The sequence below is a fragment of the Gorilla gorilla genome, chromosome 2 (assembly GCF_029281585.2).
Source record: "Gorilla gorilla gorilla isolate KB3781 chromosome 2, NHGRI_mGorGor1-v2.1_pri, whole genome shotgun sequence".
In the NCBI taxonomy this organism is placed as follows: Eukaryota; Metazoa; Chordata; class Mammalia; order Primates; family Hominidae; genus Gorilla; species Gorilla gorilla.
In genome coordinates this window covers 28,154,123-28,286,767 of record NC_086017.1, presented here as the reverse complement: position 1 = coordinate 28,286,767, position 132,645 = coordinate 28,154,123, and the positions used below count along the sequence as shown (strand labels likewise).

The window sequence follows — 132,645 nt, the reverse complement described above, 5'->3', positions numbered from 1 at the left end:
CAAAAAAGAGGAGTTCCCCTGCACAAGTTCTCTCTCTTTGCCTGCTGCCATCCATGCAAGACATGACTTGCTCTTCCTTGCCTTCTACCATAATCGTGAGGCTTCCCTAGCCACATGGAACTGTAAGTTCAATTAAACCTCTTTCTTTTGTAAATTGCCCAGTCTCAGGTATGTCTTCATCAGCAGTGTGAAAACAAACTAATACACCATAGGACCATGTTAGCAAGCAAACTGGAATTGAAGAAGCAAACCCTCCATCCCTTCCAATAACTGAAATATTCTTATTTCTTATATTTTTATTGTTGATAGTTTTTTTTCAGATGATTCTGAAGCTTTTAAAAAGTAATTCAGTAGAAGAGTGTTCATATACTGAAACTCACTTTGCGTCTTTCTAGAGTCCCCCAAATTGGAATCTTAAAACATGCATATTAGGATAAAAAAGCAGCTTACAAACAGTTTTGTTAAATAAGTCTATTTTTTAATTCAATGAATGATTTTAAAAATTAGCTTCATTGTTTTTTAATTTACCATCTGTTAACTCAATAAATATGAGTTCTTAAAGTTATCCTAATTGTCTTGGAATTTGCTGTTTTTGAAGTTGATTAAAATTATTTAAATTAATTTTATTGTATATCCAGACTAGAACAAATCATGTCTGGATTTCAATAGATCTTGGCTAATAATTTATAAACAAATGTGCCCATTTCTAAAATGAACCATCTTTGTTTACAGCCCTTAATATGTATTAGTCAATACGTAGATATGCAGAGAGGAGATGCCGATATTAGATAATCAAAAAAGTAAAAAACCAACACAACAATAATTGTTGCCATTAAAAACTGTGACCAAATGCAAAATTTTTGTGAACTCTGTCTCATGTCTAATGAAGAGTAAATGTACAGTGGATCTCAACTGTGATGCAATTTCTTTTCACTCCACATTACAAGAGATGAAAAAAAATGCTATGTTTCTTTAAACATCATCCTGCCTCTGGTCACAGCTTATTGGAATAAGGGTGGTCACTGGACCCAAGCAGGCCAATCAGACTCTTCCCTGAGAATTGACACGAAGGTGGTCCTTTCTCAGGGTGGACTGACTGAAAATGGCTCAAGAACAATTGGAAACCATGAATCACTGTGTGAACTGAGGAGGCAGGGAGCTGGACTACTCTGAGGAAGAAAGACAAAGATGAGATATGGAGAGAAAGAATTGACTTGGTTCCCTATAGCATTTCAATAGTTCTTCTATTCTTTTTTTTTTTTTTTTTTTTTTTTTTTTGAGACAGAGTCTCTCTCTCTCACCCAGGCTGGAGTGCAGTGGTGCAATCTTGGCTCACTGCAACCTCCGCCTCCCAGGTTCAAGTGATTCTCCTGCCCCAGCCTCCCAAGTAGCTGGGACTACAGGTGTGTGCCACCACGCCCAGCTGATTTTTGTATTTTTAGTAGAGACAGGTTTTCACCATGTTGGCCAGGATGGTCTTGATCTCCTGGCCTCATGATCCGCCCACCTCGGCCTCCCAAAGTGCTGGGATTACAGGCGTGAGCCACTGTGCCCAGCCAGTTCTTCTATTCTTAAGGCTCCATTGCATCCCTGATTTTGGATTGCATGAAAATCCCCCATGTGCTTTGCTTAAGCTCACAGAGTCAGCTTCTATCACTGCACTGCAGCCTGGGTGATAGAGTGGAGCCCCTGTCTCAAAAACAACAAAACAAAACAAACAAAAAACTTGAACTAAAAGCACAAGAGAGGAAATCCTTCTAGTAGCAATGTTTGTTTAATAAGGAATTTCCAAATATCACTCCTCACTCTGCTTTTCTTTAAACATAACTTTTTAATTAATTAATCGTAGAAATGCAGTCTTGCTATGATGCCCCGGCTTGACTTGAACTCCTGAGCTAAAGGGATCCTCCTGCCTCAGCCTCCTGGGTAGCTGGGACTACAGGCACTTCCCATTATGCTAAGCTTTACATTTTTACATGTAATTTACCTATTTTTTATTTTATGGTTATTGTTTTCTATGGCTCATCTAAGAAATCTTTGTCTATCTACAATTTACATTATGTTTCCCTATAAAAGCTTTATACTTGTAGCTTCTACATTTGGATCTATAATCCATTGCAAATGAATTTTGTGTATGGTATGATATGGATAAATGTTGTTTTGTTTTCCCATGTGGATATCTATTTATTCCAGCATTATTTGTTGAAAACACTTTTCTCTGCACATTGGATTACTTTGGTGAAGGTAACAGTGGGGCAAGGGTATGGAAAAGCATCTGAAACTAAACTAATGACTTAATACTAAAATGAAGAGGTAGACATTTTATTTTTATTAATTGTATTAATGAGCCTAAGAAAATGATAGCAGCTTCTTCACTTAACAAAAATAGGGGTTAATCATTCATTCATCAGAATTTACTTCCATGAACTCGCATGTAATACACCTAAGACCTATCTGATTACTAAGTCAACTCAGTTTTGTCTTCCACACTGTTGCCTGCTTACCCCTTTTCATTATCTGTATAGCATGTATCCATTATGTTTCAAACATTAATTGGAACCAGGCATGCTGGGATCCAGGCTGGGGCTGTATTCATTAGATGAATACATTTGTCCAAGATTATTAAATAAACACAAACTGATAACCAAATCAAAGCAAGATTTAATTGCTGGTCCTGCCTGTTTCTTTGTCCCATTTTTTTTTTTTGTACCAGGGCTTTGTCTTTCCAATTGCATCAACCAACTTCCAGGTTATCTCATGAAGATCCTAGAGTAGTACTATTATTGTATGTCTGAGATAACTTCAAAATGTCATGTCAAACATAACAATAATGATTTTGACTGATTCTCAAAATCCACTGATTCCCATAGCACAAGTCACAGTTCATCTGCACATAAATCACCTTCATAGCTGATATGGTTTTGCTCTGTGTCCCCACCCAAATCTCATGTCAAATTGTAATCCCCACAAGTTGAACGTGGGACCTGGTGGGAGGTGACTGGATCATGGGGGGTGGTTTTAATGGTTTAGCACCATCCCCCTAGTGCTTTCTCAAGATCTGATGATATCTGATGGTTTAAAAGTGTGTGGCAGTTCCTCGCTTGCTCTCTCTCTCTCTCGTGCTGCCACGTAAGACATGTCTTGCTTTCCCTTTGCCTTCTGCCATCATTGTAAGTTTCCTGAGGCCTCTCCAGCCATGTGGAACTGTGAGTCAATTAAACCTCTGTTCTTTATAAATTACCCAGTCTCAGGTAGTTTTTATAGCAGTGTGAAAACGAACTAATACAATCACACGTGGAAAATACTTAATATTTTCCCCAAACACTGAGGTAAATAGGTGAGGCACCTGGCACTGGGACTGTGACCATCTTAGGTACTTTTCAGCCCCTGCTTTGTCACATTGAGGGCTGAATGCCTCAATGTCTTGGAATACTGGTTATATTTTTGTAACATTTTTGGATCATTCATCTCTAAATACATCTTAAAAATGCTCAGTAGTGGAAGGAGATCTATAGTTTTGGCTAAAAAGCACCCATTTTCCTTATTTCTAAAAAAATTAATTCCAATTTGTCTTGGAGAACCATCCCACCTTCACGTCCAAGCCCACATGGTACTCCCAAATCCAAGGTGGGCATTTGACTCAAGGCTGCTGAGGTGTGAATCACAGGTGCTGACCATGGTGATGAGTGCAGGTATGGGTACCTGACATAATCTAATACAGTCAAGTTGGGCGTAGTTCTTTAGGTGGAAAATTTGAGAAAAAGGAATACTCTTTGTGCTGGGGTTTCTATGTCAGAAGAATGGAAGCTAGGAGAAAAGGCAGATTAAGAATGAAGTTCTTAAAAATGAACTCCTTAAAGGAAAAACCAGACTAAGAATAAAGTTAAAAGAGAAGAAAGCATAACCAAAAGATGGTTGGTGACATTATTTGAACAGCTAGATCTAATTATGCCTTAAGCAGTCCTTGCATTGTATTTTCCAATTTATGTGCGGGGAGGGGAAGAGAGGGGGGACAAAAAATGAAGCAAAATAAAAAATAAAACCTTCCTTTTTAAGTTGGATTTTTGCTCCTTACAACCCAAGCCCCAAATCCATGTGGATTGCTGAATAGCATCTGGTTCTACCAAATCTGAATTTCTGGGCATGGGCTCAAAGAACCTGCATTTTAAACAAACACTCTATTTAATTCCATACACAATAAAGTTTAAGTTTAAGATCACATCTTTGTTTTGCAGCTGAGGAAACTGAGACTTTAACAAAGTGTCTTTCCCAAGATCATTCAACATTATCTATTTATTCAAGGTGTGGAGGATTATCAGTGAAAAGGACAAAAATCTCTCTCTTACGGACATTAATAAACCAGCTGGTTAGTAACAGAATGGGAAATAGAATTCAGTTCAGCTCTTTTCTTTTTTGTGACTTGATTTCCCTAAGGTCATGCTCTAATAATTTTCTTCTTTACCCCAACACATTTCTGGTTTAAAATCTGAACATTTAAATGGCAAAGATTCTACACTTGGGCAGCATTCATAGCACATAAAAACAGGAGGTACTTTCACAGTTTTGAGGTAAATGTAACTAATGTAACTAGTGTATATGGTCTGCTAATCATAAGCATTTCCACCAACCTGATAAAGGAGAGAGTGCAGCAAAAGGAAGAAAATGCAGCTCCCATTCTTCCCCCCAAAATCCGAAGCAGCTGAAAGATCTTTAAAGACTCTTGTTTTTCTTTAAAATTCATGCAAAATGCTACAGTTAATTCCATTATATGTGTCACTGTTTTCATAAGAAAATAATTTCTAAAATCCTCAAGTAAAAAATAAATATTCCAGAAATAGAAGCCATAATTCTTCTTTGGCTTGTGTACCCCCAGCACAACATCATGTCATCCAGGAGTAAGTACTTATATCCCACTTACATCCTAGTAAATTCATTTTTCTATTCTGAAGCACTCTGCATCTACTAACCCCATCTACTAACTATTAGCATCCCTGTAACATGGATGAGGAAATTGAGGCATAAAGAAATTAGGAGATTTGCTCTAGGTCACATAGGTAGCAACTAATTGAACCAGGATTAGAATCCAGACAGTTGGACACCTAAAGTGGCTTTGCCTAGATGTATTTATTTACTTCAAAGTTCACATAAAATATAATTTTCTCATGCTGCCCTTTCATATTCAAAACTCACAGAACACATAAAATGGATGATTTTTATTGTTTATAAGTTAGACAAAACAACTCAGGAACGTTGACTTTCTTTTAGTCAAGAAGATCGAATAAAATTTGTAATCTGTACAGCCAAGTTGTCAAGAACTTAAAGACCTGATGGCCCAGTGAACTGAATGACTTTAAGAATCTGGATGTACCCATGGGACCAAATATACAAGAAAATGGTCAGCATGCATTATGAAAGCATACCTAGTATTTCTAACATTATAATTGTTATAGGAAAGTGTGGGGTGTTGCTGCATATTTCTGACTATTGAGTGGCAGGCAAGTCTGGCATAAAAGCAAGAGAGCAGCTAGGAAGAGTAAGTAATTAGTGGACTCAATTTAAAAAATGACAAAAATTAAATATCCTCAAGACAGTCCTTAGGCACATGGCTATGGGATAGGTTGAGATAAAACAGGCAATAGTCTTCCTTTATTTGAGGTTTCTCTTCTGGAGTTTCAGTTACCTGAGGTAAATTGCAGTCTGAAAATAGGTGAGTACAGTGTAATAAGATAACTTTGAAAGAGAGAGATCATAGTCTCTTTTATTACAGTGTATCATAACTATTCAATTTTATTATTAGCTATTGTTAGTAATATCTTACTTTGCCTAATTTATAAATTAAACTTCATCACAGGTATGCATGTATAGGACAAAACAGTATACATACAGTTCAGTACTATCCACAGTTTCAGGTATCCACTGGGGATCTTGGAACATATAACTTGCAGATAAAGAGTGGCTACTATTCTCCAATGGGTATAAACACTTTGACCTTCAGTAGAAATATACATGCAAAAGCTATACAAAATTTGTCTGTAGGTCAAAATTAGCTTAAGGACTAACAGTGTACTTCAAAATATGGATAAGTTGACAACATTTAATATTCAATTTTTCATATACATCTAAATTTCCTGCTTTTCTTTGGAGAATGGAGGCACCAATGGCATTTACTATCCCATTTGGACAGAGGATATATTCTTCACATTGCCACAGCCCCACCACTGCTTATAGTCTTAACTTGGTCTGCTTTAGTCATGTACATCCATGCATGGCCCAAGGTAGACATAAGAGTTTGCAATTCCTGATGTATGGGATAATGTCTGAACTCCAGAGAATGTCTACAAGGCCCTTCAGAATTTTCAGCCTTTACAAAGACCCCATGTGCCAGCCTCACTGAATTCCTTACAGTTCCATAAACAATAAGCTTTGTCATGTTCAGTGTCTTTGTCCATGCTGGTCTCCTTGGTTGAAATATCCCCTCTCTCCCTCCTCTTTCTGCCTGGAGAAGTCTCACTTATCCTCAAGACTTAGTTTAAGTGTCATTTCCTCTATGGAACTTTTCTAAATCCTGCCAGCTAGGTATTTGCTTCTTTCTAAGTGTTCACATAACACTATGTGCTTCTATTAGCAATATAATGACTTTTAATTCTGTGTGCCCAATCAGAAAATGTGTTTCTTGAAGAGGAGAACTCTTAATCATCTCCATATCCCCAGTCTTTAAAGAGTGCCTGCCTTCTACTAGGTAGAAAATGAATATTTATTGAATGAACAAAAGTAGGATAAATGAATGAATGAAGGATTTTTAAAATTTGTGTTACAAAATCATATAACACATTTGATGTTCACAACAAGGGAAGTGGCTACTCAAGACCAAATTTCAAATTTTGATAATGATCATGACATTTTCAGGTAACAGTTGTTAACAATGCCTGTTTATTATACCCTTGCCAGGAAAATAAGTCCTGAGAAACTACAATGTATATAATATTAGTAAATATAAAAGAGTGACATAAAATTGATAAGAGGCCACACTTTGTTAGGGGTTCTAAGGGTACAGGAGGTTGTAGTGTTGCATTCAAAGAGACAGTAGAGAGTAAAAGAAGTCACACAATGTGTTGCAGGAAGTCAGGGACCCCAAACAGAGGGACCGGCTGGAGTCGCAGCAGAGGAACATAAATTGTGAAGATTTCACTTTAATATGGACACATATCAGTTCCCAAAATTAATACTTTTATAATTTCTTACACCTGTCTTTACTGCAATCTCTGAACATAAATTGTGAAGATTTCATGGACATTTATCAGTTCCCAAAATTAATACTTTTATAACTTCTTATGCCTGTCTTTAATCTCTTAATCCCATTATCTTCATAAGCTGAGAATGTACATCACCTCAGGACCACTATTGTGTTAAACTGTACAAATTGATTGTAAAACATGTGTGTTTGAACAATATGAAATCACTGCACCTTGAAAAAGAACAGAGTAACAGCAATTTTCAGGGAACAAGGGAAGACAACTGTAAAGTCTGACTGCCTGTGGGGTTGGGAAAAAAGAGCCATATTTTTCTTCTTGCAGACAGCCTATAAACAGATGTGCAAGTAGAAGAGATATCGCTAAATTCTTTTCCTAGCAAGGAATACAATATTAAGACCCTAGGAAAAGAATTGCATTCCTGGGGGGAGGTCTACAAATGGCCACTCCGGGAGTGTCTGTCCTATGCGGTTGAGATAAGGACTGAGATATGCCCTGGTCTCCTGCAGTACCCTCAGGCTTACTAGGATTGGGAAACACCAGCCCTGGTAAATTTGAGGTCAGACCGGTTCTCTGCTCTCGAACCCTGTTTTCTGTTAAGATGTTTATCAAGACAATACGTACACCGCTGAATATAGACCCTTATCAGGAGTTTCTGATTTTGCTCTGGTCCTGTTTCCTCAGAAGCGTGTGATCTTTGCTCTGCCTTTTGCCCTTTGAAGCAGATGATCTTTGTGACCTACTCCCTGTTCATACACACCTTCCCCTTTTGAAATCCCTAATAAAAACTTGCAGGTTTTGCAGCTCAGGTGGGCATCACGGATCTACTGATATGTGATGTCATCCCCAGCGGGCCAGCTGTAAAATTCTTCTCTTTGTATTCTTTCTCTTTATTGCTCAGACTGGCCGACACTTAGGGAAAATAGAAAGAATCTACGTTGAAATATTGGGGGCGGGTTCCCCTGATAACAATGTTTCCCTCTAAGCTGGTGGCTACTCTGGCAGTTTGCCCTAAAAAATGGAAGACTTGGGCCATAAAGTGACAGGAAGAGACTGTTTAGCTGGCAGGTTATCATATGGACAAGGATTACTACCAGTAGCGGTAGTCCGCAGAATTGTGTGCCACAGCTCTCTACTGTTGGGTACAAGATAGGCTGCACTATCCGACCTTCTTGTCATGATTCTTTGGAGCCACACAACTAATCCTGGTTAATTCTTTGTGAGGCCATATGATGCATGGCATTTCTGAGCCATAGCATTTAAATGTCTGCATGAAACCCTCCAGAATGATCTTTATTTTTGCCATAACAACATGAAACATTCAAGATGGCAACTGTTCCATTAGCCAGGGACCTGGAGTGACAGACATGGAACAGACCAGCTGAACTGCAATGGATTCAAACCATAACCAAGAAAACGTTTGCTGTTACAGGCCACTAAAAAATTGGAATTGTTACTCCAGCACAACATTGCCTATCTTGACTGACAAACAAATTTGCTCTGTTTGGCTGCAACCGGCAGGATGAAGACTAACGGTTGGAAGTTTCAGGAAGACTAATTCTGTGCAATATAAGGTAAAAATATATATATAAGGTAAAAACATAATAAAGTATATAAAGATAAAATGAAATACTTTTGAAATTATCCATTCACTTGCACAATATATAGTGAACTCTATTCTCTGGTAAGTATGGTATAAGTAAAAATCCTTGCCTTAATGGCGGTAAGTAGTAAGTTCCCCTTCACACCCAAAATGTCTGCATTAAATGGCCTCTAAAGATTTGACAGAACAAATTAACTTTAAAAATACCTTCTAACCTAGAGCTTTAGGATCTCTGATTCCTCTGGTCTTAAGAGAAAAATATGTACATATATAATATATATATTTTCTTCCTCAAGTATTTCTTTGATTCAAACCACTAACTGATCCATTGTCTTTTCACATTTTGATGTCTTTTTTCCAGCAAATAAGTTCCTTCAAGGCCAATGCTGTTTTATCCTTTCCCTTGAGCTTTCTTCTAATATTTAGTAGGCAATATTTTATTGTCTATTCTTTTAAGGAAATAACCAGTGCAGCTTTTGATACCAGCTACTATTATTGGCCATTTGATATGTTCCAGATTTGTCTTTCAGTCATTTAAGTTAGATTTGGACTTGTTAAAAAAAATCTAGTAGCACAAATGTATTATTGTGTTAGTTCATTTGAGGTGCTATAACAAATTATCTTTGGGTAATTTATAAGCAACAGAAATTTATTGCTCACAGTTCTGGAAGCTGAGGAGTCCAAGATTACAGCACCAGCAGATTCAGTGTCTGGTGAAGGCTCACTCCTTGCTTCACAGATGGCACTTTTGTTGCTGTGTCCTCACACAGTGGAAGGGGCAAGGTAGCTAGATTCAGCCTGTCTTATAAAGGTACTCCTGTCACTCATGAGGGTTGAAGCCTTCATGACTTAATCACTTCCCAAAGGTCCTACTTCTTAATACTATCACTTTTGATATTAGGTTCTAACACATGAACCCTAATATTGGGGGAACACTAACATTCAGACCATAGCAACTAACCAAATAATCCAGATTAAATGTCCCTTTCTTCTGAAAAATGATCTTAGCCTTGTGCTATGAAATTTGTGGCCAACTACAATATTTTATTAACATCTTAATATTTAATAAACCCCTACTATGTGAGCTGTAAGGCTTAAGAGTTTATCAAACTATGTTATTTAATGCACTGCACCCAGAATTGCATAATTCTGTATTCTAACAGAGCCCATGTGCTTTCTATACAAGACTATTTGGAGGAAAAAGCAAATTCAAAAAATGAGGGGCAAAATGGTCTCTTGGTTCAACTCAGAGGAGCATACCATACTTTCAGTTATAGGGGCTTGGCTGATAACTTGGGGAAGCAGATGAGTATATAAGAGTGTAAGAAAAAAAAAACCTTTTTTAAACATTTCAAATTTCTGTTCAGCTTCATTTCAGGCTTTCAGAATTGGAAAATCAACTGTCTGCTACCATAAATTACTGTTAAGCAGTAATTAAATACTGAGAATGTATTTTTTTCCATTCCAAACCTGATGTCTTTCTCAGACACAGATATTGTTACTGGTTAGGAAATGCAGCATTTTGGTAAATTAAGGCAGGAGGATTTAATGTCTCCTGGGACCTGTGGGGACAGAAAGTGATCCAAGAAGGAAAACGTTTTACTATGTTTTGCTCATTATAATCATTTATACCTTTTTGCTTTGCTTTACAAAACTAGGAGTTGTGGTGGGCACTTGTATCTTTAAAAAGGAGGGTTAGTTCCCTAAAAGAACCCTAATTCATAATTTAAAAAAATTCCTATATGTTTGGAATTGTGGTCTCGGCATAAAATGATGATCAACTGAAAAAAGATGAATAAATTCCAGTGAATTCAATAACCATGGATGAGGGGGAAAAAGCAGCATGAATACATGCTGTATTCTCCTTTATTTAGAAAAAGCACACAAAAATACAGCAGAGTTGATGTGTTTGTCACCAGGGCTTGAAAGTCGAATCAACCACTGTGTAAAAGATAAAATAAGACTGCACGGATATCAGGATTTTCCCAGCGTGCTTTATTCATAGCCATCTGACACAACAGGACCTAACAGAGCTTTTAGGAAAAACTGAATTCTCAGCCCACAATCACTTTCCAGGAACTTCCCTGCAAACAGTGCTGTGCGCTGGCAGGATGGAAATCTTAGCAATCTCCCTCCTGCTTCCATAGTTTCCTCCTCTCTAAATAAAATTATTTATGGGGACTTAATGAGAGAGCAAGCCTTGTGTGAAAGGAATTCAAGAAAGTGCGGCTTCTAAAAATACACCTAGGCAGCTCTACAGTCCTTATTGTTACAACCTGACGTTTTGCAGTTCATGCCATGAACCTAACTACACTTCTTGCCAAATACACACACGCGTACAAAGAAGAGGAAAAGTAAAAACTATGTTACTATGTTTTCTCTTTCTGCAATCCCTTTAACTTTGAGTAAACAGTAGTAATTTTCTGTTGACATACTCAATGCAAATTTCCCAAAGGTTACACAATACAAAAGACCTGTTAGCTTCCTCAGAGCTGGGGGGAGGAGAGGCAGGAGGAGAGAAATAAAGTTGATGGAGCTCCAGTTTCTCCTAAGCCTGCAGTCCTGAGCCTCCAGTCACCCTAGTCTTTTTGTAGAGATTTTTTGAGTTTCAGTCTCCACTTGGGAAGGTTCCTTGGCCCCTTCTCTCCCAATGTCAATAAAATCCTCATCTCTCCCGCTTTGCCCCCAGCTTTTTGGGGAAACTGGACCTTGCCTAGGCGTCTTGTTCCAGTGGGTTGAAAAGTACAGCTGGTGATGTGAGGATAAATATTTAAACAAATGGGCTGGGTCACAGAGTGGGGGTCTTCAAGGGAGGGCCTCCTCCTTCCGCCACGTGCTCCTCACTTGGGGTGCAGGGCTCCTGGACAAGGGGCTAAGACGGACGAGGGTGGGATGAAGGGAGATGGACAGACCAGGCTGTAAGTGAAGGATGCCCTCTAGGAAACATCGTCTCGACCGAACATTGACAGAGAAAAAAAAAAAATGGCCCACATGCCCCTAGTGGGGAAGCATACACCCCACGCAGGCTGGGTTGGGGTGGGGGTGCTTCGGGGCCTCTCACCTGACTTCCTCCTCCGCCTGCACACACACTACAGTAACCCCCTCTACTCACCCCCCAAAACCCAGCCAAACAACGAACAACAAGAGGAAGCCGCAGGCGACAAGAGGAGGAGTGCGCGTGTTGGGGGCCCCCGGAGAGGTGAGGGGGCAGGGTTGGCGGGCGACGAGAACCGCGCCGCGCACCCCAAGCGCACCCCCAAGCGCCCACACTTACCCCTCGAGGCTGAGGGTCCTGTCTTCCGCGCCAACCCCCGTGTGCGCCCCCTGGCCCGCCCTCGCCCCTCCGGCCCGCCGCCCCGCCGCCCCCCACACCCCGGCCGGCGCGCTGGGAGGGAGCCCGGGAGCGGTGCGCAGCAGCGGCGGCGGCGGCGGCGGCTCGGGCTCGGCTCGGCTCGGGCTTCAGTGCGCCTAGTGTCGCCAGCGGCCGCCGAGGCTCCCACCGCCAGGGGGAGAAGCCGGGCGGGCGCTGGGGAGGCGGGCCGGGCCCTGGCCGCCCCGCTGGCCAGCCCGCGCCGCACAAGCTCCGAAGCGGCGGCTACGCGGGGTCCGCCGAGCCCCCGGGAGCAGCGTGCCCGGCCCGAAGCGCCACGGCTGGATGCGCGTCCCGGGTGGCTGCGGGCTCCCGCGGGGGGCGCCCCGGCCGCTCCGGTGCGCCTCCAGACTGCGGGCGCCGCGACCGACGAGACGAGAGCAGCTCCCGCCGGCCCCTTCCCCCTCCCGCCCCCGCCGCCGCCCCCTCCCCCTTCTCCCCCCCCCCCGCCCGTTAACATCTCCTCCCTCCCCCTCCTTCTCTTCCTTCCCTTGGCCCCGCGCGCTCGCTCGCTCGCTCGCTCCTCGCCTCGCTCTCCCCTTTAAACGCCCACTTCGGATGGGGAAAGAGGACAACTTGAAGTCAAGTTGCAATTAACTTCCGCGGCAGCCGCAGCTCCGGCGGCGGTGGCGGCGGCAGGAGAGGCAGAAGCCGCCGCCTCGGAAGTCGGACGCCGGCGCGCCCGCCCGGGGAGCCGTTCCTGGTTTCAGGCCCGCACTCGACAGCCACCGCCGCCCCCAACGTCCATGCCTGAGTGAGTTCTGCTCTTTTGCCTCCCTTTTCCCCTTGCTACTCTTGCTGTTTTATCTCTGTCCCTCTTTTTCCGGAATCAATCCAAACTTCTCTGTAGCACCCACTCCTCGTCCCCTATTGGGGCGGCTGGGCTCCCCTCTCGTGGGCGCAGGGCTTCAGCGGTCTTCCGAGCCCCTTTTCTCACGCAGACGGACCTTGGAGGGGTGGGCTGGTAGAGTAGGGGAGAGCGGTCGGGATGGGGGATTTGAAGATGCCATTCGTTTTCTGTCTGGGTGTGGACACACCACCACACCTGCCCAATAGACCCTGGCTGAACAAACTCCTTCAGGTCACCGGTATGGCCCCTTTTAGAAAAGGAAAGGGGAGTGGAAAAGACCGAAGGAAGCAAATGGGGAAAAGGGGAGCCTCTCGGTGCGTTCTGGAGCCGGGCGGGCAGTAAGGTGCCTGGAGGAGTGGGCTGCGGGAGTGGTAATGTTCCCCCACCGGATCGCGAGTCTGCTCAGCATCCTTTCCCGGTCCATCTTCGCCTCCCTCCGCTCCCTGCCTGCGCGGCTGATTGTAAGCATCGGCGAAGAGGGGCCTGGGAAGTTTGTGGTAACTTCTGCATCCCGGGAGCTACTCGGGCGCCGGGGCGCTCAAGTTGGAGCCCGGAGTTTGAAAGCCGCGGCACTCCTCATTTCGAGCCCTCGCTGGCTGTAGCGAGGCCGGTCCTGGAGAGGCTGCTGGCGTGAATGTGGGTTTGGAGTTGGGCAAGAGGCAGAAGAAAGGGCCGTCCTCTTAGCAGGGGCCGGGACATCACAGGTGCAGCCTCGCAGTCCACATCGTGTTTCCCTCCTGCTGTCCAGACCCGAGCGCGGTAGCCTTTTCCTATTGCTCCAGTGCTAAGGCTCCCGGGGCGGCAGAACCGGGGTTTGGGAAACCACGACGAGAAGGACGAAGCAGGCAGGTGGCAGGTCCGGGGAGTGCCACGTGCTTACTGGGGAAACGCAGTTTCCTCTTGGGATGACCTCAGAAGACCAACAGGGGAAAGGGGCATAGGGATCTCCTTGAAGGTTTTGGCCTTGGCCTCCACTGGGGTGTTGCAAATTTCACTAACAAATGTCAACCACAGGGTCCTCTCTCAAAGTGTCCTGGTTGGCAACTTTGACCTCTGCGCCCTTCCTTGGCGAACTTTCTCAGTGGCATTCCGGACTTACAAGCAAATGTTCTAAGACTTGGACTCCACATGGTTATAAAAGAGACAGGGAAAACAGAAGGATGCCCTATTCCCCAGAGAGAACCTTACTGCTCTGACTGACTGGGGTTCCATGTTTGCATCCTTGGAGGCCAGGGGACCTGACTTTCTCAAGGGGGTGGGGGGTAGGGTAAGAATGAGTAAAATGTTACCGCTCGGTGTCAGGTTTTGTCCTAAGCAATCTGATATTTACGGTGTTTGTACTGCTGACAGTAACTCATCCCGTTGAAACTTAGTTGAAATTTACACTCTATCTAAAGTGGATTTTTCTGAGATGTCAGGAATGTGAGATTTATTCTGTGGTCAAATGTAGCTGCAAAAATCAAAAACAAAAACCCATACTTTAAGTCTGAAGAAAACCAAGGTTGAGGTGTTTGCTCTAAAAACCTCTCATCTCCTGTATGGTACTACTGCTATGATTTAGCAGTAGTCCTTTATTTCTATTGCATATTATTTTCTTAGAACAGTAGTACATTCATATACTGGCTGCTCCAGTCTGCTGGCAAACATTAGCATTCAAGCTTACATTTTTGACAAATGTGCAGACAGGAATAGCATGAATAGGCATCTTAAATATTAACAACCTAAGCATCTGTTGTGAAACAAATTTAATATATTTACTCTGTTTTTCTCACATTGTTAGAAAAGGTTATAATAAGTGCATAATTTCAACTTTAGTTAGCAGAAGTAACTGGCTGTATCTTTCACTACCTCTCCAAGTGTTTATTACACAATCATCAGACATAAATACTTTAATTAACTTGGTTAAGCACATTATTAAATACACTGTAGACAATGTGTATGCTATATAAAATGTAACAGTAGCAAACTATGTATTCTATTTGTACACGTTTTAAATGACTATGCATTTTATAAATATACCAAATATGTTTATTCTTCATCTTCATTTGACACTTACTACTTCATAGTTTTTTCTAATGAAAACAATATTTTAAATGTAGAGTTCAGTCATACGTAATACATAATATGTAAACAGTAGCTATAAAATACAAGGCATTGTCAAATTTGGATAATGCTACATCTAACATTATACAAGAGAAATAAAATTACAATTCAATTTTGTATTTATTTCTGAATAATGAATATAAATAATGTATGAAAAAATAACGAATAGGGATTTCCCTCCTAAAGTACTACCTCCTTAAAATTTGGTGGGAGGGCAGGATGGGGGGTGGGGGGAAGATAGAGAAAGAAGACCTAAATAACTTCCAAAAGTCTGAATAGTTATTTCCAGAATCAATGCATTCCTCACTTTCCCACAAGCTGAAATATGTAATAAATAATAGTTCTTTGTATGTAAAAGTATTCAAAAGGAATGTTTTTTGTTCAGATTTGTAAGAAATTAATATATTCTTTGGTTGATAATCTACAAAAGTAGTTCTTTTGTCTCCCAGCATCTTAAGAACGACAACAAAATGAATATTGGTTTATTTCTGCAAAGAAATCTGTTGCCAGCTATATGAACCTGTGATTAAATAAGACATGATATGCTGAGTGTTGGTAAAGAAATACTACATTAACTTAGTAAAGACTAAAATATCTGGAGGAGAATTTTTAGTTCTTTTTCATATGACAGGTTGTGGATTGTAAATTAGGCCTAAAAGGTCAGGTGACAGGCACCTGTTCCTCATTATTGTAAAAATATTTTGGTTACAAACACTGTTAAGCTAAACACAACATGGATATACAGCAGGGACTCTATAAAGCACTCTAGTGGGTTTTCATCTGTTCTGTAAATTTCCAAAAGGTCTATACATAGATATGCCCTTTACACTCATAGTTTCTTCCATACATATTGTCTTGGATGGCTGTAATTAATATATTAGCACTTGGAATTGATGAAGTATTTAAAATAAATGCATATGACTAAAGCAATCTTCAGACTATTTCTAGACATGATGTAGTTGAATGCAAAAATGTTTTTAATCTTTTTCCTTTTCAATATATTGATTATCAGAATTTTGTTCATGTTATAAATAGAAACCTCCCCAGATTGCCTTTTACACTTTTTAGATAAGATGGGTTCTTATTTTAAATGATGCCACAAAATATTTTGCTCAGTACTCATATATAAAAAGAAAATTAGTTGCTATATACTGTCATAGCTTTGTGGCATGCATAAAATAGAAAAAACACGTTTTACATGAATGCTGTTAGGAAGGATATCATCATTTGATCTTCAAACTTGCCGCTTCTCTCAGGAGAGTTCAGCAATATTTCTATTGGAATTAAGGAATGGGGTTTGATTTTTATGAATGGTTTACCTTCAGATATTTCAGAGAGCAGAATAAGCATACATATTGAAAAGACCAAAGTGGCACAAGGCTGCAAAATATTAAAGGTGCCAGGTGCTTTTAATTAACAAATGATGACTATCTCGAGTAAATCAGATAACTTGGACTAAGTTCTATGATATTTCAAAATGTTTTTTGTCTTTTTCAGTTTTGTGTGGTTTGTGCTTATTATATTAAGTATTCATTTTTAGCATTTGTGATCAGATTACAGAACAGTCATTACTCTTGCTTTTCAAATTGATTTGGTTTTCAAACTCCAAAACTCTGTGATGATTTTTACAAATTGGTTTACATTTTGACAGAACAGAGTTAAGTTAATTAATAGATCAGGCACGAAAAATCATCCACAGTAGGGTATATTTTCTGGTAAAATGAAAGTTATGTTTCAGCATGATGAGCATCAGGCTTCAGTAATCTGTTCCTCGTGTGGAATGAACACTTCCTACTTCGAGCTAGCAGGCACCTACTGTTTATTTACGCTGCATTAAACTGACAGTGCAGCAATCAGAGGAAAAATATTACTTACCTTCCTGAAGTAAATACCAGTTTATAGGTTAGTGCACGTATTTATATTCCTGTCACCACTAAATAACGGCTCTGTCTCCATTTTAATATCTACCTGTTCTGTAATCCAGGGCTTCAGACTCTTCCTGGTTGGGGATAGGGGTCGAGAGGAGTTTTTCTTATCATTTCCCTATGGCAAAACTTTAAAGACAAGTAATTTCATCTTTTCATTTCTGTCATGTGAGAACCAGTTGAAAGAAATGTTATGCACTTTTACTTTGCATACCTCAACTATAACATCAAAACCCCAAAAGAATCTGCATGCCACTTAAAATAGTCATCTTAAAGCAACCTCAGGATAAATATGTTCAAACACATTCAAATGTGTTTTGCTAAATTAACTTTCTACAAAGTTCCAAAAAGATTAAACTATTTGATTCCTCAGATAATAACTTCAATAAAGTGTCTCCTCTTCCAAGTCTTAGATGGAATGTTTAAGTTTTTAATGGAGTTCTGAAAATATGAATATAAAGTGGGGCTCATTGATTGATTTATTGATTGACTCGCTAAGCTTTTCTCTGAAAATATTCTTAACTCCTTCATTTGACTTCTTGTTAATCTGCCATCCTTAAAATAAGGGAGATTTCTACTTTGTTGTAATACTAAATGTATTTGTTGTTTTTCTTTTACGTTAAAAATCCTTTCTTTTTCAAGACCCCTTTGAAACATCAAAATACTGTTAAAGTTGAATTCCAGAACTCACAATTAACTTGAGAAAAGGCTTATTTTCACTTAAATTATCTAAAAAGCGGTTACACTTAACTGTCTATACACAGTTATCAATACCTAGTCACATATTCCACTGACAACAGGGTAGAATATGGTCTTAATAACAACATATAAATCAAATCTGTTACACAAGGTTCTTCTCCTTCACTACACTGAAGAAAAAGTGTCTACTATAGTAATTTATATATCGTTCCTAAATGCTGTTCTCAGTGGTAAGTCTATTTAAACTTGATGTCTTCAGAGTGTGATCAACACATTAACACACATTATTTCATACTTTTGAACTTATGCCAATGGTATCTTTTGCTGTTTATTTTTTTAAGTCTTTTTTAAGATTAGATATTTCAGAGTAAATAGATACAGATTGTGTGTATATATATTCAGGGTGAGATTTAGTAGTGTAGCATTTCTTCAACATATTGGCCTATTTTTATGATTTCAAGTTATTTTGTATCACTTTTACAGTTGTTGCAGTTTGAAAGTTCATAAGCGAAATTCTAATAACCTCTTTCAATGGACTTTCAAGGATGTAATTCAGTTTATGCGGTGATGTAGTTTAGTTACAAGAGATGAAAATTAGTTAACTGGTACCTCAGGATTTATGTCCCTGGTTTCTGCTGAAATTTATTCAGTCCAGTTATTTGACATTTGGTAGAGAAGTGGCTTGTAATCAAAAATTAAGAGTTGGTTCAGTTTCCAGTGGAGAAAAGATTTCGCTGGATAAAACATTTAACTGTGCAATATTTTATTACACTCCTCACTCATTTTAGAGCCTGCTTATTGTTGCACACATTTTTGAATACCTAGGGGTGCAGGTCCCCAGATGAGGCTGAAATGCTTGCAGAAGAAGCAGATGTCAGGCTGCACCTCGCTGTGCCTTTACTAGTACCTATGTGGACTTAAGCTGCCCCCCCCTGCACCCTTTTCCCCCCAGGTGTGCAGGAAGTAGAGGGCGTTATACTGGGTGAAGTGGGTGGACTCTACCCAGAGCTATGACCTGATTTGTGACGCACCCTCAGAACTGCAGTAATGGTCCAGCTGCTTCACAGGCAACTGGTAACCACCTCATTTGGGGATGTTTCTGCCTTGCTAGCAGTGCCAGAGAGAACTTCATCATTGTCACCTCATCAAAGACTACTTTTTCAGACATCTCCTGTAGGGCTAGATTCGGAGAGCAGCTTCTGATATTTGGAGGGTAAGTGCCAGAAAAGTTACTGTAATGTTACATATGGAGAATCAGGACTCCAGCCACAGTGACAGATAGGCATTGAGTGTTCGGGGGAGGGCTTTCTGTTGGGATGTTGCTTTTTCTCAGCTCTAGAAAATTTGGGACCAGATACTAAGAAAAATTCTTCAGTGGGCATTCTTTTTTGGGTGGTGAGATATAGTAGCAAGTTCCCAGGGAGAATTATTAGACCTTCTTGAAATATTTAAAGAAAAGGTAGTCAGTAATCTGTGTGAGGGGGCATTCTTTAGATGCAATTTTCCTGGAAGCTAGGCATGTAGTAGAGTTGATTGCTAGAGATTCCTCTATAGTCTTATTCATTGGTTCCTGATATGCCATTAAGAGCATGTAAATGACAATTTGGCCTTTTAATGTTTATAATGTTAAGGACTTTAAGGCAAAAGAGGTTTTATGTTATAAATATTTTATTGTAATAATTATTATAAATAGAACCTAGTGTATGCAGATATCTTTGAAATGGAGATAGTCTTGAATATAGCATATCCATAATTAGCTGTTTGATATTGAATGCAATTGAGTTTTCCTGTTCTAGTGAAACAGACAATGGAAATCATTGGGGATTAACAACAGGGCTATGTGATTCTTGATATAGCAAGCCTTTCTTTCCCCCAGAAAATATTTTATCAATGAATGAAGTACTAAATTAAGATGCATACAGTTTTAAATTTTTAAAAAATCTATAGAATTTGTAAAATAATCCAAATGCTTCCCATTGTATTTTCACCAACTGAAATGATACTTAGATGTACTGTTTAATGGTAGACAGTGATCTCCAGACTGGGGGAGGAAAAAACAATATTTTAATAACTATGTTTTAAAAAATTTCTTAGAGTTGCATTTCCCTTTGGGTGGTTCAAGAGGACTCAGAAACAATTTAGAACATTATCTTAAAAGTTTAACAATGACAGTTTGTATAGAATCACTGTATTTTAATAATACTGTATGCTTATTAGTGTTATTAGAGCAGTAGACAGTTAATTACAGCCTTTTCTGAGACATGTTAACTATATATTAACAACCATGTTAAAAAAGAATGATGTATACTCTTAACATACAAGCGGCTGCTTGCTTGATTCTTTAAAAAAATCTTTTAGAATGTATGGAGTCAGGGTTTTGGTTCAGAATTATGAAAGGTTTTCTACTAAAGCAACTTAATTTTAAAACTTTTCACTGGGTTATAAAATTTTTCTCCTGTTTTTTTTTCTTTCCAGTGTCATTAGAAATTATTGCTCCTCAGTGGTTTTAGTTTTTCCAAATTGTATTTTGAGATACCCATGTTTTCTTGTTTTTTGATGACTTTGGCCAACATAATCCATTAAAAGCTTATTTAATTGATTTTGCTCCTCTTAATACTTCTTTTTGTGGAATAATTTGAGTCACTTTTTCTTTAGCCAAATTGTGATTACTTAAAACTCTGTATAACCTAATATTCTACATACATTTCAGCAGTTAATCACAGAGGTAGTTCTAAGATTATTTCATTGTCTAAATCTCAAACCTGGATTTTCACTATGGCTTCTGGAATGGCAAAACAATGGGTTACTGAAACTAGAGGGATTTAAAGCTGGACTTAGGCTTACTTAGACAATTCTATCAAATTGGTTAACTATTTGAGTTATCTTGGTTGATTTGAATTTGTAGATCTTGTAACCTCGTAATATGGCTCTTAAAAACGCACTAGTATTCCCACTTTCTGAAGTTTGTAGAAGCTGCTATATATTTCTGTAAGTATTAAACTACAAAAAAGTAAGTAAGTAATGAGGTATGTCTGTGTTATATAAAACAGAAAGTTCATAGTTAGCATTCTGTGCCTTGTACGTATTGAGCACTCATTAAAGAATTGCTAAATTAATGATAAAATATAAAATGTAGCTTGTGCCGATAAAGATTTATTGGCAAAGAGACTTTTCTTTCTAATTTTCTGTTTTTACTAGGGTTATCTGAACACTTAATCTGCATATGCCTCATTTTCTGGATAATTGGATGTTTTTGTTTTTTTTTTTTTTTTTTTGGTAGCACCTGGGTCTCTGTTCTATCCTCATTGTCTGACCTTCAGTATTAGGTTAAGTGTGCCTGCTCAGCTTCATTCTTTGGTGTTTGGTTGTGGTAACAAACAATACCGGAGTCAAACAGAGCACTCCCCTGAGTTCCTTGCAATTTGAGCCACCAAGTAGCCATCCTTCTGATATTCCAGAACCAAAAATATTATGGACTAGTGCCTCAAGGCTGATTGACCTTCTATGCGTTCTTTCCTACAATAATGATTGTTTTTCAGGCTCCCATTGAATAAATACTACTGTAATTATTGCATAAAAAGATATTTTTCATTGCAGCTTAAATACATTGTTTGAAAAGTATTCTAAGATTTGAAGTGTTTGTATATGAATATTTTACTCCATTCCTTAAAACTAATTCTGAAATTGCAGTAGGGTTGTGTTAGCTGCATCCAAAATATTCTGAAAAGTTCTAGGCATTCTATGAAAGTTATCTAAAAAAAGACACTTCCTTTTAAAATTTATTTTCATTTTAAAATATGAGTGGGGCTGCTTGTAAGACAGTCCTGTTTAGTTACACAAAAGACAGAATTTCTTAAGTGGTGCACTGCTGTGTGACCTATTACATTATCATGCACATTCTGTCTCTTTAAAAACACAGTCTCCTCTATTTGCCCTATTAATTGTTGATATGTTGCCATCCACGAGACAAAAATTAGAGCTGTAATTAAATAATCATGTGATGCTCCTTAGTGCCAATGAGAGCAAACTCATTTTTCCAGGCCCTGATGGTCACTGATTATTGTATTACTACTGGCTTGCTTTATTTTTTTTAATGATTCTCTATCTGTAGATTACCTAACTACTGTCCTTCTTTTCAAAATTAAAGAAAGTAGAAAACATTCAGCCAGTTAATTGGCTAGAGGTCCTCAGGGACATAAGGTAGACATACCTTTTTTGCTTTTGGTCACCTGGTAGGTTCTTTGGGGAGGCTACATCAGTGGTGTGGTTGCCTGCCATTTAATTTACACTGGTGTTTTGGCTGGGATGGAGGCATATGGGGAATGCCAGGAGAATTACAAAAGGAGCCGGGTATTAAAATTCAGAAATGATTAAAATTGAAATAAAAGGATGCTGCTTCTTTGCCAGTACTCTGGCAGTCATAATGACACATAGAGATTAGTTTCCACCTTCATCTTTTCCTTCTTTCTCATTTCCTCTTGTTTATTGTTGACACATTTTCCTTATGTCTGTCTCCTGTCTCTGTATCTTTTTGCACCATTATGCATTCCTACTTCTCCCTCTTTCTTTAAGCATGGAGAAGCCTACTTAACCTTATTATAACAATAACAGAATAGGTTATTAATATTTAATATGCACATGATTAAAATTTCTCTCCCTTAAACATAGGTCAGCTGTATTATTACTAACTGGCATGTAATTTTTCATTTAAAATACTGGTATTCTGCCCCATGCCGTTTCCGAAATGCAGTCTACTTTAGTAGTGATTTAATACACAACGTTTAGAAAATTGTGGTCGGCTAGTGAGAAAAGAATTTACCAGTCATGGATAATCAATTATGCATGAATTCAAATGTAACAGATGGAATCTGGTGAGTTAAAGTTTCTCTTTGCCTTAGCGGTTATTTTTTTTTTTATTATTTGTTTGTTTGACACCTGTCTCTTATATAGAGATAAACATCTAACGTAGCATGTGAGAAATTTCCTTATATTTATATTTTCTCTTTCAAGTGAACTTAATTTTTTTTAATTGAAGAAAGAGATTTTTTATGTGATCTTAAAGATGATCAGACTCTATCCATTCATTTTATAGATACGGAACCTGATCCTGCTTAACTAATGAAGGATCACTCAGCTAGTGAGTAGAGTAAGAAGCAAGACCCAAATCTAGTTTCTCTATCTTTTCTCCACTACCTTTCCCACTATGTGACTTATGTTCCTTTTTGTGGGAGTTACTTAATGGTAGGGGTATTATACTACCTCTGAGTTTTAAAGGCTTTCTGATGAAAACTGTGGTAGACTAGTTTTAAATTGTGGAATACTCTCTTGTATAACATGCAAATATTATCTGTGTACATATAAAAATGTTATGCTATGTGTATATTTTATATATATATATATACTTATTCTTACTTGGATGTTGGCCAAACAATTGGATTTTTCAAATCTATTGAGAATGCCACAAGATTTGGTTTTACATCCTAAACTGCGGCATATGCCAGCCTTGAAGATACATTTACACTTGGTTGCAGTGTTGTAAATTTTTAGTGACAAAACCCCTTTGCACAAAGCGAAATAAAAAGTTATTTTTGAGAGCCTTGTTACCTCAAAGAAGAGACAAGAGGTTAATTTTTATTAAATATAATGTGAATATGTAGTGTTTCTTCAACTGTAAAAGTAATAGAAGAATAGTGGATATTGACCTTTAAAGCAGTCTAGCCTTAAAACAGAAAGCTGGTTTCCATCAAAATTTTTCATAAATGTGCTATTTGTTTCTCTCTCAAGTGTATTTATGTATTAAATAATACAAATGAAAAGTCTTTGCAAAATAAATAAAAATAAATGATTAAAAAACAGCCTCAAGGCTCTCTAGTTCTTTTTTAAAGTTCTACTGTGGCATTATTTATCAACTTTTTCCTTCATGTTGGCTCAAAATGTCCATGTATAGTCCATGCTAGTTATCTAATAAATTTTTAAATGAACACATTAATAAAGAAAAAGGCACCTACAAGATAGGTAACTGGATATGCTTTAAGTATAGCTATACTGTGAAGCTGTCTTTTAGTATTTTATTTAATGCTTTTACACATAATAAATATATGTTTGTAAGTTGGTTTCACTATATTAGCATTCCTTAATTATGCGTATAAGAAAAAATATAGATATGAACTTCAATAAAATGATTTATACATGAATTTCCAAATCATTAAAAACTCCATCATTAATACAAGTTTTTAATATAAAATCCATAGGAATAGATGATATGAAAACTGAATGTGGAACAGTACAGGAAAAGATGATATTTCAAATTATTATATGTAGATATACTTTCATCCTTATTACTAGCACTAAAAAAGTAACTGACCTGATTAAATTTGAAAGCATTTTTTAACAAAATTTTCTTTTATTAAAAAAAATTGAATCTAAAGTCTTTTTATGTAGACAATTTGCAAATTAGTACTTTATACAGTTGTTACAATTGCAGCTGTTCTGCATATACGAGCGTGACACTCAGAGTACTGTGTAACAGAGAAAATCTATTTCATGCATATAGTTAACTTTTACTGTTTTGAAAAACATTCCAAAAGAATTTTTTGGACTTAAGGAACTCCTGTTTGTTTTTGTCTATGCGCCTTTCTCTTTTTTTGGCTAAGATATTGTATTGAATAAAACCTTAAAAGAGAACCATTTTCTTACATTGAAGGAACCTCAAAGTGGGTGGGATCTTGGTCTCTAATTACCAATCCATGTTAATTATCCTTGGGTCAGGTATTCATCATATTAATTATGTAGCATAGACTGGACTGTAGCTGTTAGCAGGTAAGGACAAAGCAATGTAAGATTGGGGTGGGGATGGGATTGTTCAATGTGATGTAGCTCATTGTTTCTCTGAGGCTTGGCATGATATTTTCCTGATATTATATATCTGCCAATGTTAGGCATACATGAAAGATTGTTTTGCTTTTGTTTTTTTTTTTGAAAATGTTTATATGGTAAAATATGTGTAAAAAAATACGCCATTTTGACTGTTTCTAGGTGTACAATTCAGTGACATTAATTACATACACACTGTTGTGCAACCATCACCACAGTTTGTTTCCAACTCTTTTTCTATCAGCCCACATACAATGTGCTTTAGTTTTGAATTTAATTCCTCCTTCACTTCAACAAATTTCAAGTGTTACAGTAGTATTTAATTATTGTCCAGGTGTGAAGCATTTGTTTCTGATGGTGGCTTTCCTTCCCAACGGACAATGCCTCGTCCAGTGCCTTATGGTGGTGGGCATAGCAGTACAATATCAGATATTGCCTTTGGCTGATGTTGCCACAAAAATGACCTGGACAAGGATTCAGGACCATTGTTACCTCAAATTCTTTCTCCCTCCAATTAATTAAGCTAGGAAAGATTAGAAATAACATTCACATCAACTAAGGAAATTTGGTTGATATGTACATCTTGGTTAAAAGTTGATTGGGAACAGTTGCTGTTCGATTTCACCGGAATTAAAAATTGGAGGATTTTACCTCGAGCTTTCTGAGAATATTAAAGGCACAGCAACTAGGTCTAGGGTGCTTTGCAGTTGGCTCCTTGACATGGACAATCTAAATACTTTGGTTCTGTTCAAGTGCAGTGACAGTCTGGAAATAAGTTGAACAGTTTTCAGCCCTTCAAAGAGAAGCCCACTCAAGGTTGAACAGTTGTCTGAGAGAAAAATCATATTATATTGAAAAAAGAATTAGAGGAAACTTGGATGGTTCTGGCTCCAGTAAATAATAGACTGGTTTGAGAACTGTACCTCCATGTATAATTTTGTGGTTAGTCACTTATGTCTATCATGATAAATAACATACCTGCACAGGATTTCTGGCACCCCAGTAAATCTCAAACAAGTGCCCAAATGCTAGTTTATTATGGTTCCTCAAATAGCATGTATTTATTTGCCAAATCAATAATCCAGTAGTTTCCTGTCCCCACTTTTATTGCCTTTTTAGAAATTTGAAAGAAGTAGCTTGCCCACACATACATTTCTCAAATTTTGGTCTACTGCTGGTTCATACAACAGCTTTAGCTTTTCCAAGTGACTCCAGGAGTGAGTTAAAAACCACCTCAGAGATGTCCTGAGTATTTGACTCTCTATCTCTAAAACATCACCTAACCTGGTAGATGCCAAACCTGGCTGTATATGAGAATCACCTTGAGAGCTTTAAAAAACTGAATGTCTTCTCCTCATCCTCAGCCATTCTGATTTAATTGCAGTGGGGTTCAGCCTGGACATCTGGATTGTGATCTCAGTACCTGGTTTTACTTCGTAAGATTGTCAAAGGGAATGCAGAAATATATACATAAGTAAACCTTCAAGATGCTTAGAGTCTTGCAGTTTGGAGAGGCAGACATATAGATAGATATGAAATGTCACATTGCATTCAGGCAGTGTGATGGAGCATGGAGAAGGAAATAACTAACAACTGGAGAAGGCTTCGGATTGAAAAGGGGAAATCAAGCTGCACATTAAAGAAGATAGCAGAAAGGAGGTCCTCAAGTGAGAAGGGACAGGAAGGGCACTCCACAAGCTATAGGAAAAAAATGAGGCATCTTGGTGGACTCTAGGGCAATTTCAAGAATCCTTCCTTCTTCTTACTCGATTTTGGATCTGGGTCCACATAAAGGTACCAATTTTGATGGAATTATTACCACCGTGCCCTGTCAAATAAGTGATCCATACTGACATCCATGGAAGGAAAGGTAGCTAAAAAATTTTTTTCCAATGAAGTTCCCAATGAAGCAGTATTGTTTCTGAGTAAAAGGCCCAGATATCCTGTCGGTTTCCAGAAGCCAGCTGCAATGGCTGCTCGTTTTCCCTCTCCAGATCTCCCAAAACAAACATAAACATTGGGTTTTTTCCCCCTCAACTATAATGACCTTTGTCTATTAAAACTGTATCATGAATTACCACTCTGTATTTACATCTATGCCAAGTAATTAGGGAAACAACTTTTGATGGCTATCATTCTAGCTAAAACTGAAACTCAACTTCTTAGGGGAAGAAAACAAAACCAAAAAATCCTTAAACCCTATATTTAGAGTTCATTATCATCACTCCTTTAACTCGTCTGCAACATTTTGAAGCTTTTTGCCATTATTCTCTGCAGTGCATCATTATTTGTTATCTGGATGCCCTCCCAGTTCGAGTAGGTATCTACATTAATGCTTCCAGAGAGGCATTTCTAAGGGTAGCTATGCTTATATAATATAGGTACAGGGGTAAGGGTGGGAATGACTGTGATTTTTAACTTTACCTATGAGATATTTAAATGTTCACGGAAAGCAGCTTTTGGAGTAAACACATTACTTAAAATGTATTACAGAACCCTTTCAAGTACAGACATGTCTAGAAAGTTCTTAAATTTGTATTTAGCAGTATACAGGTATCATTTCCTGCAACTTTACAGATCTACAGGCTAATTCTAAAATGGAAAATTATCTTGACTCAGATGTCATTGGAATGTCTGAAAGCCATTTAGCACCTCTAAGACTCCTCCTGGCCAGGTCTTGGATTCCCTTAGTTGTCTTTTAAAGGAGTTCTCTAGGGTAAGCACTGTCCAATGGAACTTTCTGCAGTGAGGAAGTGTTCTATAATCTACACTGTCCGCTATTAGAGTATTAGTCACATGGGGCTATTGAGCACCTGAAATGTGAATGAGGAATTAAATCATAAATTTCATTTAAATTAATTCAAATTTAAATGATATAGCCACCTTCTTCAATGTTCCCTCTTCCTACAATCGCTTTAAAAAACTGTCAGTGCAATTTGTAGTGGAAATTGGTTGCAAGTGACACTGTGAGCTTTTGTTCCCATTTATTCATTTATAATATAAATATTACAAGGACACTGTATAAATTCCTAGTAATATGGCAGTGAGCAAGACACCCAGTCTCTGCTCTCATAGGGCTTACAGTCTAGTAAGGGAGACATGTATTAAGCCAGTAATTACCCAAATTGTTAATTAATTAAGACTGTGATGACTGTTTCAAAGGAGAAATACAAGATTCTGTGAGGGTATATAATGGGGGCCAGAACTTCTTGCATAATTAGTCAGAGAGTTTAATCAGAGTTCTAATTATTAACTAGACAAGAAAAGCATGAGGCAGCTTCCTTTCCTCAAGTTCAAGGCTGGGTCAGGTTGGCTGCAGGAGGCACAGCTCTCAGAGTAGGGCAGCTAGCATGTGCCATGCCATGACCTCCAAAGAAGTGGGATCTGTTTAAGACGTAGGATCTTAATCTGATTAAGCTCTGTGCATACAAATACTGCAAACTTCTGAACTTGAACAAGTAGATTGTTTCCCAAACTGTATGCAGTTGTAATGATGTTGGTCACAGATAATATGTGAGAAGAAGGGTGCAATGTTTACAGGATATTGCATTTCTTCTCCAATATATATTTTGACAAAGTTGTTTGGGCTGCAGCCCAAGCTTCTTCCTCCCTGCTCTTTCAAATTGGTATTTGGTCCATTCAGGAAACGATGCAGAAATCGGTCCTGACATCCCAGACAGACAAAATGAGACACATGACAGCAAAACATATGGCTCAGATACACATCCTTATATGGCCAACAGAGAACCATATTCCCAGAAATTCATATATGGAAAACACCACCTGCAGCTAAAGCCAAAAAACAAAGAGTTGACACGACAAAAAGAGCAATATGCTACATAAATTGTGCTGCTTTAAGAGTGTAGAGATAGCCAACTGTATTTGAATTTAAAAAGATGAAAAAAGAAAAAAAAACATGTCCTTAGAAAGTGTTATGGTGGTAAGCACTGCTTTGCTAACACAGTCACTGGCGGAGTTGCTATATCTTAAAAGCACTCGAATTCTAAATGCTTTCTCTGTTTATTACAAATGTATGTGCTATTCAGAACTCTGAATGTGTTTTAATGCGTTCGGATATCTGCCTGCATATTTATCTTAATACACTGCCATCTGAAACATGCAGTAGTCCTTTCATTAAGTTTTTAAAAATTTTGTGTGTAGCCAGGATAATGCCTTCTCATGTGATAGAAAATTGATGCACTCTGTTTTAAATATGCATCCACATGTTAAATAGTTCATGTATTTGAATTGCAATATTTTATGTTCCTGAGGTTTTCTATTTTGATGGCCAGACTTATAAAGTTTAACTTTCTTCAATACTTGAATGCATCATTATTGCTTAATATAAGATCCTTGTATTGAAGTTTTTGCCTCCTGCCGTGATAGTTTATGTTCACATATGCCTAGGAAGGTGGTATTTTCTTAATTATTGCTATTATTTGAATACCTGTCCTCTCCAAAACTCATGTTGAAATTTAATCCCCAATGTGGCAATACTGAGAGGTGGGGCCTTTAAGAGGTGTTTGGATCATGTGGGCTTTGCTCTTGTGAATGGATTAATCCATTCGTGGATTAATGGGTTAATGGATTAATGGGTTATCATGGGAGTGGGACTGTTGGCTTTGTAAGAAAAGGAAGAGAGCCCTGAGCTAGCATACTCAAGCCCCTTGCCATGTAATATCCAGTGCCACCACAGGACTCTGCAGAGAACTCCCACTAGGAAGAAGGCCCTCACCAGATGAGGCCCCTCCACCTGGAATTTCTCAGCCTCCACAGTGTAAGAAATAAATTCCTTTTCTTTATAAATTACCCAATTTCAGGTATTCTGTTATAAGGAACAGAAAACAGACTAAGACAAATTTCTTTCTTTTTTTGTTCTTTATTTTTATCTGGCTTTACACTGGCCAATACTCAGTGGCTTATAATGAAATATTCTAAAGGGTAGTTAATATATAGTAATTTCATCAGTGATGTATACCACTAGTACATTAACCTCTATGTGCCATTTTACTTATGTCATTTCTTATAGTTCTGGAATAAAAAATGTGCTTGAGGGAAAGTTTATTGTGCTATATTGTTATTCATTATAATATAGTCATTATTAGATGCCTTTATGCTCATTTATTCTGTTTATCATTTTCCAAGGCCATGTCAGTCCTTATTACATACTTTCATGTTTTGTGTTTTTGAATAGATTTGTGACTCAGATAAAAGGTGCTATTCAAATTTAAGGATTGCTGTATTAATTCCCATATTATATTAGCATTCACCAGGTCATTAGGAGGGTAAAACATTCAGATGGCATTTTGTCTTATTTATTTCTGTAAAATGATGTAATAAGCATGTTTACAATATTTTATTTCAGTCTATCTTAATATTGATATTTCCTGTGATCTTTGTTTAGTGGTGTTTTCTCTTAGTTTAAATTTTATTTTGCCCAACAGCTTTCTTTTCTTTTATAAAAAACATTCAGCTTGAGGTGACATTGCCTGACTAAATTACATTTTTGTGTGTGTGGACCACTATAATTTTTCTTTATTTTTAAATGTTGCTATTGTTTGTAAATTTGTACAACAAGGCACTAGAGTGCACAGTCCCTGCTGAAAACAAGGCAGGTTTCAGGGAAACATGTCAGGCATTACTAGTTTGAAGCAACTATTAAAGTATCCATATTGGAAATTTCAAATTTAACCTACCATATTTCTATTTCTTATACTTTAGCTAACATATCTTCCTTCAGATTTCCCCACATTTTAACTTTTAAAAATTTACTATCATTTGGGCTTTTTACTAAAAATTTGCCTTAAATTTCTTTTCCTATTTTTGATGCTGTGTTTTCTGTTTATCACATGTTCATTCTTTTGCTCAAGGCTTGGGTTTGTGTGCCAAGATTCACGGTTGCCTTCCCAGATTTGGCTAACCTTTCTGGTTTGTGGGTGAAACGTGGGTGCTATTAGAGTGATATATTTTCATTGTGTTTCTCCTAAACTTACTCTTCCCTAGGAGGCCATCATTTCCTACACTTTTCTGCTTTACCTTTTGGCTTTTCTTTAGATTTGTAATGTAAACAGTGTGCCTAAGAGTGTATTGGTGGCTTTACAGAGCTTAATTTGCATATTTCCCTTTTATCTCAGTACTTGTGCTAACTTGTTGCTTTTTTATGTGTAACAAAATGTTTATCTGACTGATTTTTCTCTTTTCCCTACCAGCAAATTCTGAAAAATAATTCTTGTTTTTTGTTAATGATTAACTGCCTTCAGGGTGCTAAAATGGTAGAACTAAAACCTAAGCGATAAATGAGGCATTTCTATTTTGGGTTACATTGTAATATTCTTTATTTTTACATGAACTATATTTAATAGATTGTCTAAATAATAGGATCATACTTATGTGGTAATGACCATTTATCTAACTGGGTAACCTACCCTAGATTACAGCAGAAGTGTTTATTGCTACAACAGATGTATTTACCAACCCAAACTTTCCTCTTTTGCCTAGGGTAAATTATTTGAAGAATGATGGCATCTTTTCCTTTATAATAACAAGTCAGGTCTCTTTCAAGTGACCCAAATTTTGTTTAACTCGGCCACGTATTCTTCCAAAGTATTCTATGGCTCAGAAGTGAGGGCGATTTGAACCAACGTCTGACTAGTACAGAACGCTCTTACTCAGTTCTTTCTAATGTTGGCTCTTCATAGTTTAAGGACCACCCTCCTTAGAGGATAAACATTCCGAGCGTTTCGAGGCTCCTGGCCTTTATTGCTGTACACGTTTCTGCACCCTCCGCGCTTCCCCGGAGAGATCTGCCTTCCGTCTGTACCCCTCCAGCCACTTCCTGATGGCTCCCTACCTCATTCCTCAGCGCCTGTCACCTGCGTACCCGCGCCCTTCTCCCACGGGGCCGGTGCGTCTCCCTGTCCCCCCACCTCGCTTGTCCCCCTGCGACGCTCCAGGCGTACTCCTTTTTGTGGCTTTTGTGGCGTGTGGGTGGTTGGTTAGTTTTCTTCCCTGGCCCTCGCCCCCTCCTCCCCGTCATTTTCCTTCCCCCCGCCCCCCATGCCCGTCCTGCCCGTCCTGCCCCTCCTCCCTCCCACTCACACACCTGCCCCTGCCGCCCGCGCGCCGCGCGCTCCCCTCCCCGCTCCGGCGGACGCTGCCAGGGAAGCCCCCTCTCCTCCTCCCCTCTGCGCCCTCCCTGGCGCGTCTGGCGGCGGCCGGCGCTAGCCCTCGCGCAGCGCCCTGTTATTCTGGGTATTGTGTGTAATAAATGTCGGGCCGCCTCACTCTAATCAAGCTCATTACAAATTCTTGCGCGCCCGGGGCCGGAAATCGTGCGCTACCCCCCTTCCCTCACTCATTCACTAGTTACTTGTCTTTCGGCTTTTTAACTCGCCGCCCCCGCCCCCTCCCCCAATCCCGGCCCTCCAGCCCGGGTTTTAATCCCCATCCTTTTTCCGCCCGCTCCGTGCACCCTGCCCCCCCACGCCGCCTTCCTCCTCGGCTCCGCACCCCCTTCCTCCTCTCCTCCCCCCTCCTCCGCCGCCGCCGCCGCCGCCGCCGCCGCCGCCGCCACTTTCTCGCTCGCTCCCGTTCCCCGGACGCGGCGGATGAGCCGGCCCCGCTGGGGAAGGCTCCGGGCGGCGGCGGGCGGCCGGGAGGAGGCTGCGTGCTCGGGGCTGGGGCTGCGAGCGGGGTGATTTTGTATTAAAATGAGGAGGAGGAAGAAGAGGCACCCACAGCGGCAGCGGCGGCGGCGGCGGCAGCAGCAGCAGGAGCAGCGGCGGAGAGGGCTGCAGCCCGGGCGGACGCGCGGAGCCGAGCGGGGCACGGCGGCGGCAGCGACAGCGGCCGGGATGAGTCAACTAATAATTTAATGGGGGCAGAGACGGCAGCGAGGGGTAGAGCTAGCGAGGGAGAGAGCGAGAGAAGCAGCCCCGTCCGGGGACTCGCGCTCACACTCACGCACACACACACACACACCTCTCCCTGTGCCACCCAGCAACACCCGGCCTCGTCACAACAACAACAGCCGCGGCCGCCCTCTAGCCTGCCCGGGGGCCCAGCCGAAAGCCAGGGCGACTCTAGAGGACGCTGCCCGCCCCCCTCTTTCATTTCGGGAAACTCCTGATCAGTTTTGTCGGGGTTTCTGGGTTTCTTTTCCCCCAAAGTCCTAGTGCCATTGTGGTGCTCGTTGTTTACCTCGGACTCTGGACGAGTGAGAGCTTGGCGACTTTTTGGGGGGAGGGGGCGGGGAGTTTGTCGCTGCCTAGGCGGTGGAGGTGGCTGGGGGTGCCTTCTGATCTTCCTCCTCCTCCCCCTCCCCCCGAACCTCTTCTCTCCTCACTTGCTGGGACCCCAGACGCTCACAGCCCCGCGTCAATGGGCAGGGAGAGGGTCCTTGCGGCTGTTGTCAGCGAGGACAGAATCAAAAGTGGCATTTTAGTGCCTTTCCGGGGCTTTTCTCGCGACCCCCTGCCCCCCACCCTCGCTGTCCCCCGCTAGATGCCCTCGTTGGGGGTGCGAGGCTGTGGGGAAAAGTTTAAGGTTTGTTAATATTAGTCGCGATTGTTGGCGAGGGGGGTGGGGGTGATTGGAAGGGAGGCGAGGTGGCCTTCCCAATGCGCGTTCTTCGGGTTTATTGAAGAATAATATTGCAAGTGACAGCCAGAAGTAGACTTTCTGTCCTCACACCGAAGAACCCGAGTGAGCAGGAGGGAGGGAGAGACGCGAAGAGACCTTTTTTCCTTTTTGGAGACCTTGTCCGCAGTGATTTTTTTTTTTTTTTAAGAGAATCCTCAGTCACCACGTCGTTTCCCCAGCACCATCACAGTGTACAGCTCATAACGGGTTTTGCTTTGTTTTTACGATTTCCCCCCAACGAATCACTTGTCAGATCAATTTTATCTTCTTCCTCCTCCCTGCTTCCCACTCTCCCCTCCTCCCCATCGCAAACCCCGTTCTCTGAGGTTAGACATTTTACAAACCCATATGTGTTGGTTTTCGAATTGTTATTTTTTTTTTTAAACCCCTTTCTCATGGCTACTCTTCTAGACGTTTATTTCTGCCCTTCCCCCGCTTAGGGGGGCGGGGGTAGGGGAAAGGAAAATAATACAATTTCAGGGGAAGTCGCCTTCAGGTCTGCTGCTTTTTTTTTTTTTTTTTTTTTTTAATTAAAAAAAAAAGGACATAGAAAACATCAGTCTTGAACTTCTCTTCAAGAACCCGGGCTGCAAAGGAAATCTCCTTTGTTTTTGTTATTTATGTGCTGTCAAGTTTTGAAGTGGTGAGTTTCAGGTCGGTTTTGCTAATTTCACTCAGTAAAACTGCAGTGTTTCTGTTTCTAGATAGTACTTTGCTTCTTTGTCTCTTTAAAAGGTCACAGTGAAAGCTTGGCCTGGATCGTGCCGGCCATATGGAATGGATAAGGGCACAATCTTAAAATGTGATTATGGGGTTGTGTGGGGGCGAAGGAGGCGATCCAGCTAGAAACTCATTGAAAAGAATCTCGCTTTGCAAAAAATCGGTTCTTAAAAAACTAGAATTTCGAGATTTTCTTTCTTTTTAAAGGAAATAATTGTTGTTACTGAGTTCACTGTTTTATTCAGTAATTATCATATATGGTCTTAGTTTATGGGCAGATAAATGGGATTTTCAGAAAGTAGCTTGCTTTCTGTGTGGCAACCAGACATTGCACTAAAATGGGTTGTAACATGTGTAACTCAAAAGAAACTCTTCAGCCTGGCATCTGTTGAGACCATAGTTAGTTCCTGCTGCTGTCATCCAGGCAGGCCTGTTGGAGGTTGCTCTTTTCAATCCCAAACTGAGGTTTGGTGAACTTTAACCCCGGGCATAGAGTTAAAATGAGTAAATTGGGTGTTTTATGCGCATTTAATTTTGGTTTGTAATGTAAAGCTTTTTACACCACGACTTAGTGTTTAATAGATGCTTATAGGTGGGTATTCAAAGGACAGTTTTTCATGACCTATATGATACTTTAGATTGTCAATACGTTAAATTATAATGTATCACTTTCATTTGCTGTACAGTTTCTAGTGTTGTTAAGCCTCATGATTACTTAATATGTTTTATAGCATTAACTTTGATGCTGTTGTCTACACCCCCTCCCTTTTTTTCCTCTTAAATTGCCCCAAGGGCTAAAGATTTTTATTTTCAAATCATATGTTTTAAAATTCATCTTTTGCTCTAGGATGAGGCAACCAATTTCAGAAAAAGCTCTGTGTTATCCACATGAAACATTATAAAGAGTGTTTTGAATAAGTTAATAATCATCTCTTTCTAATTTTGGCTTTAGACTGCAGTTTAATATAATGGAAAAGAGTAATCTTGCTAAAAAGTGGTTTAAAAAGGCACATTTATTGTTAATGAACCTCATAACCAAAAACAGATGGGACCTCTATCAACGGTAAACCTTTAGTTCTCAGTGTGCCACTCTGGAGTACAAAGATAAATAGCCATTAATTTTTCTCAAACTTTATAGTTCTTCAATTGGCATTCTTAAGGTTGCTTTTAAACTTCCAGATTAACATTGCTGCCCCCCTTTTCTTGATTATATGGTAAGAAGTAGGCTATGGTTAAACAGAAGAAAAAATATTTACAGAAAAGCCATGCTAATACAAACTGGCTTTCAACAAATCCAGATTTAAATAGCTCCAGTGTAAGAATTTACAACAAAAACAAGCTATGTCAAATTACTAGACAGCTAGGAAAAATGGTAATTATTCTCTCTGGTTTTTCTAAATGTGATCCCCTTAGTTTCATAAGCTCGATACTTCAAATACCATCAAAGTTCATGAAATAATTCTACTTACCTGTTCTTATCAATTCTAATTAAAACTATACTTTAAAAATGACTTTGATATTGTCTAATCAGTTCACTATAAATGATGGGAAAATTGATGTCTAATATATAACTGAAAATAATTATCTTAATTTTTTTGAAGTTAATTACAGTGTTAACGCCATTGCATGCTGAGGTTATTTCTGAATACTGGATATTTTGTTTTACCAGTATCATCAAGGTTTTTTGTTTGTGTTTTTTTTTTTTTAATTGAGCTTGGCACTTCAACCTAATGTGCATATCACGAAGTGTATTCAATTTTTTAAAAATATTTATTGTTAACAGCCCTCTATTACTAATGGACACCTAAATATGACTCTAAAACACATGAATTGTAATGCATCAGTACGTTGGATATTTGAAAACCCTTCACTTCTTCCTGTTTCTTTAGGGGTAAACTGATCCAATCACATCTTTGACCCAAAACTTGACTAGGTCTGTCACATAACTCTTGGGAACTTTGATAGTAGAAAACTTTTTCTATGCATTAATTTACAAAAGCCAATGGGGAGTTTAAAAAGCAGTTAGATGTTTGTTACCTTCTTTTGAGGTGGTTTATGTTTTTTTCAAGAATTAATATACATACACATATAAAATGTATACATATAAAACATACACATTAGATTTCTAATATTTTGAACTGTGATCATCTTTCCATCCTTTATTAAAGTGTTTCTGCTGTATTTTGTAATGTGTTCCTAATTGTTAAAAATTGGGACTACGTAAATGCAATTTGCTGTTTTCTTTTTAGCTATACTTGTAATAATTCTTGTTCTAAAAGTAAGCCCATTTTTCCCCACTTAGTTTTTTTATAGGCCAGTTATCTTTTTATTCATGTGTATTGGTATAGTTTCCACAGATCATTTTGTTAATTTGAATAAGAATGTAATGCTATCATCTAGAAATATAGTAACATCTGTATCATATCTAGATAGGCCATTTTACAAATACATTATATTTGTGGAGAGATATCTAGAGCTAAAACATTTACATAGGACACATATATACACGTAGGTCCCCACCCAATTATAACGTGTCTTCTTTTTAAATTCTGGCAGGTGATCTTTAGACAGTGACTGAGTATGGATCATTTGAACGAGGCAACTCAGGGGAAAGAACATTCAGAAATGTCTAACAATGTGAGTGATCCGAAGGGTCCACCAGCCAAGATTGCCCGCCTGGAGCAGAACGGGAGCCCGCTAGGAAGAGGAAGGCTTGGGAGTACAGGTGCAAAAATGCAGGGAGTGCCTTTAAAACACTCGGGCCATCTGATGAAAACCAACCTTAGGAAAGGTAAATACTTTCAAGCCAAATCTTGAAAAGCTGAAAGCCCTGTTGTCTACACAAGGCCACACTGTGTGGGGGTGGAGTGGCAGAACATGTTTTGTATACTCTGCCTTTATTCTCCTTATGATCGTACATTAGTTACATTCTGGGTCCTTAGTATCAATCATGTTGGAAAGTAGAGGCTCCATGCTTGGGTGGAGCGTTCTACTGTAGACTGGAATCATGGAACATTTTGGGTAATAAGGACTGAATTAAATATAATGGTTTTAGTTTTGGCAAGGGTCCATTCAAAAGGTGTTATAGTAGAGGATTGTAGGCAGCTGTTTCTTTAAACTAACCTGATTAAGAATAAAACAGGTGATTTGAGAGTTACCCTAGCTTCTTCCTAAGATTCTTAGTTGTAGGGCAGTTTCAGAGATCTTGGAAATCTTATGTAGAAGTTTGGTAATGTTATTTTTTGTGGCTTATTTTCTTAAGAGCAAATTCATTAGCAGTAAAAAATCTGATGATTCTAGTTTTTTATTTTTGTTTTAATTGGGTATTTTTGATGAAGAAAGAACAGATTTAGGCAGGTTTATAAGGGGAAGATGTGTAACTGTGTGACTTTTTTCTACCAATATGAAACTGATGCAGTTTAACAACTTTGACTGTGTTTAACAGTGTTGTTCCTGTAAAGCAGTGCCTACCCTGGGTGTAATGCATGTGCCTCATAAGGAGCTTCATTTTGTGTCTGAATAACATGTATAGGAATCAGATTTTCCTTACATTTGCTAAGCAATGGATAAAAATGCTATATTTTAGCAACCAAGAATATTAAGTAGATAAAGTTAGAAGGCAGAGGAATTTCATTGTGTTTGATGCATAACATTTATCATACAATCATTTATTTTTTCCTTGGTTTGGCGAAAACAAAGAATATATTGATCCTGAAATGAACAGACACAGCAGTCCGTATTGTTAGATCTTTATCTATTAAAAATGGGAAAACAGCACTTCAGCAAATTCTTTGGCCTCTACTCATGATTACCCTATTTATTGATTGTTTGCCAAGAATGTATGCATCTTAAGAAAGCCAGGGTAAGAGCATTAAAAATATAATTTATTACGGCTTTTCAAACAGAGTGCATTAATATTGTACTGTGAAGCACTGGGGCTGTATAAAAAAGACTTTCTGACGCCTGCAAACATGTAAGTTCCATAAATTCCTAAATAGGAGATTTCAGCTGTCTCTGGTATTATGTGATATTTGCACAGCAAACTTTAATGCCAGGACAGTTTTAGACAAGGATTCTACAGACTTCACTGCTCCTTATGGCAGACGTGCTGTTTACACAGGCTCATAAACCTTCAGCAAAAGCTTCTAAGACTGCCTTCAGGTTTAAATCATGTGGTATTTTTAGCATTCAGCAGTGACCAGTGCTCTCCCCTTTAAATGCTGGAAGTATGAAGTTGCTGTAGTTGGAACTCTCGCCAAACACTAGCACGAATAATCAGACAGTTCAGAAAAGGCTTGTGTTCAGCATTACTCCCAGAAACGGGAGGGTAACCGCAACAGTTTGCTAGAAGGTCTGTAATTAGATAGTACTATTGTCACTTTATAGCCGTCTTTATTATTTTAGGGTACCTCTAAACATGATCAATAAAATCCACAATAAATCCAATATATTTCAATAGTTTGAAAACCCTGCAGTTATTTCATAGATCTAAGGAAAAGCATATTGTAGAATACATCTGATTCATCCTACAAAAGGAAAAATGAATGTGTATGTTTTTGTTGTACTTACCCAACTCTTTGAAGATATCAGGACAGGAGGAGGAAGAACTAAAAGTACAGTAAATTCACTTCCTGCTCAAATGCTTTTTGGTTTTGTTTTGTTTTGTTTTGTTTTGTTTTGGATGTATTCTAAAAATGCAGTTTAATTGTAGGAGGGTCTCAGATACTCCAAATAACAAAATTACTGAAGTCTTTTTGTGGGTTTTTATTAACATTTTCATCTTATTTTTCATGTGCATGGTTTCTGTCTGACAGGTGCTAAATGAAAATTATGGCTGAGATGAGAAAACACTACTAAGAAAAAGGGATTGAATGTTTTTATTTGTTTAGGCGATTTTGCCAGAATACCTTCAAGCCAAGGAAGGAATCACCAGTTTGCATATTGCTATTTTTGCTGTGGTCTCCCCAAGTTGTCTTCTGATCCCCGACGGGTTCTTTCTCTGATATAAAACAGCTGAATGAATGACAAAAATATTGGCAAGCTCTGCGGCTTGTTTTTCATGCCTAGCCTATTGGTACCTCCGAATGAGTTTGTGAGTTTTTCTAAGTAAACCTAAAGGGTTTTGTCAGACCTAGAATCTCTTGTGAACAGTTCACTAAAGCTTTGGTGAAGACTCACATGTAGAAAGATGTAGCTGTTTTATTGCCGGCTTTTATTCAGCAGAAATGAGCAAATAAAGAATCTTTGAAGGGCCTCTCTGGTGTCAGTAGGAAATCCTGATTTTTAGCTACGGTTGGTGTATACTAAGTCCTCTTCAGAAGTTGGTAGGATTCTGTGAGTCCAGAGGACAGAGCTTATAGAGGATTTAGTATTGTAGGACTAATTGTGGATCCTGGGTGCCCTGTTAAAGTAACCCTTGTCATCATTTATGCTAAAGATGATACCCTTCTGGCAGTTTGCCACAGTACAATTCAGATGCATCTGCTTTTAACCCTTTTCCGTTATCATTGGAAGTCTGACAGTGCGCTGCATAAACACCTTGAGTACCACAGCATTCCATAATATCAATTTCTAGAAGAAGCCTCTTTCTAATAGTAGTGTGGCCGGTGCCTATTAATCATCTGGCTACTGAGTTACTATATTGGATTAAAATATATAAAGAGAGAGCACACCAAATCTATGCAGATTCCTTTATCCTACTATGTCAGTTTCCTTTTCTATCTCTCATTTTTACCTTATTTACTGTAACAAACATTGTTGATTTTAAAGACTTATGGGTACCGTGCTCTCTTTTTAGTTAGGTAGGTTAAATGAGTATTCATAAAAGCAAATGTTATTTTTCTACATTATGCAGATATTGAAATTGTGTATTATGAGCACCAGTTTGGCTAAGTACTTTTTGTGGAACCAGTTAGAGCTAATATCTAAAAAAGGAAGAAAATGATTTGTGGAACCAGTTAGAGTTAATATCTAAAAAAGGAAGAAAATGAAAATTTCGTGGTCGAAGATAATTTGTTTGGACACAAACCCAGGAAAAGTTTATTATTAACAAAATCATGTAAGCAGTAGAAAGGTGGGTTCTTCTGAAGATAGTGAGTTATGCTTGCATACTGTATACTACTCATAGCAAATTAGAGAAGATACATTTATTTCTCTTTCGTCACCATTATTATTTGATCAGAAAGGTAATTCTGCATTCATTGCTTTTGGAAAATGCACTGTTAATTTAGAGCACAACTTACCTTAGAACCAAGTTCATATTCTACTTAAATATTTCTGTTACGACTTTAAATAATATGAGAATGTATATATTTGTGTGCATTTGCCTGTAGTTCTGTACCCAGTCTGCCTTGGAAGCACAGTGAATCTCTTGTGATTATTTATTTTCATGGCTAATTTTTCCTCCCCCCACCCCCAAGCTGTATTTCTGAAGATTGTTGGTTTTCCATCTCTTCTTCTTCATCTTTTTGATAGGAACCATGCTGCCAGTTTTCTGTGTGGTGGAACATTATGAAAACGCCATTGAATATGATTGCAAGGAGGAGCATGCAGAATTTGTGCTGGTGAGAAAGGATATGCTTTTCAACCAGCTGATCGAAATGGCATTGCTGTCTCTAGGTTATTCACATAGCTCTGCTGCCCAGGCCAAAGGTAAATAATGTGTACGTGGGGTTGGAAAAATTGCTTAGCATTCTTTGTTTACCTTGCAGAGAAAGCACTGAATATTTTTATTCAAAGAACTGTAGCCTGTGTATTACATTGGTTCCTTATAGGCTGTGGCTTTAAAAAATTGGCTTAATTCAGTTTGGTTTAGTTAACACACATTTTGCTCATGTGGAATGTCGAGGTAGATTTTTTTTTTAAATTACTTCAGCTGAATCATTAGTATGCTTATTGACCTTAATAATCTGCTCCACTGAGGACCCACAAGGAAGTGAGGAGCGTATTTGAGCAGATGGACTGTTGAGAGTCAATTTGCATTTATGACTGAATATCTAGTTCTGTTTCTTTTATTCTGTTTCTGATGGTTTTATGGGCTGCAAAGTATTTTTCAATGCTGATTCCCACTGCAATAGAGAATCTTATCTAAATCGTAAAGCCATTTAGAACTGGTTCGGCTATGTCTTATTAGAACTTCCTGTAAGTTAGGAAAATGTGGCCTTATGCATAGGTTTTATTGATGGGGTTTTATTTCCAAAATAATAAACAACCCTACAGTCATTTACATAATTTTACAATTTGGAAAGCTAAGCTGTGAATATTTTCATTGACCTGCCTTTTAGAGGGAAGGGAATCATTCAAACAGAAATAACGGTATTGCTTGGGGTAGGGGTAGTAGAAAAGAAAAGAACACCCTTCTAGTAGATATATTATCTGAGGGTAAAATATTTAGTGACATATTCTCTTTATCTGAAATAGGGCTAATCCAGGTTGGAAAGTGGAATCCAGTTCCACTGTCTTACGTGACAGATGCCCCTGATGCTACAGTAGCAGATATGCTTCAAGATGTATATCATGTGGTCACATTGAAAATTCAGTTACACAGGTGAGTCAAGACAGCAAATCTAGGGTGAAACATTCTTCTTACCTGGTCTTTTGAAATGAAGCATTTCTCTCTGGTCGACCTTCAATTTTTTTTTAGTCTGTGTTTCAGAAAGGTTAATACAGATCGATTTTGTTACCCTATCCTTCTGCCTTTTTTCCTAACTTCAATGTATAATTTAAAGGCAGTCCCCCCCCACACACACACAAAAATGTGTAGGTTTGTGCAGGTTATCAGAAGACAAGACTTTTTACGTTTAGTTAATTAAATAATGCATCACAAGAAGGCATTTTACATAAAGTTTACTTAAGAAAAAAAATTTTTGCATATCATGAACAGTGCCATCTGTGTACATTTTGTGAAAGACTGTCTTATTCACTATTACCACAGTCTTATTTATTTATTTATGATTTTAATTCGTATGAACAGAGTAATGAAAGGAAATCGGTTAATACATTAAAGCTTTTCACGATGGCTCAGGAGAAAGCAGTACACCTTAAATTGTCTTCCCAAGCGCATCAGAGCAGGAAGGTAGAAGTAACATGAAAAAATAGCCACCACAGGCAGCTGATGTATAATTCATGCATCGATACAGCAGATGTGTTGTATAAAGTAATTAACTAATCGGAACAATCAGGAGACCGAGAGCAATCTCCAGATGCATCTGTTTGATGCGCAAAATGAAATCTGTCTGTCTTAAAGGAATGTTCTGCAGCGGGATGCAATCTTGTAATAATCCCCTTTCTAATCTATGTCTCAAATAGTTGCCCCAAACTAGAAGACTTGCCTCCCGAACAATGGTCGCACACCACAGTGAGGAATGCTCTGAAGGACTTACTGAAAGATATGAATCAGAGTTCATTGGCCAAGGAGTGCCCCCTTTCACAGGTACTTAGCATAGCATGTAATAAATAATAAGACATCATGGGCAACCCTGATTTTAGGTTTGATGGAGCTCCCTGGTTTAAAGCAACTGGTATCTGCAGCAAGAATCTGCCAAAAATGCAAAGTGACTTGACCACTGGTGACCTTTTAAAATATGCTTGATTCCTTGTGAACAGAGCCTATAGGCTTTTTCTCCCTTGGGGAAAAGAGGCAAAGGACTGTTTACAGGAAAAACAGTTCAGTGGAAGACTCCGCTGGCTAATTTTTAGATTTGTCTTCTGAGTGCTATTAGCATGATGGCTAAATTCTCCTGAATGCCCTCATTTAAGAAAGAGTTGAGGTGGTACTACTCCCACAAAGCTTCGGTGAGAGGGAATGGCAGTGTCAGTGTTAATGTGTAAAACTTCACCGTGCTATCTGAGTAAAATAACAGTACAATTCTTGGATACTTTACTCATTACCAAAAAATTAAAAGTATTTTAATACAAATAATTATGAAAATAATTACTCTTAACTAAAGGTTGAATAGTTGTTAATTCATTAGGATTTTGTGACCAGTTTTGTGGCTTTGGTTTACTTCTTTTCTGTTTTTTTAAGTGGAATTTTCTTTTTTCCCTCTGAGATGCCTGTCATACCATCAGGGATTTTTGAAATGAAATAAAGATTTTTTAATGATTTTCCTTGATTTCTTTTTTTAGAATAAATTTGGTGGAGGGCAGCTAAAACTCTAGATAGAGACTGCCTACCTGCTTATAGACAGAAAATCAAACATCATTTTTGATGAAACTCAGCTGATTTCAAATAAAAAATAAAAAGGATGCTGTGAATCTACTCTTAAAGGGCTGCTTTTGTGGTCACCATGTAAATGTGTTATAGTCATCCCCTCAGTACCCAAACCCATTTTAAGGCCATTCCATGATACAGTATAATTAAAATGTTGGTCCAACTAGATTTTTACCAGATTTTTAATGTTTTCTTTTAATTTGAGTTTTAATTCTGAATATTAGTCTTAGCCATTTGAACCTGAACTGTAGGATGCTGCTGTAAACATTTCCGCAGTGGAGAGATCTCAAAGTGTATTTCTGCTATATTCTGAGTAGCAGATATTCTCAAAATGTGTTTCTAATGTGAGGCTTATGAAGATTATTGGGTACCTTTGAAGGGAATCTTGTCAGCTTTGTGCTTCTGTTTCATAGAAACTCCATGCATTTCAGATTTGCTAAGTTACATTCCAACACTTTCACTTTGATATTTGCTAGAAATTTTAGGAATGAAGCAAATGAATTAAGTTTATAATTAATAGCTTTCTATATTCTAAAATAAGCTATAGCCACAGGTTACATATTCTCTGTATTGTTAAGTGTCCATTTCTTGCAATTCAGAGAAAACTCTTATTTGTCATTTCAGTTATACCTACAGCTAATCTCCTGTCTTCCCTCTCTCACCCTTGGAATAGAGAGGATATGAATTTATAACCATCAAATAAAAATAATTTAAATTAATCACAAATGAATAGGATGATAGAATAAAAGGGTGACTCTTACTTCAGGGACTTTGTTTCGCAGACAACTCCAGATAACATGTTACATGGTTGCTAACATTTGAAAATTTGAAATGATCTAGAAATAAACTTTTTAAAAACTCAGTTAAAATATAATGTAAACACCCAGTACTGGAATCGCATGTGTGTTTATGTTACTAAATGTCCCATTGATCTTGGAAGCATATTCAGACAAATACTTAAGGCATTTGCTATGAGCTGAAGAAGAGGCTGTCATTACAAATATTTATTGATACAGTCAATGAGAACTAATTGTTAAATGACATCAACGTTCAGCCAATAAACTCCACCTCACTATAACTTATAAATAGAATTGTGAATTTACTTAATTTTATCGTGGAAAATGAATTGCATACAATTATAACATTAAGTAGAATGACAAAATGTAATTCAGGACTTGGTTTTGGAGTCATACATTGGTGAATTTCTATAGAGAGAGGTTTTCAGATATATGGCTTCCTGTGGCTGGATACCTCACTGTAATCATTAAGTGATGGAACTAGGCTACAATATCAACATCGGTTATAATTGCAGTATTCTTTTCCATAAAAAAACTTCTAAAAATTATGCATAGTTTAGCAGTGAAAGCAAATATTTGAAATTAATTTAATATTTAATAATATGAAAACATGTAAATTGTTCTCTAAATGAGGTACTTATTTTATATTTTGCTGAATCATCTTCTCTTTTTCTATGAATCTGATACTCCAGTCAGAATGTTTTCAACATAAACTGTTTTCTGTTTGCTTCTTTATTATGTTTTTCTGTCTAGAGTTATTAAAATGAGAGATGCAAGTTCCCTAAAGCCTATGTCCAAAATATATGCCAAGTTTGACAAAACTACTCTTTTTCCTATGGTTAAGATTTGCTGATGAAGATGTCATGGTGAAAAAAGCCTAGCAAATAGATATGGCCTCAGTCTTGAGCAAAATGGGACCTAACACCAAGAAATGCCAAGTGTTAAGCCCTTTCTTCCCCTGTGGAGTGTTGATTTCATTCATGGGAGAGAACCTTTAGCATGCAATTCACTATACACATTTTACTGTACAGTAAGGGTTTTATTTTGTTGAATATGATAAAGTACTCCAGTAGCAAGTATGGCCACAGGGGCCCTAAATACTATAGTTAGTAGAAAGTTCACCCTGTGGGCAGGTAAATTCCTTTTATAGAGCAGGGGCCAGGAGGAGTGGAACTGGGGAGCCACCAGGATTTTGCCTGGGGTGTTGAATAAGCCCTGCCTGCAATGCTCTTAGGACGATTGTCTAATACTTGCTAAGCAAATGTCCATTTGGACTTGGATTCTTAGAACCAGAAGGGATTATCCTTCCTAGGCTCCTCCTTTTGATAATTGAAGGAGCCAGTGTCCCTGGAGATTAAAGTCACGGTGCAATGACTAACAAGAAAGTCCTGACTTGCTAAGCCTATGTCCTTGCCTGACAATAAATTTTAAAGTGCTGATTTAGCTACTTGGGAGGCTGAGGCAGGAGAATTGCTTGAACCCAGGAGGTGGAGGTTGCAGTGAGCCGAGATAGCACCACTGCACTCTAGTTTGGTGACAGAGCGAGACTCCGTTTCAAAAAAAAAAAAAGGAATACTTACATTTGGGTACAATAATGTTTTCTTTGATAATATTCATAAGGTTTTCTTCAGCTGCAGAAATTCCATAAGTGGGCTTAGTTTGATTTACAACTCATACCTTTATTTCTGTTATCACCTTCCTATCATAAATCTGCCCAAATAGATTGACACTAATTTATTAAATTCTTTGTACCGTGTGTTTTTTTATTTTTGTAAAATGTTCTAAGACATAAGAAACGCTTAGCTCATTATAGGTCTGAGGTTAGATGTTTTGTTGTTACTTTTGTTTTTTTTCGGTGGATGTGGTTAGATAAGTTGGATGGTGCATTCTGAACTGCAGCTAAGGAGAGAATAAACACTGATTTGGGGACAAGAGAGCCTGTAGTCATAAAACTTTTGAGGATATGGATTTGGGAGGAAAATTGGGAATTTAAAAAGTAAACATTTTTATTTATAATAAAACATTAACATTTTGATGCTTATTTTCCCTGGAGTTTTAGAAATTGCATTTAAAAACTAGATAAATATATATACGTTCTGACACAGGGTAGATTCATTTTGTTAAGTAAAGGTCAGCTATTATTTCTACCAGCGTAATGTCTTCCTTCTAAAAATGTTTAGGTCAAATATTTCATGGAGGTTTTAATCTGATTTGCGCATTTTTACCTTCCCTCTTTCACCACACATGTGGGCATACATACTCGCGCGTGCACACGCGCACACACACACACATCACAACTTTCACATTTTTAAGGCATTGGATTATTTTCTATCTTATTTCTCACCTGGAAAAGATATCTTTAAGCCAAGTCATATAAAGTGGGTGAGAAGTGTTATTTTTATTTTCAAGTAGCAAAATATATATAAAATAAATTTAAATTTGAACATTCCATTTAGAAATAATATTGAGAAAGATGATTTTCCAACTTTCCTTTTATTCACAGCATCCTGGGATCTCAAATATGTTGGACAATTTATTTATTAATGGAAAAATAAATTTGAAAAAGAAACTACCTCGTGCTCCTGAAGCTTAGCTTCAGTACTGCTCTCCTGAAACATGACAGTCATTTCCGTAGGAATTAAATACACTTAGGTGTTTAGTTGATTTTCAGTCTGTATTATAAATGATACTGGAGCAACAATTACAAATCTATCATGTTATACAAATGTGTTTTTAATAAACTGTACTTTATTTCACAGTTTTTGGACTGAAATGACATGTTTCTTAAAATTTTAAATCAGTTTTAGTAATCACATTCTTAAGAGAATAGCCAGCATCAGTGTTCATATACTGCATTTCACATGAGAGTCTAATCTATGAAATTTGTTCACATTCATAGATTCAAAAGTATGTATTGACAGTCTGCCGTATGCCAGGCATTCCATTTCCTATGTAGTGTTAAGGATATAACGTCTTATTGGTTGAAATAATAGTATTACACTTTGATTTAGTGCTTTTGATGTATCGAGAGCGCCTTTGGTCCCCCTAAGTAGGATATAGTCTTATATCCCCATTTTTAAATGAGGAACCTGAGGCACAGAATGTTGACATGAGTGAGCGTCCATGGCTACATCACTGGTGAAGCAGAAGGGTGAGACTTCATACCCAGAGCCCGTGAGCTTCACCAAGTAGCCTTTTCATCACATACCACAGATAAAGGAAGTTTAAAAAAGACAAAATGAAAGCCTCTCAGATGAATTGGATAGGTTTTATAATATGCTTTGATTTCTCTAAAGTAGTGATAACTACTTGTAGTTTTCCAAGTGTATTTATTCTCATTGCTGAAAATTTTCTTTACCGTGTTTTGGTTTTGTGTCTTTGATTTTTTGTTTGTATGTTGTCTTGTTTTAAAAGTACATTGCTGTCATATCAAGCCCCTAATCATGGGTGATCTAGACAGGAACTGACTTTTGGGATAACTTGGTATTTGGGACGTTCCAGAAGATTTGCCGGTATAGTTCTGTGCAGTTACTTCTCTTTCCTATTCTTTCATATCCTCAAGACCAGTAGGCATAATTATGCTAATAGCCCTTTGTTTTGAACCCCAAGGTAACATTAGTCATTTTCATTAGAAATAGTGGGCAGATGAATTTCTTGGGTCTGTTTGAAAATACAGACTCCAGTCATCAGACTGGTCTTTTACGAGCAGCTCCATTTTAAAATAAAAGGATTCCTGTTTGAGATGAGCTGGAATGATTTTGTACTTGCCCCTTCCCAGTATAAAATTATCTTATGTTTAAACATCATATATTTTGAAGAAAAGCTCTACAGAGAATCTTCTTTCCTTTTTAAAATTACAAAACTTTCCCTAGTTTTTACCCTACTGACCGTGGGAATCTTAGATTATAAATATCTGCTTTGCCAGGCACTGAAGTACTTGATACTAATTGGATATTATGACCACTTTTCAGCAATTGTATTACTGTAATGGTGGGATCCATAAAGGAAATGGTAAACCTGTCTTATATGGGTAGTTGTGTGAATTGCAAAACTTATATCAAATAATTTTTTTGCCTCGTCTTTTGAACAAGTCATGACATCATTCTAGTTCCTTTTTCAACTTAGTGAGATGTCTGCTCTGTGTTAATATTATAATGTGTATAATCTACAACAGAATTGTCCTCCAAATTGCAAGTTTTCCTTTTTGAATCTAATATATCAGGCTCATTTTTAGATGACTTAGATGCATAAGGATTTTATCGTAGCTTGATGTTAGCTCTTTGTAACCTTTCAGATATATTAATCAAAAAAGCTAAACTTAATAAAGCATCTAACTTAAAATGGATTGATCTCAAATATTTTATAGCCACTATCTTTTCACAATAGTAAAACATAAGAGTTTAAGCTATGCCAATTTAGAGAGTGCTTAACAATGTGTAATTACTTTATTTTCACTTAATAGATTTTTACCTGTGCCTTGTTTCAGATCTGAATAGGTTTCCTTTGACCTCAAAATCACTAATGCAGGGAAAATTACCATATCATGAGAGTATTTTTCCTCTTTCTTTTTTTTGCCTGATGCTTAGAATCATAAATACTCCCAAGGCTTAGGAGTAGACATGGCCTGAGAGAAAGCCTATTAAATGCTATTTTGTAATGGTTTTAAAAAACAACTTAAACAAATCATGCTACTCAAACTGATTTTCTTGCTAAAACAGAACTAGTTTTAGAGTATATTTTAGACATCTTTTTTTCTCAATTACTAGTTAAACTTGAAGTTGGGCTCTATCTGGATTTGCTTTATAGATCTGCTTCATATCATGCCAGATTTGGGCAAACCATGAACAACCCCCAACTCCAGAAAAAAAAAAAAAAACCTGATAATCAAAACAAACAGATACACGAACTCAATTTCCCCCTCTTTCATTGGAAACTGCTTGATTATAACGTGCTCTGAGTATAAAAAACATAAGAGAGCCTTTAACATAACAGAGGAGAGCCTCAGCCCTGGTTCTGCAGCTCATTGCCAATTGAAGTAAGGAACGCTCTGGCTGTTGGGACTTTTAAATCTAGACTTAAAAGTTATTTGTTCTGTTTAGCATTTTTAAAATGATTCTATTAGGAATTGTATGTGCTTCAGTTTTAATTTTAACTCATAATGATTGTAAAGCACCCTGGGATGCTTGCATGAAGGGCGCTACAGAAATATAAGATTGTATTGTGTTCTAATATGCAGTCTTACGGGGTGCTGGAGTTTCATCATGGACAATTCATAAGATTGCAGAATTCCTCATGGCAGAGAAGGTGGCTGACTTCTTTAGCAGTCTTTTTCTCTCATTCTTACTCTGAAACTTTGTTCTCTTTAGCCATCATCTTTCTCTCTTAAAAAAATTGATTATTTTCTATTGTAATATTTTCCCATAGAAATGCTAATCTAATTTAGTTTACTCAGGTTGAAGATGCAAACCAGTTGATAGGTTGGAAGTTAAGAAAAGATTAAAGCTTTAATTGCTAGCACTATTTGAGATCACATTCTTATCTGAATAACAAGACATGGTACTTCATTACTGGATACCACCAACTCTCTCAGGCTTGTCCCATTTTACTGTCCACCTAGTATTTGTTCCAAGGCAGTTCAGAAATGTAACAAGTATTAACTTTGTGAAATGTCACAATGAGACTGTTCTCTGTATTGAAACTCCTGTGTTATGATAACATATGACACAGCTTGATCTAGTTTTCTTTTTACTTTTTAATGGGACTGTTTATTTAGAGTAATGGCATTTCTTCAGCAACTTCATTGTGTTACTTTTTGTGTGTTTTTGTTTGTCATTGCTCTCTAGCATCACTTTAATTAGCTCCTAGCGTCGTAGGAATCAGGAATGTGAGTTATGTTGTGGCCAGCTATATGAGCTTGGGCAGCTGACTCCATGACTCAATTTTCTCATCTGTAAAGTAGGAAGATAATAGTACCAATGTCTCGCATTGTTTAGAGAATTAAATGAGCTAGTACTTAGAAAACATTTAGAACAGTTTTCAGTCCTAAAGTGTGCCATAACTAGTTGTTTTTCTAAAATGTGGGCATTGAGAGTTTGAAATCACACTTGTGCATGCCACATGGTCTATGTAACTCTCTGGCTACATGGAAGATTTTGGTGCAATCTTCATTTTTAGTGAAAACAACCAAATACTTTTCATTTGTGAAAAAATTAAAAGACTATGTTATAACTCAATCTCAACATTAAGGAACACTTACAGTCATTATAAAGTTATGATGTATTTTAAATTGGAAGTGGAAGACTGAAGCTTATACTTTAAATAAATCCATTTGGAAGTTTAGCATATATGATACCCTAGGCTAGATAATGTCAAGTAGAATAAAGATACCTGATGGGACTGTTACCAAGAGGTGAGCTTTTCCCAGTGTCTTTTCTGTTAACTAACTTCGCCTGTACTCCTAGCACCCAAGGTTCTGTCCTCTCCTTATGTGCCCATCGTAGCATTTGCCACATTGTTCTGAAATAGTCTGGACTAACTAGGCTGTGTACACTGTAATTGTCCCAAAGGAACTAAGTTGTATTCATCACTGTCATAGATCCTGACACACAGTAGGAACTTGGGAATATTCGTCAGACTTAAACAATCTTGTAGGATTTGCACATGTTTATTTCATAAACCAGTATACCATGTCAGTAGTTGTATTAGTAGTACTTTATACTTTTATCTACAGTATCCTATCTTATGATATATTGTCCTATTATACTCAATTCTGTATTTTTACCTAACAAAGAACAAATCACTTCTGAATTTTTCTCTAAGAAAACCTACTGACATTCCAAGCTGTCTCATGCTTTTGTATATTTGATAATGTTCATGAATATGTGTACTAAACGTTTGTAAGCACAACAGTAGCCTTGGAGTTACAGGGAACTCAGAGGTCTGAATGCTTAAAAAGACCTGATTATACATCACAGTTAAGGGCAAGGTTTAAAAACATATGCAGCATTTCTAAATTTTAAAATTTTTCTTCCACAATTGTACATGTATTTCAGCCTGGCTAATAATTTTCATTTTGTCTCAGTTACATTATATTTGAGACCCACACTTCTTCACTATTATTTTCATTTGTTTATTTTCTTCTCATATTCAAGAGTGAAATAGGAAATTTTCAATAACAGATAATTTATAGACAAAGATACTGATGTTGCCAATACGGAAATGTTAACAGTATCACCCCATGTTCGCTTCCAGCATCCGTTCCTCAGTTGTGTTCTAAAGTCTACATTTGGCATAAGAGACTCCATTTAAGGCTATAAACATGCAGTGTTTTAAAGTCAGCTGTATACAGGTCTAGAGTCACCTGAATTTAGAGAGAGCTGCAAGGGTAGATAACTGTTCAGCCATTCCATAATGGGCCTTAGGGACTTGGTTTGTCCACTTTCTGCATGATCACCAACTCAGCCTGGAAAACACACGTTTAGTGATGGATGGAGCTCTTTATTATATGATTTACAACCCATTCCAACACATTTTTATCATTTCGCCATAACTTCTAATGAGATGATTACCAGAGGATGGCATTTTCCTACACTGTGAAGGATTTTCATAGTATTGATTGAGATGAAGCCAGATTAATTTGATTTTTCTTTATGATCTAATCCAGAGGTGACATTGGTTTATGTTTATCTGGTAGACATGGGAAGTCTTATCTAAAAGCTAACAATGATGAATAAAACACAGAAATGAAAGCTGTGGTTTAGCCCTCAGTCTTCTGTGAAGTCTTGGATCAGATCTGAGTGGGGTCCATGGACCCCACAATCTGCTCCAAGGTTTTGTGCAGACCCTGAAATTATAAGCCAATTTTGGGAATGCATGGAGGACAGCTTTCATAGGTTTTATGTAATTTCCAGAGTTAGTTCTGTGGCCCTGTAAAGAGCTAAAAGCCAGGAGGTATTTTACCCCCAATTTTTAGGCAGTATGGCTTAAAAATCTAATATGCTCCTGTACTGAAGGAATGCAAAGAGGTAATATAAAGTCTTCCTGTGAAGAGTTACAGAACCTAATTCTAATATTTACTTTTGGAAAATGAATTGCTCAAAGTACTTTAGTTCTTGTTTTCGCTCTGTGGTTTAAGGGTTTTTTGGTTTTGTTTTGTTTTCTTAAAAGGCTCTATTTAGGACCTCTGGAACTTAACACGAATTTGGTATCTTTCCAGATACTAGAAATTGTAATCTCTAGAGAGGATGAGCGATTTAACCACACAAGGGCATCAGAGAAAGAGATTTCTCAAATGGGTACATTGGTATAGAGTGCCTAAGATTCAGAATCAGGAAACAATTTTGGCAATAAAATCAAATAAAATTCCTTGGATTCATATTTATCTAATGAAAAACTTGTGAAAATTCTATTTGGATATAACATAATATATGTTAATAATGAGTGTATTTTAAATAATCATAAGCAGGATGCCAATGGGGTCGTAACCTTCCTAAAAATAAGACTCTAGTTGGAGACATTTGCACAGTGAGTACCTGAGAATGAATAATGTGCGTTACAATTGAATCTTTTTTAGTCACTCTGTTTGAGAAGACATACAGATTTCATAGACTTTTAAATCTGTTAGAGGAGACGTTGGAGATTATCTAGTTCAGTTCCCTTCATGTTACAGCTTCTGTGTGCAGTTAATTTGGAATATCACATGCTCTTAATATACCTTTTAAAAATATTTTATAGTTTAAGCTCTTTACCAGTATATTCATTTGGTTTGAGTAAGGTTTCAGTGTGATAAGAAAGGTCTGGCTAGGTACTTATACCAAAGGGCAGAATAGAGAATCTGGTCAGAACATACTGTCTGGGCATTATGTAAGTTATTTTAACTATATGGAAGAGCCATATAAACTGTGAACCAACATTTTCTTTTAAAAGTTATGAATTGAGTATTTAAATAAATAAAATTTCTGTGCTTTGATATGATCACATTTTCATCTCTAGGAAATATAGTAGGAAAATTAAAATAGAATTGGATGTGTTCTCTTTGTGCTTCCTTTTGTATTCCTTTGGAGCTTTGTACTGAGTTTCCAATTTTAGCAATGTGCCAGGGTTACTTTGTATGAAAATGCCATTTTCAGGCACTAGGATTGATCAAGATGGCAAGAGCCATAACTATGACAACTGGAGTTTAAGTAAAATTTAGAAGTGATTAGTCTCTTCTCAACAAATTGAGATTCCAAATATGCCCCAGTTGTATCTCCCAAGAGAATAGCTTAGAAAGCAATAGAGGATCCAGAGGGAAAGATTTGGGAAACAGAAGCTGACAAGCACAAACAGAATATTGCACTTAGAAATCCTGCCATTCTCTGTCATAAATTGAAGCCCATTTCCTGTCCTTCCCACCCCAAAATACCAGATGGGAACTACCTGTTAATTTTCAACAAATTCATTTCTTGTCAATATATCATATCTCATACGATGCCTCTTAGAGCTTGTTTGTAGTATTTGGTGTCCTTTGAGATTAAAAGAAAACCTCATTTACGAGGAATCCCTGTGAAAATTGTATTTGAATGTGTAGTTGATGTGAAGTTAAAGTTTGACCTTTGAATTTTCCATGGACAGCTAAAAAGCTGCTGTAAAAAATCAGGCCATAGGTAGTCAGGACATGCACAAAGGGGTGGGAGATTAGAATGTATGAAGTTGAACTTCTCAAAAAATAAAAATATAATAAAAGCCAGTAGTTTGACAGATTGTTCAGTAAATGCTCATTTTATTGAAAACTACAAAAAGGTGCTTAATGCCTTTGCGCCATTAATACACTACATAAAATGGTTACTGTCAAGATTAGTGTTCCATCCCTGAAAATTAACTGTAGGGCTTTATACATCGCCATGCATAGACTGAGAAGTTAAAGGTTTTTTTAAAATACACATTTTGCATTGTGCAGGCATTTATTTCAGAAAACAATTATTTTAGACTTTGTGCCAAAGACATTAGGAGTGATGTGCTTTCATTTAAAGCACAGACATAACAGATATGTATTATAAACAGGTAGAACCATGAAATTTTCCTTATAGAATAAAACCTGTGCAAGATTATTTCCCTTGCTGTCTCTCTAGAGTATTCCAATTCAAAACATACATTCCTTCCTACAGAAAAAAGATATTCAGATTCCTTAGTTGAAATTAATTAGCATTCAGAAACCAGATAGCATGTTTTTGGGTATTCATGAGATCTCTGTTTGAAAAAAAATGTTTTTAACTTGTAGAAATGTGTTGCAACACACAGATGGGAAGAAAAAGAAAAAAAAATCTCTTTAGCAAGCACTGTGTGTAAAAGGAATATTACATTTTGCACGCTCCTGATTGCTCTGTGTAAACAGTTTTTGACATCTGTCTTTATAGTTTTCGAGGAGAGGAAGACTTTGTTAAAAGAATCATTTTTATACAGCAGTCACCATTTCAGTCTTGCTTTACCTGTATTATGAAAGCAGATGGTCTGCATGTCTTTTGAATATTTATAACTATCAAAAACAATCTCTTGCTATTCACCCTTAGGCTTATGAGATGTCAGGACTGTTCTGGTTGAAAAAAATCATCTTGGGTGTTTACAGAAAGAGGATTACATTAAGCTGAAATGACTATACATTTTCCAGTTTAATATTTGTCCATCAGCTGTTTAATCGTATTTAGATAATTGTGTAAATAAGATGTTGTAGCCCTTGCCCTCTCTGCTGATGGAGCCTGAAAGCTTTAAACATGGGTGAACCACCATTTTGTAGATGCTCTTGCTACCTCCTCCCCACCTCAGCTAAACCATCAGCAAGTCCTTGATAAGTTTTGATCATGATATCACAGTCCTGTTTTTTTTTGTTTTGTTTTGTTTTTAAAGTAGTGCACAAAAAGCAAGTATGTAGATCATATGAAATACTAGGAAGCTGCTGGCTTCCGGTACAGGCTGTTTAGTTTATTAGGGTATATTGTAATATGCAAATATGGTACAGCACTCCAATTACCCTTTAAAGCTGACATGGTTTTCTCTTTATTTTCTATGAGCATGCAGAGCTCTGAGGGTATTTGGAAAACTTTTGGTATAGTGGGGGTTAACTGTTTTTTGACTGGAAGCTGAGCAATCAGAGATAACAGATTTTGCTGTGGTTGGTTGATTTGGCAGAAAAGCATGAACAGTTTTGGTTTAAATGATTGAATAACCTGATTAGCATTGTTTTGGGGTGGTTTTTTTTGGTTGTTGTTAAAGACACAACAAAGCAATTTTAAGGGTAATCAGATCACTGCCTTTCCCCATCTGATGAATCTTTTTTTGAGAAGGCCTCACCTCTCTCAAAACCCCTTCACTGGCTACTGAGATGAACAAGTAAAAAAATAAAACCATCTTCCTTCATTTTTTAAACGTATTATAGATATATACCTACAGTACATATGATATTGTAGCAGGGGTTTAAAAGAATAAAATTTTTTGAAAAATTATGTAACCTTAACCGATTCCTTGTGGTTTTTGTTTTTCAAATTTAAAAGAGCCAGAGTATTTTAGAGCAAAGGTTCAGAATGTTCTATCTATCTTTAAGTTAGGCTTTAGAAAAATTCCACCCTTACCTTTTCACAATTAGAAAGGTTATAAATAATGTATTTGGCTGAAAAGGAAGCTCAGCCTGTGGCAGATGGTATCATTCTAGAGTACTGGGGTTTCTGTGAAGATGGCATTCTTTCAGATCGGAACTTCAGCAGACTCTCAGAAAGAACCGAAGCTCCTCATAGGGAGTAGACATGTGCTTTATGGATCTTAGAAAAGCTTACAACTTGGCTCCTAGGATGAGAATATTGTGTCACACTGGGGTTATGAGACCCACAGCCAATTTCTGCCAACTTTGAAATTGTATTTCCCAACACTGGAAGCTGTGGCCTATTTATTGATTGGTGTACCGTGTAGCATTTGAACTTGGTATTTCAACCGACTGAGTTTTGTCGGTTGGTTTATTTTATTCTGTGAACATTGATGTTTTATACAGACCAGCCACTGAATAGGAAACTTGCCATACAAGTTGTGTCTTTTTCAAAGTGCTTTGGATAGCTTATATAAATAGACACTGAGAGAGAACTGGAATAACATAACCACCGAGCACTGCAACTTCCGAGACATCTGTGTGGATGTATTTTGAAAAACCTGGGAAGGGATCTCTTGCAAATTAATGAACAAAGGTTCTTGAAACTATGATTTCTATCACGACAGCCAAAGCGATGGGTTTGAAAGATTCGTGTCATAGTTAAGCTGCTATTATGTTTGACCTTTAAGGGGAAAAAAGGGGAAGAGGATTTCTGGTGGCTTGTTTCAGTGACCCTTTTTATTGATCACCTAGTCTGTGTCCAGCCCTCTGATGAGTCCAGGATATATTCAGATGAGACCTAAGGCCCACAGTCCAGTGCAAAATAAACAGCAGGATGAGTGCTCTGGTGCAGGAGGTTTGGGAAGTTAGGAAAGGCCTCATGGAAGCAAGGATGCCCAGGCTGTATCCTGAAGGATGAGCAGCTGTTAGCTAGAGATGGGAGAGGGCATGGGCCGTGCATCCAAGCCAGAGGAGTGGTGTGCCTTCTTGATGCTTTCTACCAGATATAGGCCAGCTTCAGAAAACACCACCAAATTGGAGTATGAGAAGGAAAGAAATATTTCCCCATGGTGTTTTCCTTTACTATTCCTTGTACCAACTTGTAACTTAATAATTTAATCAGTATACTTCATTCTACATTAAAAAAACTCAAAATACTGTATATCATTTGAAAATTTTATCTGATACTCAAAACATAGTCACCTGATATGAAATGTGATCATATAATGAAAGCCCAGTGATGAGGAGGAGGCAAAGGATTGTCATAGTAATTAATATCTCTTCAGTCTATATGTAATATGTTACAGGCTCTGTGCTAATTGTATCACAACTATTATTTTCTGTCCAAGGGCAGATAATATGTCTCTTCAAGTCATTATTTTCCTAGTGACTTGCCCAGTGCTTGGCACATAGTAGAATTTAAGTATATGCTAAATGAATTTTAAAAATGCCTGAATTGATGGATTCTCAGAACAACTCCATGAGGTGTATGCTATTATCATTCCCATTTAGCATAGGAAATTGTGATGGAATGGTCAACTATTTGACCCAAGGTCATACTACCAGTGTGTGACACATCCTCACTTGAATATGTTTATTTCTATTCTGTTTTGTCAGATGAACATTTAGTGTTTATATTAATGCATGCCAGGCATTGAGCTAGAAAATAATATGGTGCCCCAGACCTACGTGAACTCACAGCTTAGTGCAGTCTTTTTAAACCAGTACCTCCTTTTAAGTGACACAAGAATCCCGAGCCTTTCTAACATGGAACTTGGCCTACTATCTGTACATCCCACCACCTAGGAAAATTTTACCAATCATGACTTCTTTATTTGTGTTATCAAAACAGTACGTGTTTTTTTCCTGATATTCTAAATTTAAGTTTACACTACTGAATATGATTTTTCAAATGCCATGTGCACCACAAAATTCTGCAGTCTCTTTCCTGCCATTGAAACCGGCTGGCTGGTCTACTCCAATGCTATGCCTAAGCCTTTAGTAGGAATTTTACCACCTGAAACACACACACACGCCCACGCCCACACACATACACCTCATGAAGTGGCTATATGAGCAATCTAATTGGACAGATTATTGCATATTGTCCAATAAAAATAGACATGACTCCAAGTTACCTGAATTAGGAAATATTTCCCAGTCACCCAAAAGCACAGAAAGATAGGGAATCCAAAAAGTTGCTTTGTCATGCATTATAAGTTACGGATTAGCCTTTTGATTTAAGTCTTGCTTAGGCTATTATTTACATTAATCAGAGTTTCCTAAGCATACACCATGTGACAGAAAAGCACTTAAGCCCAGAACCTACCAATTTAGGGTTAAGTAGGGTAGGGGGAAGCTTTGACAATGATGCACATATGGATATTATTTTCCATGTACGGATAATAATAAACTGTATAGCACTATTACATATAGGGTCTAGTTTTATAAAACTATTTCAGACATTTTTTCCCACACACCATGGATGATTCTTCCTTCCGTCGTCCCCTATACATTTTCCACTGTTGATATACCAAATCATATTAAATTGAGATGATCTATTTACATATCTGTGTTCTTAATAGATAGTAAACTTCTTGTAGGCAGAGGCTGTCCACCATCTTTGGATGACAGGTGCCTCATCTTTGTAGGCAGAGGCTGTCTGCCATCTTTGCATCCTTACTACCAGCCAGGCATATAGTAGGTGTGCAGCAAAGAGCAAATTTCATATATAGAACTGTTGGCAAACTGGAGTAGACTGGATGTTTGTCAAAAACCTCGGCAAAATTTGGATATTCCGTACACTTATAAAAAGTAAGACATAAACCACATCTAAAACTTATGTGTATTATTAACATTTAAGGAACTGCCAGAATGTCTAGATAAAGAGTAATAGTTTTTTAAAAAATTGGACCAGAGTGGAAGAACATCAACTGTCATCCATTTGCAGAAGAATCACCATTATCCATCAGCGATCTCAATAGTTTTTATTAGTGTCTGACTTTATTGATCCCTTATTACAAGAGAGTAAGTGAGATTGAAGCTGACAGATCAGGTAATCTTCTGGCTCTGGTTTTGGCAACTTTGCTAAGTGTCTTTTTTCACTGTGGACTGTGGGAGGCTCTTAGTGAAATTGCAAGCTATTGGATTAATGGCAGAGCATCATGAACACATTAAGAATGTCTTTTTAGAGATATAAAATGTGAAAATGACTATAGAGAGTGTCAAAAAAAAGATATCACAGTGCCTCTTAGGAAAGATAGCTGTGTTTTACATAAATAATGCGACTCCAGCTTATCCTTCACTGGAAGTTCTTTAGAGATCCCCCAAATTTACATATTCCAGAAATGTGTGCATGCTACAGAATTAACACTGATAGTGGATGTCAGAAGAATGAATAATAACTGAAAGAGCTTTACATTAGAGGTAACTTAAAGAAGATAATTATATAAAAATACTTTTGTCCCCAAACTGGCTTTTCTGGTTGTTCACTGCCTCCTGAACAATGCTGCCTTCTATAAATTATTTCACTGTAGACCAGCTGATGTCTGAAATGTGAGTTCTCCTGTTTCTGCACATAGGGGTGAGGGATAGATTGGTGCTACAAAATCTTACTCCTAAGACTCGGTAGGAAATTAAGTTAGCTGTTACTAGAGAATATGGGTAACAGGTTAAAATGGACCATGAATTTAGTCATTGAAATTACCATAACCAAAATTTGCTGGGAAGATTGAAAATGATTTTTAAAAAAAAACCCTCCTAGTGATACATTAAAATCATGTTTTTCTTCATTTTTGTATGTTAAAGGGCTGACGGTTTTCTGGGCATTTATTAAAAGCAGGATAAAGATAAATCACAATAGGTCATCTTTTTGTGGTATCCTTGAGAAATTTAGAAGCATGAAATGTATAAATTTAAAATTTTTATGATCGGTTTGAAATTCAAAACTTAAGCTTTACTATTGATGAAGCCAGTAATGAGATTGCAGAATGTTTTTCTCTTGATAAAGGATCTCTGTGAATAGTTTGTTTCTTCTCAAATACGGTCAGTTAACCTTTGATCAGTGTTAATGCACCTCCACTTTAAATCCAAATAATAGAGTGGAAAGTGCAAGTTCTGTTTCTCAAATTTTAATATACATGTGAATCCCCTGGGATCTTGGTAAAATTCAGCTGCTAAGTGCACTGGTCTGGGGTAGGGCCCAAGATTCTGCATTTCTAACAAGCTTCCAAGTGATGCCCATATTGCTGGTCCCTGGTCTGTACTTTGAGTAGAAAAGATGTAGAGTCCAGCCAAAAAATCGCAAAGTCTCATATATTTATGAATCACAATTATAAAGTCATCTTCATGTATTTGGATTTATTGGGACCAGTGAAAGTTTGACAGCCTAGTAATAGATGGCATTGATGGAGATTCAATGAATGCTAGAGCAAAGTCTGTGGGTATGATAGCTTTATACTGGTCTCAGTGGGCTGTTGCTTTCTACTTAAATAAGCATTTGATGATCTACTTAATGAATTTTAAGAAGTCGAAGCTTTAGGCTGAAGTGTGAAACCAAAATGTATTGGTACTCAGTTGATTAAAAAAAATACAGTTGCCACAATTGAGATCATTTCTGTGTTCCGTCTTGTGCTGCTGTGTATTACAAATATTCTCCCCCCTTCTTCATGCAGAGTATGATTTCTTCCATTGTGAACAGTACTTACTATGCAAATGTCTCAGCAGCAAAATGTCAAGAATTTGGAAGGTGGTACAAACATTTCAAGAAGACAAAAGATATGATGGGTAAGCAAAAAAACATTGCAGCGGTGGCTACATACCATTACGTGTCATTTGGGGGTTTATCAAAGTCACATCTAAAGCCAGGTCTTTTGATTGCCCAATTAGAGATCAATTTAGAATGTTTCTTTGGGGGTGGGAAGTGGGTATGAGTATAATGAGATAATTAAATTCCATAAATGTTTGTGTTTAAATCAGCCAAACTGACTTGGTTGTCAGACATGCAGGAAATCGAGGCGTTGGGAGGGGAGCTGTCATTTTTTAACAACTCAGTGAAGACCTAACCAGGCCTTGAATAACTAATATTAGCTGTGATTTCTTTCTCTGATAAGTCTTGCTTTTACGTTTTTTGTTTTTGTCTGGTTGAATGAGAAAGTGCCTATTTTTACACCCAATTTTAAAGGAAATTAAACTTCTTAAATTAAACTATTTATAGTTTGCACAGTAGAGATCAAATGATTTTTATAGCTCTAACCCCCAGCCCCCATGGATGGGCACTTTGATAAGCACATTGCTTTACCATCCATACCAGAACAATTATTGCATCATTTCTAAACTTTTAATTCCAAGATAGCATTCTATCTTAACACATAACTTTAGGTGAATATTTGTTATGCAAGAAGTACACTAAAATTATCTGCAGTGTAAAATGACAGATAAAAGTTGTGTATGGTACCTAAGCATTTAGATGATGGCATTTTCTCTCTGTTGAGTTTGTTAATGTTCACAAAAGCAAACACTGTAATTAAGGTTAATGTTTTAATTTTTATTATTGTTATCTTTCACCTACTTTTACCCTCCAAAACATATATTTTAAAATAATATAGGAATGGGCATTATGTCCTGTTTTAAATCTATTTCTGTTTATTTCTTTACATTCATTTAATTTTTTAAAATTTTTTAAGAAAAATTAATCCAAATTTTGAGCATGTTTTAGCTCTTAATATTTGAAGAAAAACCATCCATCTACCAAAATGGATTCTTTGCCTTTTATAGCTTAAGGCTGTAATGAAGACAATGCATCATTTTTGGAATAATTGCTTGAATTACTATTCTCTGTGAATGGCCCACTTGGGCTGATATCACTGGTAGAAATTGAAGATTTCTTCCCCAATTCTTAGTTATATTTTGCATATATCAGGAGCTATAGCGCTATGATAAAGTTCCTCTAAATGTAAAACCTGCATATTTAATGAAAAGAGAATTGATGATTAAAATCAAACTAGAGTCTACACGTGGGAAGTCTGTGTACAATTTGGAAAGTCCTGTTTATGTACAGCTTCATGCTCAGCCCTTCCAGCCAAGAGCATCGAACCAGTCTCCTCCTCGTACAGAAAAGCATTTACACACTTAGAGATGATGCTCAGCCAATCCGTATGAGGAACCTAGCCAAGGAAGAAGCATTCATCCTGGGTAGGTGGGAATAAATTGCAAAATCATGACAGCCTCACCATTGTACCAGAACGATTCCCTGCAAGATTGTCTTTAGCGTCTGGTGATGGCCGTAGCTTCCTGAAGAAAAAACATTTGGATCTTAGCAACACTGGGTATGCTGGCTTGATGTACAATAAATCACTTGCTTTATTCTAAAAAGTATTTCCAGATATATCTACTGCCCATGATGGTTAGAATTAAAATGAAGCAAGGCATATAAGATATTCAGCAAGTGTTCAATATACACTTATTATTATGCCCATTTTTATTTATTACATTAACTACTTCTATTCACTGCTAGGTAAAAATTGAAAGTAGGTGACTTTTTATGTCATATTTTTTCTTTTACACCTTTTTCCTAGAGTACCAAAGTTAATGAATATCATGAGAATATATTTGTAAATTTTTTTAGTTGCTTATTATAAGCTTATTTTCTCAGCTCAGCTCACTGTTTGTAGTTGTCATTAAGCAAATTACATTCTTTTAGAAGCCATTTTAAAAAATTGTTGCTTAGAAGCCTTCTTGGGGTAATAAGTGAGAGTGAACAACTAGTCGGAAAGAGTTTGGGTATACTTGATTTTATGCCTTAAATCTAAACCACTTTTTAAAAATAAGATTAGGAATGCTGTCCCATTTCCAAAGTTTGTAGAATTGTTCAGGAAAGGAGAGCAAAAACACAGCCTGTTAAGTTGCAACTTGAAATTTTCTTGGTTTTATTGGATTTGGGGTGTGCCCTGTGCCTACCCTTTTTTAATTTAGGAAATGGTTAGAAATCTTTATCAATGCCAATCATTGTTGGCTGAATGTGATTTTACTCTTTGTCCACTTTAGTTGAAATGGATAGTCTTTCTGAGCTATCCCAGCAAGGCGCCAATCATGTCAATTTTGGCCAGCAACCAGTTCCAGGGAACACAGCCGAGCAGCCTCCATCCCCTGCGCAGCTCTCCCATGGCAGCCAGCCCTCTGTCCGGACACCTCTTCCAAACCTGCACCCTGGGCTCGTATCAACACCTATCAGTCCTCAATTGGTCAACCAGCAGCTGGTGATGGCTCAGCTGCTGAACCAGCAGTATGCAGTGAATAGACTTTTAGCCCAGCAGTCCTTAAACCAACAATACTTGAACCACCCTCCCCCTGTCAGTAGATCTATGAATAAGCCTTTGGAGCAACAGGTTTCGACCAACACAGAGGTGTCTTCCGAAATCTACCAGTGGGTACGCGATGAACTGAAACGAGCAGGAATCTCCCAGGCGGTATTTGCACGTGTGGCTTTTAACAGAACTCAGGTCAGTTGTGTTTCATAAGTGGTTCTGTGCTGTCTCCTATTTTCTCTTTCTTTAGTCCCATCTATAACTAAAGTTTATTCTTTTACTTCGGAACTAACATTTTCTCTCTCTCTTCATGTGATCATATTACCTATTCCTGGTGGAGCCTCAATTTTACCACTCCTTTTCCTATGATATACTTCTGAATCAAGGGAAACCTATGTGCAGATTGATCCCAATTCAGGGCCTTTGAAAGACTAATTAAATGTCAAACGTATTTTAAACTGGCATTACTTATGCTTTTATATAATGGAATCATAAACTATAGTAGATGGTTAAGAAAAGTTTCATGACTCGGTCAAGGCTATTGGCAGGATTCCAGGCTTCTAGCCTATTGTCTTTTCCATTTATGTTATGTTACTACCCATATCAAACTTAGGTATATAAATGTTCCCTGTTAAAGTTCTACTGCAGCGTTGTTGTTGTTGTTGTTGTTGTTGTTAACACCTTGGAAGCAATAATCCACTTAATTCTAAGCAGCCATTTTGAAAAAATATTATATGACTTATTAACATAAAATATTTGTAAGCTGTGTGCGCTCCCTCATGCTATTGTCTTCCAAATTCATTGTCTAGACCAGGCATCAGCAAACTTTATTCTGTTATCGACCAGATAGTAAATATTTTAGGTTTTGAAGCACTTAAATCTCGGTCACACTGTAGAGTAATAAAGCAGCCATAGACAATAAATGAATAGCACTGGGTATGGTAGTATTTCAGTAAAACTATTTATAAAACAGGCCATGGAGTAAGTGTGGCTGGCAGGCCTTAGTTTGCAGACCCATTTGTAGAGATCTCACTGCCTGCTTATACCCCTAATGTGCACACCTTTGTCTTCCTGGCCCAATTCCTGTGAAGATACTATCTATCAGCCTGGAAGATGTTTAAGAGGGTCATGGAGAAAAAGTGATATATATGAGAGGTCATAAGATAAAGATATTTGAGAAACCCTAAACAAATTGACTCTGTTGAACTGTGAATGAGAAGAATTTTTTTCTTTGTTTGGAAACTAGTATGATACATGATATATATGGTGTTTATTTTTGGCCCAGGTACACTAAAACAAAACAAAAAACAACAACAAAACCAAAAAAAAAAAAAAACGAAAAACCATGTAACTTTGATTAGAATGAGGACATTATGCCTTTTCAGGTCTTTTGTTTTACCACTGTTCTTTCTTTTGTCAATTTATCTTATTTTTTGGCCTGACTCACATTTTCCTTTGATATTTAAGTTATTTTGTTTATTACATGATTATGATTATAAGAATAAAATTCTGGTACAGAAATAATCTAGTATTAATTCCTAGTTGGCAGAGTTTCCATACCTAGGAGAATCCCAGCTGTGACTTATTTTTGGCGTGCCTTAACTAGATGGGGAGTTAGGAGACCTGACAAAGCCTCTAATTCAGTGTTTGTTTTCAGTCGATTCATCTTTTTTTTTTGTATGTTCGTCTGTTTTTAAAAAGGCAGTTGCACAAGGCTATGTCTCAGGTTAAAATTGTATGGTTTTACCAAGTTCTTTATCTTTATAGCTTAAAAAACTGTGTTCATCATTAGCTGGTGAATTTAATATGACACCTATATTCAGTTGGGGGATAATTATTGAAAATGAATGACTCAAAAGTCAACCCTCTAAATATTCCTGTTTCTGGTAGCATTCTTTATTTTAGTAAATATAGTAAGTACTAATAATTCTCCATACTAGGCCAAAAAAAGTAGGTCTCTACATAACATTTCAATAATGCTTTTTTGAATTGAGTTAAAAGCCCACAAAGACATCATGACATAGATACAAATTATATATATATGTATATATATGTGTATATATATGTGTGTGTGTATGTGTGTGTATATATATGTATATATGTGTATATATATAGTTACTGGTGTCTTAAAAATTGAGCAGTTATTTCTTAAAGCACTAAGTAAGTGTCCTTTATATAGTGAAGAATGCTAAGACAGTAGAACTCAGAGAAGTGAGGATAAAGTTGCCACCCATCATTACAGCTTTTCTCCTTTTGGGTTTATGATGTTACAGCCATTACTATGAGGAGTTGGCCATTTGTTCTGCCTTTGGTCCTTAAAAGGACAAATTCCATGATATCTACAGGATTTGTTACTGGAAGAAAGGCAAAATTTTCTCTTTTATACCATATTAATCTCTTTGAAAAGGTAATCATCTCTGTGGTTAATATCAAAAACAGTGACTTTTTTTTTCTGTGAGAGGAGAATGAAAACTTTACCTTGTATAGCTTGATTACAGATACCTCCTTATTAATAATAGCCAATTTAGGAAAAAAAGTCATTACCAAAAAAATATTTAGTGCCCTGGATTATGAAGGCTGTTTTAAAGCTTTATATTGATAATTGATACTCTTCAGTCAAAGTAGATATAGGGCCATATTTGAAGATGTTTGACTTAAGAGGAAATTTGTATATATATTTCAATATTAATTCCTTGAGAACTAACTTTTGCACATGCAGGCATGAATTTATTTTCATTGGTCATTCTTAAAAACCACACACACATACATACACAGCTGCATTTATTTTTTAATGATTATGCATTGGTATGACTGGATGTAGTGTGTTGATTTCAAAGTGTATGCATTTCAATAAAAGCAGGTGCAGAGAGAGGGTATGGTGTGAGTGTGGAGTATGAAAATACACATGCTAATGCGTATGTATAGACAAGGAGCTCTGCAGAGTTAAATCGCACATCACACATTTGTGTGCACCTAGTACAATGTGCAGTTCCAACTCCGACTTTTAAAAAATTAATGTAAAATATGTACATACAAATACAAAGTTACATGATAGGGTCAGATAAAGATACTGTTTCTTATAAACAGCATTAAGACCTTAATATGATAGAAAACACTTGTATGAATTGAGGATTATTTTAGTCATTGACAGCTCTGTATAACTTTAAAACCTTGGGTCTTATGTTTTAACTATTGAGAATTTTCTTATCATCTCAATAGGGTTCCCTATATTAACACATTACCCTCCCAAGACTTTCACATGTGGCTTTTTTTTTAAGCCTACCTTTTCTGAAAATTTATGGTAAACTTATATAGTTACTTGTTTTAAGGAATTTTTCCCCTTCTGAATTGATGGGCATGTGTTCTTTAATTGCCGTTGAAGATACCAGCTTTTAGCATATGTCATTCATTCAGTTATGCCTACTTGATGTCTTTTTAATGGAAACCTATGGCTAAAAGTAATTGCCAAAGCTTCTAGATTTGTACTTTTCAATTCACTTCTCTATCTTATTGCTATTTAATGGTTCTGATACATGCAAATACATTCCTTAATACCCTTTGATTTTTAAAAGAATAAAATTCAGAGTTTAACTCTGATCCCACTCTGTGGCTTTTTTCCCCTTTTTCTTCCCCCTCCTCTTGTCTTTTGGCACACTTTATTTTCCAGTAAAATAAAGAATGAAGATGGATTATTCAAAACTGATAACAGTAATGGACCATCATGTAATGTTTTATTAAATTTGAGTTCTGTAAATTATGCGGTAGAGAGAAATTTGCCTGCTTAAGTATAACAGAAATTGCTACTGTGTTTCTATAATTCTTCACAGTGTAATTTAAGAAAAGTCCACTATCCATATCACTATTGAATAAAAGGTAAAAAGGTGCTATTACCCCAACAAGACAGCTCTCTGGTTAGCCTGCGAAACGACAGAGATAAATGTGTCTACTTAAAACTTACTTGGCATGAGTCCATGGTAGTAGGTGGAGTTTGAAAATAGTCTTTTACCTGGACATAGGATTAAAAATTCACCAAACAACAGAGGCAGGTAGCCTTGAAGAATATTCTGTGTATTTTCTTTTTAGGAGGGAGGTTTCATCAAATCGTATTTTCTTCCTGAGGGCTTTGAAGTTCCATGAAGCTGATAAAATCTATTTGAATCAGTGATTATGTTCAAAGAGGAGACAAACGGGAGGCCAGACAGGCTTTTTGTTCAGATTGGCAGTCTCTTTCGCTTATCTGCTGTTTTAAAGAATTCATAATTAGCTTTTGGAAATACTGATAATATTTATTGGAGGTTTTTTCTTTCTTTTACAACTACTAATGAATTTTACTTGTAATAACTTGTAAACTGTTTTTGGAATGTACAAACAGGTTTAGGAATTCAGCAGTAAATTCATTCTTTAGTTGAAAAAATTAGAACTCTGACTTAACCACTATGTAATGACAATGCAAAACAATTTTATGTTTTCATAGATACAGCACACATCTAATTATTGGTAAGATGTGAAGTCCCAATGAAAGGCAGCTTCTGATTTTCAATAAAATTAATATTTATGAGGTACTGGTAACTTCCTACATAACATACAAGTTCTCAGGTTCTTTTCAGACACAAGAATGACTAATGATTTTGTTTAATTTAATTCAACAAATTTATTGAGCGCCAATGATTCTTGATACTGATGACATATTTTAGTCCTGATGTTTCAGCATATTCTATGACATAAATAAGGTACATGATGGCCTTTTCATACTATTTTTTAGCATGAAGAATTTTTGGTAAAAGGTCACGCTTACTGTCCACTGTGTGGGCAGTACTACAAATGACCTTGGCAAGTCTATACTATGTCTTCAATTATAGGATATGGGAACTGGTGGCCACATATATCTTGAATTCAGCATATAAATATGAATGCAGCTATTCAAGTAACAACAACCTGAACAGGACCAAAACATACATTCCCATATCTGGGATCTGATAGCAGTCATTTTGCATCCAAAATTATTCTAAAGTGACTTTTTTTTTTTTTAAGTAATTATCACTAATCAAAATGTTTTCTGACAATATTTTCAAGCATTTCCACCAGGGGGCACTCCCCTCATTGAAAGCTCTGGGCCAAAAAAAAAAAAAAAAAAAAAACCCAAAGGTTTCTGAAACACCTGAGACTGTCTACACTGGCTGCTTTAAAGCTCTTTGAGTGTTTCAGGGTTTGAAACATCACTTTATACCATCAACATATTTCAGACGAACAAAAAACTTTGTTCCAGTAGAATAATTAAGTGGTAGTAAAATGCTTTGCCCCTAAAAAACACTTGTATGCTCAAATAGGAAGTCATACCAACATCAAAATATAGGTAGAGAACTTTTAAAATTTTCTCCCAAGTGACATAACTACCTTCCAGTCTCAACCATATGGAAATGACTTAGTCTTATATGTTAGCAAGACTTGAGAAAGAATATTATTTTGTATGTTTTCCTGTGTTTGACTTTCTCACTATAGATCTCTGCTGCCTCAGGAAGTATTTTTCATAGAAATATGTGATATAGTACTTTGTTATTTGGGATTTTTAAATATCTAATTTCAAGTTTCCCAAGTAACATCCTAAATATTTATAACTATGTTTTACCCTAATCTAATTTTTTAAATTATTAGACAATTAGGAAAATCATCTCAAAAAATGCCACAGAACTTTTCACTGTAGGCCCAACATGAGTGCTAATAACTACTACTAGAATTTACTCATGGGTAACACATCTTGTTCTTAAGTTTCTATCACCTGTTGTGATTGTTTTCTCCATTGTGCTCTTTATACACATGATCAGTCCATTTAGTAAATACTTATCAAACATTTACATGAGAGACATTGTGCTGGGATGATGAAAGTGAATATTAGATTATTATGCTCAAGGAATTTGTAGCATATTGTGTTTATACTGATGTTTTCATGTATCCATATCTGTGTAGTTGAGAATATATTGCTTTGTCAAGTAGATTTTTTAAGACATAACATTTGGTGGAGAGGAGTAAAGAGCAAGGGTTATTTCATTACACCTATTTTCAAACTTTTTTTTTTTGAGACCTGAATGTTTTACTTTCAATATGGCACATCAGAAACACAGTCAAACTAATTAGATGGCCTTGTGCAAATTAAATAGCTGGATGATTGACTGCCTGTTTGACTGAATTTTAGTTAAATTGACTAGATGTTTTGCTCTTGTGTAGACACAGTTACAGCATTACTCGTTAGTATCCTAAGTAAAAGGACACATGCCCTTCATTCTTCAGTCACGTTTCTTAGGGTAAAAACGAAAGTTCAGGTCCAATTTCCAGGCTTTAGCTGTAAGAGACTAAGTGAGAGACAACTTTAAAATGGACTCTGAAGCCCTCTGCACCTGTTAAAAGTTCTTTTTAAATACCAGCTTATAAATCATTTTAAGAAGTATCAGTACTTTTGTATTGTCTGCACCCAACTGTTGCATTTCGGCAACATGGTACATTATCTTTAAATTTGGGAACAAAACCAGGTTTGTACTTCTAACAAACCATGAAAAAAACAAATGTTTTAACCTTGGGGCTTCATTGTTTTGACATGACTCTACCTTCCTTCCCCCAATATACCTTTAACCGTTTCTGCAGGATATTGGAGAGTAGATTCGCAAATTATATAGAAATCTTGACAAAATTTTATTCTGAAGCTGATACTCTGGCTAAGTGAAGAAACCAAATATGTCTTACTATCCCAAGCATTATTTCATGTACAAGATTAAAGAGAGAAGAGCTGCTTAGCCCTTATAAAATGAACAGAAAATTTTCCAATACTTTTATTTCCTATTGTCTCTTAAATGCAATGGGGAGAACCACCCATTTTTGAAAGAGTTCTTCCAAAAGTTAAAAAAAATTAGTTGAAAATTGATGTTCTGTTATTTAGGGGGGAAAGACACCTTAAGAGTTTTCTAATGATTTATAAATTTCTTCTATCACTAATAATTTTTATTCCCCAAGAAATTTGATAATTACAGAATTTGATACTCTTTTCCTTGGCATGCTATGATGGACTTTCGCAATGTTGAAAATTAGTTAATATATTTCAAATCTTGTCTATGGTTTTTAAAGTTCAAAATTTAAACCTGTTACCCAGTGGCATAATACAGCAAGATAGTATTTAGAATCATTTGTGATAATCAGTGAGGTTCTCTGAAAATGGTAAATTGAAAGGGTCATGTAGTGTCATGTACTTTGATAAGTTGGAGTTTAAGGAATAATTTTAAACATTGCCTGTGAAAATACAGCATAAACCTTAGGTGATGCTTTAGTAATAACCTTTGTTCTAATATGTTAAAATTCATTTTCTGGTATTTTCTTTGAAAGTTCTACTTCTCTAGAAATGGCTTTGTATCTTTACATATTGGGCTGTAGGCATTACACTGCCTTTGTCTAGGCAGCTTGAGAACTATACAGTTCAGTGCTGTTGCATTATAAGGATTTCGTTTATTCTTAACTTCCCTGGATCGTCTCTCTGTGAAAGATTTCATGGCAAGTTAAGCTACTCAAAGGAAGGAGACCAATTAGGCAGTTTCAGTTTACGTTATATGTAAAGCAGATGCTTAATAAAATTAAGAATACAATTGAGGCTCTCTTCTCTACCACTTCAGTTGTAACTAATATATTCCTATGCAGAATTAATGCCTCTGACTGTTCATTTTCTAAACAGAGTGGAGAAGAAAAGGGAAGGATCACTGCTGGCCAGGCAAAGCAAGGCAGCAGGCTCACCCTGTGCCTTTCATTTCTTGCAGGGCTTGCTTTCAGAAATCCTCCGAAAGGAAGAGGACCCCAAGACTGCATCCCAGTCTTTGCTTGTAAACCTTCGGGCTATGCAGAATTTCTTGCAGTTACCGGAAGCTGAAAGAGACCGAATATACCAGGACGAAAGGGAAAGGAGCTTGAATGCTGCCTCGGCCATGGGTCCTGCCCCCCTGATAAGCACACCACCCAGCCGTCCTCCCCAGGTGCGGTCTCCTTTTCCTCCTTGCCCTTCTTTGTTTAGCTTTTTTTTTTTTTTTAATGCTTGAGGAAGAATCTCAATAAGAAATTAGATAGATAGATACATAGATTTATATGTTTTTAAATTCGTATAGTTGCTTGAGGAGAATTTGGTCCCAAATCATTAATTCTGATATAAAAACAATAAGCTCCTAATTAGATAGAGGGAAGAAAATTGCTTTGTGTTCCTTCATTCTTTGGGTTATTTGGGGGTGAAAGTAGTCTTTAAATGGGATATTTGTCTCTACTGTTGTTATTAAGTAAAGTATTTTAAACTCAATAGAAAAAGAATAAAGTCAGTTTTTTCCCAACTGGTTTCAGAATCGCCATTTGAATAGTAAATAAATAAAAATAAATAATTTCATTTGTATTTATACTTTCCAATACGAACTGCAGCTGGTACCAATTACACACCATCTCGTTTGTAATCTTTCATAATTAAGTTTAATAAAATCCTTGAAGGCAGCTTTAAATGGGGCTGATAAGGAATTCTATCCATACTCCAAGATACGGGCATGTTTTCTCTTTCTTAAAATTTTTGGACTTTTTAGGAAAGAAAGTTGCCTTCTGGGTAACTTTGGGTATGTGAATCTGTATTGTTTTTTAAACTAAGTTTTAAAAGTAACCTCATAACTGTTATAATTCAGTAAATCAATTTGCATTACAAACCCTTAGATAAAAGTTTGCTAGTTAGTGTATTAGACTCAAAAACCACAAGCAAATATATTATCTTTTTTTTTTTTTCTTTTGAGATGGAGTGCCGCTCTGTCACCCAGGCTGGAGTGCAGTGGCACTATCTTCACTCACTGCAAGCTCCGCCTCCCGGGTTCACGCCATTCTCCTGCCTCAGCCTCCCAAGTAGCTGAGACTACAGGCACCTGCCACCACGCCCAGCTAATTTTTTTGTGTTTTTAGTAGAGACGGGGTTTCACCGTGTTAGCCAGGATGGTCTCCATCTCCTGACCTCATGATCCTCCCACCTCGGCCTCCCAAAGTGCTGGGATTACAGGCGTGAGCCACCGCGCCCGGCTGCAAATGTGTTTTCTTACATGTTTAACTTGTGACATTTACAGCTCTTAAAAATAAGGTCAGCTAAAATTGGATAAAAATTGAACATGGAAGAAAAAGTCAAAATATTCATATGACAGTCTCATAGTGAAATTGTATCTCGATTTTACTTCATTCTCATCAATAGTAGAAAGTGGTTATACATTTTCATGTATAGAAATCTAGAAAAAACTCATTCAACACTAAAGAGTGAAAGTACTACGGATACTGCATAAATAAGAAATATTTAGCCACTTGTTGAGTAGCTAAATAAACTGCTTATCATAAGGTTCTGAAACGATTACTTTTTAGAAATGTCACAAAATCCATTTTCACTAGTTTATTTAACGAAAATCAATCTGGTCTTGATGTCTATAGGAACAGACTGTAAGGAAATCATTGCTATAATTGTGAATAAAAAAGTCATGCTTCTTTAGGAGAAAAGCATGGCATCTATATACGTATGTACACACCCACCTGCCCACGCACACAAAGTTATTGAATTTGATCCTAAGTGCTTCTATAAAATATTTCCTAAGATAAAGAATGAGGAACTCTTTATGTATAAAAAATATGACTTCTAAGTATGGTTAAAGAGAAAAGATAAACTATGACTTCTAGGAATGATAAAAAAGAAAAAATGTACGAAATGAAATAAAATAATTTGGTTTGGTACTTTTTTTGTAGTGTTTAGTGTTAATACACACACTTTTATTAGTTAACTTTGCTCCTGGAGTCATCACTGACAGGGCTCTGAGCAGAGAATTACTTTACTTATCACTTAATCTGCAATACTAATAAAAGAATGGCTTACTTAAGACCAATATGAACTTCAACATTGAACTGCTTTTTAAAAAAAAAAACATCTAGCCAGATATTTGACTTTGTGGTTCCTTAATACAGCTTTTGTTTTCTAATTTTTCTAGGACTCTGGTTTTATTTATTTTCCAAATGTGATTTGGGTGTCCTTACTCATCAAGCTTTTTCTTGAGCTAAAGTTATACCAATTCTTATTAAGTGATATTTCTTTTCATATGCTGTTAAGATACTATAGGATAACTTTCCTATATGTATGCTTAAAGGCTTTATCTGCTGATAAGTTGGGATAGAATATATGTTTAATTTATTTTTGCCTGAATTATTGGTTAACTGGTTGTGCCACCCTTAGCTGTATTTGTTTGTTCTGAAGAGGAGTTGAGACCAAGCCCATAGCTAGGGTATTCAGCCAATGATGAAAATATACAGTATGTACATACTGTAGATTCTTAGTGAAACTCTTTCAAATAAAACATTTCTATTACTGCAGTATTACTGGCCATCTAACCAAACTCCAAAATGACTAACTGATATGTGTGTGTGTGTGTAATTTTATTTCACTGCTGCAATGTAAATCTTTAAATTATTAATATTATTATAATGGCGATCACTACCAATTTGTTCACATTCTTCCCTTTAACCATGATTATATGAATTAAATTTTAAGAAATCTTAAGGTATTAAAGGTATTATCAATGCAAAATTAGTACTTTAGATTTGGAAAAACACGTTATAGAGCACTTGAATTAGTGCTGTCTTGTAGCAGTTGAAATAATGAAATAATGCTTAAACTGGAACCAGTATGCATATTAAAAATGAGTTAAAATAAAGGATAAAATGGAGAAAACCACAGATAACACAGACTGCAAAATTTTGTCTTTTTAAATTTTACATTTTGCCAAAGAGGAGTCCATGTGAAATCAGTATACATTTCATTTCCCCCAAAATGAGGAGATTTGAAACATATTTTGAGACAAATCTTGGGTTTGGGTTGCACCTGAAACCTGATTTCTTTCTAAAGAACCATATGTTAAAAGCAGAGGCCCTCAGTGGTTCACAGAAAACCCAGCCCCCATTAAGGCCTGGGAAACTGGATTCTCTTCCACCTCTTTATAGAGTGTAAAACATGCAGAAGATGATTTTGGAGTGCCCTTGGGACATACCATAACAAGGACCTAAACTATTGAAGGACTTGAATTCTAAGTCATCTTCAACAAAGGACTTCCTGGCTAGTCAGACCCCACCTGGGGACACCTAGCCTCGGGAAACACCAGAGCTCCTTGGTGGCCCAGTCCGGGTGAGATGCCTCCCTGCAGAGGTATCCCATGTGCTCCAGTAGGGACAGTTATGCCCTGTGCTTCATCCTCTGCCTGGGCTATAGGCTCTGGGCCAGACCTGGTTGCTGCAAACATATTTTCACAACTTACATGCTCTAATTCAACAAATAAGAATATCTTGCACCTGATAATGATTCACACCCTAACTTGATAAAAGCTATTCTGAAAGCAACTGAATACATTAATTCATTGAATCCTCATACCAACCTTTCGCTAGAAGAAAAATGAGAAAACCAAGTTTAAGGTTTAGTCAGAGTTTTCAAATCCTCTGCTAAGTCTCTTGCTCCTTCCTCTACTTCAAGCCACCTCCTCAGAATAAAAGCAAACTTATTTTAGAAAGGGAAAAGTGAAACTTGGAGATCTTTTTGTTTGTCAGAGAGGATGGGAGGTTTTATTGTTAGAATGGGAAGAGGAGCATGTGCCAAAGCATTGTCCTAATGAAATAACTTGTTTGACAAATTATCTAGTTGGGAAAACTAGACAATGGCATTTCTGGGATTGTGGGCAGAACAGCCCCTTTTAAACTTTGGTCTCATGAAAATATCTGGGAGAACCCAGTCCTCCCAGCTTCCTTGGTCTTAAGGTTTCTTTTCACTATAAGCTTTGCAAATTTTCCTGATGAGTTTATTAGAGGAATTTCTATGAACAATAATAATTCATGATTATTATCTGAGAATTGTATATTTTACAGAATTTTAAGTGATGATTTCTACCGTAAGGGTATGCTCTTTAAAATTTGATTTGTGCATTTTACTGTGTGTGACTTTTGGAGTTAAATTAATTTAGCAGTTTGTTTCCATGAAGACTGTTTGAAAGCATATAATTACTGAGTTACAGCTTTTACATGAATTACACAAAAGTCTTTTTTTCTTCATTTTTTACATCTTTTTATGTAATTCTTCATTTTTTATATCTCTTTATGTAATTACCTAAAGAATTACTAAAGGTATGCTATCTCATAACAATGCTTTAGAAAATTTATGAAGTTAATATAAACAGTATATGATTAATCTGGTAGTTGCACTATTCTGTCTCTTTACAAGAAATCCCTCTACGATATAGTGAAACATAGGTTCATCTTGATTTCAGGTTCAGTTACAGGCAGGAACTTAACACTTGGTAAAAGTTTTATTTCTTATGAATCCCTTGAAGATCATTTTAAGATGTTGCTTATGTGGTTATAAAATGCATCCCATTAATTGTCGTCTTTTAAAAGCTGGAAGACTTTTAAAGGCTAGATTTGGAAAATAATACTGTTCCTGGAAAGAAAGAAATATCTAAAAATATGAAACCATGGTGCTAAAGACAGTGTTAATATATTAAAATTTGAGAGTGGGAAATATTTTCCATCACTAATAAGCATCCATAAAATAGGACATTTCTTATTTTCATTAATAAGAAAACATAATTTTTATACCCTGAAAAATAAATTTAGATTGGACTTTAATATTAATTAAAAATCAATAGCTATTAAAAAATTAGACATTAATGAGCTAGATTTATCAAAGGGCCACCAAAAAACAAGTCCAGCCTGCTCTAAAAATTAAGAATTTTTTCAAGTAAAGAAGGTGCATGTAATGTCATGAACTCTAAATAACTTTGGGTTTCTAGTTAAGTTTAGATCTCAGCATTGCTCCACCAACAAATTGTTTAACCTGTTTGTTTTAACGGAGTTTTCTCAATTTTAAAATGGGACAATCATAATACCTCCTCCGGGCTGTTAGGCAAGTTAAGAAGTTAATATACATTAATACAATGTCCAGCACGTAATAAACAACTAATAAATGTCAGTGTTTATTATCACAATTATTACAACTACATATAACTTTAATTTTGCTTGTGTAAAAGCAGTGTGCTTGCAGGCATTTCTTCATGCATCAGAGTAGGATGTTCCCCAATCAAGGCTGAAGTAGAGTTCATTTCGTGTAAAATCTAAAAGCATGATTCAATGCATACAGCAATCCATGAAGAAGCAAAATAGAGTTTTCATGGAAAATGTGTGCCCTGCGGCACATTTTTAGTGAAATAAAAAGCAGACCCTAGTGCTGCACCCTATCCCCACATGGGAGGGTAAGTAGTAGAAGCTCCAATTCTTAACTACTTCCCCGGCGCCGCCTTAATAATGGAGTAGTACACCCTACCTTGATAAAAGCTATTCTGAAAGCAACTGCATTTATTTTACCTCCTGTGCTATTTGCGGAGAAGAGCTGAACAGTAGTTTGTTTTGCCTGGAATGAACTACTTTATGAATTTTAATGTGTGATATAATATTAAAAGCTAAACCAGGATTAAAGAAGATTTTTTTGTACTAAGCTAAAATAGTACTTAGTAGAGTGAGGTATAAAAGATTTTTGTTTCCATTTTTACCTGGGGAAAAATTCAGCTTTCATATTTTTGAAAAGCTGTCCAAGTCAGTTTCCCTTAAGCAATAGCTGGTGTTTAGGAAAAAAAAATGTGATTCTAGAATTCTAATAGCTTATCTATGATAAGATGTGTATCTGGGCCAACAAAATGGTAAAGAAGAGCTTTCCTAAATATTTTGTAAATGAGTAGTACAGAGATACTTTCTAACTTTGTAATTGTTAAAGTTTCACCTTCACATTCTTTTTTTAAAAAAAAATTTCTTGTATACTTTTTTCACTTTTGTTTTGATTGTGTTGGCTACTAGGAAATGATTTTTTTAAATAATTTAGAATTTGTGCTTGATTATAATTGCTTTAAAATAAAAAAAAATTAACCAAAGAAGTTTTTAGAAACAAAGTCACAGGGTTGAAACAAATGATTGTAGCGCACCTCAAAGATAAATTCTTAAACATCATTTTTACAAAATAATGAAAATTATTTTAAAAACAGATCGAAACACCAGCTTTCCAAAGTCTGTTCTTTTAACTATTGCTTAGCAGATTGCTACCAAGGATCTGTTTCTTCAGTGCACTGGACTTGGTGCCCCCATTTCCATAACATTCAGTTTTCAAAATGATTGAAATGGCTTTTCTTTTCTCTTTCATTTAAGCAGTGAGAAAAATAGGTATTAAAAGGGACCCCATGGGGTGATCAAATCTATCCCTCTGCCTCAAAGCAAGACCACCCCAGAGCAAAGTTTCCAGTCTCACCAAAGCAACTTTGTAGGCAATTTATGGTAATGTGTTAACTCTTCTGGCTCTTAAAGTGGTGTTTAGCAGATTATTGCTTCAAAGCCCTGTATGTGTTCTAGTGGCCTCCAGTCATTAATATATCTCTATGAGTGCCCTTGCTTACTAGAGTGGCAAAGCTAGAAGGGGAACTCTGGAGAGGAGGCGGATGAGGCCCCACCTTTGGTCACCTGTCCTGCCTTACCTGCTGTGTCCCTTTCAGGCCTACGGGCCAACTATTTCCCAGCATTATCTTTTCCATGCTTGGAAAGGTGGTATCATGGTGAAAGCATCTACCAGCTTTCTCAAGATAAGCAAGAGGTGAAATATTTTGCTAATTGGCTAGAAATTAGGATTCAGCAGGCACATTTTAAAGGGATCTCCTATTTATGCTTTAAGTACGGAGAATTGAATCACTGAATATTTTAGGAACAGAGTAAAATAAATCTTAAAGTCCTGCAGCTTGACTCAAAGGCTATATCATTTAATGCCAAAAAAATCATTTGTTTATTCTACAGCATACTTCATTTTCTATTTTCATGGTTTATGTGAGAAATTGTCCAGGATGGTAAGTTTCTAGAGGATAGAAACCTGAGTTCTGTAAAGTAACTGAAAAGATGAGGTCTTTAAGGGATCAGTTTGCTGGAAGAAACATGGTTTTGTATCTGTAGTAATTTTTCATTTATATTTTCATCAGTTTCCCAGTAAAAAATCAGCTACATGGTTTTTATGTAAATTTTCCAGGCTAGTTCATACTACTGTGTAATAAAAAATAAATTTGGAGTTTTAAAAATGAATCATAGTATCAGTACATTTTGAAGTTGAGATTTGTTTTCAGCCCCTAAAATTTTGTGGCATTTTACTGCCGATATCTGCTTGTCACTATTACTAAAGGCATTGATGCTGATTTTTCTCTCAAGATTGTACTTTTTGAATATATTAGTAAAGTCACTGATTATATATTTTGTGATGCTTACAGCAATATTTTATTAAATATTGTGAAACATTATCTTATTGTGTGGTTTCACAAGTCAAAAGGAAATAGTTATATACAGGGGTGCCAGGAAAAGATGAAATAATTATACAGAACAGCTTGGACATGCACGTGTAAAATTCAACCAGCCTTTATGATAATTAAGCAAGGCACTCTACCTGCTTCATGGATGGATAGAAGATTTAAATATGCAGTTCTGCAAATGGCTTTATTATGGAAGATTTTTTAAATGAAACATAAGAGGAAGATGCATAAAAATAGTCTAAAATTAAAAAGGCCATAGTATGTAATAGCTATTAGTGATTCAATTGTCTATTAGGCACCGGGCACCCAGTGAAGATACAGCGCTGTGCATTATGATTTTAATTGTGAATTTCCTTTGTTAGGATTGCAATGGAAGGTAATTGGGAGACAATTAGTTTAGGGTTTTCAAGTCTTTGAAACTATTTCGTTTTCCAGAAAACTTACTTTATGGCATTATAATTCCTGGTTGTCAGCTGGCAGTTGCTGTCATATTACAGATGCAATCACCTGTGACAGTGTGACTTCCTTAACTTAAGCAATCTGATCTCAGGGCAATAACTAATGTTGAATGACTGCACTGTTGATCACCTTGATCATAAAAGGAACAACAGTGTCCAGTTTGGATGCTGAGCCTGAGAAGCTTCAAAACAATTTAGCCAATGAAAAATGACAGCCGTGTTCAAAATGTTTTGTAGGTGAAAACAGCTACTATTGCCACTGAAAGGAATGGGAAACCAGAGAACAATACCATGAACATTAATGCTTCCATTTATGATGAGATTCAGCAGGAAATGAAGCGCGCTAAAGTGTCTCAAGCACTGTTTGCAAAGGTTGCAGCAACCAAAAGCCAGGTAAGAGCCTCTGTTAGGCATTGAGAATGTTTATCTGTGTTGCCTGTGGAATTTTCATTAAAAGGAGTGTCTATTTTCAATATGAACTTGCATCACGGAGAGGCCTCTATGTCTAGGATTATTTCCAGAGCTCTAAAATGAAACAATATTCAAATTCAGGTTATAGGCACTTAGTTTTGTTTTTTCCAATAGCCACTCCTCAGACCAAGGATTTTATGGTAAATCCCCAAGTCAGTTAATAGGTATTTTGAGAAGGATATCATAATGGATAGTCAGTTTCTCAGTCTGGTCTATTGTAGTAGAATAAATAATGTGAGTTACTATTATTTCATTATTGCTTAGATGATCTTTATTTTTTTTCCTACTAAAATGCTACAAAACTTTATACAGTTTCTTCTGTTCCAATTCAGCCATCTAATGTGGCATTGGTGGTATAGCAGTGAGCATAGTTGCCTCTCAACTCAGCTGGCTGCAACTATTAAATACACTTATTAAGACAAACTGACACACACACACACATAGCTTTACATATTAATGATTTTAATTTTTCTGTAGAGTATACAAGACACACAGATTGATTACAACTTGTCCAACTCTGAATTACAGCTGAATAGCCTTGAATTGGAAAAGTTGTAAACTTCTACCAAACTAAATAAAAAAGGATAGGTCGTATAGTCTTTTATCAGCATAACTGTCAAATATTAATAATTCATGTTCATCAAAAGTGGAATCATCTACATGAACAAACTTAGTTATGTATAAACCCTTCTCCAAAGCCAAGAATACTTTTTAAAGGACCAGAAGAACACTAAACTCTTTTCCCCCTTGAAAAAGAATTTGATAACACTATCAAGGTGACATTAGAGGCAAATAGGGACTCCAGGTAAGATTTTAACAACTTGAAATTTTACACAAGTATATTTTTATTACCATTAGTGAATCCTAAAACAGCCTGGCTGTTGTCAACTTCTGATGAAATACACAATTGTGGGAGTATTTATAATCCGATATATTTGTAACATAATAATCTTTTCAGATTTTCCTAAACTTTTACCCTATCGACATTTATAGTGTTACTTGACAGGAGTTTTGCTTTAGAAGAATGTTGTTCTTGTTTAAGTTATAGGCCTGATGAAATACTTAAGGGATATCTTGGAAATGTTATATAAAAATGATTAAACTCAAGCTGTGGACTGTAAAAATTATAGCTTTATAGGCCACATGCCTGCCTACCCTTCAATCACTGTCAAAGTGATAATTTCTACAATAATATGTTTCTTTTATTGTGAGATTCTAAACATCAAGTGCTGTTTAAACATTAAACTGAATTGTTTATGTTAGTGCTGTACTCAGCGTGTCATACATCAGGCCACCGTAATCTCTCATGGAATGTAAAATTCTGTCATGAATCATGGCTTGTATATCGGAAATTACTGTAATTTTGATTGGAAATTACAGGGCTCTTGAAATGTTTCTAATTATGATAGAATGTTAGAGCCGCTTTAAACCTGTATGCTTCTTCAGATGTCTTCATTTACATGCCAAGACTACGCATTTAAGAGAAATGTCCTGGTCTCACTTCCCCCCCAACCTACTTGCCCACCCCACACATTCTTGTTTTGGCTCTTTAGCCTAATTATGATGAGGATATCATATTTAAATATATATTATCTTGCCTTTCTTATTCTACATTTTTTTTTCTGACCTGTCCGATCATCAGTAATAATCAGACTGCATTCCTACAAAAGCCTGTTTCCCTAAATCTCCAAAATGGAGAAACTGGACATGTATTATTATAGTAAAGGTTAACTTTAAAACAAAAATTAATATTATAACTTTTTAATAACCATATTTAGCTATCTATCACCTGTCATTTAATTCAATCTACCCCCACCCCCTGCCATCATTTTCCTTTCTGATTCCCTGTGATTGATAATTCCTTTGCTCTCTTTGACTTCATCCTTTTAAATGATACCCCGGGTTCTCCCCAACCTGGGCTGAGTACTGATTTTGGAGCTATTTAGACAGTAGCAGCAATTGGCTAATAATGTCATATAGGTGATGTTCTAAGCCATTTTAAACATCCCTGCTCTTTGTTACCCTGTCCTACACAGCTCTTCATGGGTCTCTATTTCAGCAATGTAAATAAGCAAATTCCAAGCATCTTCTGTGATGGTGTGTTTCCCAAAGCCCCAAAGCTTTTAGCTAATTACTCATTACTAGTTAAGAGAAAATCAAAGGGGCCAATAGTGGGCTATGGGAGTCAAGCAAACTATTAACTTTATTCCCTTGGATAGTTATTCTCAACTTCTAATTTACTCTAACGTCCTAGTAGAGCATTTTTGTAGTCTTGACTTAGTTGTTCAGTTTAATGTTAGCACTACCCTGTTTATGAAAATATGTAGAAAGATTGATGATTGCTTAAAAAATTAAAAAATTAGTCCAAAACCTGTGTATATCACTAACAAAAGAAACCCGACTTAATAAGGAAAAGTGGCCATTTACTTAGGTTCTGTTCTCATGCTATGATGTTTTGTGAAGGAAACAGAAAAACTAACAACAAAAAAAAAAACCCTTCAAATCAGACTGACCTTTTTAGTGGTCAAAATATTGCACTTCTAAAATAGATATTTAGGCCTCAGATGTGTGCCAGGGCTTGCCAAAATGAGGCAGCGGTCCCCCAAGACAAAATGTGTGTGAAGCAGGAAGAACCAGAGTCTCTTCTGTCTCAGCCCATCTACCTACATCTGCTTCTGTGTCTTGCCCTGGTTGTCTGGGTTGACTTAACCATCGTGTTTTTTTGTGCTAGACCCTATCATGCATTATAGATTTTCTGCATTAATTTAGTGACCCCGTGAGCTATTATTTTCTTACTTTTACACGAGAGTTTCTTAAATAATAAATGTAGTACAGCCAACTCCAAATTCTCTGCATTTCTCCTATTTTAGACTGTCTTCAGGGTTCAAGGCAGCATCATCACTGAAGTACTACCCTGATCTGAGGAAGAGGAATTAGGGATAGTGGTCTTATTGATAGTAGAAACAGGGAGGGCTTTCCTTTCTTCATTGACATATTCATGGAACACAAGGTTCTTACCAACACAGAGCCTTCAGAATCCAGGCTCTATCATACCTAATGGAGGTGGGTGTACAGGGTGGAGGAGTCAAAGGAGGCCAACTCTGATCCAGGTTGTGTCATTGGTGGTATAATATTGGGAAATTTTAACTTTTGAGCCCAGGATTCTTTTAACGTAGAAGGCACATGCTACAATGTATGCAAAAGAGCTTTTAAATTATATAGCACTATACCCAAATGGTAACGTTTCATAATGTGCTAAGCAAGAGGTTCAGTCCTCCACATGGATAGAGATTTATTTATCATGTATTTATGTATCATAAATACCTTCCATTTTAAAAGGTAAAGCGTGCTCTGCAGTGACTAATGCACAGTGTATTTTCGGTAAAAGAAGCCAACTCGTGGATTCCACCATTTCACATGTATTGTCTCTTCAATGAATAATAGATATGGAATTGTTTTTAACTCTAATAGAAATGTCTGATAAAATATGCAAGTAAAAACTGAAGGGAAGGTAGGCTACTTTTTGTGCTTGGTTAGGAAAGCAGGCTAATGCAAACTTTAAAAAGATGATATGCTTTAAACATAATGTGAGTAGCTACAAATGAATACACTTTATATTCTGGGTATTCAAATAAGCAGCAGTTTTTCCAAGTGAATCATATTGGAATTTTATCAAACATTTAGTCTGATAACATTCAAATAATTATGAGAGCAGAATTTGCTAATTTTACTGTTTAAAAAAATAGTTGATTTGGGTAATAACCATTACAGTATCAAGGTTCAGTTACTGTTCATTGGTTATAGTGTTTTCATATGGGAGATGGAAATGGAATTTTTTCCTTAATGGTGGCAGATGTTGGAATCTAATTTTATTCCACAGCAAACCCCTTGAGAGCTCTGAGACTTAAGGTGTGTGTCCAGCAAGGGGACATTAGCAGCACCGTAGGCCTTGCCTTGTACACTGAATTGTTACATTGATTTTCGTGTTTGCATAGGTGGAGCTTGCAGGTACAGTAGTGCAGTAAGACAGTAAAGGGCTTTCACAGAACCATACTGCATCATCACTTGTGCTTAGAAAATAATTTCCTCTAGTGTTTTATTGAACAATGTATTTATTTTGGGTAAAGCAACTAGCTGATGAAAATTCTGTTTGACTAACATACTTTTGGTATAATATTTTTGCAGTCTCTGAGTTGTAGTACTTTCTGGCTGCTACAACTTAGGCAGATGAATAGGTATGTTTTTAATACTAAAAAAATATAAATAAAGAGCATTTCTGACTATGCAAAAATAACATGGCTAGTAGAAGAGACCAAATAATTTAAAGCCTTCTCTTTCATCTACTTTTCAGTCACTTTTGTTTGTCATTGAGATTCATGGCCCCTAGGATGAGAGAGAGGGGAAAACAAGGATGAAAGAGAGAAAAAGAATACCTCCATTTTCCTTAGGTTTGTAGGTGAAAGAAAACATCATTCTGACCTTTAGGTTTGGAAATTCTCACATGGTCTTAAATGCAAGTAAGACATGCGTCACAAATCATTGGGGCTAGAAATAGGGCTAAAAATGTAATTTTCATTGCTGAAAATAGATCTATAGTGACAAAATCCAGGAATAAAATCATGGAACCATTGACATTGCATTCTGTATGCTAGCATGCTAGTGAAGGCATCTTTTATTCTGTTAGAATTAAATTACACTTCAGTTTTTAATTCTGTGCTGATTCATTCTTTTGGAATGTTCATATAACAGACTTTGCTGCAACAAGAGTTCACCTGTGTAGCCTCCTATTTAAGGCACACAGGAGGCCCTGCAGATTTGAGAATCATGGTTTCTGTTATTTCCGGTGCTACATCCTTTTGTAGCGGTCTGTGGGATCTTCACATTGTGGCCTAAGAGCCCCTTCTCTTGGGCAAACGAAGCCTTCTTCATTCACTTTCTAAAGAGAGAACTGCCCCTTTACATGTTCTCCATCTAAATGTGTAGAGGACACCCTGAGGGGGATACAGCTTCTGTTTCCCTGGGACCCACTTGCCTGGAAGAGGAGGAGGCAAGAGAAGTATTTGTGGGGAAAACAAGAAGACAAGTAAGACAGTCCAGAGTGTGGTCCCTGCATCTCAGCAGTCTGCTGGTGTTAAGTTTAACACAGATCTTTGGAGGTCCCTGTGCTCCATTCTTGAGTAAGAAGGATGTGGAGTTCATCAGTCTCCTATTTAAGGTGTTCTATATTAGTGGCCATTTATAACAATCTCTTACATCTTAATGTTGGGAATTCATATTGGATTCAGTTTTCTAAAACGTTGATATATTTTTATATTTCTAGTTGAATGCCAAACAGGACTATTAAAATTAATGGCTTTAAATATTGACATTAATAGTTTGAAGGTACATGATTGTGTATGATTTTTTAAGAACTAATTAAATTTGTGGATCTGAATATGCCTTCTTTTGAGATTCCTGCCTCCTAAAAATAAGTATGTTTGTTTTAGTGTATCTAGGATTTGATCTATGAGGTCCAGAATTATTAAATAGAACAATTGCTTACTTATCATATTTTTGGCTAAAAAGCCGTATCAAGAGGTGATTTATCCCCTAGACACTTGGTATTACCTACTTTTAAAAAAATGAACAGAAGATCTCTGGTTATCGTGTTGCTTCTTTGAAATAATTTAAAATTTTCACCTTTTCCCCATAAATTTAGAATTAACTGAAAGTCAAATATATTTTCTCTTCGACCCACTTAATAAGCTTAACTGTTACAAATATAGACATAACTCATTAAGCCTCATTTCTGCATCTTTAGAAGATGTCATAAGAAAATTTTTAGACCAGATTTGAAGAGAATTAATTTGTGAATATTGAGCCAGCTTTAAGGAGGTTCATCATGTAAGGAAGCACAAAGAAGTTCACTGCAAGAGTGGTCCCTTTACAGCAATCCAGCATATATGTTCTGAAGCACGGCTATGCCAACTATATATTCATAGAACCTGCTTTAATATGAGAGCACCTTTTGTCCTAAAATGTTAGTGTAAGCTGAAAAGTATAAACTAAGAATATTCTATAACGTTTTCTCTTTTTGGAAGCTCTTCTATATTCAGCTTTGTCAGTTGAAGAGTTAGTTCTTCAGGACAGGTTCGGGTGGGTACAGAAAGTAGGGAAAACAGAAAATCAACAAGGTTTCACTCCTAACAGGAATTAATCTTAAAACTGAGTGTCATTCAGTTAAACTTATCACACAGCTATAACACTGATATAATCCTTTAACAATCTACCAAGTTAGAAGATGAAAGTGTTTTTTTCTTAAAAGTCTCAGTAGTTGTCTTTTATGTGTTTGATAATGAAGGTAGGTTTTATTTTAACTTTATCTTCTTTTTTCCTCACATGAGAAATGAAAATAAAGACCCTGTGAAATGAATGAGCTATGAAAATGCATTTATACTAAAGGACAATAGAAAAATAGCTGTGGAAGAAACTGTACCATTAAAATTTCACATCAGTGAAAGGTGCTAAGAGAGGAATGGAAGAACTTATGTTAGTAAAATGAATCTAATGTAGAAATTTTCTGCCCTGCCAAGAATATCGATGGTATCTTAAAAAGTAACCTTAGAGATTACTCATTTTTCTAAGTATACTTGTTATACTTTTAGATATGCAACCCATTTGCTTGGCAGAATGACACAAATCATAGACCACCCATTTAAAAATATGTATCTATATTTTAGAGATTAGTAGACATATAACTACTCTGTAATTTATAATTACATACCATGTAAAAATAGAAGTTGTAAACCATTTATGAAATCAGCATACAATTGTCAAATTGATGTTTTTTTCCCTAAGTCTTAATCTACTTCTGTTGTATGTTAATAGAAAATCTATTCTCCTTTGATTTTGTGATTCAACTATTCCAGTTGCCTTTGTGTATTTTTTTAACAATTCCCTTTTCAACCAAGATGCTTCAGGAATTGGGTTTAAACACACTGTTTCATAAACTGCCAGCCTCCTCGGCCGCCTCAGTGCCTCTGATTTCGTAAATCAGATCATAGGCAGCATGCTGTCATATAATAAGGTGTCTGATCCTTATTACCAGTTTGTTGATGCACAGACTCCTTCAAATTGACCATTGCAACACATGGTTTCCCCTGAAACTAGCTGTGATAATTAGCGTGGTTCTAATGAGACAGAATGTCACTGATCTTGTGCTGAACTGTCGAGTATCGACGCTACGGATGGGAACTGTCAGAGCCTGCCATCTGTGACAGCGCTTGGCATATTCCAGTGGCAAGGTAGAGCATGCTCAATAGAGTATTTTCAAACAAATGGCCCTTTTCTTGATGAGGCCTCTGTTTTCTGTTCGACAGGAAGAATGCATGCCCCAACTCCGTCCTATGCTAAACCCATTTTGAGGTCCAAATTTGAGTAAATATTTAAATCTGTTATGTGTTACATAAGAGAGGAATCTTTTGTTTACCAGGTGAATCTTAGTGGCATTTCTTTCCTTGTTTTTAGGTTTTTTTTTCTTTCCTTTTTTTTTTCTTTTTTCTTTTTTGTTTTTCCTTTTTTTTTTTTTTTTTTGCCTCTCTCAGTTGTCCCATATTGTTAGTTAACAGTAAAGCAGTCATTTAAGATACTTTTCCCCAATTTTAAAATTGCCTTGTTTAGAGGAGATTTGTTGGGGAGTTGGGGATGGCTCTTAGTGATAAAGCAGTCTGATTTAACAGAGGGAAAGGGGAATTGAAAGAAGTAGTTCAGAATGTGTATAAGAATACACAGGTTGGATAGAAGAATTAAAATGGACAAGACAGTTAGATCTGTCGGCTCCAGAGAAAAGTAGAGATTTTTTGCTATAGTAAAAGTCCAGCGCTGCTTATCATTCCAAAATATGCTTTGTTGCTTTTTATTTCCTCCTCTCTGGCAGACCACACAGGGCTTGTTCTGAAGAACATTTTCACTAATCTGATCAGGCAGCCAAATACGCCGGGAAAACTGCTTTAATGATCCCACTAATTACCTCAAGTCAATATGAACTGTATTATTAGACTGAGGGAAAATATTCCATTAGGTCTCCCCCTTGGGAGTTTCTCCGCTTTGTGATGTCACTGAAGCCTTCACCCTCTCGCTTGTAATTAATTTTATTTACACACGCAGGCACGCACAAGGTCACACCTGCACAACCGGCGCTGGCCAGGGAGCTTGTGGCACTCCGGCTTAATCAGATCTGTCATAATTACCATTCTGCATGTTTCTGACACACGCTGTGAAATATTTCAATTTAACTGCCGCTACCAGCACAACCAGATGTAGTGCGAGTGTGGCTGCATTGGAAATATTATTCCTCAGGATAAACTCTCTCCTCCTCCTTTTTCCTCCCACCCCCCCCACCCTTACGGCTAATGTGGCACAGAAGCTGATGTATCCTGTAAATCTTGAATGCAGTGCTAGATTGATAACAGGCGATTAGACAGTTTAACCACAAACAGCTTGTTCATTTTTCACAAATGAAAACCACATGTGGTGTAACTAAAATTTCAGGCCCCCCCGTTTTTTTTAAGGGTTGGGGTATGTATGTGTGTGTAAGATGTTCTTAAATAAAAATGCAATCAAAAGAAGCTGTGTCTAGAAAAATGGGGTTGTCTAGTTTTTTTCCAGGTTATTTTATCAAAACCTTCATCAAATTCCATTTTTATACTTTTACCAAAATTCAAATGGGAAAAAGATTGTATTCTGTATTGGGCTTTTCATTTTTTTTCTGTAAGTTTTTCTTTGTTGGTGGGGGGTGGGTAGGGTGCATAATGTCCCTTGATTCTATGCCGTATTATGTTTTCAGTGTTAAACTGTTTATTTGAACCTAAATTCTGAAAGGATTTCTAAGACTGGACACAGGTAGTTTTCTAAAGGACAGTTGTTCTTTCTTTTTTTTTTTTTTTTAATGCAAAGTTGTTACTTCAGGCTTTATAGTCAGATACCAGACACTCAAAAAGCAAAAATGGCCCCAGTTAGGAACTTTATTTCATGGAGATATTTGTGGATTTGTGTAATTGATTTGAAAGGCAGAGTTGGAAACCCTGAGGATTCTGTTTTTATAGAAATTGGAGATAACCTGGCGAAATGCAGGCACAGTAGGTAACCGTTTAAGGCTAAAGTTATCACCAGTCTCGGAAGAATCCCCCTGTAAAAAATTGGATCCATAGGAAGGCAGATAAGCTGGTGGAAAACTAAAGCTAAGAGCGGAGGAGGAAATAGGATCAGTGGTGTTTTTGAATCATACGTCCTGGAACCAGATCACAACAATCCACTTTAGAGACCATTTAAGACCATTTAAAACATAGATACAGCCTACTTAAATATCTTTTAACTCCAAATAAAATACACTCTTTTTCTTTTTATCTTTATTTTTGTTTTATGACTTCAGTTATGAACCTAGCTTGGAAGCTACCTAGAATGGTGGTGGTGGTGATTCCTGCTGTCCAACTGAGAGAAGGTGTACTTTCCCAAAGAATAGTAGGGGTTTTTTGATTCCTTACTCTACTCATTTTCCCTTTTGCTTAGTAGTTTCCTCATGTTGTGTTTCTTTTTCTTCTTTGTATAATCTTTGCTTCCTAGTTTTTTTCTGGAACTTTCTTCCCACTTAGTCTATTTTCCATGTGTTTTGTGTTTACTCCACGATAACTTTCAGTTTTAAAATCTGATATTTTTTCTTCCTATTCATAGTTTCTTTTGGCCTAAATATCACTTTAAAGGGAAAATAAAATACTGTCTTTGCCTTTTAGTTAGAACTCTTCTTCCATCTAATTTAGGTCATTTGTTTCTCCCATCTTAATCTACCTTTGTAATCATTTTGCAAGATATAGTTATTGTAGAACATTTGATTCAATTCCCATATCACAACACTCTCCTGATGAGTACAGATATCACCTCAGAATCCTTCTTAACACAGAAGTAAAAATACCCATTGCTAATCAGGGAGATAAACCCATCCCTGCTGTAGTCACTTGTATTTTAGGATTCCCAAATGGGGGTTTGCTATTCAAAGCATAGTTGTGTGGGATAAGTCTAAGAAATAAGAAAAGTGGAGGTAAATAAAATTTATGGTTTCATTGCTAATGCCCTTGCTTTAATAACCCTGAAGTTTTTTTGTACAGCTACTTGAAGGTATGTTAGGGATAAGCCAGCATGCAAGTTCAATCACTTTTTGCAATCACTGGTGGAGCTCACCATTAAAAGGAGTCCTAAATTGTTCCTTTGCAAATGAAAGATTTCACTTGCAAGATAAAAACTTATCCCCCAGTTTTTCATGTTTGCAAACATTTTTGTGTATTTGTATTTCTTTGCCTGGCATGCCTGTTAATACAAAAGGGAACAGAAAAGAGAGGGGAAAAAAGTTGCTTTGTTAGGGATGCTGTTGTGTATATGGAGTTTAACAAGATCAATATTCTGAGTACAAAGAAAGAGCACATCTTTTCATTAAATTAATCGTTAGACTACAAGAATCCTGTGTTTCAAAGACAAATTATTTATGTACGGACCCTTCTAGGTCCCTATCTAATAAGAAGACATTTTCCATTTGTCTGTTAACAAGTCGCCGATGAAGAATCAATAGAAGTGTTAACAAACTTTATCTTGCCCCAACTGAATCCACCATCCTCAGTCACTCTGCAATCGCTCTTCTCCAGTGCTCTCATATCTTCATGAAAACATACAGGAAGGAAAAGTGATTCCTTTTAATGTTCTTTGTCGTTTTCTTCTGGACCCACTGTCTTCATTTTTCATCATCATTGTTGAAGTCATCAGTATCATTTGCAGTGTAGCCTAAGCTGAAAGGAACTAGAGGGCATGGCTCCTGATTTTCTACATAATACAGAAATAAGGTAATAGTACCTAATTTGCAAACTCATCGATGTTTTACCTAACAACTTGTACATGAATTGCATCATTCATGGAAAACATTGGGAACTGCAAAGAGTGGTAGTCCCAGTTCCACTGCTAACCTGCTCTGTAGTCCCAGGCAAGCCGTTTAACCTCTCAGACATTGAACTTCCCCTTCAGGAAAGTAAAATAGATTAGGTCATATTATATCTAACGTCCCTTGAAGTTCTAGGTCTGTGTGTTTGTGACTGAAACAGGTACACAAGTATTACGGAGGATGCTATTTTGATTGAAGACACTGCTGACAGGTGTTCTAGTCTGGGAAACAAAAGGTAAGAGTTTGGATAATGGAAGGGCTTAGTTTGGGGGGTAGGCGGAAAAGTGATATTTTGGGGTCTAGAGCCAAGAAGGGTTATTTACGGGTGGCATATAATGGGTTGAATTGATTGTTGGAATCCAGTATATGAACTCCATATTACATGGTGTGAGTTGAGCTCGTGATTGATACACACTTTTCATCTGAGACTTGTTGATAGATGACTGGGAACTCTCCCTATTATCATACAGAGACCTAGCAGCGTCAGTACAGTATAGAGTATGAGATGAGCTGAATTCCATTGGGGAATGGGCTTGGTTTAATATGTGGTAGGGTGGTGATTGCTAGCATGATATGATTTGAAAGTTGCTAAAGACTTTCCTCTTTAAATATGTCTCTTTTTTGTTTGCTTTTCAATTGATACCTGAAGGTCCACCCTTAGCTGCTCTTTTGATTGATTGATTGATTGATTGATTGATTGATGGAAGTTTTTTTCTGGCACATTAAAAACTTTAATAGCACATTAAACAGGGGAAAGCAGGGCAATGTGAGAATACTCGATTGATGAGAAATCACAGATTTGGAAGAGATTAGGGAGATAGGGAGTAAACACAAAGGAAAAGGAAGCAGGGAGTGACAGCTCATTTGAGAGAATACCATGAAAAAAAAAAAGAATACCTTGAAATCCATTTTTGCAAGTTTATAAATTGGTACCTGTAGCATTTAATAGCTGCTGAGATGTGTCCATCCCCAAATGTCGCATTTAAATGTTTACCCATTTTACTTATGGTACCAACAGGAGTGCTGCTTGTCATGGGTGTTACTTGACTGGTTCACTGATGAAGTATTTGGTTGTTTAAATGAAATGCAGATTAGGTAAAAATAAATTACTTTCAACAAGGTCAAGGAAGTGAAGGTTGTAAATAAAATATACATCCACAAACAGACAAATGCTATTTGGAAATCTAGCTTAGTCCATGCCAAGCTGTTACTGTCTAAATTACCTTCTTTCTTCCTGGCTTGCAATTAATTTTTGCTTGTATGTTTGGAGATTGGGGGAAGGGTAATAGCCTAATGGGTAATGATTTTATTTTAGTATTTTGATTAAAGAGACTAAATAGCTTGGACCCTGGATAACCATAAGGACGAAAGCCTTATCCATCAAGCTTAATTTCTAAACGGAAGTTTATGCTTGTATTTCTGAGCAAATTAGCATTGAGCCACATATAATATGAAGTTATGAGACGGTTATGTACTCAATTATTTTCTACCTGTCTCCCCCCTTACCATCTTTTCTACTCACCTTCTTTGATCTTCTGTTAGACTGGAGGACAAGGCACAAGGCAGCTCGTTAGACAAAGACTGTATAGCCATGTGCTCTTTGAGAGGCAGTGATGAGAGAGCAGGGACTGGTATTTGATCACTGCTAGTTTCCTAGCATTTGCAGAGCCACTCCCCTCCCCGACCCTACCCACCCACACATCCAATGCTTGTGCCACTCTTCCATTCTGTATCCTGCCTCTATCCTGTATCTGTCCTACCTTATCTCCTTCTATTTGGAAAACCCCTGTGTCTTTGGAAAAACTTGTTGGTGTTCTCCTGGCAGGTAGACATTTCTGAAAGGATACTCTGCTAATCTTATTTACCTTTAAAATTACTTGGATGACATGATGTCAATACCCATAACAATTTAGATGCTTTATTCAGAAATTGTAAGCCCAATCTCTGTGTTTGTAACAGGACCAGGAAAACAATGAGGTATATATGTACTAGTGCAATTGTAAACCAAAAATTGTAAGCTGTAGAACCATCATTGAATTAATGAAATCTCATTCAGAACTGAAATATATAAATCAGATGAAAGTTTTCTCCATTTTGATTGACCTGAGGATTGAATGGGGGCAGGGACCTTCTCATCAACCCCTTAACCCTACACATACACAACGCGGGTACTTCTGAAACACCTCTAATGGAAACCTGGGGCTACTGAGGACACAGTCTAGGAACCCCTGTGGTGGTGACTGTTCTTCTCTAACCCATCGCTAAGAGGCATGGTCCTTTAGTGGCAAAAAAAAAAAAAAAAGGAAATTTGTTTCACAAATCCATAAATACTAAGATTTTCTAATATGTTAAGAACTTATAGGACATAGTTCTGGAACAGTATTTGAAGTGTGTCTATACGTACGTGTGTGTGTATATATATATATACATACATACATATATATTTGATAGCTATGTATGTATACACACACACGTTTATGTGGGGTAAGAGGAAGGGTCACCCATTTAGGGGTTCTTAACCTTGGCCCAACCTTCTCCCCCAGGGAACCATGAACTTGGATGAAAAAAATGACTTTATTTTCTCTAACCTCTTCTTACTGAAAGTTGACATTTTATTCAATTATCAATATAGGCAACAAATCACAGTAGCAATACCTATGAATTTGTCACCATTAAAAAAATCACAAAATATTTTCCTGTCCTATTATGTTGTTCTAGATATCTTAAAATATCATTTATGCCCATCCCTATAAAATTACGGTAGTTATTAGATCTGTTGCTAAACCTTGTTATTTAGTGTGTTAATAAAGAAGTATATATATTACTGTATCACAAATTTTTGATACCTGTATTTCAGTATAATTGATTTTCTTTGTAATCTTATGTATTTTATTTCAGGCACATAAAAACGCTGTTCTGAAAAGGCATCCATGGGCTTTACCAGACTCCCAGAAGGGTCCATGGCACAAGAGATGAGATCAATGATTAGATAAATTTTGTAGAGGGAAAAAATATATATGTATTTTATCACATGAGCTGAGGGATTCTCAAATTAACCTGAGAAACATTTACTTTTTGTTTATTGCATTTTGGTATGCTTGCTCTTCAAGCGTCCTTCACTCCAAAGCATGTAAACAGAGGTAACAATGATGCAGTGACATTTAAAACAACCACCAAAACAGAAACCTTCCAGACAACGTTTTCTCTGATATTCGCATGCCCACATGCAGTGCTGTAGGACTTTGTGAGAGAACGCCTTTGCTTTTAGATTAGACATTTTTTTTTCCAATTGAACTAACTATACCTTTAGTATCAACTTAAACCTGAAGTTTAAGTGGTTCTTACCTCACTGGACAAGAAGTTTTGTCCCCACATCTCCTGTTAGCCTGTACAATGACTAGCACATAGATGGTACTCAGGAATTCTTTGTAGGAGGATAGAATGATTCAGAAGGAAATTTTAATCAGCTCCCAATATTACTGTCACAAATGCCAGCCTATTCCAAAGGGAGTCAGTGTGGGACAGTGGGAAGAGGCGCTGGAGTGGGCTTACAAGGTTGGAGTAGGGTCATGTTTCACTGCTGCCATTCTCCCCTGGAGCCTTCTCTGAGCTTGCTTTCCCCAGATGTAAAATGTGATCAGAGGAGTGATTGAGACAGTCTGTGCAAAGCCCCAGTCTCCCTTATCTCCTTTTATTGGTAAAATTATAACCCGGCCATTGTCACTGAGACCCACATGATGCTTCTAGAAATATTTATGCTTGCCTTTTTTAATGCCTACTTGTAAATCACAAGATTTGGGTCTTTCAAATTAAGCCAACTTCTGATTAGCAAGTTTGTATAATGGGTAAAATGATGTGGTTTTGGCCACTTTATCAGCAAAATCATAGGCAAGTTGGGAGCTCATAGTGACCCTGCTTGCTTGTTCCTCTTAGGATGTGATTCCCTAACTTTTACAGTCCCAAATTGCCTTGCCCTGCTTTTAAAAATTTTTTGTTATCTCTCCTAAAACATCATAGAGGGAATATTTAAATTTTTAATTCCCAGTCCCTAAATATGCATAATAGGGAGTGTAGCTCATTTTAGGATATACATGCAGTGTTGAAAAGTTTTACATAAATCAATGTAAAATGCAGTGGCAGAAATATTTATCCAAATCAACCTGGTAGTAAATTATTTTTGTAAGCAAACAAACTACCCTGTCAGGTAAATTGTCACCTTAAAATTATTCTTTTTATTATTTCTTATATTTATGTGAGGTTTTGGGGTTTTTTTTTTTTTTGCACATGGCATATATGAATATTCAGCAATATTTTTTCTTAATGACCTTCATTATTTTGAATAGGAAAATAAATACTGTAAATTTTTAATAGTGACTTTAGGAAGCAACATAATAAATTTGCTTCATAACATTGCAATATGAGAGCACATACTCATTTGGGTTAAGAAATTTAGGAAAAGTAAAGTTTCCTAGCATAAATTCTTCTTTTTAAAGAAAATAATAATTTTATTTGCTGTTGACAGAGTTTTTTATGGTGCTGTCCTGTCTTAAACCTATTATGCTGAGCTCAATTTGAACCTTATTTTTTTTTGAATACAGAAACATCATTATGGATACAAATTGTTGGACTTTGCTACTATACATGAGCCCTCAGAAATTGCAGAGGTGTATACAGTATTTTACCACTAAATAGCCCAGATTGGGCCATTTTTGTATCTTTCTGTGTACCCCCATTTGCTGCCGCTTGAATTTGTTGTGGTGAATCTTTTGCCGCATTTTTACATTTCACTCATTGAAGTGTGAGCCTCAGGGTGTTTCCAAGCTCTTTGGGTGAAGGAAAGTGGGGAGTTTGCCACTCAAAGGGCTATTTGTGTTCACATTTGTTTGTGATAAATGTAACTCAAATAGCAGGGTTGGGGGTGGGCTGGAATAAAGAAGGCCATCAGAATTAGATTATTGAAGAAATGCTGTGGGACTGAACCACAGCAGGAGGAATGGAAAAGAAGGAACAAATCAAGAGACGTTTGAGGGAGTATTGACAGGAATTCATCAGTTATGGAAGAGACAGACAAGAAAAGTTAGATTTTTAGTTAAAGCCACTTGCTATATATTTTTATTACGAAACTAATACCTAGCTACTATAGAAAAAGTAGAAGATATAGGCATAAGGAAAAACATAAAATTATCCATAAATTTAATCACCTAGAGATGACCACCTTAAGGATCCTGATTGACGCTCTTTATACATACACACACACATGCACATGTATCTATATGTATATATGTGTGTATGCATGTATGTCTTACATTTATTCATGTGCTGAACATACCATTTAATTCCCCACTGAGGTGTATTTAGGCTATATTCAACTTCTGCTAGTACAAATAATATGAATGTAAACGTTATAGTTAAATATTTGTACATATCCTTATTTCCTTAAATCCTTAAAAGTGAAATTATTGGATCAAAAAGGCATGTGTGTTTTACAGATGATTGCTAGATATTTCCACATTCTGCAATTCACAGTGTCCTTCAGAAAGACTATACCAATTTATGCTTCAAATAACAGCCTTTCAGCCTAGGTGATTGGGTATGTGGTAATACTATTAACTGAGTAAAACTTCCTAGGAGGAGAACCTGGCTTAGGGGAAGATGCTTGGTTCAGATTGGAATATTATAACTGAATTATTTTCATTAGCCCCCTTGATATTCAAATCCCTTGTGTGATAATAACAATAAAATAATAATAGCTTACATTCATCATACTGTTACTGTGTGCCAAGCCCTTTTCATGAATTATTTTACTTAATTCTCACAACCCTGTGAATTAAGTGGTAAAATTAGACCCCATTTTATAGAGCAGAAAATTGAGGTTTAGCGAACCTGAGTAATCTGCCTAAGGTTACAAGGCTATGATAAATGGTAGAATAGATATTCAAATTAAAACCCAGACTTCTTAACAAATAGATCTTAAAAGTCCAGTAGAGGAAATGAGGTTACAGTAACTAAGTAGTATTCTCAAGAAAGTATGGTAAAGAGCTATTAAAAAAGGGTCATAGACAGTCAGTTCAAAAGCAACTGGTCTGTTTTCCCAGCCTCCTGCTAATTCATCTTGTTCTGTTATTTATTATTTTTCCTGTTTTAAATATTGTCCCCTTTTCAAATCCAAGCCAGTATTTCTCTTCATCAATGAAGAATTCCTTGACAACCCTACCTCAACTCTTCTTCTCCATGTGGATCCACTTGATGTCTGCCCATCAGTGACCTTTGTCACACGCTATCTTGCACTAATAGTTATTTTTAAATTCCAGGTTTTCCCAAATGTGCTTGGAGACATTTAAGGCAAGTGCTTTCAGTAAAGTTTATAAGACCTTTTGGTAGTTACCATGGAGCAGGCATTGGGCTGAATGTATTCTGTTTCACTTGTACTGGCTACTATCCTGTGAGATTAATACCATTATTACCTACAGTTTGTAGAGGAAGAATCTTGAGGCTCAGAAACATTATTGAAGTTCACATAGATAAATGCCTATATGAGATATAATCATTTTATTGGCATACAGAAGTGCTTGAGCGTGTCTTGAAAGACAAGTAGTATTTGAATGGGCACCAAAAAAAAAATAGGAGAAAGGGCTTTCCCATTAGAGAGAATTGTATAAGGAATGGAGAATAGAATGTAGGGCAGTGCTCAGCAATAGCTAATAAATAGCCCAACAGATTTGGACATCAGTGTCATTGGGAGGAACCTCAAAAACAGCCCCTGAGAGGGTGAACTTTTCTCCTACCTTGGGAAGCCACTGAAGGTCATGGTGCACAGTAGGGTAACTATGGGCAGTTTGAAAGTGGAAGAATAATGTAATGATTCTCACTCTGGGATCTGATTTACAAGGATATCACAAACATGGTTAAGAGGATTCAAGAAAGCTTAATGAAACCCGTTTCTTTACCTATCAGTAAGTTTCATGGGCGAAATTAAACATCAGATTAATGTGCTTTTTTGTAGGAATCACATCAACTCTGTGTGATGACACTGGTTCTCTATTCTTCTTGAAAACTCTGGTCATCATTGACTTACTTTTCCCCTAACTTAAGAGAGGAAAAGGAATGATTACTTAAAAGCTTTTTTGTTCAGAAATCAAAATAATTGCCCACTGGAAGTAATTTAAAAAGAATGTTGTTGTCTAACATAGTAATTCAAGGAAGAGGTGCTCCAGTTCTGACAAGTCAATAGTGGTAGAATGGAAAGGAGTGGATGGGTCTTAATGATAGAAAGAGACACTAAAACTGATGAAAATGTTACACCATGAACCTTCGGAGTACTGAGTTTTCTGGTTTTTTTAATGATACCAGCTATGAAGGATGAGGAGAAAATTAAAAGTTAACATTTGAAGAGAAAGTGCATAAATGTTAAATAGGAGCCAGATCATATCACTGAAATTTATGTAATGTCAAAAATATATCTTAGGCTGACGAGAAAAAAACGGGAACTTTTTTTTCAGAGTCCTTATTCAAGTATCAGATATATAAGCCAGAATTTTATTTGTTTTGTTTCAGCTTTGACTAAACTACCCTAAAAGCAGGTTTGACGTATATATGAAAATTAAACTTTCAAATTAGGTATTTTCCAAATCTAATGTTTTAAAAATAAATTCAGACCTTTTTTTGGGGAAATTCTCTATTTCAATTAAGGGCTCTTCTTTTTGCTAACTGGTTTAGTGGGTTGTCTAGAATTTTATACTTTTATGTTCATTCCTGTTTTTCTTTTCTCCCCCCTTCTCAAATTCTCCCTCTGAAAATATTCTTTAAAATGTGAGATCTCCTTGCTCAACAACCTATTTAAGTCAGAACCATTTGTATCTTCTCTGGCCAGGTTGTCATTTGATAATCTTGTTATGGACCAAATAATTTGTAGCCTGAGAAAAACCACCAAATCCACATGTGCCCTAAAGTTAGTGGCTTTGAAAAAGTAGAAAAGAGGTAAACATAAATACCATTAAAAACAAATGATTTGCACCTTTTTATCTGATTAAATTGTAAATAAAATTGAAAAATGAAGATCATTTACCAGTGACTGTGAGTATTCCTTCCAAGTTCACAAAATTTTAATAGAAATTTTTCTCCAGGTTTATGCTAATAATTTTCTTTATGTGTAACCTTTAGAAACTCTGATAGAGGTGTTTCACTTCTTAATGTCTAAGTGGCAAAAATTTACTCAAGCAAAAAATTTTCTGATAGCCATTTTATGTCCTATTATTACCCCAGTATTGGAACGCACAGATTTTTGGCTAAGATATTGAGTCTCTTAAATAAACTGGAGCCTCTAGAGAGAATTCAAAAACAGTAACAGTTTAGAAGTTAAGAATAGTAACATTTAAAAAGAAGATTATTATTATTTTTTTCTTTCAGCAAATATAAGTATCAGAAACCACACTTTGGAAAATAAACATATTGGGGCATACATACGTGCACACACATATGCCTTTTAAAATATATTTCCTTTTTAAAACCCGTCTTTGAATCAAGTGGATGTAATGTGCTACTTTTAGAATGGAAAATGCATTTACTGGCACGTCTCTGTTCAAATTTATTTTCCATGTTTTCTTTAATAAGACCAATGTTAACTTAGCAGGAAAAGTTACTTACAGTGCCAGCTGAGGTTCTTTTCACTTTACACAAAGTAGATGTTATTAAGCTGGAGAGAAAGATTAATGCATTTCCTACTAATTCCATAGAGGAGAACATGTATCTTTATTAATGTTAATGGTGGGGGCCTCTCATAATGTTATAGAATAATCTGCTTTAGCGAAGGTTTTTCTTCTAAAGAACTTCATAACATTTAAAGGTTAATATGTTAGGTAAAGAACAATATCTTAAGACAAGTGTTTTTATTACAGGACATGATGGGATGGTTTATATTAAATTATATGATGATTTGAATGGGAAAGAAGAAAAAGTGCATCGCTTCTTGCCCTCAACTTTAATGCCTTTAATCAAATAATGACCTTCTGGAAAATAGTTAATTTTAAGCATTTGGAAAGATCAATACCACTTTGCCACCAAAAAATGGTCTAGATGATGAAATTTGATGTGTTTAAAGTATCAGTTCACCCTTTTAACCTAGTAAATAATTTAAAATGCTTTCAGTATTGCTTTGCCACTGTTTTATTTCTCACTGCACAGTGTTATGATTCTTCATTAAAAAAGGTCACAAGTGGGTGTGTGAGAAGCATTTAGACCTCACACCTAGAAATGGGGTTGTATCTTCCTTAGGTCTTGGGTGTTTCTGCATTAGCCCCCCCCTCAAAAGTATATATGTTTAAATAGTACCTTTGAGGCACAGTGTGCATAACACATATGAAAATATAACCCTTCTGTAACTATACTGTTGTAATATTGTTTTAGTTGTTTTTTCAGACAGAAAAAGGGGTGGTTTAAAACGTTATTAGTCACTTGGCATCTTTGTGATATCTTTAAACCTTTATGCTAAAGGTGAAGGATTTGGTAGCTCTGACAATTAGAACTCATTTTCCCCCAGCTTGTAGAACACACTGATATGAAATTACCCTTGAGTGCCGACAGCTTTATTTAAAAAAAAAAAAAATTGCCCTCTATTAGCATGTTTGTGGGCAGATTAAAAACTGTCTTCATTAGCATAAGTAACACTTACAGATTCTTTTAAAAGTAGAAAATTATTTGCTGAATGATAAATTGCTAGCTTTATAGTTAGTTGTTGTTGAAAATGTACTCATTCAAATGCCTGGTGTAGTTTAGTCTACAATACTGAATTTTTTGTTAGAAGTACTGTTTAATGGATTATGTACTTAATCCTTGTTCCTACTACTTGCTGAAATGTAATTCATGCTTTCCACTAAAATGTTTGTATCAAATACTTTCCTATTTAGATTGATTTCTTTTAATATCATATATTATTATACTATATGCCCCAGAGATTAGAACAAACTATTCCTGCAAATAACACATAAAAGATGAGGGTGAGGGGGAATAAATACAGACTGTAAAATGTTTTGCTTTTTAGAACTCAAATTACCATTCTATTTTTTCAGATGTATTTTTCCTTCTTAGTTGCAGTAAGAATTGTCATTTTCTCTTTTTATAGCTCTTAGTTTTAAAATGTATATGTACATAATGATAATATATACATATATGTATATTGCATTAAATGACTTTTTTTCTCAGAGAATACCAAAGTCTGTTTCCTCCTGGAAAAGTAGTTATGTTACATACTCCCAGCTTTGTCACAGAACAGGCCTTGTTAGGGGTTCTCTTTCTATGCATGTGAGGCTTTATAAAGTACAATAAATTCATTTATGAAAGGAGGTTACTTTCTTGACTCAATTAAAATCATTGTGCACCCCTTCCTTATCTGTTAAAATGTTAGAAGCGAATTGACTTGAATTAAATGTTCTAAAAAGAGTGGAGTGGAAATCAGAGATTGAGTTTGGTTGGAAATTAGCAGCTGAGAGATGAAGGTGCCAGGATTTTTATTTAAATGTGGTACAACAAGATTTTGTCAGTAAAGCACATCATTAGAATATTGAGTTTAGAACTGCTAATTTTTCCTTTAAAATGAGCATACAGTCATGTGTTTCATGGACCATAATAAATTGCCATTGTGTTATCATTGAGTTTGTTTTGCTTTTTTGCAGTACTCATTTGGCAGTTATTCTGCATTTTCTCTTTTCCTTTTTTTTTTTTCAATCTTACATTTTTTTAATAGATCCCTAACCAAAACCAGTCAAAAGAATGTTATTTATTTCATACAGTCTTAGGTTTAGCATCTTTTGCACCGTTTTCTTGCTTACGGTAGCAAGACATTTGCAGATGGTCCTTGGTTACTATAAAATACATAGCAGTATTTCCTTTGTGGCAGATGGATTTAAGACTTTTAGTTCTCAATAAATGTAGGTTTACAATACATAACTTTACAGGATTTGTGTTGTATATAACAGGTTTGAACATATTATCTCAGAATTCATCTGCATGGCATTTTCAGCTTATTCAGCGTCCATGCCAGTTTTTTTTAAGTAATAGGGGGAGCACTGTGATTGATTGCAACAGCTCAAGGCGTGATTTTGAATAGAAACAAAGGGTTTAGAACAGAAGGTGTCAAATTAAACTTTGTCAGTTTGAAAAGTAGTAACATCCTGAAAGTTTTACTAATTTATTTACATGTGGCTACTGTTTATAATATTTTGCCCTCTTTATATGCAGTGTAATGTTGCTTGGCAAATTTACTACATTTAAAGTTTAGGTTGTTCCTTGTACCATTTTAGTTTTCTGAGAATGGATCAGTCTCATTATTTTAAGGCTGTTAGTCCCCTGTCTTTTCTACTGTTCAAAACAGTTGTGAGCTAATTTAATTTACAGAACAGTTCCCTGTTCCTTCCTGTGGTCTTATGTATATCAAGTCCCAGAGACCTCTCTTAAAAACGTAATTATGTTTTGTTTTGTTTTGTTGGTGTTTTTTTTTTCTTTTTGCAACAAAGCACTGCATTTCATTCCTCATCTCTGCTCCCCCACATAAGTCTATGCAGTTATCACTTAAAAACTAGTACAGTACTTTGGGGAATCATTATTTTTGTTAGATATTAAAAATATTGTGACATATTCATTTTCTTCCCAAGTTTATTTGTTCTAACAATATCACTTGTGGAAAACTGACCTAGAAAAAGGTACTGAAGCATTAGAAAGCATTTGGCTTCTTTAGTCATTTTCTGCAAAACATAAATCAGATTACTGTCATTATTAATAGAGTAACAATCAATAGAATTTGAGGTAGTCAAAATATTCCAAGGTATTTAAATAGCATTAGAATAAATTATCTTATTTTTGCCAGTGTAAATTGGGAATGAGCCAATTTATTTCTACACTGACAGAGAGCTAATGTGTCAAAATGTCTGTTTTCCATTTTTTTTTAAGAGCAATGCGCATCAAGAGAAGCAACCCCTCCCCCTTTTAAATTTTTTTGGAATACCCTTTAGAGCAAACAGTTCCCAGCTGCACCGTTAAATATTTTTCTAAGAAGCATCTGATTTCAGTCTCTTAAAATCATCGCATTTCTTGAAAGGCTAGCGGAGACATGCTTCAACTTATAATTCATCAAATTATTTTTAGATAAGGAATTAGAAGTATTATTTAAGGGCAGAGGTTAATAGCAAACTACTGGAAATGTTATGTTAGTCATGGGCAATTAATAAAAATAAGGATCTGTCTCATAAGTCTAGAGACACAGAAGTGACAATATGAGCAAAATATTTGTTGAATGAGTCGGGGCTCTTTTTCTGAAATATTTGTTAAACCAGCATGAGTGTGATTGTTTAGGAATTAGCTATCATTATTAGCCATTTTAAAAGAACTAATGATTTTCTTTTCCAAAGAACATCTGTGATCCACATGTTTTTTTCACATATATCCAAGTGCTAACTGATCTCTGCATTACTTTAAAAAGTTCCTAAAGGATGTGAAAAATCACTGGAGTTTTTCAGCTCTCTCCAAGAAGCTTTTCTTACATGAATCATTCTTAATTTAACTTTTAGCAATTTTTAGTTACAAGCATTTATTTCTAAAAAAAAATTCTTGGATGCTCAATGTTTAGCATTTATTGCAATAGTAGAATGCTAGCTGAGTTTAAAAAAAATCTTCTGTGTTCTTTATGAACCTCTAACTTCTTTTGAAAGGTATATAAGACTGTGTGATTTGCTGTGTTCGGGTAGAGGGGTTCTGTCAATTATGATAGCTAAAGGAGGCAGACAAGGGGGAGAGGGAAAGTAATCTCACCCACAGTTAATATTCAAGCCTACCAGAAGATAATATATCTAAAACATACATAGCAACAAACTTTAAAGGTAAAGTATAAAGAATAGCTTAGTTGTAGGAAAATGTATATTTTCATGGCTTAATTCAGATGGCAAATATTTACCAGTAAAAGCTAAGTAAACATCTGCAGGGCACCATATGCAAGTGGGTCTCAGATACTTCAGATGTTCACATAACAGTTTTATAGTTAATATATTCACATAAATAGAGCTGAAATATGTCATATTATAGTATTCTGGAAATAAACATAGAATTGCCATGGTTAGAAGAGAAGCAAATTCAGTGACATTGCCATCACAATGATTTTTATGTTTTATTTAGCTAACAGTCTTTCAGGTAAATCTTCAGTTTACTGCCTGCTGTCTTAACCTTGAATTATGCATTCAGTGGCATCAAATGAGTGCATGGTTACAAGACCATGCCATGCATATATTTGCTTAATTAAAAGACCTGTTGAGTAGGAATACTAGTAGATGTCATGAGATACAGCAGTCGTCACGATGAACTGGTTAGCAGATAGGCCTTAGGAAGCCAATATGTCGGTTTTCTACCTTTTGTTTTAAACTATTTCAAGGAGGCCATTTTTGGGAGAACAGGCCATGCTTCTTTCCACTGTATATATTGCAGTTGAAGAATTTTCTCTCTAATGGTTTCAGTTTGAGAAGGGAAGGAAAGTCATGCCATCCTCTGGCCTCACTCCTGGTAACATAAGAAACAAAACCCTCCTTGGCTAGATCTAAAAATTACATAATTAAAAAAAAAACTATACTTCCATTTTCATCTGACTAATTTATTTAAAATTTCCGAGAAATGTCTTTGTCTTAGACCAAGTTCCCTAAATGCAGAGCCTAGGATGGGGAGTCAGGTGATCATGATTTGGTAAGGGCCCTGGGAAGAAAGGAGGAGGATAGGGAAGCAAAAGAGGTCCCGTAAGGATGTGGTCTCAGGCAAAATCTAGCCCCAGATTGATGGAGGGAGCAAGAAGAATGGGGATGACTGTCTCTAGAGAGTAAATTGAAGGGTAGAGTAAGTTGTCCATTTTCAGAAACAGGGACAGAGACTTTGTGCCACTGGGTCAGCCAGTCACTGGCCACCCGGGGTGAGGAGGTCAGTGAAGAAGTGTAGAGTTGGTTTCAAGACATTTTTTGAGAGCAGAGTGCAGGTGAGAGGTATTAGCAGGCAGCAGAACAGCTGAGGGGTAGCTGCCTTGGCTGGTGGGGGTCTGGATCAGACACCCTCACTCTTCGCCTTCACTCCATTGTTTAGTGTCCATCATGGCAGCCAAGGTGAAGACTCGAGATGACTGGAAAATGTATTCTTCATGATCGTTCAGTTCTTGATAGATAACCTCAGGGTAAAAAACTGGGCCTTGGAAGCATCAGAGAGGTGCAGATTTTGGCAGTTATTGGACATTTCCTTCTCTCTTAGCCCAAGAAACCTATTAAATTCTTGTCTGACAAATCATATGCTCCCACTGCAGCAGGCAGAAAAATAGGACTCCAGTGTCTCTCTTTGGAGAGTTCTTTCATAGCAAATTCCTGTAATGCCCATTCTAATCATTATGCCTTATACTGGAAAACATTCTTGCTGGTGTAATTGCACCTGTCCTTTCTGTTTCATACATGTACACACATAAATATTCACACACAGTTTTCTTTCAAATCCAAAAAGTACAAGCTTAGGAAATCCTTTTAGAAAAAAATTATTTCTAAAATCTGTCCTGCCTCTTAGGCACTTCAGTATCCTCAGATGGCCAGCCACTCATCAGATAGCAAAGTTGTCCAAGACTGAAGCACATCAACTTTGTTTTTTTCCTGTTTCATATATTTAAAAAATCTGTGATAAATGCTCTCTTACCCTCAGAGTCTGAGAAAATATGTCCCTCCTTTGAGATGCAAATCTGAACTTTGATTAGAAACAGAGTCTGCCTCCTTGACAGCCACAGATAACCTCTTTTAACAAGTTAAAAACAATTTTTAAAGCAGAATGGTGTGTTCTGAGCTTATGAAAAAGTTAATTCATAGGGTTTTTCCTTTTTAGCTCCTAATGGAAAATGCCAGCCCCTCTCATAGGCACAAACTGACCTATTATGCCCTTGTCTCTAAGGGATGGTTGTGCGAGCTGTTACGCTGGAAAGAAGATCCTTCTCCAGAAAACAGAACCCTGTGGGAGAACCTCTCCATGATCCGAAGGTTCCTCAGTCTTCCTCAGCCAGAACGTGATGCCATTTATGAACAGGAGAGCAACGCGGTGCATCACCATGGTGACAGGCCGCCCCACATTATCCATGTTCCAGCAGAGCAGATTCAGGTTCGTTTACTTTGGCCAATTCAATATAGCAATAAGTAAATAAAGCTTTAAACTTAGCAGGGAAATTAGCGTTTCTCTTCCTCCTGCCAGTCTAACCATAGGCTTTTTAGCAAGAGATAACAATACACTGCCATCTTGCTCGGGATAAAATGAATATTAACATACTTTTTCCAGCGTATGTATTGTGTTCCTCTTTCCTCATCTCCCAGCCACCAAAGCAACAGGAACCCCTTTTTTACACTCGTTTGGCAAATGTGTCTTTGTTGGTATTGGGTTTTGTGTTAAGAGCTTAAAATTTTTGTGTGTTTTTTAAAAATCACAATTTAAAACACCACCTGTTTTTTAATTAATACCACAGGGCCCCTGAGGAAAAGAGCAACCGCTGTTGCTGTAAAGGAAGTTTGTAGAATCACAATTTTATACATTGGATTCTGTCCAGAAAGAGGAGGGGAGGGAAGCTGAATTGGAATCTTGCTATACAGTCCTTGGCCCTTCCTTCACCTTGTATTTAATAGCTGTCTCCCCACACTTTACAGAATGTAGGTTAGGGGTGAGTCATGTCTGTTTGTCTTTCCTTTAGAGCCCCTCTCCCACCACCCTTGGGAAAGGAGAGTCTAGAGGCGTTTTCTTACCAGGCCTGCCGACCCCTGCACCATGGCTCGGTGCTGCTCCTCAGGTGAGCGGGCACAGTTACCTATGCCAGCAAGGGACGCAGAGAGGGGGTGGCCTAAAGACCTGCTCCCCAGGTCAGGATTTTCAAACCTGTAAAGGCCCTACTAACCATGGTCGTGGGCAGAGCTCACTGTGCCAGCAGATGCAGCCTTATGCTTTGTTTGTCATGTCATGGGACTTGTCACCATTCATTCATCTCCTGAAGACACTCTTCTGTGAATTTAGATGGAAAAGTTCTGGGATCAGGTAGTCATTAGTGCTCTTAGGGCCCCAGTTGCTTAGAAAGCGTGTTGTCATTGAACTTGAGTTGTATAGTTTATTTTTATTAAAGGGGATGATTTTAGCTCTCTTTTGAAGTAAAATGCCATTGCCTTCCAGAGTCCTAAAATTCTACCTCTGTTGAATCACCTACATTCTGCAATTTTTTTGTATTTCTGTGAAAAATTATATATATGTGTGTGTGTATGTATAGATATATACGTATAACTAAAAACAGTAATAAAGTTATCTACCAGGATAAAAAAATTCTCAAGTGTGTATTAAAGATAAAACAAGTTGACAAAGAGCTTCCCTTTAGGATATCAAGCACTAAAATAATCGTGAAAGCCTGAAAAACTTACTGTTTAGCAAAAACAAAAAAGAGAACAATATATGTTAATTAATTTAAAAAGTACTTATTCGAAAATATAAATTGTTTTTAATAAAATTGCTTCTTAGGGGTATAAAAGGAAATGCGTAGACACGGTATCAGCATTCTAATATTTTGCCACTTAGGTTGATTTACTTTGCTGATAAGAATTATGGATATCGAGTGTACAGTATGTGCATGCGTCACATATTTATGTATAATTGTGTATGGAAATTGTAGCACATATACATATACTAATTATGAAAAAGTGTCTGTATACACTAAATTTAAATCCTAACCACATCTGAGTTTGCTATAGACAAAACAATTCGCTAGCTGTCGTATGGCGGATTGAACCTTTTGAGGTAAGAAAAAAACTTGCAGTGTCAGCCTAGTGCAGTTTGGTAAGAAATTGTGTGTGTATTAAATTGGAACTGTCTGATAGAAAATTCACAAGTGTGAGAATATCAGAAATCCTTTAGTCTCATGACAGATAACACTGAATAAGAGCATAAGCTCATCTTCTATTCTTCCTGGCCATCCGATGAAACGGAGCAGAACACAAATTTCTTTCCCCACTGCTCTGTAGCTCACCTTTCTGAAATGTCTTTGAAATCCTTTCCTCTCCATCTTCATTTTAAATCTTTGTTAATTATTTACATCATAATTTGATGTGCTGTCTTCGCCTTCGATGCGTATCCTTCTAGTGAATTTTATAGCTCACATTTTCAGAGCACTGAGTTTTCACTTCGTCTGCTGATCTCTGATAAGTAAGTGCAGTAGCCCCCCAAAGCTGTATTAATTCATCCCTTCCTAGTCATATCATTTTGATTTTTTTGTAAATGCTGTCGGCCATTTCGCTGGCCTACCTTTTCATTCTAAATCTTCATCCCTATCAAAGAAGCTATATGTAGGATCCGGGACCACATTTTTCCTGATTGGAGACGGCTTTGTGTGGAACTCCACGATAGCAGAGCTCTGATTGTCTCCTTGTTTCTTTGCAGCAACAGCAGCAGCAACAGCAACAGCAGCAGCAGCAGCAGCAGGCACCGCCACCTCCACAGCCACAGCAGCAGCCACAGACAGGCCCTCGGCTCCCCCCACGGCAACCCACGGTGGCCTCTCCAGCAGAGTCAGATGAGGAAAACCGACAGAAGACCCGGCCACGAACAAAAATTTCAGTGGAAGCCTTGGGAATCCTCCAGAGTTTCATACAAGACGTGGGCCTGTACCCTGACGAAGAGGCCATCCAGACTCTGTCTGCCCAGCTCGACCTTCCCAAGTACACCATCATCAAGTTCTTTCAGAACCAGCGGTACTATCTCAAGCACCACGGCAAACTGAAGGACAATTCCGGTTTAGAGGTCGATGTGGCAGAATATAAAGAAGAGGAGCTGCTGAAGGATTTGGAAGAGAGTGTCCAAGATAAAAATACTAACACCCTTTTTTCAGTGAAACTAGAAGAAGAGCTGTCAGTGGAAGGAAACACAGACATTAATACTGATTTGAAAGACTGAGATAAAAGTATTTGTTTCGTTCAACAGTGCCACTGGTATTTACTAACAAAATGAAAAGTCCACCTTGTCTTCTCTCAGAAAACCTTTGTTGTTCATTGTTTGGCCAATGAATCTTCAAAAACTTGCACAAACAGAAAAGTTGGAAAAGGATAATACAGACTGCACTAAATGTTTTTCTCTGTTTTACAAACTGCTTGGCAGCCCCAGGTGAAGCATCAAGGATTGTTTGGTATTAAAATTTGTGTTCACGGGATGCACCAAAGTGTGTACCCCGTAAGCATGAAACCAGTGTTTTTTGTTTTTTTTTTTTTTTTAGTTCTTATTCCGGAGCCTCAAACAAGCATTATACCTTCTGTGATTATGATTTCCTCTCCTATAATTATTTCTGTAGCACTCCACACTGATCTTTGGAAACTTGCCCCTTATTTAAAAAAAAAAAAGAAAAAAAAGAGTTTGTTACTCTATTGTATGTTACAAAAGAACTATAGACTGTGGAATGCAGTTTAAAGATGACATATGCCAACAAATGCCTTGTATTATATGGCACTGCCGTAATTCAAATTTGTTTTTATTTTGGAAATAAAAGTTCACTGTAATTTTTTTTTCATTCTCATTGTTACATGATTTTTTAAAAAAAGGAAAAGAAAATGTGAAACACAATTTAGTCCTCATTATTTATTTGTAGATCCTGCAGCATCATGTTGTAATTAATTTTTTGGAAGTTTCCGTTAAATGTAATATTGCTTCTCTTGTTACCATACTGATTCTTTTCTATTTATAAATGTATTTTGATGGGCAGTAAAACAAAGTGTCTTAAAAGTTTTAAATAGAGAAAATGTGCTTTACACAGTTGCCTATAAAAAGTGCTCTATGTTATCCAAGCAATTCATACTATAAGCTTCACTCTTATTGTTGTATGCAATTTTTACTATCATGCAAATAAGCTTAGGTAAATAAAACTAATAGATCACCTTAGAAAATTATGCAATTAATGTGAAAATAATTGATGTTTGCAATGTGTCTTCCTTTGGTTTACAATCAATTTTAAAGCTACATCTGTATAAAATTTCTGTATAAAGGTGTGTTTCTTTTTTATGAGTTTATGGCTATGAAAACACCAGCTATTTTGTTACAGCTGGCTGTTTTTATAAGTGTATCACAAATTTCTTTATGCAGAAATGTTCTGACTAGGAGTGGTTATTGACTGTAACTACACAATTAAAATTGTTTGTATCGTATGACATGGTAGGGTTTGTCTGCTTATGTGAAGTAACTAAAGGAGTCAAAGGATGGCCCTCTCATTTAGGTGCATGTTAATAACTTGTTATTTTACTGATTTTAAAAAGAGCAATTGACAAGTTACTTGAAACACTGTAAATTTAAATCACAAACATGCTCATTTTTAAAAAGGTATGAAATTTCACAATGAAAATAACCTGTTTGGTCAACATTTTGCTTAATAAGTAGAGATAGGATGGTCAAAAGACTCTCCAACAAAAACAAATCCAGTCTCTAGCAGTTATGTTGTTAGAATGGATTCATCTGTGCTTATTTCACAATACTTCATTTATAGCAACGCTTTTCCTTAAGCTAATGTACAAATATTTCTAAAGGCCATTAATAGTAACAAAATAAGTAGGGGAAAAAATGGACCTTCTGTATAAAAACCCCTTAGCTTTTTTTTTTCACAAGTTATAAGTGGAATAAGTTAATAACTGAGCTCGTAAGTGTATCTCATAACTATGAGAGCTACATGAAGAAAATAGGAATAACACACCTGGTATTTAAACACAATCTTCAGAATTCTTGCAACATTAAACATAGTAAAATGCCAGAATATAAAATGAGGTGTGCTAATGGTCACAGGATTGAGGCCAGCATTACAGTTTGGGGTGATTTTTCTTTTATTTGCTCCCTCACTTTGTTTCCTAGATGCTAGTAGGGGTATCTGGGTTGCTTGAGATACCATTTTGCAATTGCCGCTTCTCTTTCTGCCTACCATCTTCTCAGGCCCTGATGAGCTTATTGGTAGGCAACTGGGCTGCTTTAATGTTGAACTTGTACTTTAGAAACTGAAATGGAATCATTGAAAACTTTCAATAAAGCTTTAAAGTTCCATTTACTTTTGAAGCACAGCTAAGCTCCTCTGAAGGCAGCTGGTTTGTTGCAAACTTAAAATTGTACTGAAAAGTTGCCACTTTTTATTTAGTAAGAAAACAAACATTCTTGCTCACTAGAGTTCAGAAAAGTAATAATTTGAGCCAAAGGAATTTGAATTAAGAAAATAGAAACTAGGTTTCATGTATTTAAAAAATAGGAAATAAAATAGAAACTCAAATGCCATGAAGTTATCTTCCTCTTCCTTATGTCCCCTAAGTTTGGGTTGCAAATAACTTTCCCATTCCTAATCTAAATTATTTTGAAATAGTGTTTTCAGTGAAATGATGAATGTTTGAATGTTTGTTTGGTAATCAACGTAACAATGCTAACAAAATTCCCACTTAGATTTTTTAACTTTTAAAAGTCAGCGTGGTTTTGATAATTTGATATTTTAAATGCCCACACATACACACACACACACACACACACACACACACACACACACACACACACACACACACAAGCACATGTTAATAAACTGATAGGATGGAGTGAGCAAACTTGTTTTCAGGGAAGATGGCCCATTTTAGAAAAGACTTGCCCAGATGATCTTCCATATTGCTCCCCCAATGTCATTTATCGCTCATGCCAATCCTCCTCTTGTTACCTGTGGCTACGGTAAAATTCCTTTAACAAGCTTCATTGTGTCCAAGTATTTCAGAGACTTTTAAAAGCTGGGCATGACATAGCGTTTTGTGCTGTTAAGACCTTAGCAGAGTCAGGTAGTTTACGGGTAATATTCAACCTTGTGCATCTGAATCTGTCATGGATTCCCTTCACTCAGCACTTTGCCACTAATTTGTATTACACTCTGTGGCCATATAATACTTGCACATTATGCAAAAAAAAAATGTTGATAGTATCTCCTTGCCACACAATATGCAGAGTTGACACATAACCTTTGAAAACCAAGGTAACTAATATGTATGTCCTAGTTGTGTGGCGCTTGGTAACAAAGTCTGTACATATGTATAAAATGTGTATTGGTTAGCATTTAGTACTAAGAAATTCTGAGTTTAAGTGATTTTTTTCAAAGTAGCGATATCTATATCTGTGTTTATCTAAAAATACTGGCTTGAATAGAAAACATTCTCAGATATTCAAGATTGAGTAAAAATGAGAATCCCATACATTCCATTATTAAATTCTGCCCTATTCCCAATTGTTAGCTAATGTTAAGGTCTTTGATTGTCACAATATTCTCAATAAATGAGACATTCTGAACTGCCTGGTGATATTTTCAAAAAGAGCAATTAAAATGTGTATTCCCTCTAATACAGCTGATAGAACTGTTGTGTTAAAGCAAGTTGGAAATTTGCATGATAGTGTGGAAACTAATGGAGGTCCAAAATATTAATCATATCTAAAATATCAGAAAATATCAATACTAGTCTTCCTTATGCATATTTTTGACTTTTTAAGAGGGCTTATGAATTCAATGTTTCTTCTGAGGCAATCCTTTTAATGTAAATACTAAATACTTGCATGTCTTTTGACAAAGGCTAAACTACAATCTATTAATATGCACATTTTTGATAAAATATAAAGTACCCTAATTAAAGAAATTGTGGTAGAAGGTGTATGTCCTGAATACTATACCTGTTTAACAATACCAAATGTTAAATAAAAATAGTTTGAAATTAATGTTTAAAAGATGAGCCACATTTTTAAGACTTTCTTACATTACCCTACTTATAGAGAGCGTATATCTCCAAATTTAATTCTATCAAAAGAACACTACCAAAACTCAATTACAGCTTCTTGCCTCGTACCGAGGTTGTGTGGTTACCGTTTCCCAACAATTATTTTCAGCTGCTAATACACTTACTGTGATCAAAAGCACTTGACTTGGGCCCTGTTCTCTATGATAGTGGTTGATGAGCGAATGCAGTAGAGCAGTATGTTATGCAAAGTAAACACTTGCAAAGAAACTCCGAAGTGACATATTTTGCAACAAAGTAAATGTTGAACATTATTTACTGTGATTTGAATCAGAAATACTTGCTTTTTGTGGTACTCAAATACAAAATTTTCATTACAATGACACTTTAGTGCATGCCCTTACACCACCACCCCCACCTGACACAATGATGTCCCATGTGCTACTCTGATTTTCCTTTCACAGGAGAACCAACAATACCTGTTAGATGAGAATGTTGAAGAATATTCAAATATTTAAATATGTTTATTCGTTAGTCTGTGGCAATGTGATGCAAAATGAACAGTTGTCCAGAGCACAAACCTGTTGAACGGCATCTTAATCTAGGGACAGGTTTCATCTATTCTACCTTTGTTTCCAAAGGGAATTTGCAAACATTTGTTTCACTAGATCTAGTACAAAGGCGCTCTCCTTCTGAGGCCCCCTTCTTAGCACCATCCTCACACATGTTTTAAATATAGAAAAAATATTTGTAGAATGCTTCATTTTATTAGGCACTGCCACAAACATATCTTGTTTAAACCTCTGCATTCCACCTTGAGGTATTTAAGGCAGGCACTGACATTCTCACTTCAAAGACAACGGAAGGGAAACTCAAATAGGTTAACTGATTTGTTTAGCTGTTAAGTGGCCACATTTGTCTCAAACTCAAGTCTACACATTTCTCTCTCTCTCTTCCCTAACAAAAACTCTCTCAAATGCAAAAAAAAAAAAAAATGCTCACACAAAAACCTAATGGCAATTCAAAATTTTCAGAAATATATTGTAATGCATATTTTGCTAATATGAAGACTTTGATCACTAACTACTTGAAATCAAGTGTATGGAATATTTCATCATGAAATAGTGACCTCCAAAGACCTATACACACTAAATGTCTTTTAAAAAACAAACTTTATTGTGGAAAATTTCAAACACACACACAAAAGTAGAGACAAGGAACTCCCATGAATTTATCACCTAATTCAACAATTGTAACATTTTTTCATCAATAAATACTTCATGAAACTCATGAAGATAAAACTTCTACAAAAATCTTTAAACAACTGTTCAATGGTTTTTACCCATAATGTCGTTATGACATCATCTTTTTTTTAAGAAATGAATTTTCTGATTTCTAGAGAAAACATTAAAATTTGAAGTTTTTCTCAGCGCTCTCTGAGCATTTTCAAAAAGCCAAGTTTTAGAAGAACATGTGAGAATTCCACAAATATTTGTAATATAAAAAAAGAGACAAACCAGTCTCTATTTATAAACAATACATGCTTTCATATCATTGTTGAAACTAAAGTACATAATTTTCAGTTATGCATAATAAAATATGTAATTAAGCAACATTCCATGGTGGATTAAAGAATTAAAAGCTTCAGGTGCAGAAAAGAATTTGTTGGCATTTTCCTTTTCAAGGTGGTATTTTGAGGTGTTACTTTTCATTTTCCTTTGACATCTTATACACAAATAAATAGACAAAAACAAGTGAGAAGCAGAGAAAATGAAGAATTGGCTCTACTACAATAGACCTGGAAAACACAACTAGGTAGAATATTTGCAACATGCCCAAGAAGGCTAAATAAAAAAGAACAGAAATCTCAGCCTGGAGAGAAAAAAATCTCTAAACAGGGGTGTATGCCTCAAGACATAGAAATAGCATAATAAAAACTTAACTGGATTTGGTAATTCCTATATTTCACACTACATTAAATTAATCCACACTCCAACTGGTAGAGTCCAGCAAACTTATTTTTCAAATGAAGAACTAAATTTAATTAATAATTCTGTGCTGTAAACACTGAAGTTGATACAGGCATTTGGCATTTGTCCTATTTTTTTAAAGGATAATATATCATATAAAATCAAACTACTTAAATGTCAGAATGTGTCAGGATGATTCTGAAAATAAATTATTCTACCAAGCATCTAAGAAGAAAATAATGTTACAGAAATGAAACTGCATCTAACATCAGTAGGACTTGCTATTTAGTGTCTAAAATTTTTCATGTAATGCTTAAACTACAGTTATAATCAACCATATAAGATCAAGTAAATTCAATATCATGTACTTATATCACTCAAATCCTGCCACAGAAATATGTTCCGTGAATGAATGAATGAATGAATGAAATTAGACAAATTAGAAAAACCATTGAACAGATGGTATGGGAATGAGAACTACATCCTATGGACAGTCCTCTTAGTGAGGCATTCTAAATTGACATGCAAAGAGGCATTTGTTGGCCTTTAAAATATCACATCTCATGGTCCTGTTGAAATATAACATTGTTGTTATACATCTTATTACAAAAAGAATTTGCTAAGACTTTCATATATACTACAATGCAATAGAATCGAAAAGAAAAAAATACAACAAAATGAATGCAAACGAATAGAAAATAACGCAAATTGAAAGGAAAGCTTGACACACACACACGAATATCATGAGATCTTACACAATTTATTAGAGGGGCCTACCAAAATTATTGATGTATGATTAACATAAACTTTACATATTTACAGTATACAATTGATGTTTTGACATATATATGAAAAATATACATGAAATGTTTGTGTATATATATATACAAATACATACATGCACACAACTTGGAAACATAATGAACATATCCATCACCCCAGTAGTTTTCTTGTGCCCCTAATCCCTCCCTCCTATCCTTCCCATTAGCATCAATCACCATCCCCATGAAATCATTGATCTGCTTTATAATGAATATTAAATTCAAGTACCCAAGTCTTCTACATTTCTTCTTTTTCTTCTAACTTGTTTCAGTGATTCTGGGTACTTTCATTATGAATTTTAGATTCAGCTTGTCAATTTCTAAAAAAAAAAAAAAAATACAGGATTTTGATTGAGATTGCTTTCACTCTCCACAGATCGTTTTGGGGAGAATTGGCATGTTAACAATATTGAATCTTTAGATCCATAAACACAATACATCTCTCCATTTATTTAAATCTTTAACTTCCCTCAGCAATGTTTTATAGTTTCCATGTACAGTTCTAGCACATCTTTGTCAGATTTATTTCATATTATAAATATTAAATTATCTCATTTTTCTATTTGTGAGTGATATTTTTACACATTTTCATTTCTAATTATTTGTTTTTAGTATAGGGAGATACAATTGCTTTTTTTGTATTTTGAGCTTTTATCCTACAACGTAGTCTGAACTCAATAGTTCTAATAGTTCAATAGCTCTAACAGCGTTTAGATTTCACCGTCAGATTTTCTACATAAACAATAATGTCATCTCTGAATAAAGACAATTTTATTTCTTCTTTCCAATCAAAATCCTTCTTTCTTTTTAGTTCCTACGACGTCTAGTAAAATGTTCAGTAGAGATAGATAGTAAGGACAGATATCCTTGCTTTGTTCCTGAAGCTAAGTGCTAGCTCTGTTCTAAGTCCTTTACAATACACATTCACTTATTCTGTAAAAAGACCATGGAAAGTAGCTACATTATGATCACTATATCTACTGATGATAAAACCGAGGCACAGAAAGGTTATATAACTGGACCCAGTGGATATGCTGTCCACCTCTCAAAATGCAGTTGTACTTTTCACCCTACACTCACTGGTCTATCCTGACTTGCCACAAGGAATCAGCTTCTGATTAGATTGTCAAGCTAATCCACAAAATCCTATTTAACCAAAATTAAGATGAAATATGGTAAGGGGAGTAGGAGGAAAATTGTGCAAAAGAATAAAACTAAGAGAAGAATAGGAGAGCTAGGAGAAGGGAGAGGGACACAGGAAGAGAAGGATGAAGGGTGTGTTGGAGAGATGATAGGAAGACTTCGGCTGGTAAGTGCAATTACTCAAAGGGGAAGCATATCTGCCGCATGTGTTCATATTATGAGTGAAAAACAAATTCTAGGAACCATATAGAAATTTATTTTGTAATGATTCTAAAGACATTACCTAATTATAAGTTTGGTGCTTTCTATAAAATGCCCTAATTTTGGAGAAAGAATGTATGTATACATACAGTTGTCCCTGGAACAATGACAGAGTTAGGAGCACCAACACCCCACACAGCCAAGAATCCACTTACAACTTTTGACTCCCCCAAAACTTAACTACTAATAGCCTATTTTTGACATGAAACCTTATCAATAACATAAACAGTCTATTAACATCTATTTTTAACATCTATTTTGCCTGTTATATAATGCATTCTTACGATAAAGTAACCTAGAGAAAAGAAAATGTTATTAAGAAAATCATAAGCAAGAGAAAATACATTTGTAGTGATGTACTGTATTTATTGATGTCATAAGTTTACAATCTATTCACAAGATGAATCCTCTGTCTGAAATGCTGGGCCACCATGGCTGCAGACCTCAATCTATGATACATATCATGCAATTTAACTTTTTCTTGTAATGTCAACATTTTCCTCTGCTTCTTGGAAGCACTTCTAGTATCACTAGTGACACTTTGTATGTGTCCCATGTTACTCAAGATTTACAGTATTCCACGAAACATCATGAAAAATACACAGTAACTGCGAAAGATCACTTTTTAATGAGATGCAATTTACTGGAGAGAGGAACAGATCACATGAAGGTGATTAATTAGTGTCGCATGGTGTTTTAAGCAGACACTTGAAGCATGTAAGTTCACCACAATGGCTACATGGGTACAGTATGGACTGCCATTAATTTTATGCAGTTATGGTTTAACACTGCACCTTTACATTTGTTTACATTTCTCTAGACTGTGAATGGCACATGTACAGTCTATGTTTGTGTTCCTAGGTTCTGATAATTTTAACTTTTTAAAATAGATTTATATATATTTTATGGTAGGGAATGATAAAAATAGACTGGTATCTACATACATTTTATGCATTCATGACATACTTAACTTTTTCTTAATGTTTTCATTATTTCTAGGCTATGTGGTTCTTCTTCAAGTTTTTTCAAATTGTCGCAAATATCAAAAAAAAAAAATCCCAGTATCTTTATTGAAAACAATTCATGTGTAAGTGGACCTGCACAGTTCAAACCCATGCTTTTCAGCATCAACTATATAATGTTAGAGGAGATAAAATGATAATGCCCTAGATCAAAGAACAGCAAGCTCTGGTTCATGGGCCCAATTTGGCCTGCCACTTGTTTTATAAAGTTTTGTTGGAACACAGCTGTACCCATTCATTTACCTATCTCTATGGCTGCTTTTGTGCTATGACAGCAAAGTTAAGAGTGGTTGTGAAAGAGACCATATGACCCACCAAGCCTAAAACATTTACTGTCTGGTCCTATACACAAAATGTTTGTCAACCTCTGCCCTAGATCATTAAGCTGTGCCTAAGTTTGCAAAGGTAAAACATTAAAGCAATTTTCTGAGTAACTTCTATCAAAACAAAATAATCATTTCAGTGTTTTTCAGAAGAGTTGGAGCATGTATTAATCAGAAAACTCTTTCACTCCCAGTTCTACATCTCACTTGATGTGTATGAAGAACCTAATTTTTGTGTTTCTATTAATTACATTGGCCTATACAAGAGCATGAGATCAGAGATCCTACACCCTGTTGCTCACCAGTAAATATTCTATAAATTTAGAAAATTATTGAGTAGAAACTTCACCCCTTCTCGATAAACTCTAGAAGTGTTAATATTCTTGGCAAAATTGTTTTTGCACTAATTGCTGTATCCATCTGCTCCGTGAGATTGATTAGACTGTGAGAGCATTTGCTCTCTCCTGCAATCAATGCTTCCTGGCCCAGCAGAAAGCTAGAGCTGTTTTATTTCCATCCTGAGAAGGACGCGCCACTGACAACTGTAAGCTTTTCCTTTGAGGATTTGAGATTAAATTGGCACTTGGCTTGATGGTCCTTCGGGAAATGATTCAGTCTAGAGAGAGTTCCATTGAAGTAAACCAAGACCACGACCACGAGGATTTAAATGATTTCTTCTTACACTAAGAACCCTCCCCCACCCAGCCCCGATTTCAGAAAGGCTATTTTTTTACACCCAGTGCTTGAGTGCTATATCCTGGAGAAATGTTCTACTGACCACTGGAGAACCAACGTAGAAGAAAGGGCTCTGCCCTTATCTCTCTTAACTTTTTGGCTCATGAAACCTGCAGAGACTGAGTAATGCTGTCAGTGTGTCTAGGAGAAAGCAGCTGCATGGACTAATTCTGTCTGGATTGGCTAAATATTTATCTGAATTTTATTTATTTATTTGCTAAAAATCCACTCATCACGATAGCCTCTGGTAAAAAAAAAATGGGCAAAACATGAGAAAGACATAATAAAATTTTATGCAAAAATATTAACAAATTGTAATCCTCTTCATGGATCTTAATGTAACATCATATTGGACAATCATTCCAGAATCTGGGAGTATGTGGTTTAGTGTCCTGCACAGAAAAAGCAACTTGATTTTACAGATCAAGTGTGAAAAGATACTCTTCTCTGCAAGCCTCACACAATGCATCTGGAGAGTATTTCGTTTAACAAAATTGTATACTCTCCTTACTTTGAGCCAGGCGGTGTTACTTTAAAATTCCCATTTCCAGAAAGGCCAACAAAAACAGGAGTTCCCACATACTTGCCTCATACATGTCTAAGGAAAGCTGGGTTTCTACTGGACCAGAGAGAATTGAGAAAAATAAAAAGACAATGGAGGTCAATTTTTTTACAGTGCTAAATTTGTGCATCTGAAAGGACTGAAACTTCTGAGCCTTTAGTCTTTTACTTCTGGCGGTAAAACACCTCTTCTGTGAAAAGACGGAGATAAGTTATAAAAGGGTCATTTGTTTCCTACTGTCTTTATGTGGTGCAATGAGTAGAAGGCATTCTTACTGAGACCACCTTCAAAGATTTTTGTTTTATTTTGTTTCACATATTTATAACATTTAATACCTAAGAACATTTGAATTTGGCCAGCAGTTGTCAAACCTTTTGGACTGAGGATTTCTTTACATTCTTAAAAACTATTGAGACTTCCACTTCTAGGAAAATGGAGCAGGTATACTTTTCCTTATTCCTTCTGCTAAGTACAACTAAAAAGCTCTGAACATTATACATAAAACATGCACTGAAAGACTCTGAAAGTGGACAAGAAGAAGGAAGACCAGGTAGGGACCTCAGGACCGAAGGAACAACACAGTGATAAGTGCCCTGGATTTTCTTTTTGCCTCATCCATCCTAGACTTGAAGCTGAAGAGGCTAGCAACCCAGAAATAGCAATGGATATGACAAAGGAAGTCTCCCAAAGCCTGTTCTCTCTAACTGAAGGAAAAGAAAAAGGACAGCTCAGCAAGACAGAAAACTTTTAGACCATAACTATGTTACTCCGGCCAAACACCATAGAAAAACTGCAGCCCTACCTCCACCCAGGCCAAAAAAGTTGAGTGGGGAGCCCAGATTTCTACCCTTGAGAGGCTATAAAAAGGTTCCCCAGTGTCCCCAGGGAGTGGTGTCAGAAGAGAGCCTAGTGGACAGTCAAGACTTTTATCACTGCCCAGTGGTGACAAAGCCACCCGAACCCCCACCCAATTATGTCAGTGGAAGGTGCAAAAGGAATAGTAACAAGGTACTCCCACTTCTCCCAGCCAGGAAGATAGCACTGGAGTCCTAGTGGGGAGCTGGAACTCCTATCCCCACTTGGCAGTAAAAAGGTGGCATCCCCACTTTCCTTGCCAAAGCAATGTCAAAAAAAGACAGCTAAAATAGAGGATTTAAATAAGATCCAGAGTCTCATAACATAATACCCAAAATATCCAGGTTTCAAGAAAAAAATAAGAAATTATACTGCAACCCAAAAAAATCTCAAATGATATAAAAAAAGGAATCAATAGGGGTAAAGGGAGGGAGAAGGATAAATATGTGGCACACAGATGATTCTTAGGGCAGTAAAACTACTCCCTATGATACCATAAGGGTGGATACATGTCATTGTAAATTTGCCCAAACCCATAACATGTACAACACCTGTAATTAACCCTAATGTAAACTATAGACTCTTGGTGATGGTGATGTGTCAGTGCAGGTTCATTGACTGTAACAAACGTACCACTGTGGTGGGGGATGTCACAATGGGCAGGCTACGCATGTGTGATCATGAGGGCAGGGATGTATGAAAATCTCTGTACCTTCTGCTCAATTTTGCTGTGAACCTAAAACTTCTAGTTTCTTATTTTTGGTGGTAAAACACCTCTTCTGTATTCTGTCTTTTAGAGCTAAAAACACATTTTTTGCTCTAAAAAGTGAAGCTTATTAAAAAATGTTTAAACCTAAGTATTACTTACACTAGTTTGAATTAATATGTTATGAGAAGATAAGATTTTTAATGTTTTTCATTACTGTGGGGAGCAATTAACATTATTTCAGACTAAAAAAATAGACCTAGCCTGGGCACAGTGGTTCACACCTATAGTCCCAGCACTTTGGGAGACCAAGGCAGGCAAATTTCTTGAGCCCAGGAGTCCAAGACCAGGTTGAGCAACATGACAAAACCTCGTTTCTACAGAAAATACAAAAATTAGTCAGGCATGACAGTGTGCACCTGTAGTCCCAGCTACTTGGGAGGCTGAGATGGGAAGATCATGTGAGCCCAGAAAGGCAAGGCTGCAGTAAGCCATGATTGTGCCACTGTACTCCAGCCTGGGCAATAGGAGGGAGACCTGTCTCAAAAAAAAAAAAAAATAGGCCTGTTATGATTGCTTTGCTCCACAGTGAAATAGAGAAATACAGGATATATTCAGTTTACCCACTTTTAGAAAAAAGATCAAGATAGAAAAGAATTTATATGTGTGCCTTTTTAAAAGATCATCTTTATAAAATAAACATATTAAGCATTAAAAAATACAATATGTGCAGACATTGAGATTACAGAAACGTTAGAATTATCCAGTAAAGATTTTAAAGCAGTCACATAAATTGCTTCAATGAGCAAGTACAAATATGTTGAAAACAAATGAAGAAATAGAAAGTCTCAGCAAAGGAATAGAAGATATAAACAAGAATCAAATAGAAATTTTAGAACTGAAAAGTACGAAAACTAAAATAAAAAAAAAACCACTGAGGGGATGGGCTGAACAGCAGACTAGAGACAGAAGAGAAAAGATCAGTGTATGGAAGATAGAACAATATATGTTACCAAGTCCGAATAACACAGAGCAAAAATGACAACCCCAAACCAAATGAGCAAACAAAGCTTCAGAGATCTGAGATGATCAGTAAAGATCTAACATCGATGTCATCTGAATCTTAGAAAGAACAGAAAGAAAGCAAAGCTGAAGAAGTACTTAAATATATATTTTACTTTTTTAGTGTATTTACTACTATATCCCACTTCAAACCTCTATGGATTCCCATTTCATTGAGTTTGGCTATTATAAATATATCATTTGGAAAATTAAAAAAAAAGAAAAAGAAATAATAGCTGAAAATTTCCCAAATCTAGCAAAAGACATGTAGTCAAATTGATGAAAATTAATACTAAGAAATTACCTTGAAAAAAGCAAGAGAGAAACAACAAATTACAAACAGGGGAAAAACAATTTGAAAAACAGCACATTTCTCATCAGAAACCATGGAGAACAGCAGGAAGTGACACACCATTTTTTAAGTACAGAAAGAAAACAACTGTCAATGCAAAGGTTAAGAAGGGGATAAGAAGGGGATGAGAGGGGAAGTGGGTCTGACTATAAAAGGGAACCATGAGAGCTCACTGTGATGATGAAATGTTCAGTATCTTTATTGTATCAGTGTCAATGTCCTCTTTGTGATATTGTGCTATCATTTCTAAGATGTTTCCCTTGGGAATAACTAGGTAAAGGATGCATAGATCTCTCTGTATTAATTCTTAAACTGCATGTGAATCTACAATTATCTCAAAATAAAAAGTTTAGTTAAAAATAAATTGTTGAATCAAAAATAGAAATACCATATGATCCAGCAATCCCACTTCTGGGTATATATCCAAAAGAATTGAAAACAGGATCTTGAAGAGCTATTTGCACACCCATATTCATAGCAGCACTATTCACAGTAGCCAAGAGGTGGAAGCAAATCAAATGTTCATTGACAGATGAATGGATAAACAAAATGTGGTATATACATACAGTGGAACATTTTTCAGCTTTAAAAAGGAAGGAAATCCTGTCACATGTTACAACATGGATGAACCTTGAGGACATTATGCTAAGTGAAATAATCCAGTAACAAAAAAATAAATACTATACGATTACACTTATGTGAGGTATCTAAAGTAGTCAAATTCATAGAAACAGAAAGCAGAATGGGTTTTCCAGGGGCTGGAGGAAGGAGGAAAAGGGGAGTTGTTGTTTAATGGGTATAGAGTTTCAGACTAACAAGGTGAAAAAGTTCTGGAGATCTGTTTCACAACAATGTGAAGTTACTTAACACTACTGAACTGTACACTTAAAAATGTTTAAGATAATAAATTTTATGTTATTTGTTTTATTTACCACAATCAAAAAGAAGGAAAAAAATCACTAAAAATCCCAAAGACTTTTTGTTTATAAAGATGGTATCTATTAATATTTACCATATTTAACATTAAAACAGAAATTTTAAAAATATGTATTTGTTAATTCATTTAAAATGATAATTAAAAAACCATTGCTTAACATAAATATATTTTCATAAAAATTGCCATATATCTGGAAATAATTTACAAGAATAGTGGTATTGTTTTACATTTTGCAAACTTCTTTTTTTGTTTGTCTGGTTTCTTTGAGACAGGGTCTCACTCTATCACCCAGGCTGGAGTACAGTGGTACAATTGATCATGGCTCACTGCAGCCTTGATCTCCCAGGCCCAAGTGATCCTCCTACTTCAGCCTCCTGAGTAGCTGGGACCACAGATGGGCGCTACCATGCCAGGCTAATTTTTTTGTTTCTTTTATTTTTTGTAGAGATGAGGTCTCACTTCGTTGCCCAGGCCACCTCAAATTCTTGGGCTGAACCAATCCTCTTGCTTCAGCCTCCCTAAGTGCTGGCATTACAGGTGTGAGTCACTGTTCCTGGCTTGCAAATCTCTTTAATGTCTGCTCCCTCAGAAGACAGCTGGATTTTTAGGTCTGCTTCTGCATTCAATTGCTATCATGTTACACATCTTGTAGACTCTGGAAAACTACACTGTACATTCACGAAGGAATAAACATAAACAGGTCAAATAACATCTCATTATTACTATTGTGAACATAGTTTTAACCTTGCAGATCCCTAAAATATTCTTGGGAATCCCAACAGGTTTCAAGATTACACTTTGAGAACCACTAAACAAGACCATTTATCACCCCAACGGAAAGAGCGTTGTAGTGCATTGAGCTATTGGTCACAGTTCTTGACTCCCATGTGGTAGTGTTCACATCCTCACTCCTGCCATGGAAAAGTACATTTTCCCACACCTTAATTTTGGGCTTGGCCATGTGATTTGCTTTGGCCAATGAAATGTTAGCTGATTGAGACAAGTATGGGGCATTAAATGTCTTGGGTAGCTACTTTCCCTTCAGTTGAATCCTCATAACAAACATGGAGTAGACCTGAGTTCAACTTACAGTGAGGAAACAAACTCAACCAAATACCCAGATTAAAGCAGAGCTCAACTGAGCCCACTTGATTAGCTTAATCCACAACCTGCAGATTCATGACTATAAGAATAAATATTTATCATTGGATGCCACTGAGTTTTGGGTTGGTTTATTATACAGTCTTACTGTGACAATGATTTACTAACTAAAGCCTAAACCTTGTCAACAGAATAACTGAGAAGAAACAGCAGGATTGTTCAGATAAAAGAAAGATAAAAGTAAAGGGCAAAATTATAATCTTATTAAAAGAATTCTGATCATGAGTCTTGTCTTGAATGAGGTCAGAACAAAAGAAAATTCATTAAAAACACAGCTAAAGCTCAGTGAAATGAAAGATAAATTCTTTGATGAGAGTAGCCATGAAATATTACTGAAGCAGACCTAGACAGAAAGAAGCGCTCTTTCCTTGCATAGGGAAGCTACTAAAGGTGAATCCCAGTAAAGACTTTTAGAAACCATGTAGAATGAAGCCCAAAGTTGTCCTTCTAGGAATGGGAAGGATTGGATATTTATCCACCAATTTCTACCTCGTTGATTGTGAGATGCCACTCAATTTATTAAATCCAGTAGGTTTGAATTGTTATCATGATAGTTAATATAATTTTATTGACAAAGAGTTGCCAACTATAGCAGGAAATACTAGAAATGTGATTGCGGTGGAACAGGCAAACTGAGCATATTCCAGATAACCACTTACCTGGGAGTATTAATAACCCACACGTTGATTAAGCCAGGCCTTTCATAATGTGGTCCAGAGAGGAATGCCCTTGGTTCTTTTTAGAAATGCCGATTCCTGGCCAGGCGCGGTGGCTCACGCCTGTACTCCCAGCACTTTGGGAGGCCAAGGCAGGTGGACCACCAGGTCAGGAGATCAAGACCACCCTGGCTAACACAGTGAAACACCGTCTCTACTAAAAATACAAAAAATTAGCCGGGCGTGGTGGCGGGTGCCTGTAATCCCAGCTACTTGGGAGGCTGAGGCAGGAGAATGGCGTGAACCCGGGAGGTGGAGCTTGCAGTGAGCCGAGATCGCGCCACTGCACTCCAGCCTGGGGGACAGAGCAAGACTCTGTCTCAAAACATAAAAATAAAAATAAATAGAAATAGAAATGCCGATTCCTAAATATCTGAGGGTGACTCTTATATCCATGAAATGTCAGATTTATTTAGACTGAAATTTAGGATCTATGGGTTAGGAAGTAAGAGTCTGTTGATAGGGAAAGCACAGGACACTGGAGAAAGATTTGTTTTCCCTCGAGAAAAATGCATACTACAGTCTATTAATTTCCAGATTAAAATCTCACCTACACGTATCATTATATCTTTTATTCTATTCTATTGTCCCCAACAACTCAGTGGGCTGTGAAACTGTGTGGAGGACATACGAGGATATCTAAAACTGGTGACAAATAAATCATAAGTAGAAAAGCCTGCAATGAGGAAAATGCTACCATAATACAGAGAAAAATCTCTCTCCAGGACATTCACCACAAATCTTTATTCCTGAAAATGTTTCAAGGTTAATTGTTTTAAAAATGTTACCATGAAGTTCCTCTTCCTACTAGCTAAAATGGGTAGGGTGACAGTGGGGTGAAATGGGAATTCAATTCACAAACAAAAATAATATCATCCATATGATTCTCCAATCAGTAGCCTCTAATAAATGAAAATTTACTTTTAAGTTTTTCAGTTAGAGATTGAAATACAAAACAAATTCACTTTCACTATAAATATATGTTAGAAAAGCATCTTTATCAATGAGACTTAGGTATAATATTGCCCTGATTTTAATTTATTCCAGTATACCTTTCCACATTTAGAACAGTTGTTTCACTGGAGTAGAGATTGCTGACTAGATGACAATTCAAAAAGTTAAGATGGGGTAAATTTAAGAGAATCAAAATCACAGAGCATATCTTCAGACATAATGGAATTAAACCAGTAACAGAAAAATATGGGAAAGTCTCCAAACACAAGTTAAACAATATACCTGCAAGCAACCCATGGGTGAATGAGGAAATCTCAAAAGACGTTATAAAACATTTTGAAGTGAACAAAAATTAAAATGCACTACAGCTAAAGCAGTGCTTTGAAAGAAATTTATAGCATTAAGGGCTTATATTAGAGAAGAAAAAAGTCTCAAAGAAATAACATAGTTTACCATACTTAGAAATTAGAAAAAGTAGGGAGGAGCCAAGATGGCCGAATAGGAACAGCTCCGGTCTACAGCTCGCAGCGTGAGCGACGCAGAAGACCGGTGATTTCTGCATTTCCATCTGAGGTACCGGGTTCATCTCACTAGGGAGTGCCAGACAGTGGGCGCAGGTCAGTGGGTGCAGGGCACCTTGCGCGAGCCGAAGCCGGGTGAGGCATTGCCTCACTCGGGAAGCGCAAGGGGTCAGGGAGTTCCCTTTCCTAGTCAAAGAAAGGGGTGACAGACGGCACCTGGAAAATCGGATCACTCCCACCCGAATACTGTGCTTTTCCGATGGGCGTAAAAAACGACGCACCTGGCTCGGAGGGTCCTACGCCCACCGAGTCTCGCTGATTGCTAGCACAGCAGTCTGAGATCAAACTGCAAGGCAGCAGTGAGGCTGGGGGAGGGGCGCCCGCCATTGCCCAGGCTTGATTAGGTAAACAAAGCAGCCGGGAAGCTCCAACTGGGTGGAGCCCACCACAGCTCAAGGAGGCCTGCCTGCCTCTGTAGGCTCCACCTCTGGGGGCAGGGCACAGACAAACAAAAAGACAGCAGTAACCTCTGCAGACTTAAATGTCCCTGTCTGACAGCTTTGAAGAGAGCAGTGGTTCTCCCAGCACGCAGCTGGAGATCTGAGAACAGGCAGACTGCCTCCTCAAGTGGGTCCCTGACCCCTGACCCCTGAGCAGCCTAACTGGGAGGCACCCCCCAGCAGGGGCACACTGACACCTCACACTGCAGGGTACTCCAACAGACCTGCAGCTGAGGGTCCTGTCTGTTAGAAGGAAAACTAACAAACAGAAAGGACATCCACACCAAAAACCCATCTGTACATCACCATCATCAAAGACCAAAAGTAGATAAAACCACAAAGATGGGGAAAAAACAGAACAGAAAAACTGGAAACTCTAAAAAGCAGAGCACCTCTCCTCCTCCAAAGGATCTCAGTTCCTCACCAGCAATGGAACAAAGCTGTACGGAGAATGACTTTGACGAGCTGAGAGAAGAAGGCTTCAGACGATAAAACTACGAGCTACAGGAGGAAATTCAAACCAAAGGCAAAGAAGTTAAAAACTTTGAAAAAAATTTAGACGAATGTATAACTGGAATAACCAATACAGAGAAGTGCTTAAAGGAGCTGATGGAGCTGAAAGCCAAGGCTCGAGAACTACGTGAAGAATGCAGAAGCCTCAGGAGCCGATGCGCTCAACTGGAAGAAAGGGTATCAGCGATGGAAGATGAAATGAATGAAATGAAGCGAGAAGGGAAGTTTAGAGAAAAAAGAAGAAAAAGAAAAGAACAAAGCCTCCAAGAAATATGGGACTATGTGAAAAGACCAAATCTACGTCTGATTGGTGTACCTGAAAGTGACGGGGAGAATGGAACCAAGTTGGAAAACACTCTGCAGGATATTATCCAGGAGAACTTCCCCAATCTAGCAAGGCAGGTCAACGTTCAGATTCAGGAAATACAGAGAACACCACAAAGATACTCCTCGAGAAAAGCAACTCCAAGACACATAATTTTCAGATTCACCAAAGTGGAAATGAAGGAAAAAATGTTAAGGGCAGCCAGAGAGAAAGGTCAGATTACCCACAAAGGGAAGCCCATCAGACTAACAGCGGATCTCTTGGCAGAAACTCTACAAGCCAGAAGAGAGTGGGGGCCAATATTCAACATTCTTAAAGGAAAGAATTTTCAACCCAGAATTTCATATCCAGCCAAACTAAGCTTCATAAGTGAAGGAGAAATAAAATACTTTACAGACAAGCAAATGCTGAGAGATTTTGTCACCACCAGGCCTGCCCTAAAAGAGCTCCTGAAGGAAGCACTAAACATGGAAAGGAACAACCGGTACCAGACACTGCAAAATCATGCCAAAATGTAAAGACCATCGAGACTAGGAAGAAACTGCATCAACTAACGAGCAAAATAACCAGCTAACATCATAATGTCAGGTTCAAATTCACACATAACAATATTAACTTTAAATGTAAATGGACTAAATCCTCCAATTAAAAGACACAGACTGGCAAATTGGGTAAAGAGTCAAGACCCATCAGTGTGTTGTATTCAGGAAACCCATCTAACATGCAGAGACACACATAGGCTCAAAATAAAAGGATGGAGGAAGATCTACCAAGCAAATGGAAAACAAAAAAAGGCAGGGGTTGCAATCCTAGTCTCTGATAAAACAGACTTTAAACCAACAAAGATCAAAAGAGACAAAGAAGGCCATTACATAATGGTAAAGGGATCAATTCAACAAGAAGAGCTAACTATCCTAAATATACATGCACCCAATACAGGAGTACCCAGATTCATAAAGCAAGTCCTGAGTGACCTACAAAGAGACTTAGACTCCCACACATTAATAATGGGAGACTTTAACACCCCACTGTCAACATTAGACAGATCAACGAGACAGAAAGTCAACAAGGATACCCAGGAATTGAACTCAGCTCTGCACCAAGCAGACCTAATAGACATCTACAGAACTCTCCACCCCAAATCAACTGAATATACATTTTTTTCAGCACCACACCACACCTATTCCAAAATTGACCACATACTTGGAAGTAAAGCTCTCCTCAGCAAATGTAAAAGAACAGAAATTATAAAAAACTATCTCTCAGACCACAGTGCAATCAAACTAGAACTCAGGATTAAGAAAATCACTCAAAACCACACAACTACATGGAAACTGAACAACCTGCTCCTGAATGACTACTGGGTACATAACGAAATGAAGGTAGAAATAAAGATGGTCTTTGAAACCAACGAGAACAAAGACAAAACATACCAGAATCTCTGGGATACATTCAAAGCAGTGTGTAGAGGGAAATTTATAGCACTAAATGCCCAAAAGAGAAAGCAGGAAAGATCTAAAACTGACACCCTAACATCACAATTAAAAGAACTAGAGAAGCAAGAGCAAATACATTCAAAAGCTAGCAGAAGGCAAGAAATAACTAAGATCAGAGAAGAACTGAAGGAAATAGAGACACAGAAAAATCCTTCAAAAAATCAATGAATCCAGGAGTTCGTTTTTTGAAAAGATCAACAAAATTGATAGACCACTAGCAAGACTAATAAAAAAGAAAAGAGAGAAGAATCAAATAGACTCAATAAAAAATGATAAAGGGGATATCACCACCGATCCCACAGAAATACAAACTACCATCAGAGAATACTATAAACACCTCTATGCAAATAAACTAGAAAATCTAGAAGAAATGGATGAATTCCTCAACACATACACTCTCCCAGGACTAAATCAGGAAGAAGCTGAATCTCTGAATAGACCAATAAAAGGCTCTGAAATTGAGGCAATAATTAATAGCTTACCAACCAAAAAAAGTCCAGGACCAGATGGATTCACAGCCGAATTCTACCAGAGGTACAAGGAGGAACTGGCACCATTCCTTCTGAAACTATTCCAATCAATAGAAAAAGAGGGAATCCTCCCTAACTCATTTTATGAGGCCAACATCATCCTGATACCAAAGCTGGGCAGAGACACAACCAAAAAAGAGAATTTTAGACCAATATCCTTGATGAACATTGATGCAAAAATCCTCAATAAAATACTGGCAAACCAAATCCAGCAGCACATCAAAAAGCTTATCCACCATGATCAAGTGGGCTTCATCCCTGGGATGCAAGGCTGGTTCAATATACGCAAATCAATAAATGTAATCCAGCATATAAACAGAACCAAAGACAAAAACCACATGATTATCTCAATAGATGCAGAAAAGGCCTTTGACAAAATTCAACAACCCTTCATGCTAAAAACTCTCAATAAATTAGGTATTGATGGGACATATCTCCAAATAATAAGAGCTATCTATGACAAACCCACAGCCAATATCATACTGAATGGGCAAAACCTGGAAGCATTCCCTTTGAAAACGGGCACAAGACAGGGATGCCCTCTCTCACCACTCCTATTCAACATAGTGTTGGAAGTTCTGGCCAGGGCAATTAGGCAGGAGAAGGAAATAAAGGGTATTCAATTAGGAAAAGAGGAAGTCCAATTGTCCCTGTTTGCAGACGACATGATTGTATATCCAGAACACCCCATCATCTCAGCCCAAAATCTCCTTAAGCTGATAAGCAACTTCAGCAAAGTCTCAGGATACAAAATCAATGTACAAAAATCACAAGCCTTCTTATACACCAACAACAGACAAACAGAGAGCCAAATCATGAGTGAACTCCCATTCACAATTGCTTCAAAGAGAATAAAATACCTAGGAATCCACCTTACAAGGGACGTAAAGGACCTCTTCAAGGAGAACTACAAACCACTGCTCAATGAAATTAGAGGATACAAACAAATGGAAGAACATTCCATGCTCATGGGTAGGAAGAATCAATATTGTTAAAATGGCCATACTGCCCAAGGTAATTTATAGATTCAATGCCATCCCCATCAAGCTACCAATGCCTTTCTTCACAGAATTGGAAAAAACTACTTTAAAGTTCATGTGGAACCAAAAAAGAGCCTGCATCTCCAAGTCAATCCTAAGCCAAAAGAACAAAGCTGGAGGCATCACGCTACCTGACTTCAAACTATACTACAAGGCTACAGTAACCAAAACAGCATGGTACTGGTACCAAAACAGAGATATAGATCAATGGAACAGAACAGAGCCCTCAGAAATAACGCCGCATATCTACAACTATCTGATCTTTGACAAACCTGAGAAAAACAAGCAATGGGGAAAGGATTCCCTATTTAATAAATGGTGCTGGGAAAACAGGCTAGCCATATGTAGAAAGGTGAAACTGGATCCCTTCCTTACACCTTATACAAAAGTTAATTCAAGATGGATTAAAGACTTAAACGTTAGACCTAAAACCATAAAAACCCTAGAAGAAAACCTAGGCATTACCATTCAGGACATAGGCACGGGCAAGGACTTCATGTCTAAAACACCAAAAGCAATGGCAACAAAAGCCAAAGTTGACAAATGGGATCCAATTAAACTAAAGAGCTTCTGCACAGCAAAAGAAACTGCCATCAGAGTGAACAGGCAACCCACAAAATGGGAGAAAATTTTCGCAACCTACTCATCTGACAAAGGGCTAATATCCAGAATCTACAATGAACTCAAACAAATTTACAAGAAAAAAACAAACAACCCCATCAAAAAGTGGGCAAAGGACATGAACAGACACTTCTCAAAAGAAGACATTTATGCAGCCAAAAAACACATGAAAAAATGCTCACCATCACTGGCCATCAGAGAAATGCAAATCAAAACCACAATGAGATATCATCTCACACCAGTTAGAATGGCAATCATTAAAAAGTCAGGAAACAACAGGTGCTGGAGAGGATGTGGAGAAATAAGAACACTTTTACACTGTTGGTGGGACTGTAAACTAGTTCAACCCTTGTGGAAGTCAGTGTGGCGATTCCTCAGGGATCTAGAACTAGAAATACCATTTGACACAGCCATCCCATTACTGGGTATATACCCAAAGGACTATAAATCATGCTGCTATAAAGACACATGCACACGTATGTTTATTGCGGCACTATTCACAATAGCAAAGACTTGGAACCAACCCAAATGTCCAACAATGATAGACTGGATTAAGAAAATGTGGCACATATACACCATGGAATATTATGCAGCCATAAAAAATGATGAGTTCATGTCCTTTGTAGGGACATGGATGAAATTGGAAATCATCATTCTCAGTAAACTATCACAAGAACAAGAAACCAAACACTGCATATTTTCACTCATAGGTGGGAATTGAACAATGAGAACACATAGACACAGGAAGGGGAACATCACACTCTGGGGACTGTTGTGGGGTGGGGGGAGTGGGGAGGGATAGCATTGGGAGATATACCTAATGCTAGATGACGAGTTAGTGGGTGCAGCACACCAGCATGTCACATGTATACATATGTAACTAACCTGCACATTGTGTACATGTACCCTAAAACTTAAAGTATAATAATAATAAAAAAATACATAAATAAAGAAATTAGAAAAAGTAGACCAAAATAAACCCAATTAAACAGAAGGAAGAAAATAATGAGCTGAAAATTTAAAAATAAAAACAGAAAAACAGTAAGAAAATAAAACCAATAGCTGATTCTTTGAAAATATCAATAAAATTGATAAACCTCTAACAGGATGACAAAGGAAAAAAAGGACTCAAATTATGCATATTGGAAATGAAAGAGGAGATATCACTACAAACCCAGCAAATGGTAAAAATAAATAAATAAATAAAAGAACACTATGAACAACTCTGCATACATACATTTGAAAACCAAGATGAAGGGGACTGATTCCACCAAATCCACAAACTACCAAAACTCACCCTAAATGAAATGTGTAATCCAAATATCTCTATAATTATTAAAGAAATTTATTTTAGAGTTAAGAAACAAATTCTTAAAAAAAAATTTCCAGGTTCAGGTGATTTCACTGGTGAATTCTACCAAACATTAAAATGAGAAATAATTCAAAGTTTGCATAGAATAGCATTTTCACAGAATATAAAAGGAAGAGACACTTCTCATT

General features: G+C 36.7%; 1 protein-coding gene across 7 annotated transcripts; it reads left to right on the top strand.

Moving 5' to 3' along the window:
- Nucleotides 1-12,422: 12,422 nt before the first annotated feature.
- Nucleotides 12,423-109,436, top strand: SATB1 (SATB homeobox 1). 7 transcript variants are annotated; one of them, XM_055381165.2, is made up of 12 exons: nucleotides 32,360-33,217; nucleotides 33,857-33,956; nucleotides 36,590-36,824; nucleotides 40,508-40,684; nucleotides 41,453-41,579; nucleotides 42,341-42,464; nucleotides 60,326-60,437; nucleotides 62,697-63,151; nucleotides 70,750-70,962; nucleotides 79,041-79,196; nucleotides 105,178-105,381; nucleotides 107,686-109,436. In XM_055381165.2, exons 3-12 carry the CDS (start codon nucleotides 36,614-36,616, stop codon nucleotides 108,196-108,198), a joined length of 2,292 nt encoding a protein of 763 aa, XP_055237140.1. In that variant the 5' UTR covers nucleotides 32,360-33,217; nucleotides 33,857-33,956; nucleotides 36,590-36,613; the 3' UTR covers nucleotides 108,199-109,436. The 7 variants fall into 7 exon arrangements, with proteins under 7 accessions (XP_030864839.1, XP_055237142.1, XP_055237140.1 ...); XM_031008979.3 differs by lacking the exons at nucleotides 32,360-33,217; nucleotides 33,857-33,956 and adding an exon at nucleotides 12,423-12,977; XM_055381167.2 differs by lacking the exons at nucleotides 32,360-33,217; nucleotides 33,857-33,956; nucleotides 107,686-109,436 and adding exons at nucleotides 12,717-12,977; nucleotides 105,962-106,318.
- The last annotated feature ends 23,209 nt before the right edge of the window (nucleotides 109,437-132,645 follow it).

What these genes read in the sequence shown, in the direction of transcription:
- SATB1 (XM_019023731.4), top strand. Translation starts at nt 36,614, where the DNA reads ATGGATCATTTGAACGAGGCAACTCAGGGGAAAGAACATTCAGAAATG. An exon ending in TGGCTTTTAACAGAACTCAG is followed by an intron (nt 63,152 to 70,749) that starts GTCAGTTGTGTT and finishes CATTTCTTGCAG; the next exon opens with GGCTTGCTTTCAGAAATCCT. An exon ending in TTCCAGCAGAGCAGATTCAG is followed by an intron (nt 105,382 to 105,961) that starts GTTCGTTTACTT and finishes TCTTTCCTTTAG; the next exon opens with AGCCCCTCTCCCACCACCCT.